This window comes from Pseudophryne corroboree, chromosome 1, assembly GCF_028390025.1.
Source record: "Pseudophryne corroboree isolate aPseCor3 chromosome 1, aPseCor3.hap2, whole genome shotgun sequence".
Classification (NCBI taxonomy): domain Eukaryota; kingdom Metazoa; phylum Chordata; class Amphibia; order Anura; family Myobatrachidae; genus Pseudophryne; species Pseudophryne corroboree.
The window spans coordinates 189,676,179-189,820,357 of record NC_086444.1 but is presented as its reverse complement, the minus strand read 5'-3'; the positions used below and the strand labels follow the sequence as shown (position 1 = coordinate 189,820,357).

The 144,179-nt window shown below is 47.7% G+C and overlaps 1 protein-coding gene across 2 annotated transcripts; it reads left to right on the top strand.

The window, feature by feature from the left end:
* Positions 1–50,650: 50,650 nt before the first annotated feature.
* CCNH (cyclin H) lies at positions 50,651–132,509 on the top strand. 2 transcript variants are annotated; one of them, XM_063963967.1, is made up of 9 exons: positions 50,655–50,868; positions 60,545–60,667; positions 99,234–99,307; positions 104,227–104,437; positions 107,372–107,535; positions 108,003–108,073; positions 128,792–128,903; positions 130,473–130,533; positions 132,310–132,509. In XM_063963967.1, exons 1-9 carry the CDS (start codon positions 50,752–50,754, stop codon positions 132,346–132,348), a joined length of 972 nt encoding a protein of 323 aa, XP_063820037.1. In that variant the 5' UTR covers positions 50,655–50,751; the 3' UTR covers positions 132,349–132,509. The 2 variants fall into 2 exon arrangements, with proteins under 2 accessions (XP_063820038.1, XP_063820037.1); XM_063963968.1 differs by lacking the exon at positions 60,545–60,667 and having other exon boundaries at positions 50,651–50,868.
* The last annotated feature ends 11,670 nt before the right edge of the window (positions 132,510–144,179 follow it).

Genomic DNA, 144,179 nt, shown 5'->3' with positions numbered 1-144,179 from the left:
AGTAGGCGGCGGCTTAGCGTGTGTAACTCTGCTACATTCGCCTTGCGAGCGAACAACTCGGAATGAGGGCCATTGAACGGTTAATTTAATGCGTATGTTCAAAAAATGTATAAAATATAAAAATCTATAAATGGAAATGAAAATAAACGGCTTAAAAATGAAACAATTACTAATACAAATTATATTTGCAGTTTAATATTATGGAATAGAAAAATATAACTTTGTTCCAAATTAATGTACCATACCACTTTTTTCCCCTTAGCTCATGTCTTTGTTTAGAGTGTAACGGTCAAATTTAGGGGTCAGACACTACTTTTCTGTTCTAATTCCAACACTGGTTACTGAGATGCCCACTGGCTATGGCTGTAATCTACCGTTGTGAGCAAAAAGTAACCTTAATTTCCTGTTCTTAGCTGACAGGACTGGTGCCCTATGTGGTCTTCTGTCGCTATAGCCCATCCACTTCAAGGTTTGATGTGCTGTCTGTTCAGAGATGCTCTTCAGCATATCACTGCTGCAACGTATGGCTATTTGACTCACTGCTGCCTTTCCAGTCTGGTCATTATTATCTGGCCTCTCTCGTTAACAAGGTGTTTTCACACACATAACTCTGAAGTAACTTGTGTGTGGAGATCATCAGTTTCTGGGAAACTAAAACCAGCTCATCCGGCACCAAAAATCATTCCATGATCACAGTCACTTTGATTATATTTATTCCCCATTCTGGTACAGTAACCTCTTGAGCATGTCTGTTTTCATGCATTTAGGGACTACATTACCGAGCAGGTGTGCAGGTGTATTCAATAAAGTGGCCACTTTGTGTATCTAAGTTAATATAAAAGGATTTGAAAGAAGTTAATGGCCAGTACAGCTCATGTGCAACAATTTTAAAATAAAAATAAATTACTGGAATACATTCACACATGTACAGTAAGCTTATTTGTCATATGCATTTGAAAGCAGCTAATGATCAGTGCAGTTCACTTGCAGTGTGGAAGGAAAAAGACTATTTCTACAATATGATGGATAATGAGGCAGAGAAACCATACGGGGCCTGAAGGAAAGCTCTGCAAGGAGTGCTCTACGGGGTGTAATGGAGACCATGCATCTGACCTCTGGACTGTCTCATATATCCTAACACCAACAGCATTTGCACAGAGAAATAAGATGCATGGCATGCTACACTTATATATCTATAATTAACAGAGGAGTCAACTAGAGATATTATATAAATGGAAAGAATCAGTTTAAGATGTTTTTCTTTTCTTCCTATACTTCCAGAACAAATACACAATGAACAAGTCGTGCATTGTAATCACTGTAAATAAATATTAACAATGCACAAGGAATACGCCTGATAGTGAAAAACAGAATATTACCTAGCAGAGGTTGTATCTCAACAGCAGTATCCCAATGGTCCGAATCCCGTTCAATCAAAGCAATTATTGTTACCCTACCCCTAACCCACCGTTCCAGTCTAACCCTAACCTCCTACCTCCCACGGCCACACTCAAACCTCCCCCACCCCAGCCTAACCCTCTCCCAGGTGCCTAACCCCCCCCCCCCCCCTCCCCCTAGTGCTTAACGCTAACCCGAAACCAGTACTTACCTTCGGGATCCCGCTGTTGGGACAGTTGGGATCTTGACCGTATCCCCATAACAGCATGACTCAACAGTTTCTAAAATGGATTCTGAATATGTTTATGTTATACATTAACTTCATGTGCCTGAGCAGGATCCATTTAAAATTATGTTAGATGGTTTTTTTGGGGTGGGCAGTGGGTTTCAAATAGGCAAAATGGATGAACAGTTCAGTGTCATAGCCACAACAAAAGTAAGCATCATTAGAGTAAATATTAATATAGGCAAAGTAAAATAAGAAAATGTATGAGCACCCCCGAAATCATGGTGGCACAGTGGTTAGTATTATGTCATAGCACTGGAGCCATGGGTTCCATATTAATCAGGGCCCTATCTGTACAGAATTTGTATGTTCTCCCCATGTTTGAGCAGGTTTCCTAGGGGTGCTATGGTATCTTTCCATAGTCCATAAACAATGGTAGATTAACTGTGTGTGCATGCAATAGGGAATTTGTGTTCATTCTAGCACCCTGCACCTTTCAAATCCTGTGCAGTTCCTCTTTCCTGTCTGGGGTGTCGCTCTCTGCTCTGGTGCTTCTTAGCACATACAGGTCTGTATCACAGCACTGAGTAACAGATCAGAGTATGCTGTGAAGCATCACAGCAAAGAGCGACACCCCAGGCAGGAAAGAGGAACGGCACAAATTTTGAAAGGTGCAGGGTGCTAGAATGAATACTAGAATTTAGAATGTATGCTCCAATGGGGCAGCGACTGATGTAAATAATGCATTGTGTAATATGATGAGCTACTGAAATATGTAGTAGTAGTAATAATACAATAATAAGAACAACAACAACAACAACAACAACAGATCACAGCAACAGGACATGGCAAACCATTCAACCAAATGATCAAACACATGAAAATGACTGCAATAAAAGCCCAGTGACACATGAATACGCCCTTTCTCATGTGCACAACACAGGGAAACCCCAGGAAATGAAAAAACTTCCATCCATCACTTCTCCATCCCACCTAGTAATTTGTGCTGCACTCACATTCCTATAGAAAAGTGAATGAGAGGGAGGACGATTCATTGCCCCTCCTTTAAAACAAACAGGCCCATAATTAAGTCCACAATGCAGACCACAGCGTGTTGATCTTAACTACCCTTTCATCACCAGTCTATAGTGTCATATGGGTATAAAAACATTTTGTTTCAAAACTGAAGATGACAGCATGGTATGTATAGGAGTAAAGAACAAGAAAACTAATCTGCAACAGTAATGTACGGTTCAATACAATCTACTTTTCTACAATATATAATAAAGGCTTTCGTATTTCTCTGCATTCTGTAAGATTGTCACGTATTCTGTGTGCATATGACTTGGCTGTTGCTAATCCTAGACATAATAACATTTTACAAGATAGTTTATTATAATCTAAGAATGGTAAACGTGTCCTGTAGCGAGAGACATTTACAGGCAGATGTGACATACACGAGTCACAGACTTACTAAGGAGAAGGCGACACAATGTACAGTAAGTGGGATGGCTTTGTCGCCTACACAACCGAACAACAGGGAGCCCTTCAATACACATTCATATGATAAGAGGCAATCGCACAAGAAAATATACTAGTTTATCAGTACTTTGCATTTGCTAAGTTGATAAAAAAAATATTACGAAATACTTATATGTTATTACTAAAGCTATGTGTATTTTGGTAACATAAAATAAAATGATCAGGTCTTCCTATAGCTGGTGTCTTATCAATGCTTACCAGCCACATTGTAGCATCTATGATTTCACAGTTGGGCATATATCCTGCTACCACATGTGCATCATATGGTAACCTGGGGCTGATTGCAAGCCGGAATGTATAACCTCCAGTGTATGCAATTAACGTCTAATTCAAAAACTCCTCCTGCGACACTTCCATAAGACCAAATATCTTTGTTCATCTGCATAAGCATCTCCCATTCACTGCTCAAGCGGTCACAAGCAATATGTGACGTAATAATTAGAGATGAGCGCCTGAAATTTTTCGGGTTTTGTGTTTTGGTTTTGGGTTCGGTTCCGCGGCCGTGTTTTGGGTTCGAACGCGTTTTGGCAAAACCTCACCGAATTTTTTTTGTCGGATTCGGGTGTGTTTTGGATTCGGGTGTTTTTTTCAAAAAACACTAAAAAACAGCTTAAATCATAGAATTTGGGGGTCATTTTGATCCCAAAGTATTATTAACCTCAAAAACCATAATTTACACTCATTTTCAGTCTATTCTGAATACCTCACACCTCACAATATTATTTTTAGTCCTAAAATTTGCACCGAGGTCGCTGTGTGAGTAAGATAAGCGACCCTAGTGGCCGACACAAACACCGGGCCCATCTAGGAGTGGCACTGCAGTGTCACGCAGGATGTCCCTTCCAAAAAACCCTCCCCAAACAGCACATGACGCAAAGAAAAAAAGAGGCGCAATGAGGTAGCTGTGTGAGTAAGATTAGCGACCCTAGTGGCCGACACAAACACCGGGCCCATCTAGGAGTGGCACTGCAGTGTCACGCAGGATGGCCCTTCCAAAAAACCCTCCCCAAACAGCACATGACGCAAAGAAAAAAAGAGGCGCAATGAGGTAGCTGACTGTGTGAGTAAGATTAGCGACCCTAGTGGCCGACACAAACACCGGGCACATCTAGGAGTGGCACTGCAGTGTCACGCAGGATGTCCCTTCCAAAAAACCCTCCCCAAACAGCACATGACGCAAAGAAAAAAAGAGGCGCAATGAGGTAGCTGTGTGAGTAAGATTAGCGACCCTAGTGGCCGACACAAACACCGGGCCCATCTAGGAGTGGCACTGCAGTGTCACGCAGGGTGTCCCTTCCAAAAAACCCACCCCAATCAGCACATGATGCAAAGAAAAAGAAAAGAAAAAAGAGGTGCAAGATGGAATTATCCTTGGGCCCTCCCACCCACCCTTATGTTGTATAAACAAAACAGGACATGCACACTTTAACCAACCCATCATTTCAGTGACAGGGTCTGCCACACGACTGTGACTGATATGACGGGTTGGTTTGGACCCCCCCCAAAAAAGAAGCAATTAATCTCTCCTTGCACAAACTGGCTCTACAGAGGCAAGATGTCCACCTCATCTTCACCCTCCGATATATCACCGTGTACATCCCCCTCCTCACAGATTATCAATTCGTCCCCACTGGAATCCACCATCTCAGCTCCCTGTGTACTTTGTGGAGGCAATTGCTGCTGGTCAATGTCTCCGCGGAGGAATTGATTATAATTCATTTTAATGAACATCATCTTCTCCACATTTTCTGGATGTAACCTCGTACGCCGATTGCTGACAAGGTGAGCGGCGGCACTAAACACTCTTTCGGAGTACACACTTGTGGGAGGGCAACTTAGGTAGAATAAAGCCAGTTTGTGCAAGGGCCTCCAAATTGCCTCTTTTTCCTGCCAGTATAAGTACGGACTGTGTGACGTGCCTACTTGGATGCGGTCACTCATATAATCCTCCACCATTCTATCAATGTTGAGAGAATCATATGCAGTGACAGTAGACGACATGTCCGTAATCGTTGTCAGGTCCTTCAGTCCGGACCAGATGTCAGCATCAGCAGTCGCTCCAGACTGCCCTGCATCACCGCCAGCGGGTGGGCTCGGAATTCTGAGCCTTTTCCTCGCACCCCCAGTTGCGGGAGAATGTGAAGGAGGAGATGTTGACAGGTCGCGTTCCGCTTGACTTGACAATTTTGTCACCAGCAGGTCTTTCAACCCCAGCAGACCTGTGTCTGCCGGAAAGAGAGATCCAAGGTAGGCTTTAAATCTAGGATCGAGCACGGTGGCCAAAATGTAGTGCTCTGATTTCAACAGATTGACCACCCGTGAATCCTTGTTAAGCGAATTAAGGGCTGCATCCACAAGTCCCACATGCCTAGCGGAATCGCTCCGTGTTAGCTCCTCCTTCAATGCCTCCAGCTTCTTCTGCAAAAGCCTGATGAGGGGAATGACCTGACTCAGGCTGGCAGTGTCTGAACTGACTTCACGTGTGGCAAGTTCAAAGGGCATCAGAACCTTGCACAACGTTGAAATCATTCTCCACTGCACTTGAGACAGGTGCATTCCACCTACTATATCGTGCTCAATTGTATAGGCTTGAATGGCCTTTTGCTGCTCCTCCAACCTCTGAAGCATATAGAGGGTTGAATTCCACCTCGTTACCACTTCTTGCTTCAGATGATGGCAGGGCAGGTTCAGTAGTTTTTGGTGGTGCTCCAGTTTTCTGTACGTGGTGCCTGTACGCCGAAAGTGTCCCGCAATTCTTCTGGCCACCGACAGCATCTCTTGCACGCCCCTGTCGTTTTTTAAAAAATTCTGCACCACCAAATTCAAGGTATGTGCAAAACATGGGACGTGCTGGAATTGGCCCAGATTTAATGCACACACAATATTGCTGGCGTTGTCCGATGCCACAAATCCACAGGAGAGTCCAATTGGGGTAAGCCATTCCGCGATGATCTTCCTCAGTTGCCGTAAGAGGTTTTCAGCTGTGTGCGTATTCTGGAAAGCGGTGATACAAAGCGTAGCCTGCCTAGGAAAGAGTTGGCGTTTGCGAGATGCTGCTACTGGTGCCGCCGCTGCTGTTCTTGCGGCGGGAGTCCATACATCTACCCAGTGGGCTGTCACAGTCATATAGTCCTGACCCTGCCCTGCTCCACTTGTCCACATGTCCGTGGTTAAGTGGACATTGGGTACAGCTGCATTTTTTAGGACACTGGTGACTCTTTTTCTGAGGTCTGTGTACATTTTCGGTATCGCCTGCCTAGAGAAATGGAACCTAGATGGTATTTGGTACCGGGGACACAGTACCTCCAACAAGTCTCTAGTTGGCTCTGCAGTAATGATGGATACCGGAACCACGTTTCTCACCACCCAGGATGCCAAGGCCTCAGTTATCCGCTTTGCAGTAGGATGACTGCTGTGATATTTCATCTTCCTCGCAAAGGACTGTTGAACAGTCAATTGCTTACTGGAAGTAGTACAAGTGGGCTTACGACTTCCCCTCTGGGATGACCATCGACTCCCAGCGGCAACAACAGCAGCGCCAGCAGCAGTAGGCGTTACACGCAAGGATGCATCGGAGGAATCCCAGGCAGGAGAGGACTCGTCAGACTTGCCAGTGACATGGCCTGCAGGACTATTGGCATTCCTGGGGAAGGAGGAAATTGACACTGAGGGAGTTGGTGGGGTGGTTTGCGTGAGCTTGGTTACAAGAGGAAGGGATTTACTGGTCAGTGGACTGCTTCCGCTGTCACCCAAAGTTTTTGAACTTGTCACTGACTTATTATGAATGCGCTGCAGGTGACGTATAAGGGAGGATGTTCCGAGGTGGTTAACGTCCTTACCCCTACTTATTACAGCTTGACAAAGGGAACACACGGCTTGACACCTGTTGTCCGCATTTGTGGTGAAATACCTCCACACCGAAGAGCTGATTTTTTTGGTATTTTCACCTGGCATGTCAACGGCCATATTCCTCCCACGGACAACAGGTGTCTCCCCGGGTGCCTGACTTAAACAAACCACCTCACCATCAGAATCCTCCTGGTCAATTTCCTCCCCAGCGCCAGCAACACCCATATCCTCCTCATCCTGGTGTACTTCAACACTGACATCTTCAATCTGACTATCAGGAACTGGACTGCGGGTGCTCCTTCCAGCACTTGCAGGGGGCATGCAAATAGTGGAAGGCGCATGCTCTTCACGTCCAGTGTTGGGAAGGTCAGGCATCGCAAACGACACAATTGGACTCTCCTTGTGGATTTGGGATTTCAAAGAACGCACAGTTCTTTGCGGTGCTTTTGCCAGCTTGAGTCTTTTCAGTTTTCTAGCGAGAGGCTGAGTGCTTCCATCCTCATGTGAAGCTGAACCACTAGCCATGAACATAGGCCAGGGCCTCAGCCGTTCCTTGCCACTCCGTGTGGTAAATGGCATATTGGCAAGTTTACGCTTCTCCTCCGACAATTTTATTTTAGGTTTTGGAGTCCTTTTTTTTCTGATATTTGGTGTTTTGGATTTGACATGCTCTGTACTATGACATTGGGCATCGGCCTTGGCAGACGACGTTGCTGGCATTTCATCGTCTCGGCCATGACTAGTGGCAGCAGCTTCAGCACGAGGTGGAAGTGGATCTTGATCTTTCCCTAATTTTGGAACCTCAACTTTTTTGTTCTCCATATTTTATAGGCAGAACTAAAAGGCACCTCAGGTAAACAATGGAGATGGATGGATTGGATACTAGTATACAATTATGGACGGACTGCCACGGTTAGGTGGTATAAAAAAACCACGGTTAGGTGGTATATATTATAATAATAATACAATTATGGATGGACGGACTGCCTGCCGACTGCCGACACAGAGGTAGCCACAGCCGTGTACTACCGCACTGTACACTGGTTGATAAAGAGATAGTAGTATACTCGTAACAATTAGGATGACACTATGACGGTATAAAGAATGAAAAAAAAACCACGGTTAGGTGGTAGGTATATAATAATAAATAATACAATTCTGGTCGGACGGACTGCCTGCCGTGTGCCGACACAGAGGTAGCCACAGCCGTGAACTACCGCACTGTACACTGGTTGATAAAGAGATAGTAGTATACTCGTAACAATTAGGATGACACTATGACGGTATAAAGAATGAAAAAAAAAACCACGGTTAGGTGGTAGGTATATAATAATAAATAATACAATTCTGGTCGGACGGACTGCCTGCCGTGTGCCGACACAGAGGTAGCCACAGCCGTGAACTACCGCACTGTACACTGGTTGATAAAGAGATAGTAGTATACTCGTAACAATTAGGATGACACTATGACGGTATAAAGAATGAAAAAAAAACCACGGTTAGGTGGTAGGTATATAATAATAAATAATACAATTCTGGTCGGACGGACTGCCTGCCGTGTGCCGACACAGAGGTAGCCACAGCCGTGAACTACCGCACTGTACACTGGTTGATAAAGAGATAGTAGTATACTCGTAACAATTAGGATGACACTATGACGGTATAAAGAATGAAAAAAAAAACCACGGTTAGGTGGTAGGTATATAATAATAAATAATACAATTCTGGTCGGACGGACTGCCTGCCGTGTGCCGACACAGAGGTAGCCACAGCCGTGAACTACCGCACTGTACACTGGTTGATAAAGAGATAGTAGTATACTCGTAACAATTAGGATGACACTATGACGGTATAAAGAATGAAAAAAAAAACCACGGTTAGGTGGTAGGTATATAATAATAAATAATACAATTCTGGTCGGACGGACTGCCTGCCGTGTGCCGACACAGAGGTAGCCACAGCCGTGAACTACCGCACTGTACACTGGTTGATAAAGAGATAGTAGTATACTCGTAACAATTAGGATGACACTATGACGGTATAAAGAATGAAAAAAAAAACCACGGTTAGGTGGTAGGTATATAATAATAAATAATACAATTCTGGTCGGACGGACTGCCTGCCGTGTGCCGACACAGAGGTAGCCACAGCCGTGAACTACCGCACTGTACACTGGTTGATAAAGAGATAGTAGTATACTCGTAACAATTAGGATGACACTATGACGGTATAAAGAATGAAAAAAAAACCACGGTTAGGTGGTAGGTATATAATAATAAATAATACAATTCTGGTCGGACGGACTGCCTGCCGTGTGCCGACACAGAGGTAGCCACAGCCGTGAACTACCGCACTGTACACTGGTTGATAAAGAGATAGTAGTATACTCGTAACAATTAGGATGACACTATGACGGTATAAAGAATGAAAAAAAAAACCACGGTTAGGTGGTAGGTATATAATAATAAATAATACAATTCTGGTCGGACGGACTGCCTGCCGTGTGCCGACACAGAGGTAGCCACAGCCGTGAACTACCGCACTGTACACTGGTTGATAAAGAGATAGTAGTATACTCGTAACAATTAGGATGACACTATGACGGTATAAAGAATGAAAAAAAAAACCACGGTTAGGTGGTAGGTATATAATAATAAATAATACAATTCTGGTCGGACGGACTGCCTGCCGTGTGCCGACACAGAGGTAGCCACAGCCGTGAACTACCGCACTGTACACTGGTTGATAAAGAGATAGTAGTATACTCGTAACAATTAGGATGACACTATGACGGTATAAAGAATGAAAAAAAAAACCACGGTTAGGTGGTAGGTATATAATAATAAATAATACAATTCTGGTCGGACGGACTGCCTGCCGTGTGCCGACACAGAGGTAGCCACAGCCGTGAACTACCGCACTGTACACTGGTTGATAAAGAGATAGTAGTATACTCGTAACAATTAGGATGACACTATGACGGTATAAAGAATGAAAAAAAAACCACGGTTAGGTGGTAGGTATATAATAATAAATAATACAATTCTGGTCGGACGGACTGCCTGCCGTGTGCCGACACAGAGGTAGCCACAGCCGTGAACTACCGCACTGTACTGTGTCTGCTGCTAATATAGACTGGTTGATATTTAAAGAGATATTAGTAGTATACAACAATACTATACTGGTGGTCAGGCACTGGTCACCACTCCTGCAGCAAAAGTGTGCACTGTTAATTAATATAATTGTACTCCTGGCTCCTGCTAACAACCTGCAGTGCTCCCCAGTCTCCCCCACAATTAATTATAAGCTTTTAATTTATACATTGATGACTGTGCAGCACACTGGGCTGAGCTGAGTGCACACAGACTGAGTCACACTGTGTGACTGACTGTGCTGTGTATCGTTTTTTTTTTCAGGCAGAGAACGGATATAGCAGAGAGAAGTGAACGGATATATTATATTAAATAAAAGTTAACTAGCAACTGCACTGGTCACTGACTGTGGTAAACTAACTCTGTCTGCGACTCTGCACAATCTCTCTCTCTCTATCTAATCTATCTCTATTCTAATGGAGAGGACGCCAGACACGTCCTCTCCCTATCAATCTCAATGCACGAGTGAAAATGGCGGCGACGCGCGGCTCCTTATATAGAATCCGAGTCTCGCGATAGAATCCGAGCCTCGCGAGAATCCGACAGCGTCATGATGACGTTCGGGCGCGCTCGGGTTAACCGAGCAAGGCGGGAAGATCCGAGTCGCTCGGACCCGTGAAAAAAAACATGAAGTTCGGGCGGGTTCGGATTCCGAGGAACCGAACCCGCTCATCTCTAGTAATAATGATTTAGATGCACGCACTATTGCAAAAAATCATCATCTTACGTGAACATCGCCATGTGTACAACTCACAATCAGAATCTCTGTGCCCATATAAGACCAGGTCTAGCATCACAGTACCATTTATAGGCTCTGTCTCCTGAACAAAGTGCAATGTTTATATTACTACAATATATTACTACAATGCTTTGTGCCTGGCTATTACATATGCCAGCTCTGTCATTTTGATAATAACTTCAACTTTTGCAGCTGATTTGGTACTGCTTTGTCTGATTGCTTCTGGCCTTGTTTATCTGCTCACATTCTGAGTAATACACAAAAGCGCACTCAGTAGCCTCTATTGGTGGTCACCCGCCTGTGACTATCTGCAGATGGTCTACAAACTCCTTCCCTTGTGTACATCCATTTGCGCGAATGTGCAAGGACTGAGACACCTACTCTTAGTGCCTGTGCACGCTGTAATACTGGTTTGTGCTTCCTTAGACGTCACCATAGGTCGCAACAATTAAAACTTGCACTGGCCCTATAGCCATACATGCCAACATTTTGCCGAGGGTAGGCAGCCAGGTTGATAAAATGGGGGGTCTTTACATGGCATGAGTGGGCATAGCAGGGACCGTGATGCCAAATGGGGGCAGGACCTGGGCAGGACCACTTAATTGTAGCCCCACCCTCCACTACACAATGCCTCGATTATCAGCATTGTGAGTCAGGGGGCTGGGCAACGACAATGTGATTCAGCGTGAATCGCGTCATCGGACAACCTGGCGGACCACAACAACTGCGGGGGACTGCTGATGGAGGGTGTCCGGCATGGAGATTTATACCCCTTTCAGACCACCAGCTTTGAACACGGTATATTGCTCATGAGCATGCATAACTCGTGTTCATGTGCGGTCTGAAAGGTGCCAGGGGAAATATACCAGGTCGAGTGACCCGGTATTTCAACCCGTTCAACCCGGCTCTCTGTGTGGTGTGAATGGGAGTCGGGTTGATGCGACCAGTTTCCAGTTCACTATGTGGACGGGCGGCGCTTGGAGATCATGTGAGGCGGGTCGCACCCTGGAAGCTCCCGTGTTAGGCTCCCGGTTGTGACCAGCCTCAGGCAGTCTGAAAGGGGTATTACCCACATTTCAAGGAGGCCAGGAGTGCCAACCGATTTTCGGGAGCCCCCCAGCTGTTCCAGGAGAGTTGGCAAGTATGCCTATAGCAGGTGCAGTGTTTCTGTCTGACCACATCCTCCTGTGCTTGCGATATGTGTCTAGAAACACAGCCACTTGCATTAACACGCTCGTCACACTTACATAACACGCCCACTGAATGGCCCATTTTGGTGAGCGCTAATATCCAACACCCAGGAATGCTCATCACTTTTCCGCCACCTTTCTGATATCATGCAACAGTACCTCAGCTCCTATACTCTGTATAATTTATGCATTGTTGGGGTTTTCAGATTATTTGCGGATGCGTAGTTGCAAATAATCACTGAACTAATTGTGTGTGGCTCTGAATCAGGCCCTGTATTGATAACTGAAGCCATAATGGTCAGCGGCTATGGTATGCATGTACGTGACCTGGGGGCCGCTAAGAGGGAACAAATCTATATGCAAGAGCGGGAGCAGCTGAAGGTGAATCCCACGACTAGTCTGACTAGTTGGCTCACTGGCATCACTAGAGAACATGAGGGAAATATATACATACACTCTGCACTGATGTATATTATAGTAAATAATAAGGTACTGAAAACAGGACATGAAATTTCTGAGTGATATTTCATAAGTCAGAAAGATTTAAAATCAGAGAAGAACAGCATGTTTAGCAGCAGCAATCATAGAAATATAATTAGAAACTGCTGAATTGCTAAATTAAAACATTTTCAAAAGCCAATGAAAATGGAAAACATTTTCAATTTAATTTCAGCAGCATCACATTTTCATTTTCATAAGTAACGATAAATAATTTTAATAACATATAATAACTAATTAAGGGTGTAGGTTTGTGGACCGTGGAAATGTTTTTTTTTGTCGATTACACATGCATGCATTTGATGATCTGGCATAATGGCAATGGTTGGAGCACAGAAAACAGAGGTAATTAACAGAAGCATGTTTCTCTGATGTCACACTACAATTTGTAACATTGGCTGACTAGGCAGGAAGAGAACAACCATTTGATTGTTTTTTCTTATGGCCCACTTATGCATAAAATCCAATTTACAGCATGAAGCTTACAACCAAATATTTCCATGTATAACCATTTCATTATGACACTGTAAGGGTAGAATTTTATATCTGAAATAGATATATTTGCAGTTAAAATAGTCAAGGATGGAAAAGGTAAAACTAACAGCTACAAATAGCGGCATATTCACACAAACCCTCAAATGTTCGGGAACCAGGGGCCTAATTCAGAGTTGATCGCAGCAGCAAATTTGTTAGCAGTTGGGCAAAACCATGGCCCTCATTCCGAGTTGTTCGCTCGGTAAAAATCTTCGCATCGCAGCGATTTTCCGCTTAATGCGCAATGTCCGCACTGCGACTGCGCCAAGTAAATTTGCTATGCACTTAGGAATTTTACTCACGGCTTTTTCATCGTTCTGGCGATCGTAATGTGATTGACAGGAAGTGGGTGTTTCTGGGCGGAAACAGGACGTTTTATGGGCGTGTGGGAAAAAACGCTACCGTTTCCGGAAAAAAACGCAGGAGTGGCCGGAGAAACGGGGGAGAGTCTGGGCGAACGCTGGGTGTGTTTGTGACGTCAAACCAGGAACGACAAGCACTGAACTGATCGCAGAAGCCGAGTAAGTGTGGAGCTACTCAGAAACTGCTACGAGGTGTGTAATCGCAATATTGCGAATACATCGTTCGCAATTTTAAGATGCTAAGATTCACTCCCAGTAGGCGGCGGCTTAGCATGAGCAAATCTGCTAAAATCCGCTTGCTAGCGAACAACTCGGAATGAGGGCCCATGTGCACTGCAGGAGGGGGGGGGGGGGGGCAGATATAAAATGTGCAGAGAGAGTTAGATTTGGATGGGGTGTGTTCAAACTGAAATCTAAATTGCAGTGTAAAAATAAAGCAGCCAATATTTACCCTGCATAGAAACAATATAACCCACCCAAATGTAACTCTTTCTGCACATGTTATATCTGCCAGACCTGCAGTGCACATGGTTATGTCTAACTGCTAACAAATTTGCTGCTGCGATCAACTCTAAATTACCCCCCAAGTTCTGCATGACCAATCCTCCATCAGGTTCTGCAATCGGAGGACTCTTCTTTCAAGAGCCAGCTAGCAGAAGGATGTGGTACAGTTACGTTGACAGTCATCATAAGAATGTCGACGTGGATAAACTATAACATGCTTAGCAGGTCGACAGGTATCATGTTGACATTCATCGTGTTAACACGCCCCTGGTGGTCTAGTGGTCTCTAACCTTCTCCCAGCAGCTGCTCCAGCATCTTCTTCTGTGTCAGACACTTAAACCTCCCCCTAGTGCTAACCCTAACTCACCCATCCCCCGGTTGGTGCCTAACCCCCCCACAGCCAAACCCTAACGCTCCCGGCTATACTTACCTACCAGTTATCAGGATTTCGGCGTCGGTGATCCTGTGACTACAATTAAGTAAGAGTTCCTCAGTCCACTTTGTAATTCTTTGTATTCCCCAAAAGAAAATGGCAAAAGTAAAGAGTTAATGTTCCGATCCCAGTAGGTGATAATAGTTTGTTAACGCTGATCGCACTTACATTTTGCCGGCGAGGGTGTCTTGTCCAGAGTCCATGCTGTACTGTGGCAGCGAGAAATGGCTCTACCTCCAGACCCAGCTATATCCGTGGTGCTGTGCGGTGTCTCTCCCCTACAAGTCCCTGACGAAGCACGGCCCTGTTGCGCAAAAATTTGGTGGACATGATTAGAGTTTTCCACTAACCAAAAGCATCACACCAATATCATACTAAACACCTAACACCCCCACATTCTAATGGGAGGCAGTCAATTGACCGCCAGACGGGATCCCAGCGGTCAATATACCAACGCCTGAATCCCGATACCATCTGAAATACCGACAGCCGGCTGGTTTCCCCACTTGGGTGGTGATCCACGCCACCACCTGAGGGAGAATAAAACCCTGTGGTGACCTAAGGTCTCCACCGGGCACGAAGCATTGTGAGCAAAGCGTTGCGAACGAGCCCATGAGGGGACTCGCTGCGTTCGCCGGTGAGATCCTGGCGTCGGTCTCCTAACTGCCGGGATCTCATACTGATCCCATTCTAATAGGGAGCGTAGAACACAGCACATCACTACCTCCTGTAACTAGTTATTGTTGTATAAGGAAGGGATCCCCCAGGAGGCCTGCACCTGTGATTGGGATGTTTGTGGGAAAACTAATAACCTAAGAACTTGATGTCCCCTGTAGAATTTGTTTCTGAGCATTTAAAACCTTCAATGCCATATAATGTGTTAAAATAGGATTTTAATTACCTACCGGTAAATCCTTTTCTCGTAGTCCGTAGAGGATGCTGGGGTCCATATTAGTACCATGGGGTATAGACAAGTCCACCAGGAGCCATGGGCACTTTAAGACTTTAACAGTGTGGGTTGGCTCCTCCCTCTATGCCCCTCCTACCAGACTCAGTCTAGAAACTGTGCCCGAGGAGACAGACTACTTCGAGAGAACGACAGTTCACACAGATAGTGGCGAGATTCACACCAGCTCACACATACCAGGCAAACCAAGCTAACCAGCTTGAAAAATCAGCAACAGCTGAATAAGAATACTTAACCAAGTAACAAAACAGTACTTAACCAAGGGGGTCATTCCGAGTTGATCAGTAGCTGAAAATGTTCACTGTGCTGCGATTAAGGAAAAAAATGGCACTTCTGCGCATGCATATGCGGCACTGCGCACGCGCGACGCACTTTCACAACGCCCAATGTATTTTCACACAAGGTCTAGCGAAGCTTTTCAGTCGCACTGCTGAGCGCAGAGTGATTGACATGAAGTGGGCGTTTCTGGGTGTCAACTGACCGTTTTCAGGGAGTGTTCAAAAAAACGCAGGCGTGCCAGGAAAAACACAGGCATGGCTGGGCGAATGCAGGGCATGTTTGTGATGTCAAATCCAGGACTGAATGGTCTAAAGTGATCGCAAGCGCTGAGTAAGTCTGAAGCTACTCAGGAACTGCACAAAATTTTTTTGTAGCCGCTCTGTGATCCATTCGTTTGCATTTCTGCTAAGATACACTCCCAGAGGGCGGCGGCTTAGCGTTTGCACGGCTGCTAAAAACTGCTGCCGAGCGATCAACTCGGAATTACCCCCAAAGAACAAAGCAGTACTGAACCAAGTAATCAGTGCAGGATCACGAAGCGCTGGGCGGGCGCCCAGCATCCTCTACGGACTACGAGAAAAGGATTTACCGGTAGGTAATTAAAATACTATTTTCTCTTACGTCCTAGAGGATGCTGGGGTCCATATCAGTACCAAGGGGATGTACCAAAACTCCCAAAACGGGAGGGACAGCGCGGAGACTCCTGCAAAACCGATTGACCAACCCGTAGGTCCTCAGTGGCCAAAGTATCGAACTTGCAGAACTTAGCAAACGTGTTCGACCCAGACCAAGTAGCCGCTCGGCAAAGCTGTAAAGCCGAGACACCCCGGGCAGCCGCCCAGGAAGAACCCACCTTACGAGTAGAGTGGGCCTTAACAGATTTTGGACACGGCAATCCTGCCATAGAATATGCATGCTGGATAGTGAACCTGATCCAGCGAGAGATCGTCTGCTTAGATGCAGGACACCCAATCTTCTTGGGATCATACAGGACAAACAGAGTCCGATTTTCTGTGACGAGCAGTCCTCTTCACATAGATTTTCAGAGCCCTTACAACATCCAAGGACTTTGACGAAATTGAGGAGTCAGTTGCAACTGGCACCACAATAGGTTGGTTGATATGAAAAGCCAACACAACCTTTGGAAGGAACTGCTGACATGTCCGGAGCTCAGCTCTATCTCCATGGAAGATTAAGTAGGGGCTTTTACAAGACAAAGCCCCCAACTCCGACACACATCTAGCAGAAGCTAAGGCCAACCAAGTGACAGCCTTCCACGTGAGAAACTTGACCTCAACCTCATGTAAAGGCTCGAACCAATCCAATTGGAGGAACTGTAACACCACTTAAGATCGTAGGCGGCACAAAGGGAGGCTGGATGTGCAGAACCCCTTTCAAGAAAGTCAGGGAGGGAAGCCAGTTGTTTCTAGAAGAAATGGATAAGGCCGAAATCTGGACCTTTATGGATCCCAAAGTCAGGCACATAGCCACACCTGCTTGCAGGAAGAGGAGAAACTGTCCCAGTTGAAACTCCACTGTAGGAAACTTCTTGGATTCACACCATACTTTTTCCAAATGCGGTGATAATGTTTAGAAGTTACTCCTTTCCTAGCCTGTATCAGGGTAGGAATAACCTTGTTTGGAATGCCCTTCCGAGCTAATATCTGGCATTCAACCTCCATGCCGCCAAACGTAGCCGTGGTAAGTTTTGATAAGCGAACGGCCCCTGTTGCAGAAGGTCCTCCCGAAGAGGAAGAGGCCTCGGGTCTTCCAGCAGTAGATCCGCGTACCAAGCCCTTCTTGGCCAGTCTGGAGCAATGAGGATTGCCTGAACTCTTGTTCTCTTTACGAGTCTAAGAATCCTTGGAATGAGTGGAAGTGGAGGAAACATGTACACTGGAACTGTGGGTGACTGGAACACCCACAGAGTTACCAGGGCGTCCACCGCCACTGTTTGTGGGTATCTTGACCTGGAACAGTACCTCCGAAGCTTCTTGTTGAGACGGGAGGCCATCATATCTATTTGAGGTACACCCCAAAGATTTGTCACCTCCGTGAACACCTCCAGATGGAGGCCCTACTCTCCTGGATGGAGATCGTGTCTGCTGAGGAAGTCCGCTTCCCAATTGTCCACTCCCGGCATGAAGATTACTGACAGTGCCAACGCGTGCCTTTTTGCCCAGAGGAGGATTCTTATTACCTCTGACAATGCAGCTCTGCTCTTCGTTCCACCCTGTCAGTTTATGTAGGCCCCCGTCGTTACATTGTCCGACTGCACCTGAATGGCCCGATCTTGTAGAAGATGTGCCGCTTGTAGAAGACAGTTGTACACGGCCCTTAGTTCCAGAATGTTGATTGGAAGAATTAATTCCAGACTTGACCACCTTCCCTGGAAGCTTTCCCCTTGGGTGACTCTACCCCAACCTCTGAGACTTGCATCCGTGGTTAGAAGAATCCAGTTCTGATTCCCGAACCTTCGTCCCTCTAGAAGGTGAGGCAATTGTAGCCACCACAGGAGTGAAATCCTGGCTTTTGGTGACAGATCTATCCTCTGGTGCATGTGCAGATGAGATCCCGACCACTTGATCCAGTTGGAAGGACCGTGCATGAAATCTTCCATACTGAAGAGCCTCGTAGGAGGCAACCTTCTTCCCCAGAAGGCGAATGCACTGATGAACCGATACCCAGAATGGCTTGAAGACATCCCGGACCATAGTTTGGATCACCAACGCTTTCTTCACTGGTAGAAATACCCTCTGTACTTCCGTGTCGAGGATCATTCCCAGGAAAGACAATCTCCTTGTCGGCTCCAAACGTGACTTGGGAAGATTCAGGATCCATCCATGTTCCCTGAGCAGTCGAGTCATGAGAGCAATGGACTGCAACAATCTCTCCCTGGACGATGCCTTTATCAGCAGATCGTCCAGATAAGGAATTATATTCACCCCCTGCCTGCGGAGGAGAATCATCATCTCTGACATTACCTTGGTGAATACCCTTGGAGCTGTGGAGAGGCCGAACGGCAGTGCCTGGAACTGATAGTGACAGTCCAACAGCGCAAATTTGAGATCAGCCTGGTGTGGCGGCCAAATCCGAATGTGGAGGTACGTATCCTTGATGTCTTAAGGACACCAGAAACTCTCCCTCCTTCAGCCCTGAGATCACCGCTCTCAGAGACTCCATTTTGAACTTGAAATCCCCCAGATAAGGGTATTGCGACTTCAGGTTCAAAATTGGTCTGACCGAACCATCCGGTTTCGGTACCACAAATAGGTTTGAATAGTAACCCTGGTTTACCAGATGAGGTGGAACTGGAACAATTACATCTAACCTTTCCAATTTTTGAATGGCTTCCTGAAGGATAGCCCTTTCTGTCAGCAAAGCTGGAAAGCCTGATTTGAAGAACCTGTGGGGTGGGAGCTCTTAAAACTCCAGCTTGTACCCCTGGGACACAATATCCTGTACCCAGGGATCCAGACCGGATGACACCCAGACGTGACTGAAACGTCTGAGCCTCGCTCACACCTGCCTGTTCTCCAGGCAGTGAGGTCCACCGTCATGCTGAGGATTTTGAGGACACAGAGGCAGGTTTCTGGTCTTGGGAACCTGCCAGTGCCAGTTTTTTGGATTTTGCTCGCCCACCTCTGAAGAAAGTGGTAGGAGTCTTGGACCTTTTTGCAGACCGAAAGGACTGCATAGAGGACGTAGAAAAAGGTTTATTCGTCGTCTCAGAGGCTGAGGGAAGAAAGGTTGACTTACCAGCGGTTGCCGTGGAAATCCACACATCCAATGCTTCCCCAAATAGAGCCTGACCTGTGAAGGGTAGGTTCTTCACAATTCTCCTGGATTCCGCGTCTGCAGACCATTGGCATAGCCAGAGTCCCCTGCATGCTGTGACAGCCATGGACGATGTCCTTGCAGTCAGATTACCCAGGTCCTTGATGGCCTCCACCATGAAACCCGCCGAATCCTGTATGTTACGTAAAAACAATTCAATGTCACTTCTATCCATGGAATCTAAGTCCTCTAGTAATGTGCCTGACCACTTTACTATGGCTTTAGAAATCCATGCACAGGCAATAGTGGGCCTTAACGCCACTCCTGAAGCAGTGTATATGGATTTGAGCGTAATTTCAATCTTGCGGTCTGCCGGTTCTTTCAAAGCGGTAGACCCAGGGACAGGTAAAACCACCTTTTTAGACAGTCTAGATACAGAAGCGTCTACTATAGGTGGGTTTTCCCACTTTTTTCTATCATCCTCAGAAAAAGGAAAAGCCACAAGAACCCTCTTTGGGATCTGGATTTTTTTCTCTGGATTTTCCCAGGATTTTTCAAATAATGTGTTTAATTTCTTAGACGCAAGCCCACACTGTTAAAGTCTTAAAGTGCCCGTGGCTCCTGGTGGACCTGTCTATACCCCATGGTACTAATATGGATCCCAGCATCCTCTAGGACGTAAGAGAAATATGTATATGTGAGAGAAATATATTATAGATTGTTATTTATTACCAGTTATTTATATAGCACACATATTCCGCAGTGCTTTTCAGTGAATATTTGGCCATTCACATTAGTGCCTGCCCCAGTGGAGCTTACAATCTATATTCTCTACCACATGTACACACATGCACATTAGCGTTAATTAACCTACTAGTATATTTTTGGATTGTTGGAGGAAACCTGCATACCAGGATGAAACCCACGCAAGCACTGGGAGAATATACAAACTCCACACAGTTAGGGCCATGATGGGAATTGAACCCAAGACTCCATTGCTGTGAGTTTAATCCTGTTTATGTAATGACAAATGGGGTGGTGTGCCCAGAATAGCTATTCGTTAGAACCAGTGATGTGCGGTGCGGTGAGGCAGAGCCTTTCCTGTCATACTAACGTTTGTGCCAGAGTTTTCACTGTATAAAGTACATGAAAAATACAAAGAATATGTTTGAAATATCTTCTTTGTGTTATTGTATCATTTTTATTGCCAAAACTCTGGAGTAAAAGTCTATGGCAGGTGAGTTTATCTTTTCCGCACATCTCTGATTAAAACTCAAAGAATTTCTTGGAGTTTATACTGCTGCACCTGTATATAATGCCTACATGAACCCTTTGGCTCACATATTGGGGGTCATTCCGAGTTGATCAATAGCTGAAAATGTTCGCTGCGCAGCGATGATGCAAAAAAAACGGCACTTCTGCGCATGCGGCACAATGCACACGCGCAAAGTACTTTCACAATGGCTGATGTCGTTTCACACAAGGTCTAGTGAAGCTTTTCTGTCGCACTGCTGGCCGCAGAGTGATTTACAGGAAGAGGGCGTTTCTGGGTGTCAACTGACCGTTTTCAGGGAGTGTTCGAAAAAACGCAGGCGTGCCAGGAAAAACGTAGGCGTGGCTGGGCGAACACAGGGCGTGTTCGTGACGTCAAAACAGGAACTGAACAGTCTGAAGTGATCGCAAGCGCTGAGTATGTCTGAAGCTACTCAGAAACTGCACAATATTTTTTTGTAGCCGCTCTGCGATCCCTTCGTTCGCACTTCTGCTAAGCTAAGATACACGCCCAGAGGGCGGCCGCTTAGTGTTTGCACGGCTGCTAAAAACAGCTAGCGAGCGAACAACTCGGAATGACCTCCATTGTGTGTAAATCTGGCTGTAGTGCTAGCCAGTGCCTCCTGAACCATTTAGCTCACTGCACGTCCCTGATTAGAACACAAGTAAAAAGAAAATGCTATTTGCCATTGGGCACTCAAAGGAAGATCACTGTAGCTTGATGTTGGAGTCTTGAAGCCTGTAACGTTTAATGACATATTTAGAAAATAATAATAAGTTAACTTCAATTTTGAAGCAACCTCATCATAGTAGTTGTGTAAAATATCACTTGTAAATTGCATACGGGCCCTCCTACTTTGTTATTACCCAGTGTCTTATAACTTTTTTCCCAATTGTAAAGCGCAATGGAATATGTTGGCACTATATATGTATCTATTAACATTTAAGGATAATACGTACAAAGGTTTTATCATGCAATACTCACTACAAAAATACATATGGTTTGTCAACAGTAATTGGCCACAAACTGTATGTGGGCAGAATGCAGACCTCAGTAAGGGGTCCTGCCCGTCACCATACCAACGCAGAGATCCCGAGCTTTAGATTTCTGGCGGGGCCGAGCACAACGAAGCCCCTTGCGAGCATGCTGCGCTAGCCACGCAGCGGGCTCAGTGGCTCACTGCACTCTATGGGTGTTGTGGATACCCACAAGTAGGAATAGTCCCTGTTAGTCAGCATGCCGACTGTCGGGATGTCAACCGGTCGGGATCCCGGCATCGGTATAGTGACCAGCGGTCTCCCGACCGCAGGTCACATAACTACGTCCCGACTAGGTGGGACAATTGATTCTTATCTGCCGACACATTCTATGTTTCCATGGTTCTATGTTTCAGTATACCGACAAAGGGCCTAATTTAGACCTGATCGCTCGCATTTTTTGCAATGATCAGGTCTAAACTGCGCATGCACTGCAATACGCAGGCGTGTCGCACTGGTACAAAGCAGATCGCCGCTCAGCGATGGGTTTGTGTGAAGAATACATTCGCAAGGGCGTTCGCAAGGAGATTGACAGGAAGAAGGCGTTTGTGGGTGTCAACTGACCGTTTTCTTGGAGTGGTTAGAAAAACGCAGGCGTGTCCAAGCGTTTGCAGGGCGGGTATCTGACGTCAATTCCGGTCCTGGACAGGCTGAAGTGATTGCAGCGATTGAGTAAGTCCTGGGCTACTCAGAGACTGCACAAGATCTGTTTGTACAGCTCGGCTACACATGCGTTCGCACACTCGCAAAGTGAAAATACACTCCCCTATGGGCGGCGACTATGCAAACGCAGGACTGCAAAAAAACCCTAGCGAGCGGTCAGGTCTGAATTAGGCCCAGAGTTCTAACGTTAAAAGTATTTTTGCTGTGTTGACAGTATCCCTTTAAACATAAATATGGTCATATTTAAAGCATTACTGATGACCCTTTGTACAGATGTCACAGAATGTAAACATTTTGTAACAAAATATCCCAAACTGAGTTTCTGGTTCCGTCCTATTTTTGTGTGCATACAATGTAACCAGGCATGTCCAAACTGCGGCCCTCCAGCTGTTGAGAAACTACACATCCCAGCATGCCCTGACACAGCTTTAACATTCTCTGACAGCAAAACTGTGTCAGGGCATGCTGGGATATGTAGTTTCACAACAGCTGGAGGGCCGCAGTTTGGACATGCCTAATGTAAGCGATCATTTTTTGTAAAATAATTGCTTACATTGTATGCACACAAAAATAGGACGGAACCAGAAACTCGGTTTGGGATATTTTGTTACAAAATGTTTACATTCTGTGACATCTGTGCAAAGGGTCATCAGTAATGCTTTAAATATGACCAGTTTTTTTCAACTACTATGATGAGATTGCTTCAGCCTTTTTGTTTCTATTTTAAATAGGTGATTAACCACTTGCCTGGCATGGTCGCATCAGATGCGACCATGCCTGCAAGTGCTTTATCTGACCTGGTTGCACAGGATGCGACCAGTCAGATAAACTGTATTAGCAGCGGCTGGGAAGGGAAACTTCCCTCCGCATCCTATGTCAGAGGGACCGGAAGTTCCCTCTGCCTCACTGGACCCTCTCCCTGTGTCTGCCGTGCTGCTGATCATTGCTGATCGGTCAGCATGGCAAGCTACCCCACCCCCAGCGGCTGCAGACAATAGCAGCGGCTGGTAAGGGTAAAACAACCCCCCAAGCCACCTCCAGACTTCCCCTGTGTAACTGGTAGCTGTCCGGGATCTAAAAACTAAAAACACGATGGTCACGATGTTCCGATGGTTACAATGTTCCCGATCGATGTTTCGATGTTTGGGGGAAATATTAAAAATAAAAAAATATATATTTTATTTCTTTTTTTTAACTAAAATCATTTTGGACAGCGGCGATGCTTTTGTACTTGAAGAGTAACTCCCAACCAGCGCAGCTCCTGCGGCTGGCCGGGAGTTACTCGTCGCTGTCTGGGTCGCGGCGGCTGCGTGACGTCACACAGCCGCTACGGCCCACCCACCTCACGTTCCGGCCATGGCTGCATTGCCGGACCGTGGCCACAAAACGGCGAGCAAACTGCGCCGTGCCGCCCCCTCCCGCCCAGTGACCGCCTCTGCCTGTCAATCAGGCAGAGGTGATTGCTAGGCAACGACAGCCATCGGCTGTAAGCCATGTGCCGGCGCACTGCGGCGCCTTGCGCATGTGCAGTTCTGACCTGATCGCTGCGCTGCGATGAACTGCAGTGAGCGATCAGGTCAGAATGACCCCCATAGGACACTGCAGTAAAAGTTTTTTTTTCCCCTATCTACAGCATAGAGACTTGCTACAGATGCAGTGACATACCCTCCAGCTGCACCTTTTTTATGGTGTGTACCGATTTTTGGCTCTCCAAACTTCCATTAAAGTATAGCAAAAGGGGCGTGGTCACGCCTCTGTACCCGTGGCCATGCCCCTTTTCGAATTTGTAGCGATTTTATGTGTAAATTGTTGGAGGGTATGTTGCTGCAGATGCAGTGGGCCTATTTTGGGATGTGGACCTGGAGCTGCAGCTCCATCAGCCCCATTGTTAATCCTGCTCTGAGAGCAGCCAAAGGACAAAGCCTCCCATTGGATGTAACCTGTGTGGGAGGGCGTTTCTCGCCCAATAAGCTGTGGACTGGGTGATAGACCTGCTGCTAACCCAATGAGAGCTCCTAGCCACGCCCAGCGTTAGCCACACAGTCACAGAGTGACAGATCTGGGCAATTATTTAGGAGATAGCAGCACAATCTTTCTCTAATGGGCAAAACCATGTGCACTGCATGGGGGAAATGGGGGTGCAGATATAACATGTGCAGATACCCAGTTAGATTTGGGTGGGTTATATTGTTTCTGTGCAGGGTAAATTCTGGCTGCTTTATTTTTACACTGCAATTTAGATTTCGGTTTGAACACACCCCACCCAAATCTAACTCTCTCTGCACGTTACATCTGCCCCACCTGCACTGCACATGATTTTGCCCATTAGAGAAAAATTTTGTTGCTTCGATCAGGTCTGAATTAGGCCCTAAGACAGATGTGGGGAAGTCATCATTTTGGTGCATTTTCCAGCAGATATGATGCAGTCTGCACAAGTACTAATAACAATTTGTCATCTATGTTCATGATGCAAAATGTGAGCGATCCTGATGGTATGGCACATGTTGCATAGTGGTTCCTGCTGCTGTGCAATAAGCATACCTCCCACTGGCAGTTGGGGCCAGGCAGTAGAGCGATGGCTTCCTGCTGGTGGTCAAGCCCGGAACTACAATCAAGATGTTAGAGCTTCAGCCTCCCGTTAGAGGTTGAGGCCGGCCTCCCACTGGCAATCGAGGTTGCTGCTCCCAAAATGATGGTAGAGCACCAGCCTTCTGGTAGCGGTCGAGGCTGGTGCTCCCACCTCGGCAATAAAGAGATAGCCTCCCACTGGTGGTTGAGGTTGGCGCTCTCACTCCGGTGGTCTAGCACTCCTGCGCTACCACTGGCAGTCAAGGCCGTCTTCCCACTGATGGAAAAGGCCGGCGCCCCAACCTTAGCAGTAGAGCTCTGGCCTCCTGCTGGCGATTGAGGCCTGTGCTCTCACCCTGGTGGTAGAGCAACCTCCTGTTGGTGGTGGAGGCCGGCCCTCCCACCCAGCGATAGAGCGCCGGCCTCCTGTTGGCAGTCATAGCCAGTGCTCCCGCTCCAGCGGTAGAGCTTCAGCCTCCCACTGGCGGTCGAAGCTTGTGCTCCTGCTGGTGGTCTATGTTGGCGCGCACACCTGGTAGATGAGGCCTGTAATCTCTCTTCTATGATAGAGCGTCAGCCTCCTGCTTGCGGTCAAGGCTGGCCTCCCGCCCCAGTCTACCGCTGGCCTATACTCCTGCCCTGGCGGTAGTGCTCCGGCCTCCTGCTGGCGGTTGAGGCCGGAACTCCCGCCTCGGTGCTAAAACACCGGCCTCCCGCCCCAGCGGTAGAGCATCAATCTCCTGCTGGGTGTCGATGCCTGGGCTCTAACTTCGGAATATCACTGGAGCTCCCACAATGGCAGTAGATTACCGGCCTACCACTGGCAGTTAAGGCTGGTGTTCACACCTCAGTGTGCACTGCCACTGTGGAGGTATAGCCTCCTGCTGGCGGTTGAGGCAAGCACTCCCACACCGATGATAGAGCACTGGCCTACCGCAATCTCAGTAGAGCTCCAGCCTCTCTGGCGATCAAGGCTGGAGCTCTGGCAGTAGATCACCGGCACCCTGCTGGTGGTCAAGGTTGGCGCTTCTGGCCCAGTGGTCTAGTACGGCACTCCTGCCCCAGTGGTAAAGTCTGCCCTGATGCCCCTGCACAACAGTGGTAGAGCGCTAACTCATCCTCCAGCTGGTGATTGAGCCCAGAGCTCACACCACAGCAGTATAGCTCTGGTCTTCCATTAGAGGTCAAGGCTGATGCTCCCACCTCAGCCTCCTGCTGTTGGTTGAAGCTGGTACTCCCGCCCCAGCGGTAGAGTATCGGCCTCTGGCTGGTGGTTGAGACCGGCACTCTTTCCCTGGTGGTAGAACACCAGGCTTCTGCTGGCTGTCAAGGCTGGCACTCCTGCCCTGGAAGTTGAGGCCAGTGCTCCCGCCCCAGTGCTAGAGCGCTGGCCTCCCACTGGTGGTTGAGTCCAGCCTCACGCCTTGGCCAACTGATGGCAGCCAAGGCTGGCACTCCTGCCCTTGCTGTAAAAAACCAACCTCCCACCCCATCGGTAGAGCTTTGGCCTTCTGCTGGAGGTTTGGGCTGGCACTCATGCCTAGGTGTAGAGATCCAGCCTCCCACAACAGCGGTAAAGCTCCTGCTTCCCGCTGACAGCCAAGGCCAGTACTCCCTCCCCGACGGTAAAACTCGGGCCTTCCCCTGGCAGTCGTGGACCGAGCTCCCACTGTGGCGGTGGAGCGGCAGCCTCCTGCTGGTGGTTGTGTCCGGCAGTCATGAGCCCAGCAGTAGAGCATCAGCCTCCCGCTAGTGATCATGGCCCGTGCTCTCATCCTGGTGGTAGACCAATGGCCTCCCATTGGCGGTCGAGCCCAGAGCTGCCACCCCGGCAGTAGAGCTCTGGTCTGCCATTAGAGGTCAAGGCAGGTGCTTCCACCCCAGCCTCCCGCTGTTGTTGCCCGGTGGGTGAGGCCGGTACTCCTGCCCTCCGACTGGTGGTCAAGAGCGATGCTCTCTCCCCAGCATTAGAGCGGCAGTCTTCTGTTAGCTCTTCAGGCTGGCACTCCTGCCACAGTAGTCAAGACTGCTGCTCCCACCCCAGCGTTAGAGCGTTGGCCTCCCACTGGTGGTTGAGTCTTGCTTCATGCCTTGGCCTACTGACGGCGAATGAGGCCGGCACACCTGCCCTGGCTGTAAAGCGTTAACCTCTCACTGGCAGTCAAGGCTGACCTCCAGCCCCATGGTAGAGCTCTGGCTTCCTGCTGGAGGCTGCAGCCTGTGCTCCTGCCCAGGTGATAGAGCACCGCCTCCTGCTGGTGGTCAAGGCTGGCACTTCAGCACCATTGGTCGAGTCTGGCGCTTCCACCCTGGCGGTAGAGGGCCATCCTCCTGCTTGCGGTTAAGGCCAGCGCTTCTGCCCTGGTGGCAGAGAGCCGGGCTACCACTGGCGGTCGATGTGTGTTGTCCCGCTTTATTCAGTTGTTTAACTCCTTTGAAATGTGATATGTATTTATTTATATTTTGTGAGATAGCCTGATTGGTTAAATAGACCACAGGGCGGAACTACCCCATGTGGGATTGTGTGTTAGAACAGAATAAAAACTGGGCATGCTAGCATTGTGTGTAGAGAGATATCCTCTGACTGAGAGGAGATATAGCTAATGCAACATGTTATATGCCGTGACTGGTTCTTAGTACGTTTAACAACGTACTGCATTTCCCCAGATGGTGAGGTCCTGCACGCACACAGAAACCGTTCTACGCATGTGCAGAACAGGTCCTGCAAACACAGCGCAGGCAGGCAGAGGCGTTTGAAGGGAAGGTGGCTGGTGTTGGGGAAAATGGGGGCGTGTCGCCACCATTTTCCGGGAGTGGCAAGGCCAAGGACTGCGTCCCAGGAGCAGTTTCCTTGGCCTCAGGAGCCGTACTGCGACAGCAAGGCTGAAAAACCTTAAGCTTACTCAGCCTTAAGCTTAGTCTTTTTTAAGACTTTTTGAGCAATAAACATCTTGCCTTCAAGACGACTGCTTTTCATCTTGCGACCTGCAGGAATGTGCAAATGCAGTCCCATTCTCTGTCTGTTCTGGGTCGAGACAGCTTCTCCAAGCTCCGTAATCTGCCAACTACCATGCAGTGCCTGGTCCAAGTCAGTGACCAGTGGGGGTCAACCGATGGCAGTCAAGAAGTGTGGCAGCAGCATGTCTATGCGTACACACTAGCAAGCAGTATCAGGTGTCGGTGGTAGGAGCTTATGTAGAAACGAAGTTCCAGGTGCTGGGTAGAAGGATCCTGGTGGTGGCAGCAAACGCTGTACAAAATGTGGTATGAGGAAATGGTGTAATCATGGGTGCTATACACTTAAAACATATGTATCATAAGTGAATAAATAAAAAATAAAAAATGTGAAAAGAATAAATAAATACGTTCCTTTGATGTCAATCTCCGTTTACTGTGTGCCTCTTATGTTGCTCTTTTCACTCATTTCAATTGTCCACATATCATTTAAAAAAATAAATAAAATGGGAGTCATTCTGAGTTGATCGTTAGCTGCCGTTGTTCGTAGCGCAGCGATCAGGCTAAAATTCGGCATTTCTGCGCATGCGTAGGCACCGAAATGCACACGCGCGACATACGGGTACAAAGTCCTTTGTGCTTTTGCACAGGTTCTAGCGACCTTTTCATTCGCACTGGCGGCCGCAAGAAGATTGACAGGAAGGGGGTGTTTCTGGGTGTCAATTGACCGTTTTCAGGGAGTGCTTAGAAAAACGCAGGCGTGCCAGGGAAAACGCAGGCATGGCTGGGCGTGTGTGCGGCGTCAAAAGCCAAGCCTCCAACGTTAGAATCAACGCACACGAAGAGTAAGTACAGGGCTGGTCTTGTTTTGCACAAAATGTTTTTGCAGGCGCTCTGCTGCACAGGCGTTCGCACTTGTGCAAAGTGAAAATACACTCCCCAGTGGGCGGCGACAATGCGTTTACACAGCTGCTAAAAATTGCTAGCGAGCGATCAACTCAGAATGACCCCCAATGTGTAGTATGTCAATAATGGTGGCAGCAACATACCCACCCACTGCGCAGTGAGTGGAGTTAGTAACAAGTAGTTACTGACAGTAAAAGGAAATCCCCTATTGTTTCCGAGAGAACCAATCAAAAATAAGAATTTACTTACCGATAATTCTATTTCTCATAGTCCGTAGTGGATGCTGGGCACTCCGAAAGGACCATGGGGAATAGCGGCTCCGCAGGAGACTGGGCACAAAAGTAAAAGCTTTAGGACTAGCTGGTGTGCACTGGCTCCTCCCCCTATGACCCTCCTCCAAGCCTCAGTTAGGATACTGTGCCCGGACGAGCATACACAATAAGGAAGGATTTTGAATCCCGGGTAAGACTCATACCAGCCACACCAATCACACCGTACAACCTGTGATCTGAACCCAGTTAACAGCATGATAACAGAGGAGCCTCTGAAAAGATGGCTCACAACAATAATAACCCGATTTTTGTAACTATGTACAAGTATTGCAGACAATCCGCACTTGGGATGGGCGCCCAGCATCCACTACGGACTATGAGAAATAGAATTATCGGTAAGTAAATTCTTATTTTCTCTGACGTCCTAGTGGATGCTGGGAACTCCGAAAGGACCATGGGGATTATACCAAAGCTCCCAAACGGGCGGGAGAGTGCGGATGACTCTGCAGCACCAAATGAGAGAACTCCAGGTCCTCCTCAGCCAGGGTATCAATTTTGTAGAATTTTACAAACGTATTTGCTCCTGACCAAGTAGCTGCTCGGCAAAGTTGTAAAGCCGAGACCCCTCGGGCAGCCGCCCAAGATGAGCCCATCTTCCTTGTGGAGTGGGCATTTACAGATTTTTGGCTGTGGCAGGCCTGCCACAGAATGTGCAAGCTGAATTGTACTACAAATCCAACGAGCAATAGTCTGCTTAGAAGCAGGAGCACCCAGCTTGTTGGGTGCATACAGGATAAACAGCGAGTCAGATTTTCTGACTCCAGCCGTCCTGGAAACATATATTTTCAGGGCCCTGACAACGTCTAGCAACTTGGAGTCCTCCAAGTCCCTAGTAGCCGCAGGCACCACAATAGGTTGGTTCAGGTGAAACGCTGAAACCACCTTAGGGAGAAACTGAGGACGAGTCCTCAATTCCGCCCTGTCCGAATGGAAAATCAGAAAAGGGCTTTTACAGGATAAAGCCGCCAATTCTGACACGCGCCTGGCCCAAGCCAGGGCCAACAGCATGACCTCTTTCCATGCGAGATATTTTAACTCCACAGATTTAAGTGGTTCAAACCAATGTGACTTTTTTGGAACCCAAAAACTACATTGAGATCCCAAGGTGCCACTGGAGGCACAAAAGGAGGCTGTATATGCAGTACCCCTTTTACAACGTCTGAACTTCAGGGACTGAAGCTAGTTCTTTTTGGAAGAAAATTGACAGGGCCGAAATTTGAACCTTAATGGACCCCAATTTCAGACCCATAGACACTCCTGTTTGCAGGAAATGTAGGAATCGACCCAGTTGAATTTCCTCCGTTGGGCCTTACTGGCCTCGCACCACGCAACATATTTTCGCCAAATGCGGTGATAATGTTTTGCGGTTACATCCTTCCTGGCTTTGATCAGGATAGGGATGACTTCATCCGGAATGCCTTTTTTCCTTCAGGATCCGGCGTTCAACCGCCATGCCGTCAAACGCAGTCGCGGTAAGTCTTGGAACAGACAGGGTCCTTGCTGAAGCAGGTCCCTTCTTAGAGGTAGAGGCCACGGATCCTCCGTGAGCATCTTTTGAAGTTCCGGTTACCAAGTCCTTCTTGGCCAATCCGGAGCCACGAATATAGTGCTTACTCCTCTCCATCTTATCAATCTCAGTACCTTGGGTATGAGAGGCAGATGAGGGAACACATACACTGACTGGTACACCCACGGTGTTACCAGAGCGTCTACAGCTATTGCCTGAGGGTCCCTTTACCTGGCGCAATACCTGTCGAGTTTTTCCCAACGGTTTATAATCATGTGGAAGACTTCTGGGTGAAGTCCTCACTCTCCTGGGTGGAGGTCGTGTCTGCTGAGGAAGTCTGCTTCCCAGTTGTCCACTCCCGGAATTGCTGACAGTGCTATCACATGATTTTCCGCCCAGCGAAGAATCCTTGCAGCTTCTGCCATTGCCCTCCTGCTTCTTGTGCCACCCTGTCTGTTTACGTGGGTGACTGCCGTGATGTTGTCCGACTGGATCAACACCGGCTGACCTTGAAGCAGAGGTCTTGCTAAGCTTAGAGCATTGTAAATGGCCCTTAGCTTCAGGATATTTATGTGAAGTGATGTCTCCAGGCTTGACCATAAGCCCTGGAAATTCCTTCCCTGTGTGACTGCTCCCCAGCCTCGCAGGCTGGCATCCGTGGTCACCAGGACCCAGTCCTGAATGTCGAATCTGCGGCCCTCTAGAAGATGAGCACTCTGCAACCAACACAGGAGGGACACCCTTGTTCTTGGTGACAGGGTTATCCGCTGATGCATCTGAAGATGTGACCCGGACCATTTGTCCAGCAGGTCCCACTGGAAAGTTCTTGTGTGGAATCTGCCGAATGGGATTGCTTCGTAGGAAGCCACCATTTTACCCAGAACCCTTGTGCATTGATGCACTGAGACTTGGCTCGGTTTTAGGAGGTTCCTGACTAGCTCGGATAACTCCCTGGCTTTCTCCTCCGGGAGAAACACCTTTTTCTGGACTGTGTCCAGGATCATCCCTAGGAAAAGAAGACGAGTCGTCGGAACCAGCTGCGATTTTGGAATATTGAGAATCCAATCGTGCTGCCGCAACACTACCTGAGATAGTGCTACACCGACCTCCAACTGTTCCCTGGATCTTACCCTTATCAGGGAATCGTCCAAGTAAGGGATAACTAAAATTCCCTTCCTTCGAAGGAATATCATCATTTCGGCCATTACCTTGGTAAAGACCCGGGGTGCCGTGGACCATCCATCCGGCAGCGTCTGAACTGATAGTGACAGTTCTGTACCATAAACCTGAAGTACCCTTGGTGAGAAGGGTAAATTTGGACATGAAGGTAAGCATCCTTGATGTCCCGAGACATCATGTAGTCCCCTTCTTCCAGGTTCGCAATCACTGCTCTGAGTGACTCAATCTTGAATTTGAACCTCTGTATGTAAGTGTTCAAAGATTTTAGATTTAGAATCGGTCTCACCGAGCCATCCGGCTTCGGTACCACAACAGTGTGGAATAATACCCCGTTCCCTGTTGCAGGAGGGGTACCTTGATTATCACCTGCTGGGAATACAGCTTGTGAATGGTTTCCAAAACTGTCTCCCTGTCAGAAGGAGACATCGGTAAAGCCGACTTTAGGAAACGGCGAGGGGGAGACGTCTCGAATTCCAATTTGTACCCCTGAGATATCACCTGAAGGATCCAGGGGTCTACTTGCGAGTGAGCCCACTGCGCGCTGAAATTCATTGAGACGGGCCCCCCACCGTGCCTGATTCTGCTTGTAAAGCCCCAGCGTCATACTGAGGGCTTGGCAGAGGCGGGAGAGGGTTTCTGTTCCTGGGAACTGGCTGATTTCTGCAGCCTTTTTCCTCTCCCTCTGTCACGGGGCAGAAATAAGGAACCTTTTGCCCGCTTGTCCACGAAAAGACTGCGCCTGATAATATGGCGTCTTCTCATGTTGAGAGGCGACCTGGGGTACAAACGTGGATTTCCCAGCTGTTGCCGTGGCCACCAGGTCTGAAAGACCGACCCCAAATAATTCCTCCCCTTAATAAGGCAATACTTCCAAATGCCGTTTGAAATCCGCATCACCTGACCACTGTCGTGTCCATAACCCTCTACTGGTAGAAATGGACAACGCACTTAGACTTGATGCCAGTCGGCAAATATTCCGCTGTGCATCACGCATATATAGAAATGCCTCTATGGGCAAAAATATACTGTCCCTATCTAGGGTATCAATATTTTCAGTCAGGGAATCCGACCACGCCAACCCAGCACTGCACATCCAGGCTGAGGCGATTGCTGGTCGCAGTATAACACCAGTATGTGTGTAAATACATTTTAGGATACCCTCCTGCTTTCTATCAGCAGGATCCTTAAGGGCGGCCATCTCAGGAGAGGGTAGAGCCCTTACAAGCGTGTGAGCGCTTTATCCACCCTAGGGGGTGTTTCCCAATGCACCCTAACCTCTGGCGGGAAAGGATATAATGCCAATAACATTTTAGAAATTATCAGTTGTTATCGGGGGAAACCCACGCATCATCACACACCTCATTTAATTTCTCAGATTCAGGAAAACTACAGGTAGTTTTTCCTCACCGAACATAATACCCCTTTTTGGTGGTACTCGTATTATCAGAAATGTGTAAAACATTTTTCATTGCCTCAATCATGTAACGTGTGGCCCTACTGGAAGTCACCTTTGTCTCTTCACCGTCGACACTGGAGTCAGTATCCGTGTCGGCGTCTATATCTGCCATCTGAGGTAACGGGCGCTTTAGAGCCCCTGACGGCCTATGAGACGTCTGGACAGGCACAAGCTGAGTAGCCGGCTGTCTCATGTCAACCACTGTCTTTTATACAGAGCTGACACTGTCACGTAATTCCTTCCAACAGTTCATCCACTCAGGTGTCGACCCCCTAGGGGGTGACATCACTATTACAGGCAATCTGCTCCGTCTCCACATCATTTTTCTCCTCATACATGTCGACACAAACGTACCGACATACAGCACACACACAGGGAATGCTCTGATAGAGGACAGGACCCCACTAGCCCTTTGGGGAGACAGAGGGAGAGTTTGCCAGCACACACCAGAGCGCTATATATATACAGGGATAACCTTATATAAGTGTTTTTCCCCTTATAGCTGCTGTATCTTTAATACTGCGCGTAATTAGTGCCCCCCCCTCTCTTTTTTAACCCTTTCTTTAGTGTAGTGACTGCAGGGGAGAGCCAGGGAGCTTCCCTCCAACGGAGCTGTGAGGGAAAATGGCGCCAGTGTGCTGAGGAGATAGGCTCCGCCCCCTTATCGGCGGCCTTATCTCCCGTTTTTCTACGTATTCTGGCAGGGGTTAAATGCATCCATATAGCCCAGGAGCTATATGTGATGTATTTTTTGCCATCTAAGGTATTTTTATTGCGTCTCAGGGCGCCCCCCCCCAGCGCCCTGCACCCTCAGTGACCGGAGTGTGAAGTGTGCTGAGAGCAATGGCGCACAGCTGCGGTGCTGTGCGCTACCTTATTGAAGACAGGACGTCTTCTGCCGCCGATTTTCCGGACCTCTTCTGCTCTTCTGGCTCTGTAAGGGGGACGGTGGCGCGGCTCTGGGACCCATCCATGGCTGGGCCTGTGATCGTCCCTCTGGAGCTAATGTCCAGTAGCCTAAGAAGCCCAATCCACTCTGCACGCAGGTGAGTTCGCTTCTTCTCCCCTTAGTCCCTCGATGCAGTGAGCCTGTTGCCAGCAGGACTCACTGAAAATAAAAAACCTAATTTAAACTTTTACTCTAAGCAGCTCAGGAGAGCCACCTAGATTGCACCCTTCTCGTTCGGGCACAAAAATCTAACTGAGGCTTGGAAGAGGGTCATAGGGGGAGGAGCCAGTGCACACCAGCTAGTCCTAAAGCTTTTACTTTTGTGCCCAGTCTCCTGCGGAGCCGCTATTCCCCATGGTCCTTTCGGAGTTCCCAGCATCCACTAGGACGTCAGAGAAATATGTGATTATTTGGCACAGGCAGAGAGGCGCTTCTGGCCACACCCAATAAAGGGGGTTAGCCTATTATTTATTATGGGGCTACCAGGGCCGGCCCGGCCATTACGCTTGACACACAACTCAGTAAGGTGCCTCAGTGAGGGCACTGGGCAAACTGACCAAACCCCCATCCTACCCAAAAAGCCCATGTGTGATACCCACCAAAGGGGAATCAATAAATCTACAAAATAATAAGATTTTACTTACCGATAAATCTATTTCTCGGAGTCCGTAGTGGATGCTGGGGTTCCTGAAAGGACCATGGGGAATAGCGGCTCCGCAGGAGACAGGGCACAAAAAGTAAAGCTTTTTCCGATCAGGTGGTGTGCACTGGCTCCTCCCCCTATGACCCTCCTCCAGACTCCAGTTAGGTACTGTGCCCGGACGAGCGTACACAATAAGGGAGGATTTTGAATCCCGGGTAAGACTCATACCAGCCACACCAATCACACCGTACAACTTGTGATCTAAACCCAGTTAACAGTATGATAACAGCGGAGCCTCTGAAAGATGGCTTCCTTCAACAATAACCCGAATTAGTTAACAATAACTATGTACAATTTATGCAGATAATCCGCACTTGGGATGGGCGCCCAGCATCCACTACGGACTCCGAGAAATAGATTTATCGGTAAGTAAAATCTTATTTTCTCTATCGTCCTAGTGGATGCTGGGGTTCCTGAAAGGACCATGGGGATTATACCAAAGCTCCCAAACGGGCGGGAGAGTGCGGATGACTCTGCAGCACCGAATGAGAGAACTCCAGGTCCTCCTTAGCCAGAGTATCAAATTTGTAAAATTTTACAAACGTGTTCTCCCCTGACCACGTAGCTGCTCGGCAAAGTTGTAATGCCGAGACCCCTCGGGCAGCCGCCCAAGATGAGCCCACCTTCCTTGTGGAGTGGGCCTTTACAGATTTAGGCTGTGGCAGGCCTGCCACAGAATGTGCAAGTTGGATTGTGCTACAGATCCAACGAGCAATCGTCTGCTTAGACGCAGGAGCACCCATCTTGTTGGGTGCATACAATATAAACAACGAGTCAGATTTTCTGACTCCAGCTGTCCTTGCAATATATATTTTTAATGCTCTGACAACGTCCAGTAACTTGGAGTCCTCCAAGTCACTTGTAGCCGCAGGCACTACAATAGGCTGGTTCAGATGAAATGCTGACACCACCTTAGGGAGAAAATGCGGACGAGTCCGCAGTTCTGCCCTGTCCGAATGGAAAATCAGATATGGGCTTTTGTAAGATAAAGCTGCCAATTCTGACACTCTCCTGGCAGAAGCCAGGGCTAGAAGCATGGTCACTTTCCATGTGAGATATTTCAAATCCACCTTTTTTAGTGGTTCAAACCAATGAGATTTTAGGAAGTCCAAAACCACATTGAGATCCCACGGTGCCACTGGAGGCACCACAGGAGGCTGTATATGCAGCACTCCCTTAACGAAAGTCTGGACTTCAGGGACTGAAGCCAATTCTTTTTGAAAGAAAATCGACAGGGCCGAAATTTGAACCTTAATAGATCCCAATTTGAGACCCATAGACAATCCTGATTGCAGGAAATGTAGGAATCGACCCAGTTGAAATTCCTCCGTCGGAGCACTCCGATCTTCGCACCACGCAACATATTTTCGCCAAATTCGGTGATAATGTTGCACGGTTACTTCCTTCCTTGCTTTAATCAAAGTAGGAATGACTTCTTCCGGCATGCCTTTTTCCTTTAGGATCCGGCGTTCAACCGCCATGCCGTCAAACGCAGCCGCGGTAAGTCTTGAAACAGACAGGGACCCTGCTGAAGCAAGTCCCTCCTTAGAGGTAGAGGCCACGGATCTTCCGTGATCATCTCTTGAAGTTCCGGGTACCAAGTCCTTCTTGGCCAATCCGGAACCACTAGTATCGTTCTTACGCCTCTTTGCCGTATAATTCTCAATACTTTTGGTATGAGAGGCAGAGGAGGAAACACATACACCGACTGGTACACCCAAGGCGTTACCAGCGCGTCCACAGCTATTGCCTGCGGATCTCTTGACCTGGCGCAATACCTGTCCAGTTTTTTGTTGAGGCGAGACGCCATCATGTCCACCATTGGTCTTTCCCAACGGGTTACCAGCATGTGGAAAACTTCTGGATGAAGTCCCCACTCTCCCGGGTGAAGATCGTGTCTGCTGAGGAAGTCTGCTTCCCAGTTGTCCACTCCCGGGATGAACACTGCTGACAGTGCTATCACATGATTCTCTGCCCAGCGAAGAATCCTTGCAGCTTCCGCCATTGCACTCCTGCTTCTTGTGCCGCCCTGTCTGTTCACATGGGCGACTGCCGTGATGTTGTCCGACTGGATCAACACCGGTTTTCCCTGAAGCAGAGGTTCTGCCTGGCTTAGAGCATTGTATATTGCTCTTAGTTCCAGAATGTTTATGTGAAGAGACGTTTCCAGGCTCGTCCATACTCCCTGGAAGTTTCTTCCTTGTGTGACTGCTCCCCAGCCTCTCAGGCTGGCGTCCGTGGTCACCAGGATCCAATCCTGTATGCCGAATCTGCGGCCCTCCAATAGATGAGCACTCTGCAACCACCACAGAAGAGACACCCTTGTCCTTGGCGACAGGGTTATCCGCAGGTGCATCTGAAGATGCGACCCTGACCATTTGTCCAACAGATCCCTTTGGAAAATTCTTGCGTGGAATCTGCCGAATGGAATTGCTTCGTAAGAAGCCACCATTTTTCCCAGGACTCTTGTGCATTGATGTACAGACACCTTTCCTGGTTTTAGGAGGTTCCTGACAAGCTCGGATAACTCCTTGGCTTTTTCCTCCGGGAGAAAAACCTTTTTCTGAACCGTGTCCAGAATCATCCCTAGGAACAGCAGACGAGTTGTCGGCATTAACTGGGATTTTGGAATATTCAGAATCCACCCGTGCTGTTTTAGCACTTCTTGAGACAGTGCTAATCCCATCTCTAGCTGTTCTCTGGACCTCGCCCTTATTAGGAGATCGTCCAAGTATGGGATAATTAATACGCCTTTTCTTCGAAGAAGAATCATCATCTCGGCCATTACCTTTGTAAAGATCCGAGGTGCCGTGGACAATCCGAACGGCAGCGTCTGAAACTGATAGTGACAGTTTTGTACAACGAACCTGAGGTACCCCTGGTGTGAGGGGTAAATTGGAACGTGGAGATACGCATCCTTGATGTCCAAGGATACCATAAAGTCCCCCTCTTCCAGGTTCGCTATCACTGCTCTGAGTGACTCCATTTTGAACTTGAACTTCTTTATGTACAGGTTCAAGGACTTCAGATTTAGAATAGGTCTTACCGAGCCATCCGGCTTCGGTACCACAAAAAGAGTGGAATAATACCCCTTCCCTTGTTGCAGAAGAGGGACCTTGACTATCACCTGCTGAGAGTACAGCTTGTGAATGGCTTCCAAAACCGTCTCCCTTTCGGAGGGGGACGTTGGTAAAGCAGACTTCAGGAAACGGCGAGGTGGATCTGTCTCTAATTCCAACCTGTATCCCTGAGATATTATCTGCAGGATCCAGGGATCTACTTGCGAGTGAGCCCACTGCGCGCTGTAATTTTTGAGACGACCCCCCACCGTCCCCGAGTCCGCTTGAGAAGCCCCAGCGTCATGCTGAGGCTTTTGTAGAAGCCGGGGAGGGCTTCTGATCCTGGGAAGGAGCTGCGTGTTGCTGTCTCTTCCCTCGACCTTTGCCTCGTGGCAGATATGAATAGCCCTTTGCTCTCTTATTTTTAAAGGAACGAAAGGGCTGCGGTTGAAAAGTCGGTGCCTTTTTCTGTTGGGGAGTGACTTGAGGTAGAAAGGTGGATTTCCCGGCTGTAGCCGTGGCCACCAAATCTGATAGACCGACTCCAAATAACTCCTCCCCTTTATACGGCAAAACTTCCATATGCCGTTTTGAATCCGCATCGCCTGTCCACTGTCGCGTCCATAAAGCTCTTCTGGCCGAAATGGACATAGCACTTACCCGTGATGCCAGTGTGCATATATCCCTCTGTGCATCACGCATATAAAGAAATGCATCCTTTATTTGTTCTAACGACAGTAAAATATTGTCCCTGTCCAGGGTATCAATATTTTCAATCAGGGACTCTGACCAAACTACCCCCGCACTGCCCATCCAGGCAGTCGCTACAGCTGGTCGTAGTATAACACCTGCATGTGTGTATATACTTTTTTGGATATTTTCCATCCTCCTATCTGATGGATCTTTAAGTGCGGCCGTCTCAGGAGAGGGTAACGCCACTTGTTTAGATAAGCGTGTTAGCGCCTTGTCCACCCTAGGAGGTGTTTCCCAGCGCTCCCTAACCTCTGGCGGGAAAGGGTATAATGCCAATAATTTCTTTGAAATTATCAGCTTTTTATCAGGGGCAACCCACGCTTCATTACACACGTCATTTAGTTCTTCTGATTCAGGAAAAACTATAGGTAGTTTTTTCATACCCCACATAATACCCTGTTTAGTGGTACCTGTAGTATCAGCTAAATGTAACGCCTCCTTCATTGCCAAAATCATATAACGTGTGGCCCTACTGGAAAATACGGTTGCTTCGTCACCGTCACCACTGGAGTCATCGCCTGTGTCTGGGTCTGTGTCGACCGACTGAGGCAAAGGGCGTTTCACAGCCCCTGACGGTGTTTGAGTCGCCTGGACAGGCACTAATTGATTGTCCGGCCGTCTCATGTCGTCAAACGACTGCTTTAGCGTGTTGACACTATCCCGTAGTTCCATAAATAAAGGCATCCATTCTGGTGTCGACTCCCTAGGGGGTGACATCCTCATATTTGGCAATTGCTCCGCCTCCACACCAATATCGTCCTCATACATGTCGACACACACGTACCGACACACAGCAGACACACCGGGAATGCTCCTAACGAAGACAGGACCCACTAGCCCTTTGGGGAGACAGAGGGAGAGTTTGCCAGCACACACCAAAAGCGCTATATATATATCAGGGATAGCGTTATAATAAGTGCTCCCTTATAGCTGCTTTGTTATATCAAAAATATCGCCATAAATGTGCCCCCCCCTCTCTGTTTTACCCTGTTTCTGTAGTGCAGTGCAGGGGAGAGACTTGGGAGCCGTCCTGACCAGCGGAGCTGTGAGAGGAAATGGCGCCGTGTGCTGAGGAGATAGGCCCCGCCCCTTTTCCGGCGGGCTCGTCTCCCGCTATTTAGAAAAATTAGGCAGGGGTTAAATATCTCCATATAGCCTCTAGGGCTATATGTGAGGTATTTTTAGCCTTTATAGGTACTCATTTTGCCTCCCAGGGCGCCCCCCTCCCAGCGCCCTGCACCCTCAGTGACTGCCGTGTGAAGTGTGCTGAGAGGAAAATGGCGCACAGCTGCAGTGCTGTGCGCTACCTTTAGAAGACTGCAGGAGTCTTCAGCCGCCGATTCTGGACCTCTTCTGATTTCAGCATCTGCAAGGGGGCCGGCGGCGTGGCTCCGGTGACCATCCAGGCTGTACCTGTGATCGTCCCTCTGGAGCTTGATGTCCAGTAGCCAAGAAACCAATCCATCCTGCACGCAGGTGAGTTGATTCCTTCTCCCCTCAGTCCCTCGCTGCAGTGATCCTGTTGCCAGCAGGAATCACTGTAAAATAAAAAACCTAGCTAAACTTTTTCTAAGCAGCTCTTTAGGAGAGCCACCTAGATTGCACCCTTCTCGGCCGGGCACAAAAATCTAACTGGAGTCTGGAGGAGGGTCATAGGGGGAGGAGCCAGTGCACACCACCTGATCGGAAAAAGCTTTACTTTTTGTGCCCTGTCTCCTGCGGAGCCGCTATTCCCCATGGTCCTTTCAGGAACCCCAGCATCCACTAGGACGATAGAGAAATATATATATATATATATATATATATATATATATATAGTGGAGTCACACTTGTATTAAAATACGGTCTTAGATGTACTGCCCCATGCTCAAATTTCTAAGCAGCCCCAAAAACTGCTCAACAGGTCAGGAGCAGGTCACATGACTAGTGTAGGGTGATACGTGGGAGAGTTACAAGAGGGTGACCAACTGTCAGAGGGAGCTGTGAGGTGACAGTGCTGAAGGAAGGAGCTGTGCTGTCTGTGTGTCCTGGCAGTGGTGACAGGCTACTTTACCATCCAGTGAACCCTTGGACAGTAAAGTAAAGTTATTATCTGCTTCTCTCTATAAAACCTCTGTGGGCCTCCGGTGACAGTGAGGGATGGAGCAGTGCACGGCTGGTGAAGCAGTCATGTTCTGGTGATGACAGTCTGGAGGAGCTGTCCGCTCCAGATTGCAAGCCGCGTGCGAAGCCCTCACAACAGCCCCAGCATAGAGAGACTATAAAGGGCCCCATACACTAGGACGATTTTACACGATTTCATACAATTCCGATATATCCGTCTGATACAGGTTGAGTATCCCTTATCCAAAATGCTTGGGACCAGAGGAATTTTGGATATCGGATTTTTCTGTATTTTGGAATAATTGCATACCATAACGAGATATTATGGTGATGGGACCTAAATCTAAGCACAGAATGCATTTATGTTTCATATATACCTTATACACACAGCCTGAAGGTCATTTTAGCCAATATTTTTTATAACTTTGTGCATTAAACAAAGTGTGTGTACATTCACAGAATTCATTTATGTGTCATATACACCTTATACACACAGTCTGAAGTTCATTTAATACAATATTTTTAATAACTTTGAGTATTAAACAAAGTTTGTGTACACTGAGCCATCAAAAAAATAAGAATTTACTTACCGATAATTCTATTTCTCGTAGTCCGTAGTGGATGCTGGGGACTCCGTAAGGACCATGGGGAATAGCGGCTCCGCAGGAGACTGGGCACAAAAGTAAAAGCTTTAGAACTACCTGGTGTGCACTGGCTCCTCCCCCTATGACCCTCCTCCAAGCCTCAGTTAGGATACTGTGCCCGGACGAGCGTACACAATAAGGAAGGATTTTGAATCCCGGGTAAGACTCATACCAGCCACACCAATCACACCGTACAACTCGTGATCTAAACCCAGTTAACAGCATGATAACAGAGGAGCCTCTAGAAAAGATGGCTCACTACAGCAATAACCCGATTTTTTGGTAACAATAACTATGTACCAGTATTGCAGACAATCCGCACTTGGGATGGGCGCCCAGCATCCACTACGGACTACGAGAAATAGAATTATCGGTAAGTAAATTCTTATTTTCTCTAACGTCCTAAGTGGATGCTGGGGACTCCGTAAGCACCATGCGGATTATACCAAAGCTCCCAAACGGGCGGGAGAGTGCGGATGACTCTGCAGCACCAAATGAGAGAACTCCAGGTCCTCCTCAGCCAGGGTATCAATTTTGTAGAATTTTACAAACGTATTTGCTCCTGACCAAGTAGTTGCTCGGCAAAGTTGTAAAGCCGAGACCCCTCGGGCAGCCGCCCAAGATGAGCCCATCTTCCTTGTGGAGTGGGCATTTACAGATTTTTGGCTGTGGCAGGCCTGCCACAGAATGTGCAAGCTGAATTGTACTACAAATCCAACGAGCAATAGTCTGCTTAGAAGCAGGAGCACCCAGCTTGTTGGGTGCATACAGGATAAACAGCGAGTCAGATTTTCTGACTCCAGCCGTCCTGGAAACATATATTTTCAGGGCCCTGACAACGTCTAGCAACTTGGAGTCCTCCAAGTCCCTAGTAGCCGCAGGCACCACAATAGGTTGGTTCAGGTGAAACGCTGAAACCACCTTAGGGAGAAACTGAGGACGAGTCCTCAATTCCGCCCTGTCCGAATGGAAAATCAGATAAGGGCTTTTACAGGATAAAGCCGCCAATTCTGACACGCGCCTGGCCCAGGCCAGGGCCAACAGCATGACCACTTTCCATGTGAGATATTTTAACTCCACAGATTTAAGTGGTACAAACCAATGTGACTTTTGGAACCCAAAAACTACATTGAGATCCCAAGGTGCCACAGGAGGCACAAAAGGAGGCTGTATATGCAGTACCCCTTTTACAACGTCTGAACTTCAGGGACTGAAGCTAGTTCTTTTTGGAAGAAAATTGACAGGGCCGACATTTGAACCTTAATGGACCCCAATTTCAGGCCCATAGACACTCCAGTTTGCAGGAAATGTAGGAATCGACCCAGTTGAATTTCCTCCGTCGGGCCTTACTGGCCTCGCACCACGCAACATATTTTTGCCAAATGCGGTGATAATGTTTTGCGGTTACATCCTTCCTGGCTTTGATCAGGATAGGGATGACTTCATCCGGAATGCCTTTTTTCCTTCAGGATCCGGCGTTCAACCGCCATGCCGTCAAACGCAGCCGCGGTAAGTCTTGGAACAGACAGGGTCCTTGCTGGAGCAGGTCCCTTCTTAGAGGTAGAGGCCACGGATCCTCCGTGAGCATCTCTTGAAGTTCCGGTTACCAAGTCCTTCTTGGCCAATCCGGAGCCACGAATATAGTGCTTACTCCTCTCCATCTTATCAATCTCAGTACCTTGGGTATGAGAGGCAGATGAGGGAACACATACACTGACTGGTACACCCACGGTGTTACCAGAGCGTCTGCAGCTATTGCCTGAGGGTCCCTTGACCTGGCGCAATACCTGTCGAGTTTTTCCCAACGGTTTATAATCATGTGGAAGACTTCTGGGTGAAGTCCCCACTCTCCCGGGTGGAGGTCGTGTCTGCTGAGGAAGTCTGCTTCCCAGTTGTCCACTCCCGGAATTGCTGACAGTGCTATCACATGATTTTCCGCCCAGCGAAGAATCCTTGCAGCTTTTGTCATTGCCCTCCTGCTTCTTGTGCCACCCTGTCTGTTTACGTGGGTGACTGCCGTGATGTTGTCCGACTGGATCAACACCGGCTGACCTTGAAGCAGAGGTCTTGCTAAGCTTAGAGCATTGTAAATGGCCCTTAGCTTCAGGATATTTATGTGAAGTGATGTCTCCAGGCTTGACCATAAGCCCTGGAAATTCCTTCCTTGTGTGACTGCTCCCCAGCCTCGCAGGCTGGCATCCGTGGTCACCAGGACCCAGTCCTGAATGCCGAATCTGCGGCCCTCTAGAAGATGAGCACTCTGCAACCAACACAGGAGAGACACCCTTGTTCTTGGTGACAGGGTTATCCGCTGATGCATCTGAAGATGCGACCCGGACCATTTGTCCAGCAGGTCCCACTGGAAAGTTCTTGCGTGGAATCTGCCGAATGGGATTGCTTCGTAGGAAGCCACCATTTTACCCAGAACCCTTGTGCATTGATGCACTGAGACTTGGCTCGGTTTTAGGAGGTTCCTGACTAGCTCGGATAACTCCCTGGCTTTCTCCTCCGGGAGAAACACCTTTTTCTGGACTGTGTCCAGGATCATCCCTAGGAACAGAAGATGAGTCGTCGGAACCAGCTGCGATTTTGGAATATTGAGAATCCAATCGTGCTGCCGCAACACTACCTGAGATAGTGCTACACCGACCTCCAACTGTTCCCTGGATCTTACCCTTATCAGGGAATCGTCCAAGTAAGGGATAACTAAAATTCCCTTCCTTCGAAGGAATATCATCATTTCGGCCATTACCTTGGTAAAGACCCGGGGTGCCGTGGACCATCCATACGGCAGCGTCTGAACTGATAGTGACAGTTCTGTACCATAAACCTGAGGTACCCTTGGTGAGAAGGGTAAATTTGGACATGAAGGTAAGCATCCTTGATGTCCCGAGACATCATGTAGTCCCCTTCTTCCAGGTTCGCAATCACTGCTCTGAGTGACTCAATCTTGAATTTGAACCTCTGTATGTAAGTGTTCAAAGATTTTAGATTTAGAATCGGTCTCACCGAGCCGTCCGGCTTCGGTACCACAACAGTGTGGAATAATACCCCGTTCCCTGTTGCAGGAGGGGTACTTTGATTATCACCTGCTGGGAATACAGCTTGTGAATGGCTTCCAAAACTGTCTCCCTGTCAGAAGGAGACATCGGTAAAGCCGACTTTAGGAAACGGCGAGGGGGAGACGTCTCGAATTCCAATTTGTACCCCTGAGATATCACCTGAAGGATCCAGGGGTCTACTTGCGAGTGAGCCCACTGCGCGCTGAAATTCATTGAGACGGGCCCCCCACCGTGCCTGATTCTGCTTGTAAAGCCCCAGCGTCATACTGAGGGCTTGGCAGAGGCGGGAGAGGGTTTCTGTTCCTGGGAACTGGCTGATTTCTGCAGCCTTTTTCCTCTCCCTCTGTCACGGGGCAGAAATGAGGAACCTTTTGCCCGCTTGTCCACGAAAAGACTGCGTCTGATAATACGGCGTCTTCTCATGTTGAGAGGCGACCTGGGGTACAAACGTGGATTTCCCAGCTGTTGCCGTGGCCACCAGGTCTGAAAGACCGACCCCAAATAACTCCTCCACTTAATAAGGCAATACTTCCAAATGCCGTTTGAAATCCGCATCACCTGACCACTGTCGTGTCCATAACCCTCTACTGGTAGAAATGGACAACGCACTTAGACTTGATGCCAGTCGGCAAATATTCCGCTGTGCATCACGCATATATAGAAATGCATCTTTTAAATGCTCTATAGGCAAAAATATACTGTCCCTATCTAGGGTTTCAATATTTTCAGTCAGGGAATCCGACCACGCCAACCCAGCACTGCACATCCAGGCTGAGGCGATTGCTGGTCGCAGTATAACACCAGTATGTGTGTAAATACATTTTAGGATACCCTCCTGCTTTCTATCAGCAGGATCCTTAAGGGCGGCCTCTCAGGAGAGGGTAGAGCCCTTACAAGTGTGTGAGCGCTTTATCCACCCTAGGGGATGTTTCCCAACGCACCCTAACCTCTGGCGGGAAAGGATATAATGCCAATAACATTTTAGAAATTATCAGTTGTTATCGGGGGAAACCCACGCATCATCACACACCTCATTTAATTTCTCAGATTCAGGAAAACTACAGGTAGTTTTTCCTCACCGAACATAATACCCCTTTTTGGTGGTACTCGTATTATCAGAAATGTGTAAAACATTTTTCATTGCCTCAATCATGTAACGTGTGGCCCTACTGGAAGTCACATTTGTCTCTTCACCGTCGACACTGGAGTCAGTATCCGTGTCGGCGTCTATATCTGCCATCTGAGGTAACGGGCGCTTTAGAGCCCCTGACGGCCTATGAGACGTCTGGACAGGCACAAGCTGAGTAGCCGGCTGTCTCATGTCAACCACTGTCTTTTATACAGAGCTGACACTGTCACGTAATTCCTTCCAACAGTTCATCCACTCAGGTGTCGACCCCCTAGGGGGTGACATCACTATTACAGGCAATCTGCTCCGTCTCCACATCATTTTTCTCCTCATACATGTCGACACAAACGTACCGACATACAGCACACACACAGGGAATGCTCTGATAGAGGACAGGACCCCACTAGCCCTTTGGGGAGACAGAGGGAGAGTTTGCCAGCACACACCAGAGCGCTATATATATATATACAGGGATAACCTTATATAAGTGTTTTTCCCCTTATAGCTGCTGTATCTTTAATACTGCGCGTAATTAGTGCCCCCCCTCTCTTTTTTAACCCTTTCTGTAGTGTAGTGACTGCAGGGGAGAGCCAGGGAGCTTCCCTCCAACGGAGCTGTGAGGGAAAATGGCGCCAGTGTGCTGAGGAGATAGGCTCCGCCCCCTTATCGGCGGCCTTATCTCCCGTTTTTCTATGTATTCTGGCAGGGGTTAAATGCATCCATATAGCCCAGGAGCTATATGTGATGCATTTTTTGCCATCCAAGGTGTTTTTATTGCGTCTCAGGGCGCCCCCCCCCAGCGCCCTGCACCCTCAGTGACCGGAGTGTGAAGTGTGCTGAGAGCAATGGCGCACAGCTGCAGTGTTGTGCGCTACCTTGTTGAAGACAGGACGTCTTCTGCCGACGATTTTCCGGACCTCTTCTGTCTTCTGGCTCTGTAAGGGGGCCGGCGGCGCGGCTCTGGGACCCATCCATGGCTGGGCCTGTGATCGTCCCTCTGGAGCTAATGTCCAGTAGCCTAAGAAGCCCAATCCACTATGCACGCAGGTGAGTTCGCTTCTTCTCCCCTTAGTCCCTCGATGCAGTGAGCCTGTTGCCAGCAGGTCTCACTGAAAATAAAAAACCTAAAACTAAACTTTTCACTAAGCAGCTCAGGAGAGCCACCTAGTGTGCACCCTTCTCGTTCGGGCACAAAAATCTAACTGAGGCTTGGAGGAGGGTCATAGGGGGAGGAGCCAGTGCACACCAGGTAGTTCTAAAGCTTTACTTTTGTGCCCAGTCTCCTGCGGAGCCGCTATTCCCCATGGTCCTTACGGAGTCCCCAGCATCCACTTAGGACGTTAGAGAAACAAAGGTTTCACTATCTCAGTCTCACTCAAAAAAGTCTGTATTTCGGAATATTCCGTATTTCGGTATATTTGGATATGGGATACTCAACCTGTATATTGTATGAAATTGTGTACAATCGTATGTGTTTTAGATCGTATCCAATCTGATGCGCGTCCCCGTGGCTGTCGGATAGGATCCCCTAAGTTGTTGGTGCTGTACTAATGATATATCGGAATTGGATGGAATCGGATTAAAAAAGTGTGTTTTTTGTGCATGTGATATATCGCATGCGATGTATCACAGGGAAGTTTGACTGGCATTCTCAGGACACTCCCAGCCCCCGCAGCCCTCTATCCAGCTCATCAGATATATCTCATGGTACAATTGTATGCCGTACGATATATTGCATGCGATGTATAGCGGCTTTATCAATCGCATGCGATATATCTTATGCAAAAATAGCACAAAAGTACCAAATCGTATGGAATAACTCCCGGGAAGGTCCCGGGGGAGTTCAAGGGAAACTGCATCCGACTTCAGCCTCAGACATATCGTTGTAGTGTATGGGGCCCAAGAGAAGTGGTCCATGAGGTGGAGCCGGACTCGCCATATAAGGTGCAAGAGACAAATGACAGCTGTGAGCAACTGGAGAGGTATACTGAGCACACCACTGACACAGTCCCACTGTACCTCAGTGTAGGAGCACTACTAATCCAGCTAAATCAACTTTAACTACCAAGTATCAATAAGTGCACTTATTACAGGGACTTAAATTAGAACAGCCAGTATAAACACTGCAGTGTATAAAAGTAATACGGAACACCCATTTCATGTCACAGCACAGGGACAGCGGCAGCCGGCAGTCTTCATAGGGAGATTTTTGCAAACGCTTAGTTTACCGCGGTTTGCATTTCTGCAAATAATCATAATTTCAGCAGGAACTCACTATAACAGCAATTATTCAGTCAATCAGTCTACTGTGTCTTAATAACTTGGATAATTAAGCTATCACTTACGGCCAATAAAAACAGGAGTCTAACGTTAAATCATCTCTTCATAGATGGCAGAATTAGCAAGAGAGAATATTCCTATGCCACAAAAGGATTACAAATAGTTCTTACAACAGTGTAACTATTATCTGCAGAAAAGAAAGGATTACTTAAACCATTAATAAGTAATAACGTTAACAAGAGTCCTCATTTATCACATGAGATATTCTGACACTAGGAAAGAGTACCCATTTGTACTGTATCGCACGGACAGACTTGGGGACAATCGTATAAACTACAGTAAGCAGTATAGTATTTGTGCAACATTGAAGTCCATTGTCTGAAGTGATACTATTGCATATATTCACAAAGTTCTACAAATGTTTATATTCATGGTTACATATAGTCAATATGATCTAATGAGTTAAATTTGGGTACCTACTTATCGACAAAAGAAAGGAGTCAGCACAACTAGGAGCAGTTTAATAAAAGAGTTTATTAGCCTTTGAGTGAAAAACATTGTCACTATTAGAAACTGATGTATTGTATTGTAAACTGTTTTTTGTGAACTAATGTTTTGCTCAATTTGCGCAAAAAGTTCATTATCATAATTGATGTTCTAATAAATTGACACTTAGGGGTATATTCAATTGATGTCGAAAGCTGCCGCCTGTCGAAAAGACGGCAGTTTTCGACTTTTTTTAGGTCGGAAGGGGTTCCAACCTATTCAATATAATCGACAAGTCGAGGAATTCGACTTGTTGAAAAGCACGTGGATCGGCGGAATAGCTGCCGATCCACGTGCTTATGTCGAAAACGGGGCCAAAACCGACAGGTTTTGTCCCCCTTTTCGACCATCTCAGTCCGACATAAAAAAATGTCGGACTGAGATGTGGGACCCAGAGAAGGAGGGGGGTGGGGGAGCTGCAGGGAGAAGCGGGACTGCCGCGGGCATACAGGGGAGATCAGCGCTACAGCACAGCGCTGCAGCAGGATGTCTCACAGCCGTGCCGCTCACGGCAGCATCCACCCGGCTCCAGCAAGTGAGGTCATGCTTGCTGGAGCCGGGTGGACACTGCCGTGAGGTCGGGCGGCTGTGTGACATCCTCTTGCAGCGCTACTGTAGCGCTGATCTGCTCCGTCTGCCCGCCGGCTGTCCCCGCTGATCTCCCCCTCTGGGTCCCTCATCTCAATTCAACTTTTTAAAAGTCGAATCGAGATGAGATTTGAATAGGGGTTGTCGGATCCATTCCGACAAATGCATGTCGGAATGGATCCGACCCTAATTGAATATACTCCATAGAGGCAAATAAACAAAAAGAAATAGTTTATTCTGTCACAGTCATCATTCTCACCTCTCTGCAAAGAATTGGACACTGGGAAGTCCTAAGAAAAGGAACAAGGTAACATCAATAATACGTACCTGGGTGTCACACATGCTGCATCCACATCTCTGGCGACTCATGCAGTGTTCCCTTCACTCTCAGCTGCAGCTCCCTGTAGATGCCGGGAGGGCGGATGCGCATGTAACGCATGCTAATCTAACCCTTCCTACACACGGAGATGCCTCAGTGCTGTTGAGTCAGTATAATGAGTATGAGTATGTAATAGGCCCTACACACTGGGCGATATTAGTGAAAGATATGAGTGATTTAGTTCGTTAATGAACGAGATACCGTTCATATCTTTCAGTGTGGAGGCACCAGCGATGAATGATCATTTATCGCTGGTGCCCCGTTGCTTGTGCATGTAGGCCAATTTCGTCCATATTTGTCTGCACTGCTATGGAGCCGGGTGATGAAGGGAGTGAAAAAACTTCACTCCCCCCCCTGCCGTCGGACAGCTCGGCGGCGGATCGCGCAGTGTGTAGGGCCCTTTAGGTCAGTATGAGTACTGTGTTGGGCCAGGCACAATACAAGCAGGTTTTATGTAAGTGAGCACCCTTTGTTGGTTTCAAGTGACAAATTTGTGGCCCAAGACAATTTTACCCTTTCACAACTACAGCTACTTATTCAAATGGTACAATATGGTGCCTGTGCCCACTTTGCCAGTCTGTTTCATGGCCAAATGTTTGCTGGCACAAGCAAAATACAACTGACATTTTTTGAAAGCAATGTTTTTTTTTTGTTATTTATGCAATGCTGACTGCTGATCTAACATGATTTAATTGTTTGAATACAGCATGCGCTGAAATAGAAGCTGGAATAAGAAGTGAAGCTGCCCAAACAAGACGATAACTTCAGCCTCATTCTTTTGTGATAATTTGTATTAAGTCTGCAGCAAAGCACATCGCTACCACGTGCCAACCATCACATTATAAATGGTTATCTATCAAGACCTAAATCTCACTGTCCATGAAAAGTATATTACTATAGACTAGTCACTACAACTATACTGCACGTCAAACTGCAGCCTCTGGCAATCTGAGGCTCTTCAGCTGCCGTGGAACTAACAGCACCAGCATGCCCTGTCAGACCAGGTCACCGGTATCTGAGAAGCTCCGGGCTGTATAGCGGTCATGCGGGTGTTGTGCAGTGTTCTGTCACACACGCGTTACACAGCCAGCACACGGCGCCTGCACACAGACACTACCCTGAGCCTAAGCTGCAGCAGCGCTGACGTCACGGCCGTGACGTAACCGCAGCGCAGGGTGTGACGTATAATGTGTGCGCGGGTGGAGGAGTAGGAGACGCAGCAGCAGCGCTATGTTCCACAACAGCACCCAGAGGAAGCACTGGACTTTCTCCAGCGAGGAGGAGCCGCAGCGGCTCCGAGTCCAGGCTAACAGCCGGTACCGGGGGAAGATAGAAAGGACAGGGCAGGTATGCTGCCGGTACAGTGCGCTGTGCGGTGTAACCCTCCCATCACGTGTCACCATCGCTAGCTCCCGATATCTGCACTGCACAGCACACATGTGAAACCGCCGCGGACCGCCCACTTTTGTGATAGCCCCGCCCATTATTAGAGTTCCACGGTAGAGTACTGTAGTGACGATGACCATTGGCGGTTCTGCTATCAATGCATACCCTCCAGCAATTTACACATACGGGTGGTCATTTGGAGTTGTTCGCTCGCTTGCGTTTTTCGCAGCGCAGTGAACAGGTGGAAAATGCGCATGGTACGCAGCGCGCATGCGTTAAGTATTTTAACATCAAACAAAGCAATTTTACACAGGTCTGAGCGACGCTTTTCAGTTGCTGTGCTGATCGGTGAGTGATTGACAGGAAAGGGGCGTTTCTGGGTGGTAACTGGCCATTTTCAGGTAGTGGGCTAAAAACGCAGGCGTGCCAGGTAAAAACGCAGGAGTGGCTGGAGAAATGGGGGAGTGGCTGGCCGAACGCAGGGCGTGTTTGTGACGTCAAAGCAGGAACTAAACGGACTGAGGTGATCGCAGTCTAGGAGTAGGTCTGGAGCTACTCAGAAACTGCAGCAAATTATTTAGTAGCAGTTCTGCTAAGCTAAGATACACTCCCAGAGGGCGGCGGCGGCCTAGCGTGTGCAATGCTGCTAAAAGCAGCTAGCGAGTGATCAACTCGGAATGACCCCCAAGAATCGGTACAAATTCGAAAAGGGGGCGTGGCCATGGGTTAAGGGTTGTGACTACGCCCCTTTTCCTATACTTTCAATGGAAGTTTGGAGAGCCAAAAATCGGTACAGACCATAAAAAGAAGGTACTGTACCTGCCAAAAAGGTACAGTTGGGAGGTATGTCAATGGTTTCATGATTACCAATATTTGGCGATCCATCGATGGACAAACTGTGCATGTGTGCAGCCGGCATCTACGCACGCGCATAACTGTGGTCACTATAGCGGATCAGCCGCCGATATTCTACTACCCGTGGCATCCATCAATGGTGAAAACACAACTGCCATCAGACAACGCTGGTTATTGAACCATCAATGTTTGATGGGCACCCACCCATACTGCACAGTCCCTGCACAGCTGGGTGTTATTGTGTTATAGTTCCATCATCTGTACCTGGTATGACATTGTAGTGCCTGAAGGAATCCACACTTGGCTGCTATACGCTGTGCAATTATTTGCCCGGTCAGACAATAATTGTACAGTGTATGGCTGTGACTGAGCAGCATTTGTCACTCAATCTTTCAACATGGCAGTATGGATGGTGTAATGGTTAGCATTACTGCCTCACAGCACGGAGGTCATGGGTTCAATTCCCACCATGGCCCTAACTGTGTGGAGTTTGTATATTCTCCCTGTACTTGTGTGGGTTCCTCCTGGTTTCTTCCCACAATCCAAAAATATACTGGTAGGCTAATTGTCTTCCAACATGTACATGTGGTAGGGAATATACATTGTAAGCTCCACTGGGGCAGGGACTGATGTGAATGAACAATTATTCTCTCTGTAAAGCGCTGCGGACTATGTGTGCGCTATATAAATAACTGGTAATAAACATGCATGAGAGATGCGATTATTGCTGCTTATGACTGACAGCAGATATACTCCCTATTGGACATATGGGCAAATTATCTGACAGTGTGTGGCAATGTCAGATATGCGGGTCTTACTGTTGGATTTTTTAAAAAGTTGGAAAAACAGCACTTTCTCTAACGTCCTAGTGGATGCTGGGGACTCCGTCAGGACCATGGGGAATAGCGGCTCCGCAGGAGACAGGGCACAAAAGCAAGCTTTTAGGATCACATGGTGTGTACTGGCTCCTCCCCCTATGACCCTCCTCCAAGCCTCAGTTAGGTTTTTGTGCCCGTCCGAGAAGGGTGCAATCTAGGTGGCTCTCTTAAAGAGTTGCTTAGAAAAAGTTTTTAGGTTCTTTATTTTCAGTGAGTCCTGCTGGCAACAGGCTCACTGCATCGAGGGACTTAGGGGAGAGAATTTCAACTCACCTGCGTGCAGGATGGATTGGATTCTTAGGCTACTGGACACCATTAGCTTCAGAGGGAGTCGGAACACAGGTCTCGCCCTGGGGTTCGTCCCGGAGCCGCGCCGCCGACCCCCTTGCAGATGCTGAAGATTGAAGAGGTCCGGAACCAGGCGGCAGAAGACTTTTCAGTCTTCCTCAGGTAGCGCACAGCACTGCAGCTGTGCGCCATTGTCTGTCAGCACACTTCCCACAGCGATCACGGAGGGTGCAGGGCGCGGGGGGGGGGGCGCCCTGGCAGCAATGTAGAATACCTGTATGGCGAAAAATACATCACATATAGCCCTTGAGGCTATATGGATGTATTTTACCCCTGCCAGACTTCACAATCTCCGGAGAAGAAGCCCGCCGAAAAGGGGGCGGGGCCTATTCTCCTCAGCACACAGCGCCATTTTCCCTCACAGAAAGGCTGAGGGGAAGGCTCCCAGGCTCTCCCCTGCACTGCACTACAGAAACAGGGTTAAAACAGAGAGGGGGGGCACTGATTTGGCGATATACATATATATATTAAATGCTATATGGGAGGAACACTTATATAAGGGTTGTCCCTGTATAATTATAGCATTTTGGTGTGTGCTGGCAAACTCTCCCTCTGTCTCCCCAAAGGGCTAGTGGGTCCTGTCCTCTATCAGAGCATTCCCTATGTGTGTGCTGTATGTCGGTACGTGTGTGTCGACATGTATGAGGAAAATGTTGGTGAGGAGGCGGAGCAAATTGCCTGTAATGGTGATGTCACTGTCTAGGGAGTCGACACCGGAATGGATGGCTTACTTATGGAATTACGTGGTAATGTCAACACGCTGCAAGTGGGTTGACGACATGAGACGGCCGGCGAACAAATTAGTACCGGTCCAGGCGTCTCAGACACCGTCAGGGGCTTGTAAAAACGCCCATTTACCTCAGTCGGTCGACATAGACCCAGACACGGACACTGATTTCAGTGTCGACGGTGAAGAAACAAACGTATTTTCCTTTAGGGCCACACGTTAAGGGCAATGAAGGAGGTGTTACATATTTCTGATACTCCAAGTACCACAAAGAAGGGTATTATGTGTGAGGTGAAAAAACTACCTGTAGTTTTTCCTGAATCAGATAAATTAAATGAAGTGTGTGATGATGCGTGGGTTTTCCCCGATAGAAAATTATTGGCGGTATACCCTTTCCCGCCAGAAGTTAAGGCGCATTGGGAAACACTCCTCAGGGTGGATAAGGCGCTCACATGCTTATCAGAAAAATATCCTAAAAAGTATACACACACATGCTGGTGTTATACTGTGACCAGCGATCGCCTCAGCCTGGATGTGCAGAGCTGAGGTGGCTTGGTCGGATTCCCTGACTAAAAATATTGATACCCTTGACAGGGACAGTATTTTATTGACTATAGAGCATTTAAAGGATGCATTTCTATATATACGAGATGCGCAGAGGGATATTTGCACTCTGGCATCAAGAGTAAATGCGATGTCCATATCTGCAAGAAGATGTTTATGGACACGACAGTGGTCAGGGGATGCAGATTCCAAACGGCACAAAGATGTATTGCCGTATAAAAGGGGAGGAGTTATTTGGGGTCGGTCCATGGGACCTGGTGGCCACGGCAACTGCTGGAAGATCCACCGTTTTTTACCCTAAGTCACATCTCTGCAGAAAAAGACACCGTCTTTTCAGCCTCAGTCTTTTCGTCCCTATAAGATATCTGCCCAGGGATAGAGGAAAGGGAAGAAGACTGCAGCAGGCAGCCCATTCCCAGTAACAGAAGCCCTCCACCGCTTCTACTAAGTTCTCAGCATGACGCTGGGACCGTACAGGACCCCTGGATCCTACAAGTAGTATCAAAGGGGCACAGATTGGAATGTCGAGGCGTTTCCCCCCTCGCAGGTTCCTGTAGTCTGCTGTACCAATGTCCCCCTCCGACAGGGAGGCAGTATTGAAAACAATTCACAAGCTGTATTCCCAGCAGGTGATAATAAAATTACCCCTCCTACAACAAGGAAAGGGGTATTGTTCCACACTATAGGGTGGTACTGAAGCCAGAAGGCTAGGTGAGACCGATTCTAAATCTGAAAAATTTGAACACTTACAAGGGTTCAAATCCAGATGGAGTCACTCAGAGCAGTGATAGCAAACTGGGAACAAGGGGACTATATGGTGTCCCGGGACATCAGGGATGCTTACCTCCATGTCCCAAAATTTGCTTTTCTCACCAAGGGTACCTCAGGTTCGTGGTACAGAACTGTCACTATCAGTTTCAGACGATGCCGTTGGAGTGTCCAAGGCACCCCGGGTCTTTACCAAGGTAATGACCGAAATGAGGATTCGTCTTCAAAGAAAATGGACGACCTCCTGATAAGAACAAGGTCCAGAGAACAGTTGGAGGTCGGAGTAGCACTATCTTAAGTAGTTCTACGACAGCACGGGTGGATTCTAAATATTCCAAAACCGCAGTTGTTCCGACGACACGTCTGCTGGTCCTAGGGATGATTCTGGACACAGTCCAGGAAAAGGGTGTTTCTCCCAGAGGAGAAAGCCAGGGAGTTATCCGAGCTAATCGGGATCCTCCTAAAACCAGGAAAAGTGTCAGTGCATCATTGCACAAGAGTCCTGGTAAAAAATGGTGGCTTATTACGAAGCGCTTCCATTCGGCAGATTTCACGCAAGAACTCTTCAGTGGGATCTGCTGGACAAATGGTCCGGATCGCATCTTCAGATGCATCAGCGGATAACCCTATATCCAAGGACAAGGGTGTCTCTCCTGTGGTGATTACAGAGTGCTCATCTTCTAGAGGGCCGCAGATTCGGCATTCAGGATTGGATGCTGGTATCCACGGAGGCCAGCCTGAGAGGCTGGGGAGCAGTCACACAGGGAAAAAATTTCCAGGGAGTGTGATCAAGTCTGGAGAATTCTCTCCACATAAATATACTGGAGCTAAGAGCAAATTTGTAATGCTATAAGCTTAGCAAGGCCTCTGCTTCAAGGTCAGCCGGTATTGATCCAGTGGGATAACATCACGGCAGTCGCCCACGTAAACAGATAGGGCGGCACAAGAAGCAGGAGGGCAGTGGTCAAAACTGCAAGGATTTTTCGCTAGACGGAAAATCATGTGATAGCACTGTCAGCAGTGTTCATTCCGGGAGTGGACGACTGGGAAGCAGACTTCCTCAGCAGGCACGACCTCCACCCGGGAGAGTGGGAACTTCATCGGGAAGTTTTCCGCATGATTGTGAACCGTTGGGAAAGACCAAAGGTGGAAATGATGGCGTCCCGCCCGAACAAAAAACGGGACAGGTATTGCGCCAGGTCACGAGACCTTCAGGCGATAGCTGTGGACGTCCTGGTAACACCGTGGGTGTAACAGTCGGTGTATGTGTTCCCTCTTCTGCTTCTCATAACCAAGGTATTGAGAATTATAAGACGTAGAGGAGTAAGAACTATACTCGTGGCTCCGGATTGGCCAAGAGGGACTTGGTACCCGGAACTTCAAGAGATGCTCACAGAGGACTAATGGCCTCGGGAGCTAAGATGGGATTTGCTTTCAGCAAGAACCATGTCTGTTCCAAGAGGAACCGTGGCATCTGCCTCTAAGAAAGGACCTGCTCCAGCAGGGACCTTGTCTGTTCCAAGACTTACCGCGACTGCGTTTGACGGCATGGCGGTTGAACGCCGGATCCTAAGGGAAAAGGCATTCCGGAAGAGGTCATACCTACCCTGGTCAAAGCCAGGAAGGAGGTGACCGCACAACGTTATCACCACATGTGGTGAAAATATGTTGCGTGGGTGAGGCCAGGAAGGCCCCACGAAAAAATGTCAACTAGGTCGATTTCTGCACTTCCTGAAAACAGGAGTGTCTATGAGCCTCAAATTGGGGTCCATTAAGGTTCAAGTTTCGGCCCTGTAGATTTTCTTCCAGAAAAAATTGGCTTCAATTCCTGAAGTCCAGACGTTTGTCGAGGGAGTATTGCATATACAGCCCTTGTGTGCCTCCAGTGGCACCGTGGGATCTCAACGTAGTGTTGGGATTCCTCAAATCATATTGGTTTGAACCGATCAAATCTGTGGATTTGAAATATCTCACATGGAAAGGGACCATGTTGTGGCCCTGGCCTCGGCCAGGCGATTGTCAGAATTGGGGGCTTTGTCTTAAAAAAAAAGCTCATATTTGTTTTTCCATTCGGACAGGGCAGAACTGCGGACTCGTCCCCAGTTTCTTCCTAAGGTGGTGTCAGCGTTTCGCCTGAAACAACATATTGTGGTGCCTGCGGCTACTAGGGACTTGGAGGACTCCAAGTTGCTAGACGTTGTCGGGGCCCTAAAAATAGATATATTTCCAGGACGGCTGGAGTCAGAAAGTCTGACTTGCTGTTTATATTGTATGCACCCCAAAAGATGGGTGCTCCTGCTTCTAAGCAGACTATTGCTCGTTGGATTTGTAGTACAATTCAGCTTGCACAGTCTGTGGCAGGCCTGCCACAGCCAAAATCTGTCAATGCCCATTCCACAAGGAAGGTGGGCTCATCTTGGGCGGATGCCCGAGGGGGTCTCGGCTTTAAAATTTTGCAGAGCAGCTACGTGGTCAGGGGGGAACACGTTTGTAAAATTCTACAAATTTGATACCCTGGCTGAGGAGGACCTGGAGTTCTCTCATTCGGTGCTGCAGAGTCACCCGCACTCTCCCGCCCGTTTGGGAGCTTTGGTATAATCCCCATGGTCCTGACGGAGTCCCCAGCATCCACTAGGACGTTAGAGAAAATAAGATTTTACTTACCGATAAATCTATTTCTCGTAGTCCGTAGTGGATGCTGGGCGCCCATCCCAAGTGCGGATTGTCTGCATTACTTGTACATAGTTATTGTTACAAAAATCGGGTTATTATTGTTGTGAGCCATCTTTTTTAGAGGCTACTTCATTGTTATCATACTGTTAACTGGGTTCAGATCACAAGTTGTACGGTGTGATTGGTGTGGCTGGTTTGGGTCTTACCCGGGATTCAAGATCCTTCCTTATTGTGTACGCTCGTCCGGGCACGGTACCTAACTGAGGCTTGGAGGAGGGTCATAGGGGGAGGAGCCAGTACACACCATGTGATCCTAAAAGCTTGCTTTTGTGCCCTGTCTCCTGCGGAGCCGCTATTCCCCATGGTCCTGACGGAGTCCCCAGCATCCACTACGGACTACGAGAAATAGATTTATCGGTAAGTAAAATCTTATTTTCGGACTTTTTTAGGTCAAATTTGTGCCGTTTTTCCGACTTTTTAAAAAATCAGAGTTGTTGAAAAACACGTGGATCAGCGGATTAGCCACGGATCCACGTGTTTTGTCGGATTTCCGGCCGATATCGACAGTTTTTTGACCCATTTCTGACAATGTCAATCCGACTTTAAATAAAAAAAGTCAGATCGGCATTGTCGAAAACGGGCAAAAACCTCTCGGAATTGCCCGCAAATTGAATACTGAACTGTCGGATCCTCTCTGTCAGAGTGGGTCCGACAGGCATTCAATAGACCCCATGGTCCGTCTGTCAGATGATGAGTTATACCTCTGTGTGTATGGCCATTCTATGTGTCTGTCACACCTGTTGGCAGGTGTCCCACTCGCCGTGGCACTGCTGTTATTAGTGGAGGGGAGAGGTTTTCAGGTGACCAAGTATTTCCTCACACTTTTGGAAGGGACAGTAAATACCAGTTGGCCAGGATGGCACTCCCCCGGAATTTTGACTTCTGGAGGGCCTGATATCAGAGAAGTCTCTTCAGCCATTACCTAATCCTTTCTTTTTGGTCCAAGCTCCCAGCTCTGGGCTCCATCATGGATGGATGGATGTTGTGGTGCAGAAGTGCAGCATGCACAGTATCCTTTGCTTTGCCAGGGTACTTCTGACTCCTAAATACAGTCCTGCTCCTGGATGTAGTGTGCCTCCAGTGGGATGTGGCTTTGCCTCCTTTCCAGCAATGGTATGCTGGCTGTGGGGGCTGTGCAGAGCCGGATTAACAATGGGGTGGGTGGAGCTGTAGCACCAGGCCCCCCATTGAAAATAGGCCCACAGGAGACTGATACCGTTGACAAGAAAAACTTTCTGTCACAGACTGCCAGCGACCTCCTCTCATCCCATGCCCTGCCTCCTCCGGCTCCAGCACTCTCACCTGAGATCTCATGGAGCCATGCAGGCAGTGTGGTGGCTGCCCCTACCTCCCCTCCAGTCTCTCCTTTACTCGGGGTCCTGCTGTCACTCAGCCCCAAGCTCCACCCCCAGACTATACGGGGAGCTGCTGCTGCATGAAGCCATACAAATTTAATGGCTTCTAGATTAGTGTATGAATACTGTTTGTGTGTTGTGTGTGTATTGAATGTGTATGTAGTGGGTAGGTGTACTTTGTGTGTGTGTGTGTGTGTGTGTGTGTGTGTGTGTGTGTGTGTATATGTGGTGGGGGGGTGTATATGTTGTGGGGTTTTATAGTGTGTACTGTATGTGTGTATATGTGGTGGTGTGTGGAGGTGAATGTGTTAGTGGGCATTTTGGATGTTGGAATTGATCAGTGAATGGCTAATGAGTGCTAGATGGGGGTAGTTAACAGGTGCTGCGGTGTGAGTGTAGTATCGGGTGCTGTGGTGTGTAGTATCGGGTGCAGCTGTGTTGCCTGAGAGGAATGCGGTCAATATGGCGGCTGTTGGGATCCCGACACCCGTTGGAATACCAACGTCAGAACCCCGAAAGGGGCAGGAGACTGACTCCGGGATCCCGACAGTCGGCATCCTGACCAGAGGACCAGCCTCGGCGGGTTAGGTTTAGGGACATGAAGGGGGGGCGGGAGGGTTAGGCATTGGTAAACATGCAGGGAGGGAGGATTAGGGTTAGGTCCCCCCCCCCTTCTTAGGGGAGGTTAGGATCAGGCTGCCGGGGAGAGAGGCTTAGGTTTATGCAGCGGGGACAGGGGTTAGGTTTAGGCACCTCCATGGGGGAGGGGGGGGAGGGTTAGGGTCCGGCATTAAAGGGGGAGGTTAGATTTAGGCTGCGGGATCAGAGGGTTAGGTGGTAGGGGAGAGGGGGGAATACCATCTAGTCACCCCTGTTGGGATTAAGATCATAGTGATCCCGGCATTGGTATAATGGACGTCGGGATCTCATGTACCGGTAATACCTACTGAATCCGCCTGAGATACAAATGAAGTTACATGTGCTCAAGCATGACTATCCTTAATTCCTAGACTGTAATGGTGGAGTTTGGGAAGCTCTGGTATAGCATGTTTCTAGAAACAGAAGAGAGTGTAAAGGGCCCTGCGATTTGGCCGATTTTGACGACCAACGATATTAATGTTGCCCGATTTTTCATCAGCGCTTTTTTACATACACACTGAACGATTTCTATGGCCGATTTCGGCGATTACATTACATCGATATCGTCCAAATTGGCTCGCATGAATAAACCATGAACGACCAACGATGGACGACTGCGGTGACGCGCATCGTTCATTGTTGAAGCATTCACACTGAACGATATGATCATTTTTGAACGATATCGCTCACATCGTCCTTCAATATCGCCAAGTGTGTAGGGCCCTTTAGAAAGCTTGTCTATGTGACCATATGTATACTGTTATTTACAGGCACAGCTGTATGAGATATTCAGTCTGGATGCTGATGAAGAGTTGATCATTTGTAAATATTATGAGAAAAAGCTGATTGATTTCTGCAATGTTTTCAAGCCAGCAATGCCGAAATCTGTCCTGGTGAGTAACCAAGAGAGCCCTGTCTCCATAATGCTTTTCAAATAGCAAAAATGTATATTTTACGTGGCTTGAAATGATTGATATAATTTAGTAAATTTACACCTAATTTCTGTGTGAGTGTATCTATAGACCATGAAGGAATTCTGGAACCGGAACATATTTGTAGGGCTGTTTCACACACGCCGGTTTTCACCGGATGGCAAAAAGCTGGACAAACTTTGTCCGGCTTTTTGCCATCCGGCAGTGTCTTTCACACATAACGGCTTTGAGCCATGGTTAATGCTGTGCGCATGCGCACCAGCAGGAGCGGCATGAAAAGAAAACGTGTGTGAAAGCTCCCATTCACACACGGTTCACTTCCTTCAAGGACGGCACGGCCCTGGCACGGCAGCCGGAACTTTCAGTGGATATTTCCGGCTGCCGTGCCGGGCCGTGCTGTGTGAAAGCACCCTACCGTACATTATTAATTAGAATACCGGTACGGGAAAAAGCACCGCTGCGTCCATACTGTCCACGCACCCTCAGACAGTTAAAATACACATTTAAGGATAATACAAACATCACAGTTGAACTTCAATGAGGATCGTTGGGTGAATTCAGGCTAGAGGCAAATTATTCCATCCTTAATAGATCATTAGTGGAATATAATAAAATTGGTATTTTGGACATAAGAGGACCTGTCTGTATAGAAATAGTTATTATTTGCGTGTGAAAGAATCACTTGGCATAAGAAGTTGTACCCAGATTTCACCAGGGAGTTATGGGACATTATATTTTTAATCCGTGCCAGAGAGCCAATTATTAGTATAGAAATAGTGTCTGCAATGTATATTATACTGTTAATTATATTGTAATTAGCAAGTGCATATATACATGCATGTAGACATTTACTCGCCTCCCTGTTTGCATTGGCATACAGTACAGAAACATCCTTCCTGTCTACAGTGGATTATTTCCCGTACTGTCATTATGCAAGTCTGCCACCTGGAGGTAGAAGTGACCAGAGCATCAGTTATTATTTTTACTTTTTGTTGATAAGGCACCATAAGTGTTTTGCAGTGCCGTACATACGGCAGACATTAGAACAATACAGGGTACACAGGACTTAACATTACAGTAACAGAAAAACTAAAACAGAGCACAGGTAACAATTAGCACTACAATAGACACCACAGTACACAATACAGCTGCGATGTATGGAAGCAAAGGAGTAGTCTAGTCCTGTACTACTAGGGGCCACTGGAAGAGAGAAACAGTAATGAGCGAGAGGAGATGTAGGTGTAGACATTCACTACGAAGGCGAGACAGCTGTAATTGAAGTTTGAGAGAAGAGAGTTGTGAGAACAGGAGGGAAGAAGGCCCTGCTCTAAGGAGCTCACAATCTAGGGGGTGGGGGGAGACAGACAGGTGACATGAGGAGCGAACAAGCAAAAGGTGGCCTGATGGTAGGAAGCAAGCGAGGCATAGATGGCCAAGGCATGAGGCAGTGGGTTCGGAGAGTGGCCTTGAAACTAGGTTGTGCGGAAGGGTACGCTTTGATGAACAGGTGGGTTTTCAGTACCCGTTTGAAGCTTTGCAAGGTCAGGGAGAGTCTAATAGCGTGAGGGAGTTCCAGTGAAGGGGGTAGCGCAGGTAAAATCATGGATTCGAGCATGGTATGTGGTGACCAGGGTAGAGGAGAGGCGACAGTCATTGGCCAACCGGAGTATTAGAATATTTCCTTATAACAATAGTGCCATCCTCATGATTGAGAGTTACCTGGGCTAATTAAAATATTGTTAGTAAATCAAGTCATTTAATAATAAATTATCTGAAACATAAATTTCAAACAATAGCTTATGTGTTTAATTAATTGTGACAATTTAAGCAGTGTATGCAGTGGCTGAAAGACAAATTGTATTTCCAGCTGCTCAGTGTGGGAGTGAGAGATAAGCAGTACTGTTGTGTATTTATCTGTCATTTGTTTAATCCTAATTTTTTTTTTTTTTTTTTGTCACAACCCCTTTTTTGATTATTGTTGTTTTTGTTATTATTTTATTATTATTCGGCAGAGGCATGAACTATACAGTTCTAGCTATACAGAAATCAGGTTGGTTTTTCATTTCAAATGATTGCCACTTTAAAACATTGGGCAGACTCGATGGAATCTCGCCTATACTGTACCTGCATCTTACAGGCTATTATATTTCCCCATTAGGGGTCAATCCAGTTAGGTGCGATTTGCTGTTTTCCTTGCAGATTCACTTTGCAAATTCATTTTTGACATCCAATTAGAAACTCACACTGTATCAGAGTAAACTCAAATTTTTCGATTCGCACCTCACTGAGGCTGAGTGATGGTAGGGAAAATCTTTATTTCTCTAACGTCCTAGAGGATGCTGGAGACTCCGTAAGGACCATGGGGATAGACGGGCTCCGCAGGAGACATGGGCACTTTAAGAAAGAATTTAGTTCCTGGTGTGCACTGGCTCCTCCCTCTATGCCCCTCCTCCAGACCTCAGTTTGATACTGTGCCCAGAGGAGCTCGGTGCTTTTCAGTGAGCTCTCCTGAGTTTGCTGATAGAAAGTATTTTGTTAGGTTTTTTATATTCAGGGAGCTCTGCTGGCAACAGACTCCCTGCATCGAGGGATTGAGGGGAGAGAAGCAGCCCTACTCTCTGAAGCTAGGTCCTGCTTCTTAGGCTACTGGACACCATTAGCTCCAGAGGGATTGGTACGCAGGATCTCACCCTCGCCGTCCGTACCAGAGCCGCGCCGCCGTCCCCCTCGCAGAGCCGGAAGATAGAAGCCGGGTGAGTATGAGAAGCACAAGACTTCATGATCTTCACTAGAGGTAACGCACAGCACTGCAGCTGTGCGCCATTGCTCCACACACCTCACATACTCCGGTCACTGTAAGGGTGCAGGGCGCAGGGGGGGGCGCCCTGGGCAGCATTTGGGACCTCATGTTGGCAAAAAGTACACATATATATACAGCTGGGCACTGTATATATGTATGAGCCCCCGCCAAAATTACTGTATAAGCGGGACAGAAGCCCGCCATCGAGGGGGCGGGGCTTCTCCCTCAGCACTCACCAGCGCCATTTTTTCTCCACAGCACCGCTGTGGGGAAGCTCCCCGGACTCTCCCCTGCTGATACACGGTAGAAGAGGGTTGAAAAGAGAAGGGGGGCACATAATTAGGCGCAAAAACTATACATACAGCAGCTACTGGGTTAACATTAAGTTACTGTGTTATTCCTGGGATATTATAGCGCTGGGGTGTGTGCTGGCATACTCTCTCTCTGTCTCTCCAAAGGGCCTGGTGGGGGAACTGTCTTCAGAAAGGACATTCCCTGTGTGTGTGGTGTGTCGGTACGCTTGTGTCGACATGTCTGACGAGGAAGGCTATGTGGGAGAGGAGCGGGAGCAAATGAATGTGGTGTCTCCGCCGACGGCGCAGACACCTGATTGGTTGGATATGTGGAAGGTTTTAAATGATAATGTTAATTCCTTGCATAAAAGATTTGACAAGGCTGATGCATTGGGACAGTCAGGGTCTCAACCCGTGCCTGACCTTATGTCGCAGGGACCGTCAGGGTCTCATAAGCGCCCACTATCCCAAATTGTTGACACAGATATCTACATGGATTCTGACTCCAGTGTCGATTACGATGATGCAAAGTTACAGCCAAAATTGGCTAAATCCCTTCGATATATGATTATAGCAATAAAGGATGTTTTGCACATCACAGAGGAAACCCCTGTCCCTGACACGAAGGTGTATATGTATAAGGGAAAGAAGCCTGATGTAACTTTTCCCCCTCACACGAACTGAATGAGTTATGTGAAAAAGCTTGGGAATCTCCAGATAAAAAGCTGCAGATTTCCAAACGGATTCTTATGGCTTATCCTTTCCCGCCAACGGATAGGCTACGATGGGAATCCTCCCCTAGGGTGGACAAAGCTTTAACACGCTTATCCAAAAAGGTAGCACTGCCGTCTCAGGATACGGCTACCCTCAAAGATGCTGCTGATCGCAAACAGAAGGTTACCCTGAAGTCCATTTATACACATTCGGGTACCTTACTAAGACCGGCAATTGCGTTGGCCTGGGTGTGTAGTGCTGTAGCTGCATGGACGGATACCTTATCTGAGGAATTGGATACCCTAGATAAGGATACTGTATTATTGACCCTGGGGCATATTAAAGACGCTGTCCTATATATGAGAGATGCTCAAAGAGACATTAGTCTACTGGGTTCTAGAATAAACGCTATGTCGATTTCTGCCAGAAGGGTCCTGTGGACTCGGCAATGGACAGGTGATGCCGACTCAAAAAGATATATGGAGGTTTTACCTTACAGGGGTGAGGAATTGTTCGGGGAAGGTCTCTCGGACCTGGTCTCCACAGCTACAGCTGGAAAGTCAAATTTTTTGCCTTATGTTCCCTCACAGCCTAAGAGAGCACTGCATTATCAAATGCAGTCCTTTCGTTCACAAAGAAACAAGAAAGTCCGAGGTGCGTCCTTTCTTGCCAGAGGTAGGGGCAGAGGAAAGAAGCTGCACAACGCAGCTAGTTCCCAGGAACAGAAGTCCTCCCCGGCCTCTGCAAAGTCCACCGCATGACGCTGGGGCTCCACTGGCGGAGTCGGGCCCGGTGGGGGCACGTCTTCGGAAGTTCAGCCACATGTGGGTTCACTCCCAGGTGGATCCCTGGGCAATAGAAATTGTGTCTCAGGGTTACAAGCTGGAATTCGAAGAGGTGCCTCCTCGCCGGTATTTCAAATCGGCCCTACCAGCTTCCCCCCAAGAGAGGGAGATAGTGTTAAACGCAATACAAAAATTGTATCTTCAGCAGGTGGTGGTCAAGGTTCCCCTCCTTCAACAGGGAAGGGGTTATTATTCGACCATGTTTATAGTCGCGAAACCGGACGGTTCGGTCAGACCCATATTGAATTTAAAATCTCTGAACCTATACTTGAAAAGGTTCAAGTTCAAGATGGAATCGCTAAGAGCGGTCATCACAAGCCTGGAAGGGGGGGATTTTATGGTGTCACTGGACATAAAGGATGCGTACCTTCATGTCCCCATTTATCCACCTCATCAGGCGTACCTAAGATTTGCGGTACAGGATTGTCATTACCAATTTCAGACGTTGCCGTTTGGTCTCTCAACGGCCCCGAGGATTTTCACCAAGGTAATGGCGGAAATTATGGTGCTCCTGCAGAAGCAAAGTGTCACAATTATCCCGTACTTGGACGATCTCCTCATAAAAGCGAGATCAAGAGAGCAGTTGCTGAACAACGTATCTCTTTCACTGAAAGTGTTACAGCAACACGGCTGGATTCTCAATATTCCAAAGTCGCAGTTGGTTCCTACGACTCGTCTGCTCTTCTTGGGCATGATTCTGGACACGGACCAGAAGAGGGTTTATCTCCCGATAGAGAAGGCCCAGGAACTCATGACTCTGGTCAAGAACCTATTGAAACCAAAAAACAGGTGTCAGTGCATCATTGCACTCGAGTCCTGGGATAGATGGTGGCGTCATACGAGGCCATTCCCTTCGGCAGGTTCCATGCGAGGACTTTCCAATGGGACCTACTGGACAAGTGGTCCGGGTCACATCTACAGATGCATCGGTTGATCACCCTGTCCCCCAGGGCCAGGGTATCACTCCTGTGGTGGCTGCAGAGTGCTCACCTTCTCGAGGGACGCAGATTCGGCATTCAGGATTGGATCCTGGTGACCACGGACGCAAGCCTCCGAGGTTGGGGAGCAGTCACACAGGGAAGAAATTTCCAGGGTCTTTGGTCAAGTCAAGAGACTTGTCTTCACCTCAACATCCTGGAGCTAAGGGCCATATACAATGCCCTACGTCAAGCGGAGACCTTACTTCGCGACAAACCAGTTCTGATCCAGTCAGACAACATCACCGCAGTGGCTCATGTAAACCGCCAAGGCGGCACAAGGAGCAGAGTGGCAATGGCGGAAGCCACCAGAATTCTTCGCAGGGCGGAGAATCATGTAAGCACACTGTCAGCAGTGTTCATACCGGGAGTTGACAACTGGGAAGCAGACTTCCTCAGCAGGCACAACCTCCACCCGGGAGAGTGGGGACTTCATCAAGAAGTCTTCACACAGATTACAAATCGATGGGAACTGCCACAGGTGGACATGATGGCATCCCGTCTCAACAAAAAGCTACAAAGGTATTGCGCCAGGTCAAGAGACCCTCAGGCGATAGCTGTGGACGCACTAGTAACACCGTGGGTGTTCCAGTCGGTCTATGTGTTTCCTCCTCTTCCTCTCATACCCAAGGTGCTGAGAATCGTAAGATAAAGAGGAGTGAGAACAATACTCATTGTTCCGGATTGGCCAAGAAGGACTTGGTACCCAGATCTGCAAGAAATGCTTACAGAAGATCTGTGGCCTCTCCTTCTGAGACAGGACCTGTTGCAACAGGGGCCCTGTCTGTTCCAAGACTTACCGCGGCTGCGTTTGACGGCATGGCGGTTGAACGCCGGATCCTAGCAGAGAAAGGCAGTCCGGAGGAGGTAATTCCTACGCTGATAAAGGCTAGGAAGGACGTGACATCTAAACATTATCACCGTATATGGCGAAAATATGTTTCTTGGTGTGAGGCCAGGAAGGCTCCTACGGAAGAATTACAGCTGGGCCGTTTCCTTCACTTCCTACAGTCAGGAGTGAATTTGGGCCTAAAATTAGGCTCAATTAGTGTCCAGATTTCGGCCCTATCCATTTTCTTTAAAAAAGAGTTGGCTTCTCTACCGGAAGTTCAGACTTTTGTAAAGGGAGTGCTACATATTCAGCCTCCTTTTGTGCCTCCGGTGGTACCTTGGGATCTTAACGTGGTGTTAAGTTTCCTAAGGTCACACTGGTTTGAACCGCTTAGAACGGTGGAGTTGAAATATCTCACGTGGAAGGTGGTCATGTTATTAGCCTTGGCTTCGGTTAGGCGAGTGTCTGAATTAGCGGCTTTGTCACATAAAAGCCCCTATTTGGTCTTCCATATGGATAGAGCAGAATTGCGGACCCGTTCGCAATTTCTGCCGAAAGTGGTATCATCTTTTCATATGAACCAACCTATTGTGGTGCCTGTGGCTACACATGACTTGGAGGATTCCGAGTTACATGATGTGGTCAGGGCTTTGAAAATTTACGTGGCCAGAACGGCTAGAGTCAGGAAAACTGAAGCGCTGTTTGTCCTGTATGCATCCAACAAGATTGGTGCCCCTGCTTCAAAGCAAACTATTGCTCGCTGGATTTGTAACACGATTCAGCAAGCGCATTCCACGGCTGGATTGCCGTTACCAAAATCGGTCAAGGCCCATTCCACTAGGAAGGTGGGCTCTTCTTGGGCGGCTGCCCGGGGGGTCTCGGCACTACAGCTGTGTCGAGCTGCTACTTGGTCGGGTTCAAACACTTTTGCAAGATTCTATAAGTTTGATACCCTGGCTGAGGAGGATCTCATGTTTGCTCAATCGGTGCTGCAGAGTCATCCGCACTCTCCCGCCCGTTTGGGAGCTTTGGTATAATCCCCATGGTCCTTACGGAGTCCCCAGCATACTCTAGGACGTTAGAGAAAATAAGATTTTACTTACCGGTAAATCTATTTCTCGTAGTCCGTAGAGGATGCTCGGCGCTCGTCCCAAGTGCGGACTTCTTCTGCAATACTGTTGTATATAGTTATTGCTTCAATAAGGGTTACATTATGGTTGCATCGGTCTTGAACTGATGATAGGTTGTTTTCATACTGTTAACTGGGTAGTTATCACAAGTTATACGGTGTGATTGGTGTGGCTGGTATGAATCTTGCCCTTGGATTAACAAAATCCTTTCCTCGTACTGTCCATCTCCTCTGGGCACAGTTTCTCTAACTGAGGTCTGGAGGAGGGGCATAGAGGGAGGAGCCAGTGCACACCAGGAACTAAATTCTTTCTTAAAGTGCCCATGTCTCCTGCGGAGCCCGTCTATCCCCATGGTCCTTACGGAGTCCCCAGCATCCTCTACGGACTACGAGAAATAGATTTACCGTTTTTAAGGTTAAAATGCTGGGACACTGGGGGTCATTCCAAGTTGATCGCTAGCTAAAAATGTTTGCTGCGCAGCGATGATGCAAAAAAAGGCGCTTCTACACATGCGTATGCGGCGCAGTGCGCACGCGCGACGTACTTTCACAACGGGCAAAGTATTTTTATGCAAAGTCTAGCGAAGCTTTTCAGTCGCAATGGCCGCTGCAGAGTGATTGACATGAAGTGGGCGTTTCTGGGTGTCAACTGACCGTTTTCAGGGAGTGTTCGAAAAAACGCAGGCGTGCCAAGAAAAATGCAGGCGTGGCTGGGCGAACGCAGGGCGTGTTTGTGATGTCAAATCCGGAACTGAACAGTCTGAAGTGATCGCAAGCTAGGAGTAGGTCTGGAGCTGCTCTGAAACTGCACAATTTATTATTTTTAGTCGCTCTGCGGTCCTTTCGTTCGCTCTTCTGCTAAGCTAAAATACACTCCCAGAGGGCGGCGGCTTAGCGTTTGCACGACTGCTAAAAACTGGTAGCGAGCGAACAACTCAGAATGACCCCCACTGTGTAGAACCCCTTGAGCACCCACCATAATGACTAATTAGGCATTTGGAGGTTTTTAATTTGTTTAATTGGGTAAATAATTACATTTCTCTTACGTCCTAGAGGATGCTGGGGTCCACATTAGTACCATAGGGTCCACTAGGAGCCATGGGCACTTTAAGAGTTTAATAGTGTGGGTTGGCTCCTCCCTCTATGCCCCTCCTACCAGACTCGGTTTAGAAAATATGCCCGGAGGAGCCGGTCACAGCTAGGGGAGCTCCATACGAGTTTTTCTAGTTTTATTATTTTTTAATAGAGTTAAGCACAGGTAGGCTGCTGGGCGCTGGCAACAGCCTCTCTGCTTCGTGGGACTTGGGGGGGGGAGTAGTGTCCAACCATTTGAGGTTAATGGCCACTAGCTCCGCTGACAGGACACTGAGCTCCTGAGGGTGTCGATCGCAAGCCCCCGAGGCGACCGCTCGCTCCCGCAGCACTGCCGCCACCCCCTGACAGAGCCAGAAGACGTCGGTGGTGAGTTGGACACCGTTGACCTGACAAGCGGGGATCCGGTGAGAATGGCGGCATCGGGGTGGGAGCGCAGCGCTCAAGCTGCGCTCCAGAGGGCTTAGAGGTACAGAGTGTGGCGCTGTAAGGGGCGCCCAGGGCCAGCGCAAACACCCTTACACTGGTCACAGCAGCTATCAGGGACACTGTACTACTAGCAACATTTACCTCAGGCCAGTGTAATCTCTAGAAGTGTGGGAAGATGCGCCATTTTAGGGGGCGGGACTTCTCCTCAGAGCGGATCCAGCACTCACCAGTGCCATTTTCTCCTTGCAGATCGCACTACAGAGACGCTGACCCTACAGGGAGCGCTGACCCTCCACATAACTCCAGCTATCCTGTGCGGTACCAGGGGGTTATGAAAGAGGGGGGGAGAGTGTTATTCACATTACTGTGTAGTCTATTAAGGTTGCACAGTCAGCGCCAGGCATTTATTATATATCTGTCTACTGGGGCGCTGTGTGGGCTGGCTCCATAACTCTGTGTCTCTCTGAAGGTACTTGGGGGACATTTTCCTGTGTGTGTGTGTGTGTGTGTGTGTGTGTGTGTGTGTGTGTGTGTGTGTGTGTGTGTGTGTGTATGCTATATATCTCACATTACCATAAAGATAACAGAAAAATATCCGGGCGCCAAAGAAGGATAAAGCAGCAGACCAACTGGTCAAAAGGTATCCCCAATACCAAAAGATATATAGCGTGAATAGTGAGGTTTATGACCAGCTGAAATGCGCTAGAATGACTATGAATAAGCAGATAATACTTCCCTCACAGGTGTTCTTTCATGAAGCTTCATGTGTATTGCATGAACCCGAAATCAGATTCCAATGAAGTATGGACCTTAAGATATGTTTCCCTCATAGGTTTTCTGTCGTAGGACTTTGTACGTACAACATACGCTCGGAATCCATATAAAGGGAAAGAATAATCCACAAATAGTATAGTACGTTCAAAACAGAAAAATGTATTATAGTAAAAACCATAAAAGGAGGCTAATATGCGTAAATGGTATAGATGGAGGTTTACCAGATAGAAGTAGTGTATACGCCTTGTATAATGCTAAATTCAATAAGATCACATCACAAAGTAAAAAATCAAGGTGGGGGTTTACCAAACTTCCATGAGGTAAGGACTTTCAGATGTATCAAATGAGAAGGAGAAACCGGCTCCGGAACCTGTCTCCTAAGTCCAAAAGAGCTCTGTCCGTATGGTAAAAGTTCCCAACAAAGATGGAGCTCCTGTCATACAGTGCCGACGCGTTTCGGGACCTCTCCCTTCCTCAAGGCAGTATCCTTGAGGAATACTGCCTTGAGGAAGGTAGAGGTCCCGAAACGCGTCGGCACTGTATGACAGGAGCTCCATCTTTGTTGGGAACTTTTACCATACGGACAGAGCTCTTTTGGACTTAGGAGACAGGTTCCGGAGCCGGTTTCTCCTTCTCATTTGATACATCTGAAAGTCCTTACCTCATGGAAGTTTGGTAAACCCCCACCTTGATTTTTTACTTTGTGATGTGATCTTACTGAATTTAGCATTATACAAGGCGTATACACTACTTCTATCTGGTAAACCTCCATCTATACCATTTACGCATATTAGCCTCATGTTATGGTTTTTACTATAATACATTTTTCTGTTTTGAACGTACTATACTATTTGTGGATTATTCTTTCCCTTTATATGGATTCCAAGCGTATGTTGTACGTACAAAGTCCTACGACAGAAAACCTATGAGGGAAACATATCTTAAGGTCCATACTTCATTGGAATCTGATTTCGGGTTCATGCAATACACATGAAGCTTCATGAAAGAACACCTGTGAGGGAAGTATTATCTGCTTATTCATAGTCATTCTAGCGCATTTCAGCTGGTCATAAACCTCACTATTCACGCTATATCTCACATTACCATGTCTAGGGACTCTGTATCTTGTGCTGCAGAGTATGTATCTTCTCCAGAAGAGTCTATTCCATGTACTCAGGAATGCAATACACTGTCTCAGCCCTCTGAACCCGAACCCAAGTGGTGGCTTCTATTAAGGGTATGATATCCCAGATTTAATCTGGGATAGCTCATTATGAGACTGAAACACAGGTTTTAAAACAATCTGTGGAGGTTTTGTCATATTCAACTCCCACTACCTCATCAAAGTCCCCTGGTTTATGCCCCCAAAAGCGTGCTCTTGCCTAGGTAATGCAAGTCGACACGGATACCAACTCTGATACGGGTGACGGTGATGGGGACATACTGCTAAAGGGGTGCAGCTAATGATTGAGGGCATTCGGGATGTTTTACACATTACTGACAAGGTTCCTGAACAGGTCGAGGAGGCTTTCTTTACAGACAATAAAAAAGTCTCCCTTACCTTTCCTGTGTCTCGGGAATTAAACGCAATATTTGAAAAATCCTGGGAAAACCCAGAGCAAAAATTCCAGATCCCAAAGAGAGTTCTAGTTGCTTTTCCTTTCCCTGAAGAGGATAGAAAAAAGTTGGAAAACCCTCCTATAGTAGACGCTTTTGTTTCTAGATTGTCTAAAAAGGTGGTTTTACCTGTCCCTGGGTCTACAGCTTTGAAAGAACAGGCAGACCGCAAGATTGAGACTACGCTCAAATCCATATACACTGCTTCAGGCGTGGCGCTTAGGCTCACTATTGATTGTGCATGGTTTTCTAAAGCCATAGTAAAGTGGTCAGGCACGTTACTAGAGGATTTAGATACTATGGATAGAAGTGACATTGAAATGTTTTTACGTCACATACAGGATTCTGCGGGTTTCATGGTGGAGGCCATGAAGGACCTTGGTAATCTGACTGCATGGACGTCTTCCATGGCTGTCTCGGCACGCAGGAGACTCTGGCTGCGCCAATGGTCTGCGGATGCGGAATCCAAGAAGAGTGTGGAGAACCTACCCTACACAGGTCAGGCTATATTTGGGGAGGCTTTGATGCGTGGATCTCCACGGCAACTGCGGGTAAGTCAACCTTTCTTCCCTCAGCCGCTCCGACGCCTAAGAAATACTTTTCTCTATCGTCCTAGTGGATGCTGGGGTTCCTGAAAGGACCATGGGGAATAGCGGCTCCGCAGGAGACAGGGCACAAAAAGTAAAGCTTTTCCGATCAGGTGGTGTGCACTGGCTCCTCCCCCTATGACCCTCCTCCAGACTCCAGTTAGATTTTTGTGCCCGGCCGAGAAGGGTGCAATCTAGGTGGCTCTCCTAAAGAGCTGCTTAGAAAAAGTTTAGCTAGGTTTTTTATTTTACAGTGATTCCTGCTGGCAACAGGATCACTGCAGCGAGGGACTGAGGGGAGAAGGAGTCAACTCACCTGCGTGCAGGATGGATTGGCTTCTTGGCTACTGGACATCAAGCTCCAGAGGGACGATCACAGGTACAGCCTGGATGGTCACCGGAGCCGCGCCGCCGGCCCCCTTGCAGATGCTGAAGTCAGAAGAGGTCCAGAATCGGCGGCTGAAGACTCCTGCAGTCTTCTAAAGGTAGCGCACAGCACTGCAGCTGTGCGCCATTTTCCTCTCAGCACACTTCACACGGCAGTCACTGAGGGTGCAGGGCGCTGGGAGGGGGGCGCCCTGGGAGGCAAATGAGTACCTATAAAGGCTAAAAATACCTCACATATAGCCCTAGAGGCTATATGGAGATATTTAACCCCTGCCTAATTTTTCTAAATAGCGGGAGACGAGCCCGCCGGAAAAGGGGCGGGGCCTATCTCCTCAGCACACGGCGCCATTTCCTCTCACAGCTCCGCTGGTCAGGACGGCTCCCAAGTCTCTCCCCTGCACTGCACTACAGAAACAGGGTAAAACAGAGAGGGGGGGGCACATTTATGGCGATATTTTGATATAACAAAGCAGCTATAAGGGAGCACTTATTATAAGGCTATCCCTGATATATATATAGCGCTTTTGGTGTGTGCTGGCAAACTCTCCCTCTGTCTCCCCAAAGGGCTAGTGGGTCCTGTCTTCATTAGGAGCATTCCCTGTGTGTCTGCTGTGTGTCGGTACGTGTGTGTCGACATGTATGAGGACGATATTGGTGTGGAGGCGGAGCAATTGCCAAATATGGGGATGTCACCTCCTAGGGGGTCGACACCAGAATGGATGCCTTTATTTATGGAACTACGGGATAGTGTCAACACGCTAAAGCAGTCGTTTGACGACATGAGACGGCCGGACAATCAATTAGTGCCTGTCCAGGCGACTCAAACACCGTCAGGGGCTGTGAAACGCCCTTTGCCTCAGTCGGTCGACACAGACCCAGACACAGGCGATGACTCCAGTGGTGACGGTGACGAATCAACCGTATTTTCCAGTAGGGCCACACGTTATATGATTTTGGCAATGAAGGAGGCGTTACATTTAGCTGATACTACAGGTACCACTAAACAGGGTATTATGTGGGGTATGAAAAAACTACCTATAGTTTTTCCTGAATCAGAAGAACTAAATGACGTGTGTAATGAAGCGTGGGTTGCCCCTGATAAAAAGCTGATAATTTCAAAGAAATTATTGGCATTATACCCTTTCCCGCCAGAGGTTAGGGAGCGCTGGGAAACACCTCCTAGGGTGGACAAGGCGCTAACACGCTTATCTAAACAAGTGGCGTTACCCTCTCCTGAGACGGCCGCACTTAAAGATCCATCAGATAGGAGGATGGAAAATATCCAAAAAAGTATATACACACATGCAGGTGTTATACTACGACCAGCTGTAGCAACTGCCTGGATGGGCAGTGCGGGGGTAGTTTGGTCAGAGTCCCTGATTGAAAATATTGATACCCTGGACAGGGACAATATTTTACTGTCGTTAGAACAAATAAAGGATGCATTTCTTTATATGCGTGATGCACAGAGGGATATATGCACACTGGCATCACGGGTAAGTGCTATGTCCATTTCGGCCAGAAGAGCTTTATGGACGCGACAGTGGACAGGCGATGCGGATTCAAAACGGCATATGGAAGTTTTGCCGTATAAGGGGGAGGAGTTATTTGGAGTCGGTCTATCAGATTTGGTGGCCACGGCTACAGCCGGGAAATCCACCTTTCTACCTCAAGTCACTCCCCAACAGAAAAAGGCACCGACTTTTCAACCGCAGCCCTTTCGTTCCTTTAAAAATAAGAGAGCAAAGGGCTATTCATATCTGCCACGAGGCAAAGGTCGAGGGAAGAGACAGCAACACGCAGCTCCTTCCCAGGATCAGAAGCCCTCCCCGGCTTCTACAAAAGCCTCAGCATGACGCTGGGGTTTCTCAAGCGGACTCGGGGACGGTGGGGGGTCGTCTCAAAAATTACAGCGCGCAGTGGGCTCACTCGCAAGTAGATCCCTGGATCCTGCAGATAATATCTCAGGGATACAGGTTGGAATTAGAGACAGATCCACCTCGCCGTTTCCTGAAGTCTGCTTTACCAACGTCCCCCTCCGAAAGGGAGACGGTGTTGGAAGCCATTCACAAGCTGTACTCTCAGCAGGTGATAGTCAAGGTACCTCTTCTGCAACAAGGGAAGGGGTATTATTCCACTCTTTTTGTGGTACCGAAGCCGGATGGCTCGGTAAGGCCTATTCTAAATCTGAAGTCCTTGAACCTGTACATAAAGAAGTTCAAGTTCAAAATGGAGTCACTCAGAGCAGTGATAGCGAACCTGGAAGAGGGGGACTTTATGGTATCCTTGGACATCAAGGATGCGTATCTCCACGTTCCAATTTACCCCTCACACCAGGGGTACCTCAGGTTCGTTGTACAAAACTGTCACTATCAGTTTCAGACGCTGCCGTTCGGATTGTCCACGGCACCTCGGATCTTTACAAAGGTAATGGCCGAGATGATGATTCTTCGAAGAAAAGGCGTATTAATTATCCCATACTTGGACGATCTCCTAATAAGGGCGAGGTCCAGAGAACAGCTAGAGATGGGATTAGCACTGTCTCAAGAAGTGCTAAAACAGCACGGGTGGATTCTGAATATTCCAAAATCCCAGTTAATGCCGACAACTCGTCTGCTGTTCCTAGGGATGATTCTGGACACGGTTCAGAAAAAGGTTTTTCTCCCGGAGGAAAAAGCCAAGGAGTTATCCGAGCTTGTCAGGAACCTCCTAAAACCAGGAAAGGTGTCTGTACATCAATGCACAAGAGTCCTGGGAAAAATGGTGGCTTCTTACGAAGCAATTCCATTCGGCAGATTCCACGCAAGAATTTTCCAAAGGGATCTGTTGGACAAATGGTCAGGGTCGCATCTTCAGATGCACCTACGGATAACCCTGTCTCCAAGGACAAGGGTGTCTCTTCTGTGGTGGTTGCAGAGTGCTCATCTATTGGAGGGCCGCAGATTCGGCATACAGGATTGGATCCTGGTGACCACGGACGCCAGCCTGAGAGGCTGGGGAGCAGTCACACAAGGAAGAAACTTCCAGGGAGTATGGACGAGCCTGGAAACGTCTCTTCACATAAACATTCTGGAACTAAGAGCAATATACAATGCTCTAAGCCAGGCAGAACCTCTGCTTCAGGGAAAACCGGTGTTGATCCAGTCGGACAACATCACGGCAGTCGCCCATGTGAACAGACAGGGCGGCACAAGAAGCAGGAGTGCAATGGCAGAAGCTGCAAGGATTCTTCGCTGGGCAGAGAATCATGTGATAGCACTGTCAGCAGTGTTCATCCCGGGAGTGGACAACTGGGAAGCAGACTTCCTCAGCAGACACGATCTTCACCCGGGAGAGTGGGGTCTTCATCCAGAAGTCTTCCACATGCTGGTAACCCGTTGGGAAAGACCAATGGTGGACATGATGGCGTCTCGCCTCAACAAAAAACTGGACAGGTATTGCGCCAGGTCAAGAGATCCGCAGGCAATAGCTGTGGACGCGCTGGTAACGCCTTGGGTGTACCAGTCGGTGTATGTGTTTCCTCCTCTGCCTCTCATACCAAAAGTATTGAGAATTATACGGCAAAGAGGCGTAAGAACGATACTAGTGGTTCCGGATTGGCCAAGGAGGACTTGGTACCCGGAACTTCAAGAGATGATCACGGAAGATCCGTGGCCTCTACCTCTAAGGAGGGACTTGCTTCAGCAGGGTCCCTGTCTGTTTCAAGACTTACCGCGGCTGCGTTTGACGGCATGGCGGTTGAACGCCGGATCCTAAAGGAAAAAGGCATGCCGGAAGAAGTCATTCCTACTTTGATTAAAGCAAGGAAGGAAGTAACCGTGCAACATTATCACCGAATTTGGCGAAAATATGTTGCGTGGTGCGAAGATCGGAGTGCTCCGACGGAGGAATTTCAACTGGGTCGATTCCTACATTTCCTGCAATCAGGATTGTCAATGGGTCTCAAATTGGGATCTATTAAGGTTCAAATTTCGGCCCTGTCGATTTTCTTTCAAAAAGAATTGGCTTCAGTCCCTGAAGTCCAGACCTTTGTTAAGGGAGTGCTGCATATACAGCCTCCTGTGGTGCCTCCAGTGGCACCGTGGGATCTCAATGTGGTTTTGGACTTCCTAAAATCTCATTGGTTTGAACCACTAAAAAAGGTGGATTTGAAATATCTCACATGGAAAGTGACCATGCTTCTAGCCCTGGCTTCTGCCAGGAGAGTGTCAGAATTGGCAGCTTTATCTTACAAAAGCCCATATCTGATTTTCCATTCGGACAGGGCAGAACTGCGGACTCGTCCGCATTTTCTCCCTAAGGTGGTGTCAGCATTTCATCTGAACCAGCCTATTGTAGTGCCTGCGGCTACAAGTGACTTGGAGGACTCCAAGTTACTGGACGTTGTCAGAGCATTAAAAATATATATTGCAAGGACAGCTGGAGTCAGAAAATCTGACTCGTTGTTTATATTGTATGCACCCAACAAGATGGGTGCTCCTGCGTCTAAGCAGACGATTGCTCGTTGGATCTGTAGCACAATCCAACTTGCACATTCTGTGGCAGGCCTGCCACAGCCTAAATCTGTCAAGGCCCACTCCACAAGGAAGGTGGGCTCATCTTGGGCGGCTGCCCGAGGGGTCTCGGCATTACAACTTTGCCGAGCAGCTACGTGGTCAGGGGAGAACACGTTTGTAAAATTTTACAAATTTGATACTCTGGCTAAGGAGGACCTGGAGTTCTCTCATTCGGTGCTGCAGAGTCATCCGCACTCTCCCGCCCGTTTGGGAGCTTTGGTATAATCCCCATGGTCCTTTCAGGAACCCCAGCATCCACTAGGACGATAGAGAAAATAAGATTTTACTTACCGATAAATCTATTTCTCGGAGTCCGTAGTGGATGCTGGGCGCCCATCCCAAGTGCGGATTATCTGCATAAATTGTACATAGTTATTGTTAACTAATTCGGGTTATTGTTGAAGGAAGCCATCTTTCAGAGGCTCCGCTGTTATCATACTGTTAACTGGGTTTAGATCACAAGTTGTACGGTGTGATTGGTGTGGCTGGTATGAGTCTTACCCGGGATTCAAAATCCTCCCTTATTGTGTACGCTCGTCCGGGCACAGTACCTAACTGGAGTCTGGAGGAGGGTCATAGGGGGAGGAGCCAGTGCACACCACCTGATCGGAAAAGCTTTACTTTTTGTGCCCTGTCTCCTGCGGAGCCGCTATTCCCCATGGTCCTTTCAGGAACCCCAGCATCCACTACGGACTCCGAGAAATAGATTTATCGGTAAGTAAAATCTTATTTTCTGCGTCTACAATGCAGTCCTTTCGGGCCGCCAAGGGTTAAGTCCAAATCCTCTTCCACCTTCTTCAGAGGTGGTCGGGGAAAATCCAGTAAACCTGCACTGACAGGTTCCCAGGAACAGAAGCCGGGCTTTGTTTCCTCAAAATCCTCAGCATGAAGGTGGACCTCCCAGCCTGGAGGTCGGGCAGTCCATTAATCTCTCACAACTCGACTGCTCTGGAATCATGGTTGGATCCTGAATCTTCCAAAGTCGCATTTGGAGCCGACGAGAAGACTGTCCTTCCTGGGGATGATTCTCGACACGGAAGTACAGAGGGTGTTTCTGCCGGTGGAGAAAGCATTGGTGATTCATGCACGGTCTTTCTCCTGGACAAGTGGTCAGGGTCTCATCTTCACATGCACCAGAGGATACATCTGTCACCGAAAGCAAGAATCTCGCTCTTCTGGTGGCTGGAAACTTCTCACCTAGTGGAGGGCCACAGGTTCGGGATTCGGAATTGGATCCTTCTAACCACGGATGCAAGTCTCAGAGGTTGGAGAGCAGTCACCCAGGGGAAAAACTTCCAAGGAAGGTGGTCAGGTCTGGAATCCAGCCTTCCAATAAACATTCTGGAACTAAGAGCTGTGTACAACGGTCTTCTACAGGCGGCTTATCTTCTAAAAGATCAGGCCATTCAAGTTCAGTCGGACAAGGTAACGACATAAACCGACAAGGCGGAACGAAGAGCAGAGCTGCAATGTCAGAGGTAACAAGAATCATCCTTTGGGCAGAAAAGCACGCGGTGGCGCTGTCGGCAATCTTCATTCCGGGAGTGGACAACTGGGAAGCAGACTTCCTCAGCAGACACGATCTCCATCCGGGAGAGTGGTCCTCCACCCAGAGATGTTCTCAGAGGTGACAAGTCTTTGGGGCGTACCTCAAATAGACATGATGGCCTCCCGCCTCAACAAGAAGCTTCAGAGGTACTGTTCCAGGTCGAGAGAAAAACAGGCAGTGGCGGTGGATGCCCTGGTAACTCCGTTGGTGTTCAAGTCAGTGTATGTGTTCTCGCCACTTCCACTCATCCCAAGGATTCTCAAGCTAATAAACAGAACAAGAGTTCAGGCGATCCTCATTGCTCCGGACTGGCCAAGAAGGGCTTGGTACGCGGATCTTCTGGAGTTACTGCTGGAAGATCCGAGTCCTCTTCCTCTTTGCGAGGACCTTCTGCAATAGGGGCCGTTCGCTTATCAAGACTTACCGTGGCTATGTTTGACGGCATATAAGTTGAACGCCAGATCTTAGCTCGGAAGGGCGTTCCGAACAAGGTTATTCCTACCCTGATCCAGGCTGTCTAAACATTACCATTGAATTTGGAAAAAGTACGTGTCTTGGTGTGAATCCATGAAGTTTCCTACGGTGGAGTTTCAACTTGGGTGGTTTCTCCTTTTTCTGCAAGCAGGTGTGGATGTGGGCCTGCGTTTGGGCTCCATAAAAGTCCATATTTCGGCCTTGTCCATTTTCTTGGGATCCGGTCTGAAGATCGACAGTGCCTAGGTCGACAATGTTTAGGTCGACCACTATAAATCGACAGTTATTAGGTCGACAGGGTTTCTAGGTCGACCGGTCAAAAGGTCGACAAGAGTTTTTTTTTCAACTTTTTCATACTTAACGATCCATGTGGACTACGATTGGAAGGGTAATCTGTGCCGAGCGAAGCGAGGCACCTTGCCCGAAGCATGGCGAGGGGACACGGTGCACTAATTGGGGTTCCCGGTCACTCTACGAAGAAAACGACACCCCCCCAAAAAAAACCTCATGTCGACCTTTTGACCTGTCGACCTAGAAACCCTGTCAACCTTCCAACCCTGTTGATCTAGTGACTGTCGACCTAGAGACTGTTGATCTAACGATCCACATCCCATTTTCTTCCAGAAACAATTGGCTGCCCTCCCTGAGGTTCAGACTTTCGTGAAAGGGGTTCTGCACATCCAGCCTCCCTTTGTGCCTACTACGGCAACTTGGGATCTTAATGTGGTGCTGCAGTTCCTGCAGTCGGATTGGTTCGAACCTTTACAGGAGATTGATGTCAGATTTCTTACTTGGAACGCAGTCACACTATTGGCATTGGCATCTGCTAGACATGTGTCGGAATTAGGGGCATTGTTCTGCAAGAGCCCCTACTTGATTTTCCATGAAGATAGAGCTGAGCTCAGGATGCCTCGGCAATTTCTTCCAAAGGTTGTGTTGGCTTTTCATATCCACCAACCTATTGTGGTACCAGTAGCTACTGACTCAATTACTTCTAAATCCTTGGATGTTGTAAGGGCTTTGAAGATTTATGTGAAGAGAAATTCTCTTCAAAGAAAGTCGGACGCTCTGTTGGTCCTTTATGATCCCAACAAGGTTGGGTGTCCTGCTTCTAAGCAGACGATTTCTCGCTGGATCAAGTTTACTATCCAGCATGCTTATTCTCTGGCAGACTTGCTGTGTCCAAGATCTGTTAAGGCCCACTCTACTCGTAAAGTGAGTTCTTTCTGGGCAGCTGCCCGGGGTGTGTCTGCTTTACAACTTTGCCGAGTGGCTACTTGATCAGGGTCGAACACGTTTGCCAAGTTCTACTGGTTCGATACTTTGGCCTCTGAGGACCTAAAGTTTGGTCAATCTGTTCTGCAGGAGCCTCCACGCTCTCCCTCCCGTACTGGGAGCTTTGGTACATCCCCATGGTACTAATGTGGACCCCAGCATCCTCTAGGACGTAAGAGAAAATAGGATTTTAATTACCTACCGGTAAATCCTTTTTTTCGTTTTCCTGCAATTGTTACTTAGTTAAGTACTGCATTGTTACTTGGTTAAGTACTGTTCAGCCGTTGCTGACTTGTTTCAGGCTGGTTAGCTTGGTTTTCTGTTGTTATGTGTGAGCTGGTGTGAATCTCACCACTATCTGTGTATTTCCTTCTCTCGAAGTATGTCTTTCTCCTCGGGCACAGTTTCTAGACTGAGTCTGGTAGGAGGGGCATAGAGGAAGGAGCCAGCCCACACTATTAAACTCTTAAAGTGCCCATGGCTCCCAAGGGACCCGTCTATACCCCATGCTACTAATGTGGACCCCAGCATCCTCTACGGACTACGAGAAAAGGATTTACCGGTAGGTAATTAAAATCCTACTTTCACTTTTGGGAGTAAAAAGAAAAAAAATGGCACCAATAAATGTCAGACTAGATGGGCCAAGTGGTTCTTATGTGCCGTCAAATTTTATGTTTCTAAATTACCCCAAAATAAATTTTTTGTTAGGTTATGCACCCCAGGTTTAATTAAAACATTTATGTATTTAATCCAAAATAATTGCTGTGGGGAGATAACCTACATCCTCGAGAGAGAATAGCCCTCAAGAGCCTTATGGAGGATAGTAGTAGTAGTATTAAAGCAGCGGATAAGGGGGGAGGTACAGTGGTACAAGATCGTAGGAATTACGTAACGGAAGCATATAGGCAACTTAAAAATGTTCAGTTCTATACAGTATTGAAATCCGATCCTACTACTGAGTATCAATTGGAGATGAAATCTTTCTTGGATTCTGCTTTGAAAAATAGTACTATATCCAAAGATGAACACGTGTTTCTGTTCAATAAATTTCCTGTTATCCCCACATATTATCACCTCCCCAAGATCCACAGATCCCTTCAAGCACCCCCTGGTCGTCCTATAATTTCAGGTGTTGGGTCCCTCACGTCCAATTTGTCGGCTTTTGTTGATTTTTTTCTTCAACCTCCCGTAAATACCTTAAAATCCTACATTAGGGATTCTACAGATTTTTTAAATAAAATTAAGAATGTGAGATGGCAGAGAAACTATATGTTCCTGACATGTGATGTCGAATCTCTTTATAGCAATATACCCCATCAAAAAGGACTGTGGCGACAGAATCTTATTTAATGTTGGATGATTCTATGACTCACTTTGCCAATTCTTAATTAAAGCCATTCAGTTCATTCTATCACATAACTACTTCACGTTTGATGGTGCATTCTATTTACAGGTCCTCGGTGTGGCGATGGGCGCCAGGTTCGCCCCGAGCTTCGCCAACCTATATATGGGTCGGTTGGAGGAGTCTCTCATTTGGGGAGGACCATTCGGGGCGAACCTGGTGCTGTATGGTTGCTACATCGACGATCTGTTTTTCATTTGGGATGGGAATTTACAATCCACAGTTTCATTTTTGGCACATCTTAATTCTAATAATTTTGGTTTACGGTTCACTAGCACTGCGCACTCTTCACACATTAACTTTTTGAATATAGATATTGTTATCAAAGATAATCATTTGGTCACCTCTACTTTTCGCAAAGAGGTGGATACTAATAATTTTTTAAACTATAGAAGTTGCCACTTCCGTCCATGGCTCAATAACATACCCAAGAGTCAGTACCTTAGGATACGCCGTAATTGTTCTCAGGAAGAACAATTTGAGAAGCAAGCTGCTGAATTAACCACCTCCTTTAGACATCAGGGCTATCCCGAAAAATTAATAGAGGAAGCTTTAATAGATACTCGCTCGAGAGATAGGGACTCACTCTTGATACCTAAATTGAACCCACGGGATACATCTAATGGATATTTACAACAACCTAGATTTGTTTCTAAGTTCAACACGTGTTCTAGGGAACTTAAGAATATCTTTAATAAAAATTACCCTATACTAAAAACCGATAGGATCTTGTCTACTGTTTTGGAGGAAAAACCTCGAATTATTTTTTAAAAAGCATCAAATCTACAGACCTATTGGGCACCTAGTCATTTTAAATCATTGGATTCTAATACTGCTATTAAAAGTAAGAATACTTGGCTACAAAAATATGAAAAACCGATAGGGTGCTACAAATGCAGGAAAAAAAATAAGAATTTACTCACCGGTAATTCTATTTCTCGTAGTCCGTAGTGGATGCTGGGAACTTCGTAAGGACCATGGGGAATAGCGGGCTCCGAAGGAGACTGGGCACTCTAAGAAAGAATTAGGACTACCTGGTGTGCACTGGCTCCTCCCTCTATGCCCCTCCTCCAGACCTCAGTTAGGGAAACTGTGCCCGGAAGAGCTGACACAATAAGAAAGGGATTTGGAATCCCGGGTAAGACTCATACCAGCCACACCAATCACACCGTACAACTCGTGATACTATATCCAGTTAACAGTATGAACAACAACTGAGCCTCACGAACAGATGGCTCATAACAATAACCCTTTAGTTAGGCAATAACTATATACAAGTATTGCAGACAATCCGCACTTGGGATGGGCGCCCAGCATCCACTACGGACTACAAGAAATAGAATTACCGGTGAGTAAATTCTTATTTTCTCTGACGTCCTAGTGGATGCTGGGAACTCCGTAAGGACCATGGAGATTATACCAAAGCTCCCAAACGGGCGGGAGAGTGCGGATGACTATGCAGCACCGAATGAGCAAACTCAAGGTCCTCCTCAGCCAGGGTATCAAACTTGTAGAATTTTGCAAATGTGTTTGAACCCGACCAAGTAGCAGCTCGGCAAAGTTGTAAAGCCGAGACCCCTCGGGCAGCCGCCCAAGAAGAGCCCACTTTCCTCGTGGAATGGGCCTTTACAGATTTAGGATGCGGCAGTCCAGCTGCAGAATGTGCAAGTTGAATCGTGCTACAGATCCAGCGAGCAATAGTCTGCTTAGAAGCAGGAGCACCCAGCTTGTTGGGTGCATACAGGATAAATAGCGAGTCAGTTTTCCTGACTCCAGCCGTCCTGGAAACATATATTTTCAGGGCCCTGACTGCGCCCAGTAACTTGGAATCCTCCAAGTCCCGAGTAGCCGCAGGCACCACAATAGGTTGGTTCACATGAAAAGCTGAAACCACCTTAGGAAGGAATTGGGAACGAGTCCTCAATTCCGCCCTATCCATACAAAAAATCAGATAAGGGCTTTTACAAGACAAAGCCGCCAATTCTGATACACGCCTGGCCGACGCCAAGGCCAACAGCATGACCACTTTCCACGTGAGGTATTTTAGCTCCACGGTTTTAAGTGGCTCAAACCAATGCGACTTTAGGAAATCCAACACCACGTTGAGATCCCACGGTGCCACTGGAGGCACAAAAGGGGGCTGAATATGCAGCACTCCTTTAACAAAAGTCTGAACTTCAGGCAGTGAAGCCAGTTCTTTTTGGAAGAAAATCGACAGAGCCGAGATCTGGACCTTAATGGAACCCAATTTTAGGCCCATAGTCACTCCTGACTGTAGGAAGTGCAGAAATCGACCGAGATGAAATTCCTCCGTTGGGGCCTTCCTGGCCTCACACCAAGCAACATATTTTCGCCATATGCGGTGATAATGCCTTACGGTCACATCTTTCCTAGCTTTAATCAGCGTAGGAATGACTTCCTCCGGAATGCCCTTTTCTTTTAGGATCCGGTGTTCAACCGCCATGCCGTCAAACGCAGCCGCGGTAAGTCTTGGAACAGACAGGGCCCCTGCTGCAGCAGGTCCTGTCTGAGCGGCAGAGGCCATGGGTCCTCTGAGATCATTTCTTGAAGTTCTGGGTACCAAGCTCTTCTTGGCCAATCCGGAACCACAAGTATAGTTCTTACTCCTCTCCTTCTTATTATTCTCAGTACCTTGGGTATGAGAGGCAGAGGAGGGAACACATAAACCGACTGGTACACCCACGGTGTCACTAGAGCGTCCACAGCTATCGCCTGAGGGTCCCTTGACCTGGCGCAATATCTCTTTAGCTTTTTGTTGAGGCGGGACGCCATCATGTCCACCTGTGGCCTTTCCCAACGGTGTACAATCATTTGGAAGACTTCTGGATGAAGTCCCCACTCTCCCGGGTGGAGGTCGTGCCTGCTGAGGAAGTCTGCTTCCCAGTTGTCCACTCCGGGAATGAACACTGCTGACAGTGCTAACACATGATTTTCCGCCCATCGGAGAATCCTTGTGGCTTCTGCCATCGCCATCCTGCTTCTTGTGCCGCCCTGACGGTTTACATGGGCGACCGCCGTGATGTTGTCTGACTGGATCAGCACCGGCTGGTGTTGAAGCAGGGGTCTTGCCTGACTTAGGGCATTGTAAATGGCCCTTAGTTCCAAAATATTTATGTGTAGGGAAGTCTCCTGACTCGTGCATAGCCCTTGGAAGTTTCTTCCCTGCGTGACTGCCCCCCAACCTCGAAGGCTGGCATCCGTGGTCAGCAGGACCCAGTCCTGTATGCCGAATCTGCGGCCCTCTAGAAGATGAGCACTCTGCAGCCACCACAACAGCGACACCCTGGTCCTTGGAGACAGGGTTATCAGCCGATGCATCTGGAGATGCGATCCGGACCACTTGTCCAACAGATCCCACTGAAAGATCCTTGCATGGAACCTTCCGAATGGAATTGCTTCGTAAGAAGCTACCATCTTTCCCAGGACTCGCGTGCAGTGGTGCACCGACACCTGTTTTGGTTTTAGGAGGTCTCTGACTAGAGATGACAATTCCTTGGCCTTCTCCTCCGGGAGAAACACCTTTTTCCCCAGGAACAGTAGACGCGTTGTAGGAACCAGCTGCGACTTTGGAATATTCAGGATCCAGCCGTGCTGTTGTAGCACTTCCCGAGCTAGTGCTACTCCGATCAACAACTGTTCCCTGGACCTCGCCTTTATAAGGAGATCGTCCAAGTACGGGATAATTATAACTCCCTTTTTTCGAAGGAGTATCATCATTTCGGCCATTACCTTGGTAAATACCCTCGGTGCCGTGGACAGACCAAATTGCAACGTCTGGAATTGGTAATGACAGTCCTGTACCACAAATCTGAGGTACACCTGGTGAGGAGGGTAAATGGGGACATGCAGGTAAGCATCCTTGATGTCCAGTGATACCATGTAATCCCCTTCGTCCAGGCTTGCAATAACCGCCCTGAGTGATTCCATTTTGAACTTGAACCTTCTTATATAAGTGTTCAAGCATTTCAAATTTAAAATGGGTCTCACCGAACCGTCCGGTTTCGGTACCACAAACATTGTGGAATAGTAACCCCGTCCCTGTTGAAGGAGGGGTACTTTGGTTATCACCTGCTGGGAGTACAGCTTGTGAATCGCCTCCAGCACCGCCTCCCTGTCTGGGGGAGTAGTTGGCAAGGCTGATTTGAGGAAACGGCGAGGGGGAGACGTCTCGAATTCCAGCTGGTACCCCTGAGATACCACTTGTAGAATCCAGGGATCCACCCGTGAGCGAACCCACTGGTCGCTGAAGTTCCGGAGACGGGCCCCCACCGCACCTGACTCCACCTGTGGAGCCCCAGCGTCATGCGGTGGACTTAGAGGAAGCGGGAGAGGACTTTTGTTCCTGGGAACTTGCTGTTTGGTGCAGCTTTTTCCCCCTACCTCTGCCTCTGGGCAGAAAGGACGCGCCTTTAACCCGCTTGCCTTTCTGGGGCCGAAAGGACTGTACCTGATAATACGGTGCTTTCTTTGGCTGTGAGGTAACATGGGGTAAAAATGTCGACTTCCCAGCCGTCGCTGTGGAAACGAGGTCCGAGAGACCATCCCCAAACAATTCCTCACCCTTGTAAGGCAAAACCTTCATGTGCCTTTTAGAATCCGCATCACCTGTCCACTGCCGAGTCCATAATACTCTCCTGGCAGAAATGGACATTGCATTTATTCTAGATGCCAGTTGGCAAATATCCCTCTGTGCATCTCTCATGTATAAGACTACGTCTTTAATATGCTCTACAGTTAGCAATATAGTGTCCCTGTCAAGGGTATCAATGTTATCAGACAGGGAATCTGACCACGCAGCTGCAGCACTGCACATCCATGCTGAAGCAATAGCCGGTCTCAGTATAATACCTGTGTGTGTATATACAGACTTCAGGATAGCCTCCTGCTTTCTATCCGCAGGCTCCTTTAGGGCGGCCGTATCCGGAGACGGTAGTGCCACCTTCTTTGACAAGCGTGTGAGCGCTTTATCCACCCTAGGGGATGTCTCCCAACGTATCCTATCCTCTGGCGGGAAAGGCTACGCCCTTAGTAACTTTTTGGAAATTACCAGTTTCTTATCGGGGGAAACCCACGCTTCATCACACACTTCATTTAATTCTTCAGAAGGGGGAAAAACCACAGGTTGCTTTTTCTCCCCAAACATAATACCCTTTTTTGTGGTACCAGGGTTAATGTCAGAAATGTGCAACACATTTTTCATTGCCGTAATCATGTAACGGATGGCCCTATTGGAATGTACACTAGTCTCATCGTCGTCGACACTGGAGTCAGTATCCGTGTCGACATCTGTGTCTGCCATCTGAGGTAGCGGGCGTTTTTGAGCCCCTGATGGCTTTTGAGACGCCTGGGCAGGCACGGACTGAGAAGCCGGCTGTCCCACATCTGCTATGTCATCAAACCTCTTATGTAAGGAGTTGACACTGTCACGTAATTCCTTCCACATATCCATCCACTCAGGTGTCGACCCCGCAGGGGATGACATCACATTTATCGGCACCTGCTCCGCCTCCACATAAGCCTCCTCATCAAACATGTCGACACAGCCGTACCGACACACCGCACACACACAGGGAATGCTCTGACTGAGGACAGGACCCCACAAAGTCCTTTGGGGAGACAGAGAGAGAGTATGCCAGCACACACCACAGCGCTATAAATCACAGGGATGTACACTATAATGAGTGATTTTACCCTATAGCAGCTATATATATAGTATTTGCGCCTAAATTTAGTGCCCCCCCTCTCTTTTTTACCCTATTGAGCCTGGAAACTGCAGGGGAGAGCCTGGGGAGCGTCCTTCCAGCGGAGCTGTGAGAGGAAATGGCGCCAGTGTGCTGAGGGAGATAGCCCTGCCCCCTTCACGGCGGGCTTCTCCCGCTTTTTTTATGGATATATGGCAGGGGATTTTACACATATATATAGTCTTAATGACTATATTATGTGTATTTTTGCCAATGTAAGGTAACCTTATTGCAGCCCAGGGCGCCCCCCCCCCCCAGCGCCCTGCACCCATCAGTGACCGGAGTGTGAGGTGTGCATGGGGAGCAATGGCGCACAGCTGCAGTGCTGTGCGCTACCTTAATGAAGACCGGAGTCTTCAGCCGCCGATTTCCTGGACGTTCTTCTTGCTTCTGGCTCTGCAAGGGGGACGGCGGCGCTGCTCCGGGACCGGACGACCGAGGCTGGGCCTGTGTTCGATCCCTCTGGAGCTAATGGTGTCCAGTAGCCTAGAAGCCCAAGCTAGCTGCAAGCAGGTAGGTTCGCTTCTCTCCCCTAAGTCCCTCGTAGCAGTGAGTCTGTTGCCAGCAGATCTCACTGAAAATAAAAAACCTAAATATACTTTCTTTTCTAGAAGCTCAGGAGAGCCCCTAGTGTGCATCCAGCTCGAGCCGGGCACAGATTCATAGAGGGAGGAGCCAGTGCACACCAGGTAGTCCTAATTCTTTCTTAGAGTGCCCAGTCTCCTTCGGAGCCAGCTATTCCCCATGGTCCTTACGGAGTTCCCAGCATCCACTAGGACGTCAGAGAAAGGTGTATTACTTGTTAATTTATTATGGATAAAACATTATTGATACACTCATTCACATATGGCACTCAGTTCGGAATACGGGGTACCATCGATTGCCAAACTAATTATGTTATTTATGTGATTAACTGCATCTGTGGCATCCAGTATGTAGGTCGTACAACCCGTACATTACATGTCAGATTCCTAGAACATAAGAATAACATCCTTAGAGGTAGAAGCCAACATAGTTTGGTGAGGCATGTAATTGATGTCCACGATGGGGATATTAAGTCCATAAAAATACAAGGTATAGAAAACATTACACCTACCACTCGTGGAGGGGATAGATACAACCATCTATGTAAACGAGAGGCCTTTTGGATTTATACCTTGGGCACTCTTTTTCCCAAGGGCCTCAATGATGGTATTGAATTGAACAACATTTGAATATCCTCCCGCAGTAGTATAGTATTATTATCTCCATATCAATCTTTATTTCATATGTATTCTCGATGGATTAGGTCCATTTAAATGACTATTTACGATGTATGCCATTAATCCCCTTAACTTTAGCCTTTTCCTTTTCTATAGCTTCTATGTATATCTCTTTAAATAAATAATAAAAAAAGGTCTATTTATATGTATATATTATAAACTATATCTATTCTAAATACATATGTATGGTGTATATGGATATACTTTTATTTTAATTTATTCCTTAGCAAAATAGGGACTATGGGGGTCATTCCGAGTTGTTCGCTCGTTATTTTTTTGTCGCAACGGAGCGAATAGTCGCTAATGCGCATGCGCAATGTCCGCAGTGCGACTGCGCCAAGTAAATTTGCTATGCAGTTAGGAATTTTACTCACGGCATTACAAGGTTTTTTCTTCGTTCTGGTGATCGTAATGTGATTGACAGGAAGTGGGTGTTTCTGGGCGGAAACAGGCCGTTTTATGGGAGTGTGAAAAAACGCTACCGTTTCTGGGAAAAACGCGGGAGTGGCTGGAGAAACGGAGGAGTGTCTGGGCGAACGCTGGGTGTGTTTGTGATGTCAAACCAGGAACGACAAGCACTGAACTGATCGCAGATGCCGAGTAAGTCTGGAGCTACTCAGAAACTGCTAAGAAGTGTCTATTCGCAATTCTGCTAATCTTTCGTTCGCAATTTTAATATGCTAAGATTCACTCCCAGTAGGCGGCGGCTTAGCGTGTGCAAAGCTGCTAAAAGCAGCTTGCGAGCGAACAACTCGGAATGACCCCCCATATTTGCACATATCCCTTTTTGACTTCAATTATAATTCCAATACCCATTGTAGAGCTGGATTGCCCCTGGGTATTGTTAGGCCAAAAATCAGGACCGGGTGTGACCACCATGCATAGATTCTGTAGAATAACATATAAAATGTATATTTTAAAAAAAATTACACTATGGATATATTTAAACTCTCATAGGGTTTTTCTTTTTCTTTTTTATAAAAATATTTTTTTTTTTTTTTTTTAAAGTATCCTTAGGTGGGACTCGTACCCAGGTCTCTGTGCTTAGTGGCACTGGTTGTTAGTGTGCTGAGCCACAGAGGCTCTACATACAGAGTCTATGCTGGAAGTCATACTTGGCCTTCTAAAATATTTGTTGAACTGATAATAAGTATCTCTCCGTGGTGCCTTTATCGTTCTTCTAAAGAGATGTATATGTTATAATTAATTTATTTTAATTATTAGAAGAAATTGATATGTACTTTTTAATGTATCTGGTTTATGTGAATCTGTAGGTTGAAATATACTATTGTTTAATCCTAAGAAAGATAGTAATAGTACAATGTTACCACATGGTTAAATTCAAATGCATGATACACACCTGCAGAGCTTTTGCATGCAGGTGTGGGGAATACCTGCAGCTAATTATAATGCAAGAAATGGAATCCCCCATTGGTGGACATCTCTCTTAAATACTGGTGATTCCTGAGCATGTGTTATACCTTCTGAAGAAACCGGCATTTCCCCACGCCGGAGAAATGCGTCAAGGTGGGAGCCACATCATTATTGACGGATCAGCCTACCAACTTGTAACATCTGGTACCGTTAGTGCCTCACAGCTTTGCCGTGTCCCAGGACTTGCAGTCTGCTTCGCGGCTGTCATCTGCGGTCCTACACTCTCACTGCCGCCTGCAACTTCACCTTTTCAACACGGGATTCTCTGTTGCCTGTGCGGCCGCCCGCCGCCCCGTCTCTGCTACCCATCTGCCTGCCGTTACCCTTGTGCTATAGGGTTCGGTAGTGTTCCGCAGCATTCGCCCGGACTAAGGACACAGTGGGGTATGTGAATCTACTGGTGAAAACCACTGCAAAACACCGTCGGGCATATATATTCTTATACAGCTTAAAAGTGGAGAGACGTTGCCTAAATTAGGCTATATTCTGGGACAAATATATTCCATATTAAAAAAGACCATCCTGGTTTTAACAGTCCACACTGCATCTATATCACACAGTATGTGGCATCTACAGTGATTTATATTCATTCAGGACTCTTGGTTACAAACAGTATTCCTAGGAATATCAAGTTCCCTCTGATTCCTTACAATTGGGAAAAGATACTATAGTGTCTATATTAATACTATAATAAATTGTTTATTTTTATATATGCGCTCCCTTGTCTAGTTGCATTCTATATTGTTTATTTTGATTATTATTACAGGTTGAGTATCCCTTATCCAAAATGCTTGGGACCAGAAGTATTTTGGATATCGCATTTTTCCGTATTTTGGAATAATTGCATACCATAATGAGATATCATGGCTATGGGACCTAAGTCTAAGCACAGAATGCATTTATGTTTCATATACACCTTATACACACAGCCTGAAGGTAATTTTAGCCAATATTTGTAATACATTTGTGCATTAAAAAAAGTGTGTGTACATTCACACAATTCATTTATGTTTCATATATACCTTATACACATAGCCTGAAGGTCAGTTAATACAATATTTTAATAACTTTGTGTATTAAACAAACTTTGTGTACATTGAGCCATCTGAAAACAAAGGTTTCATTATCTCACTCAAAAAATTCCGTATTTCGGAATATTCCGTATTTCGGAATATTTGGATATGGGATACTCAACCTGTATTTTTTTTTTTTTTTTTACATAAAATTGCTGCAAATGATTCCATAACCACCTTTTTTCTAATTTTTTTTTTTTAAACCCACAAATCAGCCTTTTGACACCTTTTAAACGTGTCTATTATTTTCCTTATTCCCACTAACATCCTTCTGTATGATTCTGCTGATGAAATTGTCACTTTTCTGGGGTCCAGGAAGGTCTTCCCACTTTTTCATGCACTTCTCCCACATTGCATATTGTAGAAAATTTGCACCCTTCCACCCTGCGAGTGCCGCAAATACATAGGCATTTTTAATTGGAGAATTCTTGGGTGCGCGCATTTGTGTGAAGTCTGTGAGTTTCATAAGCAAACTCACAACTCGCAACTAATTGGATTGACCCATATAGTTGGGAAAGCTCTGCTCTGCTCTGTAGTACTCACTATTCAAAGGAACCTTAAAGGTATTCACTCAGTTCATTGTTTCCAGATCTGATTCTACTTTTGACAGGAGATGCTAAAGCTTACTTACAGAATCTGTGTGGCAAGATGCAGGAGTATCACTGGACATCTTGCCCATGCAGATGATGGAACAAGGTAAAGGAGAGCATGTTCTATACTCCCAGCCCCAGCTGCATTGTCCTCTTTGGTAAGACATCCGTGTGCGCTATACAGTACCTACCTCTCTCCATATAGGGGTAAATGTAATACGCAGGCATCAGCGAGTCCCTAACTGGTTTTGCTTTTTAAATGATTACCCCTTTATAACATTGGGGTAGACTCACTGGGAACTCGCCTGCAAGTCCCAGGCTATTACATTTATCCCTAGGTCTCCATGTGAGTTTTGTTCTCTCCTCTGTTAAGCAGCAATAAAACAGAATGACTGAGGCATGGATTGCATATTACTTGTGGGCACTCAGCTTTCTTGTATCTTCCATTATACAAAGTAGTCCTGTTATGTAAAAATACTCCTAGTATGCATAAAAAAAAGTCTGTATTTCTGCTGCGGGGTATACTGGGCTACACAAGGATAGACATTGGGGTGTAGAGTAGGATCTTGATCCGAGGCACCAACAGGCTCAAAGCTTTGACTGTTCCCAGAATGCACAGCGCCGCCTCCTCTATAACCCCGCCTCCCTGCAGAGGAGCTCTGTTTTGTAGTTGGTGCTGCAGTAAGCAGGCACATAACAGAGGGGCTGCTCCAGGCAGCCCTAAGAAGAGCTTTTTTTGAAGAAAAAAGTGAAGACTTCAAGGGCAGCAGCGGTGGTAAATGTCAGAAGACATTCACTGCTCCAGCTCTCCCCAGCGGCGCTGTACACTCCCGAGCCCTGGTTGCTGGGTAACTACAGCAGGAGGCTCCGGTTTTCTTCACGTCAGGCACACACGACGGGGGCTCTCCAGGATCGCGTGGCCGCGCTTCGGGAGGTGGTAAGTGGGTCCCGCTTGCGGGACCCGGTCTTTATCGCGATCCGGCGCAGTCAGTGGGAGGCGGGCCGCGCGCGCTGGCGGTGAACACTGTGGCAGTACAGGCGATCCCACTAGATCACCAGGGCATGGGTGCAGGTCAGGTTTCTCCTTAAACCATTTTCAGTAGCCTACAGTACCCGGTGGTTTTGCCAGCAGGGGGATAAGGCTTAGACCTGAAGCCCCTCCCCCAGCCCCAGGGCGCCATTTCCCACAAATGTTCCCGCCTGGAGCTGCATATCTATCTCTCCTTCACTCCATGTCAGTGTCTGGGCGCCATTATCTCTCAGCTTCACTGTTACTGGGACTGCTTGGGCAAATCCTCCTGTGTAAAGCCGCCTGGTTGTCAGTGCTGTGACTTTACATGACACTTAAGTATTCTACCTGCCTTTTTAGACAGTGCTAGTTAAGAAAGAGTGCATTTAGTCAGGGTTTCTAGTACAATTACCCTGTGATATACATCCAGTTCTTACTGTGTAGTGTTATATCTATTGACTATATAGCTATATATATATATATATATATATATGCTAGTCTAGTGCAGTATTATTGTTTTGCATTGTACAAACAGTGACTATCTGTGTGCGCATTAGATAGCTGAGTGGTGTCCATTTCGTGTCTTTCACTCAACTTGCTATCCCTATATTCTATAACCTGAGGGGGCTTGGTGCGTCAGGTTTTATATTGATATAGGATTTTCACAAAGATATACTTTAATACGTATTTTTCTCTGTGATTTTAGTCACCATATCTCTCTTTTATCTCTGCTTGTGCTGATTACACTGCGCAGGGGTTTGGGTAAGAGGTATTGTGCTGCTGCCAATTGTACTGTGTTACCTGATACTGCAAGTTATATCATGTTTGCTTCTGAGGGTAACGGTTCTGGGGCTGAACACACTGCCGGTGTTGCTGAAGCCACAGATCCCTATGAGGAGAATATAGCAAACTCTGGGCTCTGGTTCTGGGTGCTCCTTGCCCCCCAGTGGGACTGTGGCAACGGAGGTACATAATGACTCACCGTGGGCCGCCTTTTCCACGCTTCTACATACGCTAGTTAATAAACTAACACCCCTTATGGGACCCCCTATGCCGGTACAACCGTATGTGGTCCCTGCAGCTAACCCGCCGTGGGCGGACAATTTATCTGCCCAATTGAAGAAGTTGAACCAGTCCCTGACTACTAAAATGTCTGACCATCGCTCGCCTAAGTCCAAGGGGTCCTCTAAGCGAGCGCTTGTCTCCTCACAATCCACTGCTGTCACTGACACCTCGACTGATGAAGACGGCACTTACACTGACCCCACAGGTTCTGACTCAGATACGGGTGATGGGGAGGGTAGTTCACATGTGGATGTTCCTGATCTTTTGGAGGCTATTAAGTTAATTTTACAGATTACGGATGACCCTGAGCCATCCGTCCCTCCTAAGAAACCAGATAGGTTCAAGCGTCAGAAGGTGGTTAAACAAGTTTTACCGCACTCTGACCACCTACGTCAGGAACCCTGGGAAAACCTGGGTACGAAGTTTGTGCCTCAAAAGAAGATGCTGGCTCGCTATCCCCTCGCACCAGAGCTGTCTAAGAATTGGGAAACGCCTCCTCCAGTAGACTCGCATGTGGCTAGGATGGTGGTTTCCTCAGCTCTATCTGTCACTACCGTCACGTCTCTAAAAGAGCCTACGGATAAAAGTGTGGAGGGTTGTCTGAAAGCGATTTACACCCTCACGGGTGCTGCACAAAGGCCCACTGGGCTGCAGAGGCTTTTGAAGCATGGGCCTTGGAGTTAGAAGCTGAAATCTCTTCTGACCATGCTAGACAATGCTTGTCATATATTGTCACAGCTTCTTGCTATATTAAAGAGGCGGCTTCTGATGCCGGTATCCTAGCAGCCAAGGCCTCTACTACGTTAGTCCTGGCTCGCCGGATATTGTGGCTGAGATCCTGGTCTGTGGATCTGGACTCTAGAAAAACCCTGGAGGTACTCCCTTTCAAGGGAGATATTCTGTTTGGGGAGAACTTAAATAAGATAGTGGCTGACTTGGCTACTGCCAAAACTGCCTGTCTGCCAAGTACCGCTCCTTCTGTGTCGAAGGCTAAAGGTACTTCCTTTCGCCCCTTTTGTCCTTCAGGAAAAGCAAAAGGTCAGGCGTACAACAAGCAGGCCCGCACTTCCAAACCTGGTAAGCCAAAGCCCAAAAGAGCCTGGGTGGCCCGTCAGCCAGCTTCCAAGGCCGATAAGCCTGCCGCATGACGGGGCGGGGATCCCAGGGTGGGGGACCGGCTTCTAGGGTATACCCAGGAATAGTTGAAGACCACTTCAGATGCCTGGGTACGGGAAGTCGTCACTCAAAGTTACGCCATAGCCTTCAAAAATCGACCCCCCTCATCGATTTTGCCAGACAGACATCCCTTTGGACCAGACAAAGGCAAACACTCTGCATTCGGTGTTAAAGACCCTCCTGGATACAGGAGTCAAAGTACAGGTGCCTCTTGCGCAGAGGGGCTGGGGATACTATTCTCCGCTGTTTCTAGTCCCGAAACCAAATGGCTCCTCCCGGCCCATTCTCAACCTCAAGGCATTGAACAGGTTTGTGAAGGTTTCCAAGTTCCGTATGGAAACCCTTCGCTCAATAGTTCTGGCCTTGGAACCTGGGGACTACATGGTCTCCCTGGACATACAGGATGCTTACCTGCATATTCCTATAGCAGCGTCACATCAGCAATACCTGAGGTTTGCTATTGGCAACCTCCATTACCAGTTTCGGGCGTTACCTTTTGGTTTAACAACGGCTCCGCGAGTCTTCACCAAAGTCATGGCGGTGATGACGGTGGTACTCAGCCATCAAGGGGTCAGGATACTGCTGTATCTGGACGACTTGTTAATCCTGGCAAATTCCCCAGATCTTCTCCTACATCATGTAGATATGACGGTCCGGTTTCTACAAGCCCACTGGTGGCTCATCACCTGGAAGAAATCCTCCCTGATCCCTGCTCAGAGCATGGTGCATCTGTGAGCGCTATTGGACACTCACAACCAGAGGTTGTTCTTGCATCAGGAGAAAGTCCTGAAGCTTCAGGACAGGACTCGTTGCTTCCTTTCTCGTCCGCAAATGTCGATACATTCGGCGATGCAAGTGCTGGGCCTCATGGTATCCGCATTCGACATGGTGGAGTATGCTCAATTCCATTCTCGCCCCCTCCAGAGGCTCATTCTAGCCAAGTGAGACGGCCTGCCTCACCGGATCAGGTCTCAAATGATCTCATTGACTCTGCTGGTCCGTCTGTCGCTGCTCTGGTGGCTCCAGGACCAACAATTGTGCAGGGGCCGTCCCTTCTGGATATCCAACTGGGTCCTGTTGACGACAGATGCCAGTCTAAGAGGTTGGGGCGCGGTGCTGGAGCAACACTCCCTTCAGGGTCGGTGGACCGAGGAGGAGTCCCTCCTCTCAAATCAACATTCTGGAATTGCGGGCGGTCTTCATTGCATTGAACCTAGCCCAGCATTTAATTCAGAACCGTCCTGTTCAAGTGCAGTCGGACAATGCCACCACAGTGGCTTACATAAATCATCAAGGCGGCACTCAAAGCCGTCTGGCAATGAAGGAAGTGTCACGGATCCTACATTGGGCGGAACGCCATCTACCGGCCATATCGGCAATCTTCATTCCGGGAGTCCTGAATTGGGAAGCGGACTTTCTCAGTCGTCAGGACGTACATGCCGGCGGGTGGGGCCTCCATCCAGAAGTATTTCAACTCCTAGTGGAAAAGTGGGGTCTTCCAGACGTAGATCTGATGGCGTCTCGGAACAAGGACAAGGGATCCTCAAGCAGCATTCGTGGATGCGCTGGCGGTGCCGTGGAGATTTCAGCTGCCGTACGTGTTCCCTCCGGTGTCACTCCTGCCCAGGGTAATTTGGAAGTTCAAGCAAGAAAAAGGAATTCTGCTTCTCATAGCTCCAGCGTGGCCCAGACGGCACTGGTTCTCAGACCTGCAAGGCCTATTAGAGCGTCCAATTCTACTTCCACAACGCCCAGACCTCCTCGTTCAGGGCCCCTGTGTCTACCTGGACCTAGCCCGGTGTCTTTGACGGCATGGCTCTTGAAGCTTCCGTCTTAAGGGCTAGAGTTGTTTCTGAGGCGGTCATTCAAACTATGTTGCGGGCCCGGAAACCGGCTTCTGCTCGGATTTACTATAGGGTCTGGCATTCTTACTTTGTTTGGTGCGCATCTAACAATTATGACTCTTCCAAGTTTAGTATAGCCAAGTTGTTGGCTTTTCTTCAGCAGGGCCTGGACTTAGGCCTGTGTCTGGCCTTCCTCAAGGTTCATATTTCTGCCTTGTTGGTGTGGTTTCAGAGAAAAATTGCGACCTTACCTGATGTGCATACCTTTACTCAGGGTGTGTTGTGTATCCAACCTCCCTATGTCCCGCCTGTGGCTCCTTGGGACTTGTCGGTGGTTTTGGAGGCGTTACAAGAGTCTCCGTTTGAACCTCTTGGTTCAGCTGATCTTAAGTGGCTTTCCCTTAAGGTGGTGTTTCTGCTGGCTATTGCTTCAGCTAGAAGAGTGTCGGATTTGGGAGGCTTGTCCTGTAGTTCCCCATATCTGATATTTCACCGTGACCGGGCGGTTCTGAGGACTCGTCCCGGATATTTACCTGAGGTGGCTTCCTCGTTCCACCTTAACCAGGAGGTTGTAGTTCCAGCACTTGTTTCTCCTGATCTGTCTCCCAAAGAGCGGTCTTTGGATGTGGTACGGGCTCTCCGTATCTATGTGAAGAGAACTGCTTCCATTAGGAAATCTGATTCTCTCTTTGTACTGTTTGGATTTCACAAACGGGGCTGGCCTGCTCACAAGCAGACTTTGGCCAGATGGATTAGAATGGTGATTGCACATGCTTATGTGAGGGCTGGTCGGTCGGCTCCTGCTCACATTACGGCCCATTCTACTCGGTCTGTTGGACCTTCTTGGGCGGCCTGCCGTGGTGCGACCCTTGAACAATTGTGCAAGGCGGCTACGTGGTCTTCAGTGAACACGTTCATAAGGTTCTATGCCTTCGATACTGCCGCTTCCCATGATGCTTCCTTTGTATGCCGGGTTCTTGTGCCCGCTACAGTGCGTCCCTTCCCATAAGGAACTGCTTTAGGACATCCCCAATGTCTATACTTGTGGAGTCCAGTGTACCACGCAGCAGAAAACGAGATTTATGGTAAGAACTTATCTTTGTTAAATCTCTTTCTGCGAGGTACACTGGGCTCCACAAGGCGCCCACCCTGACACACTTAGCTTCTTTGGGTTGGTATGGCATTAGCCACTGACACTTCTCCTGTCGTGAGAGTGTGGTGTATGTGGCTACTAACTGTTGTCGTCTCTTTTCCTGCTACTGCTTTGGGCTGGTTAACTAAAACTGAGCTCCTCTGCAGGGAGGCGGGGTTATAGAGGAGGCGGCGCTGTGCATTCTGGGAACAGTCAAAGCTTTGAGCCTGTTGGTGCCTCGGATCAAGATCCTACTCTACACCCCAATGTCTATCCTTGTGGAGCCCAGTGTACCTCGCAGAAAGAGATTTAACAAAGGTAAGTTCTTAACATAAATCTCGTTTTTTTTTGTTTTTTGTTTTTTTAATTCATGCTATTCTAATACAGGAACTTTTTTTTTTTTTGTTGCCTGTTTTAACTGTATATTATTTTCATCCCATTCTTTCAGGGGACAGCATGCATGTATTTCAAACGCTTCTACCTCAATAATTCAATTATGGAGCATCATCCACGTGTAATAATGTAAGCTGCTGACAGAGAAATAGGTGTGCATGTAAATGGAAATTATTAGAAATTACTGTTATAATGCATGATTTCAGATATAGATATATATATATATATATATACTAGGTGATTCATCGCGCCCTACGGGCGCTCTTCACACCGTCGTATGGGGCTACGCCCCATTAACCTCTGCACGCCTTTGAACATACGCAGGGCGGTAGATAACAGAATCAGAAACGCAGGGCAGTATAGAGGGCATACAGAAATGGGTTCCGGTTGAGATAAGATAGAGAGGCGTAGGGGGAGAGAAAGGGAATGTACAGAAACGCTGTGCGATCGGTAAAGGATAGGGAGAGGCAGGGTGGTAGGGAGAGGATAAAGAGAGGGAAGGTGTTAGACAGAAAATACCGTTGCAAGGGGCTACGATCCATTATCCCCTGCACGGGCTTCAGCTGTGCTATAATTGTTATTATATGGAGTATTACCTGGTTTTTTTTTATGGCAGTGGGTAAATATTGTAAGGGGGAGAGCGTGCGATTGTCAAGGGGGCGTAGGCCTTTGTGAGGGCGTGCAGAGTGGCCGCAGGGCACAATGAATAACATAGTGTAGAGTGTAGTATATATTGCTAGTGTCTGCATTATGAAGTACCAGATGAGTAACAGCAATGCACTGTAGATAAGATACGAAGGTGCTGTGGCCACAGGTAGCAGAGCCGCTTATACACACAATGGCCACAGGTAGCAGAGCCGCTTATACACTCAATACCCACAGGTAGCAGAACGGCTTATACACACAATGGCCACAGGTAGCAGAGCCGCTTATACACACAGTGGCCACAGGTAGCAGAGCCGCTTATACACACAATACCCACAGGGGGCAGAGGCGCTTATACACACAGTGCCCACAGATAGCAGAGCCGCTTATACACACAATACTCACAGGTAGCAGAACCGCTTATACACACAATACCCACAGGTAGCAGAACCGCTTATACACACAATACCCACAGGGGGCAGAGGCGCTTATACACACAGTGCCCACAGATAGCAGAGCCGCTTATACACACAAAACCCACAGGTAGCAGAACCGCTTATACACACAATACCCACAGGTAGCAGAACCGCTTATACACACAATACCCACAGGGGGCAGAGGCGCTTATACACACAGTGCCCACAGGTAGCAGAGCCGCTTATACACACAATACCCACAGGGGGCAGAGGCGCTTATACACTAGTGATGAGCGGATTCGGTTTTACTCGGTTTTACTCGGTTCTCAAAACCGAATCTTATTGGCTCACTGATGTCACGTGTTTTGGATAGCCAATAAGATTCGGTTTTGAGAACCGAGTAAAACCGAGTAAAACCGAATCCGCTCATCACTATTATACACACAGTGCCCACAGGTAGCAGAGGGGCTTATACACACAGTGCCCACAGGTAGCAGAGGCGCTTATACACACAATACCCACAGGTAGCAGAGCTGCTTATACACACAATGGCCACAGGTAGCAGAGCCGCTTATACACACAATACCCACAGGTAGCAGAGGCGCTTATACACACAGTGGCCACAGGTAGCAGAGCCGCTTATACACACAATGCCCACAGGTAGCAGAGCCGCTTATACACACAATACCCACAAATAGCAGAACCGCTTATACACACAATACCCACAGGTAGCAGAGCCACTTATACACACATTACCCACAGGTAGCAGAACCGCTTATACACACAATACCCACAGGGGCAGAGGCGCTTATACACACAGTGACCACAGGTAGCAGAGGGGCTTATACACACAATGGGCACAGGTAGCAGAGCCACATGTACACACATTACCCACAGGTAGCAGAACCGCTTATACACACAATACCCACAGGGGGCAGAGACGCTTATACACACAGTGCCCACAGCTAGCTGAGCTGCTTATACACACAATACCCCCAGGTAGCAGAGGCGCTTATACACAGTGCCCACGGGTAGCAGCGGTGCTTATACACACAATGGGCACAGGTAGCAGAGCCACGTGTACACACAATACCCACAGGTAGCAGAGCGGCTTATACACACAAAACCCACAGGTAGCAAAGCCACTTATACACACAGTGACCACAGGTAGCAGAGCCGCTTATACACACAGTGTGCACAGGTAGCAGCGCCACTTATACACAATGGGCACAGGTAGCAGTGTTGCTTATACACATAATGGCCACAGTATTAGTGTTTCTAATTAATCCAATGTCCATTGGTAGCAACTATACTCACAAAAGTTTGGGGGGTTTGGAAAGGGGGTGGGTTCAGTGAGGTTCCTATCCGTGGGAATCACTTGTAGCGGCTGTGGATGGTGATTCGAGGTGCTACGTGTGGTGGAGGGTTGGGTGTGGGAGGGGGTCCAGAGGTGTTGTGGGTGGCGGAGGGGTGGGTGCAGGGGCATGGATGGCGTAAAGGGTGCAGAGGTCCTGTGGGTGGGGGAGGTGTAGAGGGGGCGCGGATGGGGAGTGTAGTTGCTGTTGGTGGGGGAGGGGTGGGGGAGGGGGACTGTGGATGAAGGAGGGGGTATGGAGGTGATGTGTGTGTGGGAGGGGCGATGTAGGGGTGTGCGTTTGGAGGTGCAGGGGGGGTGAGCTTAGGTGATGGGTTTCAGAAGTGCTGTGGGTGGGGGAGGTGTGGGATGGCACGGATGGGGAATGTAGATGTTGTGGATGGGGGAGGGGTGGATGCGGGGGAGCTGTGGATGGGGGAGGGAGTCCGGAGGTGTTGCGGGTGGGGGAGGGGCAGGTGTGGGAGGTCCGCAGATGTGGAGGGTGCCTGTAGATAATGCGGGCAGGTAGGTGCTGTGGTTGTGGGAGTGGCGGGGGTGTTGCGGGTGGGGTACGTGATCTGGATGGGGTAGGTGATGTGGATGTGCGGTAGCTATGGGAGGGGCGGGTGCGGGGATGGCACGGATGGGGGAGGGGGTCCGTGGGCGCTGTGGATGAGTGAGTGGTGGATGTGGGGTTACGGCGGTTGTAGTGGGCCAGGTGTGCTGCTGCAGTGGGTGGGGGAGGGTGCCGGTGCAGGGATACCGCAGTTCGGGTAGGGCGGTTGGTGTAGCTGTGGCGGGTAGGGGAGGGGCAGGGGAGGGGGTGCGGCGGTGGGGAAGGGGCGGGTGTGAGGATGCTGCGGGTGGGTTGGGGGGGGGGGCGGGAGGGGGTGTGGATGGGGTCTGTAGATGCTGGTGGTGGAGGGGCAGGTGCAGGAGGCTGTGGATGAAGGAGGGGGTCTGGAGGTGCTGTGTGTGGGGGAGGGGCGATGTAGGGGGAGTTGGGGTTGCAGAGGGGGAGGTTGGGTGATGGTTTGTAGAAGTGCTGGGGGAGGTGTCTGTAGATGATGGGGGTGGGGGAGGTGCTGTGGGTGGGGGACAGGTGCGGAGGGGGGGCAGGGGCTGGAGCAGTGGTGGTGCAGTTGGGTGGTGGGAGGCAGCTGCTGGGGTTCCGAGGGTTGGGGAGGTGGTGGGGGAGGGGTGGGTGCAGGAGGGGTGGGTGCAGGATGGGGCAGTTGCGGTGGTGGTGCGGGTTGGGTGAAGGGTGCAGCAGGGGGGAGAGGTGGGTATGGGGGAGGGGCAGGGTTGCAGCGGGTGGGGGAGGGGCGGGGGGTGCTGCAGGTGTGGGAGCTACGGGTGGGGGCGTAGGTGCCGCGGGTGGGAGCGGATGTGGGGGATGCGTTGGGTGCCGCAGGGGGGGCCAGCGGGTGTTGGTGCTGTGGGTGGGGGAGGGGGCAGAGTGCCACGGGTGGTGCGGGTGTTGGTGCTGCGGGTGGGGGAGGGGGTGGAGTGCCACGGGTGGTGGGTGGATGCGGTGGGTGCCACGGGTGTTGGTGCTGCGGGTGGGAGTGCCGCGGGTGGGGGGCGAATGCGGTTGGTTTGCCTCGGGTGTTGGTGCTACCGGTGGGGGAGGAGGCGGGAGTTCCGCGGGTGGGTGGCGCGGGTGTTTGTGCTCTGGGTGGGGGAGGGGACGGTAGTGCCGCGGGTGGTGGGTGGATGCGGCAGGTGTTTGTGCACGGGTGGGGGCGGGAGCAGTGGCGCCACAACGTGGGTGCGGTCCGCACCCGGGTGTTACCCTCTGAGGGGTGACACCAAAGTGCCGGCTCCTGTCACAGTGCAGAAGCCAGCACTGCAGATTCAGCAGTGTCCGGGTGAAGGCCGTATGCCCCGACCCACAATGTGCCGAAAACGGGGGGTCGGGACGTGAAGCCACGCCCCCTTCCGCGAAGCCGCGCCCCCTTCCGCGAAGCCACGCCCCATTTTCAACCGCGACCGCGGGTAAGTGACGGGTGGATGCCGCGGGTGGGAGGCAGATGCGGGTGGTTGCCGCGGGTGGGAGGGGGGGCGAGTTGTGCCGAAAACGGGGGTCGGGACGCGAAGCCACGCTTCCTTCCACGAAGCCACGCCCCCTTTCACCCGCGACCGCGGGTAAGTGACGGGTGGATGCCGCGGGTGGGAGAGGGAGCGAGAGCAGCTGCCAGTGCTCAGCATGTCCCCCTGAACTCTGCAGCAGCCGCTAGTCTGTGAGGCGGGTAGTGTGAGTTCCGCTTACAGTCAGCGGCTGCGGTGTCACCAGAGAGAGTGTACGGGGAGAAGGGAGACAGGGGACTGGGCGGAGATGGGGAGGGGACTGGGCGGAGATGGGGAGGGGACTGTTCCTGGCCAGATCTGTGCCTGTGACTCCGCCCAGCGTTACGGGCACAGAGTCACAGACTTGGGCAAATATATATATATATATATATATATATATATATATATAAAAAATTATTGTTTTATTATGTGTGTGTGGCATTTACTACTGGTAGTAAATCCTTATAGTGCTTGTGTGCATAATCACAGCTCTCAATTGAAATTGAATTTCTGACTGTATAATATGACTAGCTGACTCGCCTTGTGCTCTGTTTGCATCTCAGGCTGACCTGTGCATTCCTGGCTTGTAAAGTAGATGAATTTAATGTATCCAGTGTCCAGTTTGTGGGTAACCTACCAGAAAACCCTGCCACGCAGGAAAAGATCCTTGAACAAATTCTGGAATATGAGTTATTGCTCATCCAGCAGCTGAATTTCCACCTTATAGTGCACAATCCATACCGACCTTTTGAAGGATATTTAATTGATTTAAAGGTATTGTTATGATAACATTTGTTTCTGTAATGTTATATTGAATTTATTGATTTGTTGAAATAAGCATTTCAATGAGGGGATATTGGCGCATGTGCCATTCCAGGAAAACTTGCTATGTTGGCACTACCGAAAAGTCACAGATACAGTGCCTTGCTAAAGTATTCAGCCCCCGTGGCTTTTTACCTATGTTGTTACATTACAACCTGTAATTTTGTTTATTTATTTTTTTAATCTGAATTTTATGTGATGGATCTGCACAAAGTAGTCTAAGTTGGTGAAGTAAAATGAGAAAAATTTATATAAAAAAATAATTTTTATAAATAAAATTTTTAAAATTGTCATGTGCATATGTATTCACCCCCTTTGCTATGAAGCCCCTCAAAAGTTCTGGTGCAACCAGTTACCTTCAGAAGTCACAATTAGTGAAATGAAGTCCACCTGTGTGCAATCTGTCACATGATCTGTCAGTATAAACACACCTTTCCTGAAAGGCCCAAGATGCTGCAACACCACTAAGCAAGAAGCATCACACCATGAAGACCAAGGAGTTCTCCAAACAAGTCAGGGACAAAGTTGTTGAAAAGTCAGGGTTGGGTTATAAAAAAAAAAAAAAGAAAAATTCCAAATATTTGATGATGCCCCGGAGCACCATCAAATCCATCATCTTCAAATGAAAAGAACATGGTACTACAACAAACCTGCCAAGAAAGGGCCGGCCACCAAAACTCACAGACCGGGCAAGGAGGGCATTAATCAGAGAGGCAGCACAGAGACCAAAGGTAACCCTGAAGGAGCTGCAGAGTTCCACAGCAGAGACTGGTGTATCTGCACATGTGACCACAATAAGTCATACACTCCATACTCTCCAAACATTACTTAGTATTAAAAATAAGAAGGCAGGTTTTGAGTTTGCCAAAAGGCATGTGGCAGACTCCCCAAATGTATGGAGGAAGGTGCTCTGGTCAGATGAAACTAAAATGTAACTTTTCGGCCACCAAGGAAAACGCTATGTCTGACGCAAACCCAACACATCCCATCACCCCAAGAACACAATCCCCACAGTGAAACATGGTGGTGGCAGCATCATGCTATGGGGATGTTTATCAGCAGCAGGGACTGGTAAACTGTTTTGAGTCAAGGGAAAGATGGATGGTGCTAAATACAGGGATATTCTTGAGCAAAACCTGTTTCAGTCTGCCTGTGATTTGAGACTGGGACGGAGGTTCACCTTCCAGCAGGACAATGACCCGAAGCATACTGATAAAGCAACACTTGAGTGGTTTAAGGGGTCACATTTAAATGTGTTGGAATGGCCTAGTCAAAGCCCAGATCTCAATCCAATTCAGAATCTGCGGTCAGACTTAAAGATTGCTGTTCACAAGCGGAAACCATCCAACATGAAGGAGCAGGAGCAGTTTTGCCTTGAGGAATGGGCAAAAATCCCAGTGGCAAGCTCATAGAGACTTATCCAAAGTGACTTGCAGCTGTAATTACAGCAGAAGGTGTCTCTACAAAGTACTGACTTTAGGTGGGTTAATAGTTATGCACGCTGAAGTTTTCTGTTATTTTGTCCTATTTGTTGTTTGCTTCACAATTAAAAAAATTTTAAAAAAATCTTCAAAGTTGTAGGCATGTTCTGAGAACGAAATGAAGCAAACCTTCAAGCAATCCATTTTAATTCCAGGTTGTGAGGAAACAAAACATGAAAAGGTGTGAATACTTTAGCAAGGCACTGTATGCAGCAGCTATGTCTAGCTGCATATTGGGGATGCGGTCAACATCCCGCTGGACGGGATCCCGGCGGTCGAAATACCGACGCCGGAATCCCGACCGCCACAATCCCAACCTCCACAATCCCGACATATTCTCCCTCCGTGGGTGTCCACGACACCCATAGAGGGAGAATACAATAGTGGGCCGAACGTAGCGAGGCACCGTGCCCGCAGCGTGGCGAGCGAAGCGAGCCCGCAAGGGGCTGCGTTCCGCTCGCCACCCCTGTCGGGATTGTGTGGTTGGGATTCCGGCGTCGGTATTTCGACCGCCGGGATCCCGTCCAGCGGGATTACGTACTGATCCCGCATATTGTGCAACATTAAATTCTATCCAATGATTGAATTATCCCCCTCTTTGCCTTTAAGGTGAAATAGGAGTTCTCATTTTTTGTGAAAATCCTTTTTGATTGTCTGATTCACTGAAGAATCATACATATGAGTGCTATCCTTTCAGGAATAAAAGGGCTGGACTGTACTTTGTACTTTGACTGTACTTTGAAGAGCTGTTAAGGCACAAAACTTAATGTAGTTGTATGTTGTGTCCCTGATATTTTGAAGCACAAGTGTGGGCATTCAGCAGGGAAGTCCAAGCCACCTTTGGAGATAATGCAAAGGTAATATTGAGGCTCCACGATGCTAGTAGGCCGTTTAAACTGGGTGACCATAGTCCAGAGGTTATCAAACGCAGTCTTCAAGCACCTCAACCGTCCAGGATTTACGTTTTCCCGTGCTTGGACAGGTGATTTAATTAGAACCACAGTCAATTTGATTTAACCATCTGTTCTGAGCCATGGATATACCTAAAACCTGGATCTTTGGGGTGCCTGAGGATCGCGTTTGAGATCCTCTGTCATTGTCAGTTCTGGGCCCACCAAACCTGGGTTGAAATCCCCCCCTTTCTTTTTCTTTTTTTCTTTTTTAATTTATATTTTCTTTTTTGTAATTGTGGTATTCCATAAATGTCCATATTCTATAGCTAACAGCCATAGAGATGGAAAGAAAAACGTATTGAGTCCTTTTGGGGAAAAGCGCTATATATATAAAATAATTATTATTAAGCCCTCTTATAAGGACTTCTGTGGAGATATGTAATGCTAGACGAACAAACTGATTTCAGTATGTGTATCGCATATAATGCAGAAACATGAATTTGCCTTTACAGACTCGATATCCTATGCTCGAAAATCCGGAAATGTTAAGAAAAACAGCCGATGATTTCATAAACCGCGTTACACTAACCGATGCCTGTCTTCTGTTCACACCATCCATAATCGCTCTCACAGCTGTCTTATCCAGTGCTTCCAGGGCAGGACTTAACATGGAGAGGTACAGTATGTTGTCAGACCACCAGGACAGTGACACAGGGGCAGATTTATTAAGCCTGGTGAAGTGATAAAGTGGAAGGTGATAAAGTACCAGCCAATCAGCTCCTAACTGCCATGTCACAGGCTCGGTTTGAAAAATGACAGTTAGTAGCTCATTAGCTGGTGCTTTATCACCTTCCACTTTATCACTTCACCAGGCTTAATAAATCTGCCCCACAGTTCCTAGAACAGGCATATCCAAACTGCGGCCTTCCAGCTGTTGAGAAACTACACATCCCAGCATGCCCTGACACAGCTTTAGCATTCTCTGACAGCAAAACTGTGTCAGGGCATGCTAGGATATGTAGTTTCACAACAGCTGGAGGGCCGCAGTTTGGACATGCCTGTCCTAGAATATTCTCCATCACGATTCATAGCATTTCATAGACCTGTTTTGCTCAAAAATATATTTTTCTCTTTGCCTTCCAGTTATTTATTGGAGTGCCTCTCATTAAAGGATGATAAAGAAACCATGGCACGTTTACTGGATGGAATGAGACGTATGTTTTCTTTTTCTATATGAATCAACTTTTTTTTTTTTTTTTTCAATCTGTTGGTATCATCAGTTGCTCAGAGTTAAGAAAAAAGATTAGAAACTGATAAACTGCATGCCTTCATATCCATACAGAAATGTCACTATTACAGGATTAATGTTTTATTAGAACCAAACAACGTTGAGATGCATGGAGTTTATAATTTTATTTATTTTTACTACAGTATATTTTATTGGTTTTCGATTAAAAATACTCTAGGACCGTACAATAGCTTAGAAGGGTCATTCGGATACAATGTGGACATTGCAAAGAACCTAATATTCAAAAGAACACACTAGGTGATACACAAATGTACAACACTTAGTAACAGAGGAGCAAAGAAAAAATTTAGTGCACTGACAGCCCCCCTAACATTACCCAGTTGCGATTGATGGAAGTGTTTCAACCCCCCGACCATAATTGGATGTGTACCAGGGAGACCATCATTTATGTTTTTTGGACGGGGCTGTATACAGGTATCTTGCGTGATTGGCAGTGTCAGTAACCAATGAAACCAGCTATGAAAATGAGGAGGATCAATCCCCAACTATGTCTGTGCTAAAATAACCTTGGCCAAAGTCAAGTTTAGAAAGATATTTGTAAGTTATCACATTAAATGAGTCCTCAAGAGACACCAATAAGACATATTAGAAGGTCAAGATGGAGCAGTGCAGGTAAAGTAGTACAGACACAGTCCCACATCCGATTCCAAAAGTGCTGCACATCCCGATACTCCCAAAGGTGATGCAGCCCACATCTATGGCAGCCCAAAGCCCCATATCAAAGAGACTATGTAGGGCATAATATATTCCATGAAGAAGGCACAAGCAGTAGCTTCATGAGTGCCCAGTGCTCATCTGACAGGATCCCTTAGTCCATTTCCACTTGGGTTTTAAGGACTGTGCAAGACTAGTGGAGGAAGAATGCATATTCAAAGTGGAATAAATGGCAGACACCAACTTACAGGTGCCCAAGGAAAGCAACAATTTGTTTAAAGGGAGAATCAGAAATACATGGGGATAGTCTCCAAACTGGGCATGAAGAGCATGACTTAGCTGCAGATAATAAGAAAATGTCGAATCAGGAGTGTGAAATTCCAATTTAATTTGGTCAAAAAAGATGTCCTGGTACACACAACCTATGGTAGTCATGCCAAAAAGGGGCCAAAATAACTTGCCATCAAAACGGCCCAGTTCAGAGAATCTTACATGTCCCCTTACTGTCCCGGAGTGGGGAAGCAGGGTCACACCCCTGGGGTCCAAGTACACTCTGCAACCCACCAAACCTCAGCCGCCTGATTCAAAATGGGGGCATATGTCTTAAGTTTCCCATCAGCGAGAAACTGCAGTGGGGTTAATGACCAGTTTGCACACGCAGAAAGCCTGGGAGGGACCCACTACCAGAACAGGTTACCCATCCTATTAAATGCGACAACTATGCTGTCAGGTAGTACAAACGGAAACCAGACACGGCCACACAGCTATCATCCTTGGTCCTGTATAGGGTAGAAAGTTTAATCCTGGCCTTCTTATAACTCCAGACAAAGGAGGAAATCAAAGCATTAACTGAAATACACGCTTTGCGATATAGACAAGGGATTGTTGTAACACATAGATATTTAGGTTGCTTGATCATTTAAACAAACCTATCCTGCCAGTCAAACTAAGGGGTCATTTCTTCCACAGATGTATTTATCTTTTTAATGTCTCAGTAATTTGCATAAGGTTCAAACTAACATAAATCCTGAAGCATAAGAGACACCCAGACAGTCGGTTCACTTATAGAAACTGAACTGGCACCATCCGAGCCACAGACGAGCCCCGGTATAATTTATCTTTCTGCTGCGGGGTACACTGGGCTCCACAAGGATAGACATAGGGGGTGTAGAGTAGGATCTTGATCCGAGGCACCAACAGGCTGAAAAGCTTTGACTGTTCCCAGAATGCATAGCGCCGCCTCCTCTATAACCCCGCCTCCCTGCACAGGAGCTCAGTTTTGTAGTTGGTGCCGCAGATAGCAGGCACATAACAGAGGGGCTGCTCTGGGCAGCCCTAAGAAGAGCTTTTTTGAAGAAAAAGTGAAGACTACAAGGGCAGCAGCGGTGTGTAAATTTTAGGAGACATTCACTGCTGCAGCTCCAGCTCTCCCCAGCGGCGCTGTACACTCCCGAGCCCTGGTTGCCGGGTAACTACAGCAGGAGGCTCCGGTTTTCTTCCATGGTCAGGCATATACGACGGGGGCTCTCCGGGATCGCGTGGCCGCGCTTCGGGAGGTGGTGAGTGGGTCCTGCTTGTGGGACCCGTACTTTTATCGCGATCCGGCGTGGTCAGTGGGAGGCGGGCCACGCGCGTTGGTGGACACTGTGGCAGTACAGGCGATCCCACTAGATCACCAGGGCATGGGTGCAGGTCAGGTTTTCCCTTAAAACCATTTTAATAGTAGCCCACAGTACCCGGTGGTTTTGCCAGCAGGGAGATAAGGCTTAGACCTGGAGCCCCAGCCCCAGGGTGCCATTTCCCGCAAATGTTCCCGCCCTGGAGCTGCATACCTGTCTCTCCCTCACTCCCTGTCAGTGTCTGGGCGCTATTTCTCTCAGCTACACTGTTCCTGGGACTGCTTGGGCAAATCCTCCTGTGTAAAGCCGCCTGGTTGTCAGTGCTGTGACTTTACATGACACTTAAGTATTCTACCTGCCTTTTTAGACAGTGCTAGTTAAGAAAGAGTGCATTTAGTCAGGGTTTTTAGTACAATTACCCTGTGCTATACATCCAGTTCTTACTGTGCAGTGTTATATCTATTGACTACATAGCTATATAAGCTGGTCCAGTGCAGTATTATTGTTAGTATTAACCTCTGCATTGTACAACAGTGACTATATGTATGTGCATTAGCTTGCTGAGTGGTTTCCATTTCGTGTCTCTCACTCAACTTGCTATCCCTATATTCTGTAACCTGAGGGGGCTTGGTGCGTCAGGTTTTATATAGGATTTTCACAAGATATACTTTAATACGTATTTCTCTAACGTCCTAGTGGATGCTGGGGACTCCGTAAGGATCATGGGGAATAGGCGGGCTCCGCAGGAGACAGGGCACTTTAAGAAAGAATTTGGATACTGGTGTGCTCTGGCTGCTCCCTCTATGTCCCTCCTTCAGACCTCAGTTTGAATCTGTGCCCGGACGAGCTGGGTGCTACTTAGTGAGCTCTCCTGAGCTTGCTATAAGAAAGTATTTTGTTAGGTTTTTTTATTTTCAGAGAGATCTGCTGGCAACAGACTCCCTGCATCGTGGGACTGAGGGGAGAGAAGCAGCCCTACTCACTGAAGATAGGTCCTGCTTCTTAGGCTACTGGACACCATTAGCTCCAGAGGGATCGTACACAGGATCTCACCCTTTGTCGTCCGATCCCGGAGCCGCGCCGCCGTCCCCCTCGCAGAGCCGGAAGACAGAAGCCGGTGAAAGAAGCAAGAAGACTTCGAAATCGGCGGCAGAAGACTCCAGTCTTCACTGAGGTAGCGCACAGCACTGCAGCTGTGCGCCATTGCTCCCACATTAAACCCACATACTCCGGTCACTGTAGGGTGCAGGGCGCAGGGGGGGCGCCCTGGGCAGCAATTAGAGACCTCTTTGGCAAAAGTTTGCATAATATACAGTTGGGCACTGTATATATGTATGAGCCCCCGCCAAAATTGTACATGAAAGCGGGACAGAAGCCCGCCGTCGAGGGGGCGGGGCTTCTTCCTCAGCACTCACCAGCGCCATGTTTTTTTCTCCACAGCACCGCTGAGAGGAAGCTCCCCAGTCTCTCCCCTGCAGTTACACGGTAGAAGAGGGTAAAAAGAGAGGGGGGGGGCACATAATTAGGCGCAAAAATCAATATAAACAGCAGCTACTGGGTTAACATTAAGTTACTGTGTTATTCCTGGGTTAATAGCGCTGGGGTGTGTGCTGGCATACTCTCTCTCTGTCTCTCCAAAGGGCCTTATGGGGGAATTGTCTTCAGATGAGCATTCCCTGAGTGTGTGGTGTGTCGGTACGTGTGTGTCGACATGTCAGAGGTAAAAGGCTCCCCTAAGGAGGAGATAGAGCAAATATGTGTGTGAGAGGGTGTCTCCGTCGACAACGCCGACACCTGTTTGGATATGTGTAATTAAGTGCTAAGGTGAATTTATTGCACAAAAGATTAGAGAACAGACAGTAAATCTACCCATGTCTGTCCATATGTCGCAGAGACCTTCAGAGTCTCTCAATGCTCACTATCCAAAATAATAGACACTGATATCGACACGGAGTTTGACTCCAGTGTCGACTACGATAATGCAAAGTTACAGCCAAGATGGCAGAAAAGTATTCAATATATGATTATTGTAATAAAAGATGATTTGCATATCACTGATGACTCATCTGTCCCTGACACAAGGGTACACATGTTTAAGGGGAAGAAAGCTGAGGTAAATTTCCCTCCTCTCATGATGAAAAAGAGCGGGAATCTCCAGACAAGAGACTGCAGTTTCCCACAAAGAATTCTCAGGCAGTATCCTTTCCCCACTAGGGCCAGGATAGGATGGGAATCTTCCCCTAGGGTGTCACGTTTGCCCAAAAGGTAGCCCTGACGTAACAGCTATTCTCAGGGATCCTGCAGATAGCGTGCACATTCTGGTACACTACTCAGACCGGCGATTGTGTCGGCATGGGTTTATAGCGCTGTGGCAGCGTGGACAGGTACCTCATCAGCAGAGATTGAGACCCTAGTATGTGTATATATATATATATATATATATATATATATATATATATATGTATGTAAAATATATATATATTAAAGATGCTGTCTTGAGATATATATATATATATATATATATATATATATATATATAAAACATGCCCAAAGACATGAGTATACTGGGTCCTAGAGTCAAAGCTATGTCGATTTCTGCTTGACGTGTCCTGTAGAATATGCAATGGACAGATGATGCCGACTTAAGAGGCATATGGAGGCTGAGGATTGTGTGGAGAAGGGTTCTCGGACCTGGTCTCCACTGCTATAGCTGGTAATTCTGATATTTTGCCTTATATTCCTGCACAGCCTAGGAAAGCACGACATTATCAAATGCAGCCTTTCGAACAAAGAAACAAGAAAGTCCGAGGTGCGTCCTTTCTTGCCAGAGGCGGGGCAGAGGAAAGAAGCTGCACAACACAGCTAGTTCCCAGGAACAGAAGTCCTCCCCGGCCTCTACAAAAATCCACCGCATGTCGCTGGGGCTCCACAGGCGGAGCTAGGCCCGGTGGGGGCACGCCTTCGTAAGTTCAGCCACAAGTGGGTTCACTCCCTGTTAGATCCCTGGGCAATAGATATTGTGTCTCAGGGATACAAGCTGGACTTTGAGAAGATGCCCCCTCACCGACGGCCCTGCCGGCTTCCCCCCAGGAGAGGGAAACAATGTTAACTGCAATTCACAAATTGTATCTTCAACAGGTGGTGGTCAAGGTTCCCCTCCTTCAACAAGGACGGGGTTATTATTCGACCATGTTGTAGTCCCGAAACCAGACGGTTCGGTCAGACCCATATTGAATTTAAAATCCCTGAACATATACCTGAAAAGGTTCAAGTTCAAGATGGAATCGCTAAGAGCGGTCATTGCAAGCCTGAAAGGGGGTGATTTTATGGTGACTCGGGACATAAAGGATCATATCTTCATGTCCCCATTTATCCACCTCATCAGGCGTACCTCAGAATTGCGGTACGGGATTGTCATTACCAATTTCAGACGTTGCCGTTTGGTCTCTCCACGGCCCCGAGAATATTCACCAAGGTAATGGCGGAAATGATGGTGCTCCTGCGGAAGCAAGGTGTCACTATTATCACGTACTTGGACGATCTCCTCAAAAAAGCAAGATCAAGAGAGCAGTGGCTGAACAGCGTATCACTTTCTCTGGAAGTGTAACGGCAACACGGCTGGATTCTATATATTCCAAAGTCGCAGTTGGTTCCTACAGCTCATCTGCCTCTCCTAGGCATGATCCTAGACACAGACCAGAAAAGGGTTTATCTCCCGATAGAGAGAGCTCAGGAGCTCGTGACACTGGTCAGGAATCTATTAAAACCAAAACAGGTGTCAGTGCATCACTGCACTCGAGTCCTGGGAAGGATGGTGGCATTATACGAGGCCATTCCCTTCGCCAGGTTCCATGCGAGGACCTTCCAATGGGACTTACTGGACAAGTGGTCCGGATCACATCTTCAGATGGATCGGTTAATCACCCTATCCCTCAGGGCCAGGGTGTCTCTCCTGTGGTGGCTGCAGAGTGCTCACCTTCTCGAAGGTCGCAGATTCGGCATTCAGGACTGGGTCCTGGTGACCACGGATGCAAGCCTCCGAGGGTGGGGGGCAGTCACACAGGGAAGAAATTTCCAAGGGCTGTGGTCAAGTCAGGAGACTTGCCTTCACATCAACATTCTGGAACTAAGGGCCATATACAACGCCCTACGTCAAGCGGAGTCCCTGCTTCGCGACCAACCGGTTCTGATTCAGTCAGACAATATCACCGCAGTGGCTCATGTAAACCGCCAAGGCGGCACAAGGAGCAGGGTGGCGATGGTAGAAGCCACCAGAATTCTTCGCTGGGTGGAGAATCACGTAAGCGCACTGTCAGCAGTGTTCATTCCGGGAGTGGACAACTGGGAAGCAGACTTCCTCAGCAGGCACGACCTCCACCCGGGAGAGTGGGGACTTCATCAAGAAGTCTTCATGCAGATTGCAAGTCGGTGGGAACTGCCACAGGTGGACATGATGGCATCCCGCCTCAACAAAAAACTGCAGAGATATTGCGCCAGGTCAAGAGACCCTCAGGCGATAGCTGTGGACGCACTGGTGACACCGTGGGTGTTCCCGTCGGTCTATGTATTTCCTCCTCTTCCTCTCATACCCAAGGTGCTGAGAATCATAAGGAAAAGAGGAGTGAGAACAATACTCTTTGTTCCGGATTGGCCAAGAAGGACTTGGTATCCAGATCTGCAAGAAATGCTCACAGAGGACCCGTGGCCTCTGCCTCTAGGACAGGACTTGTGCAACAGGGGCCCTGTCTGTTCCAAGACTTACCGCGGCTGCGTTTGACGGCATGGCGGTTGAACACCGGATCCTAGCAGAAAAAGGCATTCCGGATGAGGTCATTGCTACGCTGATAGAGGCTAGGAAGGATGTGACGGCTCAACATTATCACCGTATATGGCGAAAATATGTGGCTTGGTGTGAGGCCACGAATTCCCCTACGGAGGAATTCCAGCTGGGCCTTTTCCTTCACTTCCTACAGTCAGGAGTGACTTTGGGCCTTAAATTGGGTTCCATTAAAGGTTCAGATTTCGGCCTTATCCATTTTCTTTCAAAAAGAACTGGCTTCTCTGCCTGAAGTTCAGACGTTTGTAAAGGGAGTGCTGCATATTCAGCCCCCTTTTGTGCCTCCAGTGGCACCTTGGGATCTTAACGTGGTGTTGAGTTTCCTGAAATCACACTGGTTTGAACCACTCAAAACGGTGGAAGTAAAATATCTCACGTGGAAGGTGGTCATGCTATTAGCCTTGGCTTCGGCTAGGCGTGTGTCAGAATTGGCGGCTTTGTCACATAAAAGCCCTTATCTGAGTTTCCATGCGGATAGAGCAGAATTGCGGACCCGCCCACAATTTCTGCCGAAAGTGGTTTCATCCTTTCATATAAACCAACCTATTGTGGTGCCTGTGGCTACTACTGACTTGGAGGATTCCGAGTCACTGGATGCAGTCGGGGCTTTGAAGGTTTATGTAGCCAGAACGGCTAAGGTCAGGAAAACAGAATCTTTGTTTATCCTGTATGCTTCCAACAAGCTTGGGGCGCCTGCTTCAAAGCAAACTATTGCTCGCTGGATCTGTAACACGTTTCAGCAGGCTCATTCTGCGGCTGGGTTGCCGCTGCCTAAATCAGTTAAGGCCCATTCCACAAGGAAGGTGGGCTCTTCTTGGGCGGCTGCCCGAGGGGTCTCGGCATTACAGCTTTGCCGAGCGGCTACTTGGTCAGGTTCAAACACCTTTGCAAAGTTCTACAAGTTTGATACCCTGGCTGAGGAGGACCTCATGTTTGCTCATTCGGTGCTGCAGAGTCATCCGCACTCTCCCGCCCGTTTGGGAGCTTTGGTATAATCCCCATGGTCCTTACGGAGTCCCCAGCATCCACTAGGACGTTAGAGAAAATAAGATTTTACTTACCGGTAAATCTATTTCTCGTAGTCCATAGTGGATGCTGGGCGCCCGTCCCAAGTGCGGACTTCTTCTGCAATACTTGTATATAGTTATTGCTTAAATAAGGGTTATGTTTGGTTGCATCAGGGTTGATCTGATGCTCCGTTGTTGTTCATACTGTTAACTGGGTAAGTTTATCACGAGTTATACGGTGTGATTGGTGTGACTGGTATGAGTCTTGCCCTGGATTCCAAAATCCTTTCCTTGTACTGTCAGCTCTTCCGGGCACAGTTTCTCTAACTGAGGTCTGGAGGAGGGACATAGAGGGAGGAGCCAGAGCACACCAGTATCCAAATTCTTTCTTAAAGTGCCCTGTCTCCTGCGGAGCCAGTCTATTCCCCATGGTCCTTACGGAGTCCCCAGCATCCACTACGGACTACGAGAAATAGATTTACCGGTAAGTTAAATCTTATTTTTTCTCTGTGATTTTAGTCACCATATCTCTCCTATATCTCTGCTTGTGCTGACTACACTGTGCAGGGGTTTGGGTAAGAGGTATTGTGCTGCTGCCAATTGTACTGTGTTACCTGATACTGCAAGTTATATCATGTCTGCTTCTGAAGGTAACGGTTCTGGGGCGGAACACACTGCAGGTGTTGCTGAAGCCACAGATCCATATGAGGAGAATACAGCAGCTGTGGGCTCTGGTTCTGGGGGCTCCTTGCCCCCCAGTGGGACTGTGGCAACGGAGGTACATAATGACTCACCGTGGGCTGCTTTTTCCACGCTTCTGCATACGCTAGTTAATAAACTAACACCCCCTATGGGGCCGCCTATGCCGGTGCAACCGTATGTGGTCCCTGCAGCTAACCCGCCGTGGGCGACAATTTATCTGCTCAATTGAAGAAGTTGAACCAGTCCCTGACTACTAAAAAGTCTGACCCTGGCTCGCCCAAGCCCAGGGGGTCCACTAAGCGAGCTCTTATCTCCTCACAATCCACTGCTGTCACTGACACCTCGTCTGATGAAGATGGCACTTACACTGACCCCACAGATTCTGACACAGATACTGCTGATGGGGAGATTAGTTCACATGTGGATGTTCCTGATCTTTTGGAGGCTATTAAGTTGATTTTACAGATTACGGATGATCCCAAGCCATCCGTCCCTCCTAAGAAACCAGATAGGTTCAAGCGTCAGAAGGTGGTTAAACAAGTTTTACCTCAGGAACCCTGGGAAAACCCGGGTAATAAGTTTGTGCCTCAAAAGAAGATGCTGGCTTGCTATCCCCTCGCGCCAGAGCTGTCTAAAAATTGGGAAACGCCTCCTCCAGTAGGCTCGCATGTGGCTAGGATGGTGGTTTCCTCAGCTCTACCTGTCACTACCGTCCCGTCTCTAAAAGAGCCTACGGATAAACGTGTGGAGGGTTGTCTGAAAGCGATTTACACCCTCACGGGTGCTGCACAAAGGCCCACTATTGCAGCAACAGGGGCTGCAGAGGCTATTGAAGCCTGGGCCTTGGAGTTAGAAGCTGAAATCTCTTCTGATCATGCTAGACAATGCTTGTCATATATTGTCACAGCTTCTCACTATATTAAAGAGGCGGCTTCTGATGCCGGTATCCTAGCAGCCAAGGCCTCTACTACATCAGTCCTGGCTCGCCGGATATTGTGGCTGAGATCCTGGTCTGTGGATCTGGACTCTAGAAAAACCCTGGAGGTACTCCCTTTCAAGGGAGATATTCTGTTTGGGGAGGACTAAAATAAGATTGTGGATGACTTGGCTACTGCCAAAACTACCTGTCTGCCAAGTACCGCTCCTTCTGTGTCGAAGGCTAAAGGTACTTCCTTTCGCCCCTTTCGTCCTTCAGGTAAAGCAAAAGGTCAGGCGTACAACAAGCAGGCCCGCACTGCCACACCTGGTAAGCCAAAGCCCAAAAGAGCCTGGGCGGCCCGTCAGCCAGCTTCCAAGACCGATAAGCCTGCCGCATGACGGGGCGGGCCTCCCCCTGGGGGATCCCAGGGTGGGGGGCCGGCTTCTAGGGTATACCCAGGAATGGTTGAAGACCACTTCAGATGCCTGGGTACGGGAAGTCGTCACTCGAGGTTACGCCATAGCCTTCAAAAAACGACCCCCTCATCGATTTTGCCGGACAGACGTCCCGTTGGACCAGACAAAGGCAAACACTCTACATTCGGTGGTACAGACCCTCCTGGATACAGGAGTCGTAGTACAGGTGCCTCTTGCGCAGAGGGGCCGGGGGTACTATTCTCCGCTGTTTCTAGTCCCGAAACCGAATGGGTCCTCCCGGCCCATTCTCAACCTCAAGGCATTGAACAGGTTTGTGAAAGTTTCCAAGTTCCATATGGAAACCCTTCGCTCTATAGTTCTGGCCTTGGAACCTGGGGACTACATGGTCTCCCTGGACTTACAGGATGCTTACCTGCATATTCCTATAGCAGCGTCACATCAGCAATACCTGAGGTTTGCGATTGGCAACCTCCATTACCAGTTTCGGGCGTTACCTTTTGGTTTAACTACGGCTCTGCGAGTCTTCACCAAAGTCATGGCGGTGATGACGGTGGTACTTCGCCGACAAGGGGTCAGGATACTGCCGTATCTGGACGACTTGTTAATCCTGGCAAATTCCCCAGAACTTCTCCTGCGTCATCTGGATATGACGGTCCGGTTTCTACAAGCCCACGGGTGGCTCATCAAGTGGAAGAAATCCTCCCTGGTCCCAGCTCAAAGCATGGTGCATCTGGGAGCGCTATTGGACACTCACAACCAGAGGTTGTTCTTGTCTCAGGAGAAAGTCCTGAAGCTTCAGGACAGGATTCGTTGCTTTCTTTCTCGTCCGCAAGTGTCGATACATTCGGCGATGCAGGTGCTGGGCCTCATGGTGTCAGCATTCGACATGGTGGAGTATGCTCAATTCCATTCTCGCCCCCTCCAGAGGCTGATTCTAGCCAAGTGGGACGGCCTGCCTCACCCGATCAGGTCTCACATGATCTCATTGACTCCGGAGGTCCATCTGTCGCTGCTCTGGTGGCTCCAGGACCGACAATTGTGCAGGGGCCGTCCCTTCTGGATATCCAACTGGGTCCTGTTGACGACAGATGCCAGTCTAAGAGGTTGGGGCGTGGTGTTGGAGCAACACTCCCTTCAGGGTCGGTGGACCAAGGAGGAATCCCTCCTCTCGATCAACATTCTGGAATTGCGGGCGGTCTTCAATGCGTTGAACCTGGCCCAGCATTTAATTCAGAACTGTCCTGTTCAAGTACAGTTGGACAACGCCACCACAGTGGCTTACATAAATCATCAAGGTGGCACTCGAAGCCGTTTGGCAATGAAGGAAGTCTCACGGATTCTACATTGGGCGGAACGCCATCTACTGGCCATATCGGCAATATTCATTCCAGGAGTCCTGAATTGGGAAGCGGACTTTCTCAGTTGTCAGGACGTACATGCCGGCGAGTGGGGCCTCCATCCAGAAGTGTTTCAACTCCTAGTGGAAAAGTGGGGCCTTCCAGACGTAGATCTGATGGCGTCTCGACACAATCACAAGGTTCCGGTCTTCGGAGCAAGGACAAGGGATCCTCAGCAGCATTCGTGGATGCGCTGGCGGTGCCGTGGAGGTTTCGGCTGCTGTACGTGTTCTCTCCGGTGTCACTCCTGCCCAGGGTAATTTGGAAGTTCAAGCAAGAGAAAGGAAATCTGCTTCTCATAGCTCCAGCGTGGCCCAGACGGCACTGGTTCTCAGACCTGCAAGGCCTATCGTCAGAGCGTCCACCTCTACTTCCACAACGCCCAGACCTCCTCGTTCAGAGCCCCTGTGTCTACCAGGACCTAGCCCGGCTGTCTTTGACGGCGTGGCTCTTGAAGCTTCCGTCTTAAGGGCTAAAGGGTTTTCTGAGGCGGTCATTCAAACTATGTTGCGGGCCCGGAAACCGGCTTCTGCTCGGATTTACTATAGGGTCTAACATTCTTACTTTGTTTTCGTGCGCATCTAACGATTATGACTCTTTCAAGTTTAGTATAGCCAAGTTGTTGGCTTTTCTTCAGCAGGGCCTGGACTTAGGCCTGCGTCTGGCCTCCCTCAAGGTTCAAATATCTGCCTTGTCGGTGTGGTTTCAGAGAAAAAATGCGACCTTACCTGATGTGCATACCTTTACTCAGGGTGTGTTGCGTATCCAACCTCCCTATGTCCTGCCTGTGGCTCCTTGGGACTTGTCGGTGGTTTTGGAGGCGTTACAAGAGTCTCCGTTTGAACCTCTTGGTTCAGCTGATCTTAAGTGGCTTTCCCTTAAGGTGGTGTTTCTGCAGGCTATTCCTTCAGCTAGAAGAGTGTCGTATTTGGGTTCCTTGTCCTGTAGTTCCCCATATCTGATATTTCACCGCGACCGGGCGGTTCTGAGGACTCGTCCCGGATATTTACCTAAGGTGGTTTCTTCGTTCCACCTTAACGAGGAGATTGTGGTTCCGGCACTTGTTTCTCCTGATCTGTCTCCCAAAGAGCGGTCTTTGGATGTGGTACGGGCTCTCCGTATCTATGTGAAACGCACTGCTTCGAGATTAGAAAATCTGATTCTCTCTTTGTGCTGTTTGGATTTCACAAACGGGGCTAGCCTGTTCACAAGCAGACTTTGGCCAGATGGATTAGAATGGTGATTGCACATGCTTATGTGAATGCTGGTCTATCAGCTCCTGCCCACAAGGCGGCTACGTGGTCATCTGTGAACACGTTCATAAGGTTCTATGCCTTCGATACTGCCGCTTCCCAGGATGCTTCCTTTGGACGCAGGGTTCTTGTGCCCGCTGCAGTACTTCCCCTCCCATAAGGAAATGCTTTAGGACATCCCCTATGTCTATCCTTGTGGGGCCCAGTGTACCCCGCAGCAGAAAACAAGTTTTATGGTAAGAACTTACCTTTGTTAAAACTCTTATTCGAGGTACACTGGGCTCCACAATGCGCCCACCCTGACGCACTTAGCTTCTTTCGGTTGGTATGGCATTAGCCGCTGACACTACTCCTGTCGTGAGAGTGTGGTGTATGTGGCTACTAACTGTTGTCGTCTCTTTTCCTGCTACTGCATAGGGATTGTTAACTAAAAACTGAGCTCCTGTGCAGGGAGGCGGGGTTATAGAGGAGGCGGCGCTATGCATTCTGGGAACAGCTTTTCAGCCTGTTGGTGCCTCGGATCATGATCCTACTCTACACCCCCCATGTCTATCCTTGTGGACCCCAGTGTACCTCGCAGAAAGAGTTTTAACAAAGGTAAGTTCTTACCATAAAACTCGTTTTACATGTTTTGTGATAACGTTTTAAAACATTGCCCTATCATATTAAACATTAAGGGACCTTTAAATTTGATCTTTGGAATTACTACATATCTTTTATGTGATAGGCTATGCTGTGTTTATTCAATAACTACAGATGTGTCTTAATACATCTAGCCTCAATACGCCACGCAGCGAGAGATGCCTGACACGAGTGAGCTGCAACTCTGCTAGCAATAGGCGCCGAAAATGCATCTTAGTGTCAATGCTGTGAGACTAGGACGCACCAGGTGACTATGCTGATAATTTGATATGCGACACCTGTATATCTGTGTGCAATTGAGTGTGTTACCGAGCACAACGCGGAGCTTGGTATAGAATGGCTGATGCATTGTAGCATTTCATATGCAGATTCAGAGACTTGGACATCCTAGTCGCATTGCTTTGTGACTAAAATGCATTTTCTGCAACAAAAAAAGACACTAGACACTAGCAGAGTCTCACAGGACCTGACGCACTGAGAGGGGCTGTTTGGCATGACTGCAGCAATTATGTATGCGGACATATCTGTACAGAGGAGGCACTCAAACATACTTCATAATCATAGATGATATAATATGTGCTATATGTTTATGCACAATCTATGGGGGTTATTTTCTTATAAAAGGTAATTGCACAGTAGTCTGTAGCAACCAATCCGCTACGATTTATCTGGTACAAATTAGACCATAAAAGTGTGTGTGTGATTTGGCTTGCTGGACTTTTGCATTGTGTTAGTGAATAAGTATCAGACTTGGGGGGGAATTCAATTGTTTGAAAAGTCAGTTGGGTGTCTGTTTTTTCCTATCTAATAGACAGGAAAAAACAGATACCCAACCGACTTTTCAAACAATTGAATTCCACCCTTTGGGCGGTATCCAATTAGCCGCAGTAATTTACCGCAGCTAGTTCTCCTGGGGCTTTCCAATTAGCCCTGATAAGCTGGAGTTTATCCCCAATGCCAGCACTCATCCGGAAGGCATAATCCGCGAGAAATGCTTCGAAAATACGTAGATCATGTATTTTTACACGAAAAACGTGTGTGTATCTCTTACGTCCTAGAGGATGCTGGGATCCACATTAGTACCATGGGGTATAGATGGCTCCACTAGGAGCCACTGGCACTTTAAGAGTTTGAGAGTGTGGGCTGGCTCCTCCCTCTATGCCCCTTCTACCAGACTTAGTTTAGAAAATGTGCCCGGAGGAGCCGGTCACAGCTAGGGGAGCTCCTAGAGCTTCTTTAGTTTTATTTTTTTCTAAGAGTTAGTTAGGCACAGGGAGGCTGCTGGCAACAGCCTCCCTGCTTTGTGGGACTAAGGGGGGGAGTAGTGACCGTCCTGAGGGGTTCGAGCCACTATCTCCGCTGGCAGGACACTGAGCTCCTGAGGGTGATGATCGTTAGCCGCCCCAGGCGACCGCTCACTCCCGCAGCATGCCGCCACCCCCTTACAGAGCCAGAAGATTCCGGAGGCGAGTGAGTCACCGCCCCCCCGGCAAGCGGGGAGCCGGTGTGAAGATGGCGGGAACAAGGTGGGAGAGTAGTACTGATTGCGCTCCGGAGGCTCAGCGGTATATGGTGCGGCACTGTGAGGGGCACCCTGAGCCAGCGCCTATACCCTGCACTGGTCACCAGTCTGTCAGGGACCTCTGTTACACTGCCAGCAGCAATCCTCAGGCCAGTATAAAGATCTGAAGAGCAAGAAGCAGCGCCATGTTCACGGGTGGAGCTTCTCCTCAGAGTGGACCCAGCAGCGTTCAGCTCCATTTTCCTGCCTGCAGATCCTGTAGAGAGACGCTGACAGGGAGAGCTGTCCTTCCAAGCAACTCCAGCTATCCTGTGCGGTACCATGGGGTTGTAGAAGGGGGTAGGGGAGGCTGTGTAATTACTGTGTAGTCTATTAAGGTACACAGTAAGCGCTAGGTAGTTGTATTACATCTACCTAGGGAAGCACTGTGTGTGTGGTTGGCTCCATTCTCTGTGTCTCTCTGTGGCATACTTGGGGGGAACATGGGTCTGACATTTCCCTGTGTGTGTGTGTGTGTGTGTGTTTGTTGTCTCACATAGCCATGTCTAGGGACTCGGTCATATGCTGCAGAGGATATTTCCTCTCAGGAGGAATCCATTCCATGTACACAGTAATGTAATATCTTGTCTCAGATCCCTATTAATGAGCCTGAGTGGTTAACCTATATTAAGGGTATGATATCTCAGATCTCTACCAGAGTAGCTCATACTGAGACTGAAACTCAGGTTTTAAAGAAGTCTATGGCAGTTTGGTCAGGTTCTGTTCCTATTACTTCAAAATCCCTCTAGCATATACCCACAGAAACGTGCACTTGCCCAGATTATGCCAGATGACACGGATACCGACTCTGACATGGCAGACAGTGATGGGGATTTGCTGCAGGGGGCGGCATCCCTTGCAAAAGGGGTGCAGCTAATGATTGAGGCCATTAGAGATGTGTTAAACATTTCTGACACAACACCTGAGCAGGTTGAGGAGGCTTACTTCACTGACAATAAGAAAGCCTCGCTAACCTTCCCTGCGTCAAAAGAATTAAACGCTTTTATTTGAAAAATCCTGGGAAAACCCGGAGAAAAAATTCCAGATTCCAAAAAGGATTCTGGTTGCTTTTCCTTTCCTTGAGGAAGATAGGAAAAAATGGGAAAACCTACCCATAGTTCACGCATCTGTTTCCAGACTGTCGAAAAAGGTGTTTTTACCTGTCCCTGGATCTACCGCATTAAAAGAAACGGCTGATTGTAAGATTGACACTACGCTCAAATCCATATACACTGCTTCAGGGGTGGCGCTGCGGCCTACTATTGCCTGCGCATGGATCTCTAAAGCTATAGTAAAGTGGTCATGCACATTACTAGAGGATTTGGATTCAATGGATAGAATTGACATTTAATTATTTTTACGTAACATACAGGATTCTGCGGGATTCATGGTGGAATCCATGAAGGACCTGGGTACGCTGACTGCAAGGATATCTTCCATGTCTGTCTCAGCTTGCAGGGGACTCTGGCTACGCCAATGGTCTGCAGACGCGGAATCTAGGAGAAGTGTGGAGAACCTACCCTACACAGGTCAGGCTCTATTTGGGGAAGCGTTGGATGCGTGGATTTCCACAGCAACCGCAGTTGTCACCTTTTTTTCCCTCAACTACACCTTCTACGAAGAAACCCTTTTCATCTGTATCGCAGTCCTTTCGGACCACTAAGACAAAAAAGTCTTCAGAGGTGAACGGGCAAAATCCAAAAAGCCTGCACCCGCAGGCTCCCAGGACCAGAAGCCTGCTTCTGGTACCTCAAAATCCTCAGCATGACGGTGGACCACACAGCCTGGAGGACGGGCTGGTGGGGGGCAAGACTCAGACGTTTCAGCAACGTCTGAGTGTCGTCCTTCCTGTATCCCTGGGTACAGGATATTGTATACCAGGGGTACAAACTGGAATTTCAAGAAACCCCACCTCACTGATTCTTCAAATAGGCTTACCGGCATTGCTGACAGCTAGAACTGTCCTATTAACAGCTATCCAAAAATTTGAAAAATAAGAGGTCATTGTTCAAGTTCCACCTCATATGCACAACATGGGTTACTATTCAAACCTTTTTGTGGTACCGAAACCGGATGGTTCGGTCAGACCAATTATAACTTGAAATCGCTAAACCCTTATCTAAGGGAGTTCAAATTCAAAATGGAGTCTCTGAGAGCGGGGATCTCAGGTCTGGAGGAGGGGAAGTTTCTGATATCCTTGGATGTCAAAGATGCGTACCTCCACATTCCGATTTGGCCGCCGCACCAGGCTTATCTCAGATTTGCACTGCTAGACAGTCACTATCAATTTCAGGCACTGCCATTCATCCTCGCCACAGCACCAAGGGTGTTCACCAAGGTGATGGCAGAAATGATGGTTCTCGTTCGCAGACAGGGAGGGGGTGAACATAATTCCATATCTGGACGATCTGCTGATAAAGGCATTGACCAGGGAAAAGTTGTTGCGGTCGATTGCTCTCACGACTCGTCTGCTCAGGGAACATGGTTGGATCCTGAACATTCCGAAGTCACATTTGGAGCAGACAAGGAGATTGTCTTTCCTGGGGATGATCCTTGACACGGAAGTGCAGAGGGTGTTTCTACCGGAGGAGAAAGCGTTGGTGATTCAAGCTATGGTCCGGGATGTCCTGAAGCCAGCCCGGGTATCGGTTCATCAGTGCATTCGCCTTCTGGGGAAGATGGTTTCCTCCTACGAGGCTCTACAGTACGGAAGATTTCACGCTCGATTCTTCCAACTGGATCTCCTGGACAAGTGGTCGGGGTCTCATCTACATTTACACCTGAGGATACGTCTGTCGCCGAAAGCAAGGATTTCACTCCTCTGGTGGCTGCAAATGTCTCACCTTCTGGAGGGTTGCAGGTTCGGGATTCAGGACTGGATCCTCCTAACCACGGATGCAAGTCTCCGGGGTTGGGGCGCAGTCACTCAAGAGAAAATCTTCCAAGGAAGTCTGGAAGGTCTGGAATCCAGTCTTCCAATAAACATTCTGGAACTAAGAGCCGTGTACAACGGTCTTCTTCAGGTGGCTCATTTTGTGCGAGATCGAGCCATTCAAGTGCAGTCGGACAATGTAACGACGGTGGCCTACATAAACCGACAGTGCGGAACGAAGAGCAGGGCAGCGATGTCAGAGTTAACAAGAATCATTCTCTGGGCAGAAAAACATGCGATGGCGCTGTCCGCAATTTTCATTTCGGGTGTAGACAACTGGGAAGCGGACTTCCTCAGCAGACACGATCTCCATACAGGAGAGTGGGGCCTCCATCCAGAGGTGTTCACAGAGAGGACAAATCTTTGGGGGGTTCCTCAAATCAACATGATGGCCTCCCGCCTCAATAAGAAGCTTTGGAGGTATTTTTCCAGGTCGAGAGACCCGCAAGCAGTGGTGGTGGACACCCTGGTAACTACGTGGGTGTTCCAGTCCGTGTACGTGTTTCCTCCACTTCCACTCATCCCAAGGGTTCTAAAGCTCATAAGGAGAACAAGAGTTCAGGCAATCCTCATTGCCCCGGACTGGCCAAGACGGGCTTGGTTCGCAGATCTTCTGGATCTACGGCTGGAAGATTCGAGGCCTCTTCCTCTTCGGGATGACCTGTTGCAACAGGGGCCGTTCGCTTATCAAGACTTACTGCGCCTGCGTTTGATGGCATGGAGGTTGAACGCCAGATATTAGCTCGGAAGGGCATTCCGAACAAAGTCATTCCTACCCTGATACAGGCTAGGAAAGGAGTAACGTCTAAACATTACCGTCGCATTTGGAAAAAGTATGTGTCTTGGTGTGAATCCAAGAAGTTCCTACGGTGGAGTTTCAACTGAGACGGTTTCTCCACTTCCTGCAAGCAGGTGTGGCTATGGGCCTGAGGTTGGGATCCGTGAAGGTCCAGATTTCGGCCATATCCATTTTCTTCCAGAAATAACTGGCTTCCCTCCCTGAGATTCAGACTTTTTTAAAAGGGGTTCCGCATATTCAGACTCCCTTTTGTGCTGCCTACGGCACCCTGGGATCTTAACGTAGTGTTACAGTTCCTCCAATCGGATTCGTTCGAGCCTCTACAGGAGGTTGAAGTCAAGTTTCTCACGTGGAAGGCGGTCAATTTGTTAGCCTTAGCTTCTGCTCGACGTGTGTCGGAGTTTGGGGCTTTGTCTTGTAAAAGCCCCTTTTTATCTTCCATGAAGATAGAGCTGAGCTTCGGATGCATCAGTAGTTCCTTCCGAAGGTTTTGTTGGCTTTTCATATCAACTAACCTATTGTGGTGCCAGTTGCTACTGACTCCTCGATTCCATCAAAGTCTTTGGATGTTGTAAGGGCTCTTAAAATCTAAGTGAAGAGGACTGCTCGTCACAGAAAGTCGGACTCTCTATTTGTCCTGTATGATCCCAAGAAACTTGGGTGTCCTGCGTCTAAGCAGACGATCTCTCGGTGGATCAAGTTCACTATCCAGCATGCATATTCAACGGCAGGACTTCCGTGTCCATAATCTGTTAAGGCCCACTCTACTCGTAAGGTGGGTTCTTCCTGGGCGGCTGCCCGGGGTGTCTCAGCTTTACAGCTTTGCCAAGCAGCTACTTGGTCTGGGTTGAACACGTTTGCTAAGTTCTACAGGTTCGATACTTTGGCCTCTGAGAAGCTTAAGTTTGGTCAATCAGTTCTGCAGGAGCCTCCGCACTCTCCCTCCCGTTCTGGGAGCTTTAGGATGTAAGAGAAAATAGGATTTTAATTACCTACCGGTAAATCCTTTTCTCGCAGTCCGTAGAGGATGCTGGGCGCCCGCCCAGTTCTTCGTTATCCTGCAGTGGTTACTTGGTTCAGTACTGCTTTGTTCTTTGTTATGTACTGTGGGGGTAATTCCAAGTTGATCGTAGCAGGATTTTTGTTAGCAATTGGGCAAAACCATGTGCACTGTAGGGGAGGCAGATATAACATGTGCAGAGAGAGTTAGATTTGGGTGGGGTGTGTTCAATCTGCAATCTAATTTGCACTGTAAAAATACAGCAGCCAGTATTTACCCTGCACAGAAACAAAATAACCCACCCAAATCGAACTCTTTCTGCACATGTTATATCTGCCTCCCCTGCAGTGCACATGGTTTTGCCAAATTGCTAAAAAAAATCCTGCTGCGATCAACTTGGAATTACCCCCTGTGTTTTTACTTGATTCAGTCATGTTATTCAGCCGTTGCTGAGTTTCAAGCTTGTTAGCTTGGTTTGCCTTATATGTGTGAGCTGGTGTGAATCTCGCCACTATCTGTGTAAAATCCTTCTCTTGAAGTTCTCAGTCTCCTCGGGCACAGTTTCTAGACTGAGTCTAGTAGGAGGGGCATAGAGGGAGGAGCCAGCCCACACTCTCAAACTCTTAAAGTGCCAGTGGCTCCTAGTGGACCCGTCTATACCCCATGGTACTAATGTGGACCCCAGCATCCTCTACGGACTACAAGAAAAGGACTTACTGGTATTAAAATCCTAATTTTTCGCCCCATCTAATTGGATGGGGTTGTTTATTGTTAGGATTGGAAGTTCCTCTTACTGTAAATGTTTGTTGTTAGGCAAGGTGTTAGCAATAGACTAATATGCATCTTTAAACGACTGTTATACAGGATTAAAGTTACTGGTGTCGAAATATGAATTTCCCAGGCTTGAAGATGTTGCTGTGATAGAGAAGAAGTTGGAAAAGTGCCACAGCAGTGAGATTGCCTCAGTGGTCAATATGTAAGTAGCAGAAGAAGTATGAGAGGAATGCATTTATAGTTACGTTCTCTAATAATAATAATACAGGTTGAGTATCCCATATCCAAATATTCCGAAATACGGAATATTCCGAAATACGGACTTTTTTGAGTGAGCGTGAGATAGTGAAACCTTTGTTTTTTGATGGCTCAATGTATAGAAACTTTGTTTAATGCACAAAATTATTAAAAATATTGTATTAAATGACCTTCAGGCTGTGTGTATAAGGTGTATATGAAACATAAATGAATTGTGTGAATGTAGACACACTTTATTTAATGCGCAAAGTTATAAAAAATATTGGCTAAAATTACCTTCAGGCTGTGTGTATAAGGTGTATATGTAACATAAATGCATTCTGTGCTTAGATTTAGGTCCCATCACCATTCTATCTCACTATGGTATGCATTTATTCCAAAATACGGAAAAATTCGATATCCAAAACACCTCTGGTCCCAAGCATTTTGGATAAGGGATACTCAACCTGTAATACATATATCTGTGCAGAGAACATAATGTTTTTGCTTAAGTGCTTTTACAGCTTTGTTAGGACAAATAGCTGTATTTTTATATAATTGTTTTCTATTATTATTATTGTTATTATGTAGGCGAAAGAGGAATTTAGTGTCGATATGTGCATCGACTGCCTAGGCCTCTGGAAACTTTTATAAGTTATTAGAGTGTACGTTCCGAACCATTCCTCAGTCTTGTCTGTGGTCCAATTCTTCCCTCCAGTTTCTGGTCATTTCCCACACTACCTCCATTCCTCCTGGAAGAGTCACAGTGCAGATACCTGCTTTGTTGGTGGAGTCAGGGATGTTGAGGTTGCTGCTGCACTCCCTCAGAATTGTCTATGGCAGCACCCCCTGTGTACAATTGAAAATTAATCTACAACATATATGCATATTGGGGATTTCACACCATATATTTAATAAATTGCTAATCAATGATTGACTAGTGCAGTAGACACCCACTTCCCCTTCCCTTTATTAAATAATATCTGTAACAGTCTTGTGTGATTGATGACATGTACAGTAACATCAGCCATATCCGAAAGTGTCCTTTATGTGCTGCCTGTTTGAGCAAGATGATGTAGATTGTATGCAGGTGACCATCATTATTCAGTATCCCGAGTAACAAACATGATATATTTATTTATTGCCAGTTATTTTTTACAGTACACACATATTCCACAGCGCTTTACAGAGAATATTTGGCCATTCACATCAGTCCCTGTCCTAGTGGAGCTTACAATCTATGTTCCCTACCACATGTACACGCACACACATTCACACTAGGGTTAATTTTTTTGTTGTGCGCCAGTTAACCTACCAGTATATTTTTGGATTGTGGTGGGGAACCAGAGCACACAGAGGAAACCCACGCAAGCACATAGAGAATATACAAACTCCACACAATTAGGGCCGTGGTGGGATTCAAACCCATGACCTCAGTGCTGTGAGGTAGTGTGCAGTAATGAGGTGCAGTGCAGTAATGTTAACCATTAAACTGTCCAACAAGTGCTTAACATCTGTCTTTGCTGTGTTTTAGGAGGAAGAGAAAGGGCTATGAAGATGATGGTTATATATCAAAAAAGCCCAAAACTGAAGAGGTTTGCACAATTTGTTTTCTCTTGTTTATGACCATTTATACAGAATGATGGTAAATGAATGGCAGGTACTGTAGGCTCATCTAGTAGGTGTAACCATGTCTGGCTAGTTGCAGAAGACCCATCTGGTGTGCTATACTTTATAATCAAGCATAACTAAAATTGGGTGTGGGTTATTAGGTCTACAGACTATAGGTCGACCATTAATGGTCACATTCATTAGGTCGACTGGGTCAAAAGGTCGACATGGATTTGGTAGACAGTAGAAAAGGTCATAGAAATGGTTGACACAAATGTGTGTTTTTTTATTGGGGGGGGGGGGCATGGTTATAGAAATCCACAAAACATGACCTGCTGGTGATACTTGTGGACAACAGCTGAGAACTGCTGTTTTAATACAAAGCTGCACACTTACACTAAAACCTAGCAACTGTCACTAAAGACATTGGTTTTCACGGTCAGATCTCCAGGCTACTAAAGGCTGATTTTCTGTAACTTTTCACAAGTGTTGGTAAATAATCTTCAAGGATTAGTCCTGTATATACCCGCCCTAGCCACAATAGTGACTTTAAACCAACAGCCAGCTCTTCCCATTTAATCAGTCACCGTAGGAGTATACATTAAAGTGCTGTTTCTGACTTATTATTCAATAGAAGTCAATATATCCATTTACTCAGAAAAACGTACATCACTGAGGCACGTTTCCTTGGAGAAGTTACTTGCAATGCTCTAGCATAATTACATTGCACGTTGCTTTATGGGAAGAGTGGCTAATGCCAACCAAGGAAACAGCTGAGGGTACCTAAATACATGAGAATTTTCCTCTTAACAAATTGGATTCATAAAAATATATTATGTATCATATTTCATGTAAGTAACTAAAGTGAATGTTATTGAGACATATATTGTATGCATAAAAGGGTTTATTTAACCGCACAGGATGTCACACAATGATTGGACATGTAAACCATATCATAATGGAATAGGCGTTTAGATCATGGGCTGTTGATGCAGACTTTGGTTAATATTACATGAGAACAAAAAAGGATGTTAGGAGTGCACAAGAGACATTTGGGTCTGTCCAATGTCCAGATGTATAATGGGTATGTAAAGGGTATGGGTATGTAAAGAATAAAACATAACTTATATTTGTGTCTCTAAAATAAGGAAGCAATCCTTCAAGCTGAGACATCTAGGGAATACAATATGAATAGCATATATTATAACATCCGGGTAATCTTAGCCCAGTGGATTTGTTCCCGGAATCTAACTAACGGAGTGGTGAAGGTGCAGGAGAGATGGGGAAATGGGAAAAATACAAGAGGTATCCCCAGTATTTAGGAGGAAATAAGATAGGTGACAAGTGATAATGGTGAAGAGATCTGTATTGTATGCAGTGGTAAAGTATCCATACCTGCAAATGGGATCATATAACTTTAAAAATAAAGTATTGGTCACTTAAAATAATTAACCAAAATAATTTTTAAGCATCAATACGGGAATACGCCTGTTTCAGTATTTTCATAAGAATTGAGCGATTAATACCACTCAGTCTTCATGCAATGTCTGAGGGTCCAGGAACTTTGCAAAACTGCTCCTGTCTAACTGCATGTACAGTATGTGTGTATATATGTTTATATATAAAATAGAGACCATCTGTACATATCCGTATATGGCTAGTTTACACCTTACAAATGTAAGCAGAATACATGTTTAGGTCCGTAGGCTGATACTGGGTCTTATAGTTAACTATTGCCTTTCTTTTTCTCATTTTTATAGGATGAGTGGACTGACGATGACCTGCTGGAATCTCTCTAGTTGTAGCAGTAGTTAGAGACAGCATGTTGCAACTTTGTGTACATACTTTTATATATAGTTTTTCTTTTTTCATTTTTAAGCTTCTGAGACAGGTTCAGTATTTGTGAGGATGTAATATACTTAAGCTTAATGCACTAAAATAAAATTTATAGTAAACTTTACTGTGCGCCTCTACTTGTCATTAGTATCTTCATTGATATACATTTAAGGTGGCTGTGTTTTAAAAGTACAGATTACTTCCACACAATCTTTCAACCAATATTGTCATAAATCAGGTGTACAGAAATTTGCCGTTTTATTGGATGACATTAGCCATTCAAGGATTCTGATTCCTTCCAGATTTAATAAAGCCTGATAAAAAGGTTGGAAGAATACCACAAACTGATAGCTGCCGCTTCCCAGCTACAGTACATTTACCCCAATGCCTGGTGATCATACTTTCTCTGGCTGGGTCCACAGGATAACATTGGGATATTGTCGAGCGACAGCGAAAATGGCACCAACACGGTCACAAGCTTTCTGGCCTCCCAGGATGCATTGGGGCCTTCACCATATAGTCCCGCCCCCTGACTCAGTCAAATCAGTTTTTTGCTTGGTGCGGCAGGAAGCCGCATGGTCGCAGGGCTGCTGAGAGTATCAGCCTCAAGCTTTTATTATTTTATTTTTATAGACTTACTATATTTTTTTGAGCGACTTCTCTTAACAGCGTCTTTTTTTTATTTTTATAAATCTGTTTTATTGAGGTTTTACAATACAACAAAATAACAAGACATCAGGTGTAAAAGGTATATCAGGCATGAAAGGCAAATCTTTTTTATGTGATGAAGATACCCACATGCGCTAATAGGCTGCCCTCTAGGACTATTAAATGATATTTAAGATGTCACCTAACATCCAAACATGCAGAAACAATGAAAGATTTTTATCATCAAACCGTCCTTAGGCGCACCACAATTTCACAAATGAATTATATGTTCCGGACCCAGAATGTGTTCTTAGTCTTCTTCCAACATGCAACAAATTTAGAAAAAGAAACACAATAGCGTAACTCCGTTAAATCCACTAATTATTTTGTGAAGATATCAATGGGATCCGTACCATGTAATGAGTCTACCCTTTGTAGACAAATGACACATTGAACCAGGAAAGATGGATCTCTTCACAGGATTCACACCTCTTCCAGCACCCGTCTCCACAAAAATTGATGATCATTTACAAGAAGGAAATATATATAGTGTGATATTGTTTACAATCTAGTTCTTAAAAGACAGAGGAAATGGGTGGACTCTCACCATTCAAGAAGTCTACCCTTTGTAGACAAATGAAGCATAATGGGGGAAGATACACCGTATCCCAGGAATTCCACTTGTTCTCATACACGTCTCCGCATTAGAAGGATGTCATAAAATATAAAAACTAGTATAATACTGTTTTATTTTAAAATGTAAAAACAGAGGAGTGAATGGACTCTCACCATATATGAACAAATATAAGGCAGTTGTAAATATAAACCAGGCGTCCCCAGCACCTTACACGTCCGTCTATGGATCCTTTCCAAGCTCCCCAAAAAACGTCCACACCAGTCAGCCAACGCGTTTCAATACTTGGAAAGGATCCATAGACGGACGTGTAAGGTGCTGGGGACGCCTGGTTTATATTTACAACTGCCTTATATTTGTTCATATATGGTGAGAGTCCATTCACTCCTCTGTTTTTACATTTTAAAATAAAACAGTATTATACTTGTTTTTATATTTTATGACATCCTTCTAATGCGGAGACGTGTATGAGAACAAGTGGAATTCCTGGGATACGGTGTATCTTCCCCCATTATGCTTCATTTGTCTACAAAGGGTAGACTTCTTGAATGGTGAGAGTCCACCCATTTCCTCGGTCTTTTAAGAACTAGATTGTAAACAATATCACACTATATATATTTCCTTCTTGTAAATGATCATCAATTTTTGTGGAGACGGGTGCTGGAAGAGGTGTGAATCCTGTGAAGAGATCCATCTTTCCTGGTTCAATGTGTCATTTGTCTACAAAGGGTAGACTCATTACATGGTACGGATCCCATTGATATCTTCACAAAATAATTAGTGGATTTAACGGAGTTACGCTATTGTGTTTCTTTTTCTAAATTTGTTGCATGTTGGAAGAAGACTAAGAACACATTCTGGGTCCGGAACATATAATTCATTTGTGAAATTGTGGTGCGCCTAAGGACGGTTTGATGATAAAAATTAGGCATGAAAGGCAGGTGACATGCAATCTAAAGGAGTAGCAGGAACAGTAATAACAAGCAATAAAATTGCATACAGTGTAGAGGCGAGTAAAGCAGGTACCTGGTCTAGGAAAAAACAGAGGCAAGTGACCGATCATATTTTAAGACTCCTAGGGTGAGGTCCTTCCTGGTTGCCTTGGGCAAATCTGCCAGTACAATTCCGATTAACAATAAACCTGATATATCAGTCAAACTTAACTAAACAAATCCTGTGGGGGGGGGGGGGGTGTCACACATAAGGGGTAAGAAAAAAGGAAGGGGAGGGGTAGTACAAGGTCAGATGTTCAGCTATGACGGTGGAGACTGTAATGAGATTTGTCGGAGCAGGTACCATTCAGTCGATTCTAAGACCGTGGATATGTGGGCTTGCTTGGAACGAGGGAGTGAGTCAATATACGTTTCCCATCTAGCATAGAATTTAACAACATCTGTTTCTATATGTACCAATGCAGATCTACGATCAAGATATAGTATTTGTAACATTTTCCTGTGTACTTCCGATAATGAAGGCTTAGATCTGGAGACCCAATGGGTGAGAATGATCTTTTTAGACACTGTGACCAATATGGTCAGCAACGGTATGTGCCTTTGTCCATGAGTACCCATGTCCCACTGAGGGAAATTCGCACATAAACAAGCTAAAGGGTCGGGTGTGGAGCAGAGTGTTGATACAGGTGAGTACCTTACCACAGAATTTCCTAATGTGGCCACATTCCCAGAAATTGTGATAGAAAGTTGCTGAGTGGTAACCACATTTAGGGCATTCCCCTGAAACCAGGGGGTTGTAACGGGCATGGTGAATTTGGAGGACATAAGCCCTTTGTAGGGTTCGGAGATGGACTTCTTGTGAATAAGCAGAGGACAGGGTTTTCATAGTTGAGCAATAAAAAGTGCTTAGAGCTGCAGAGTCAGTAAGGGAGGGAATATCTTTCTGCCATTGGGACAGTAACATGGACCATCTATGGGGTGAGGTTATGTCAGTGAGGAGGTCGTACAGCATCCTAGTGCGAAAGGGTACACGTTCACACAAGGTAATCACTGATTGTAGTGGATCCGGGGGGCCAAAGGGGGGTGAGGTGTGATCCCTGGAGTGAAGAATGGAAGTAAGATAGTGTCGAGCCTGTAAATACATGTAGAAATGTGATTGTGGGATGTCATACTTATCCTGGAGGAAAGAGAATAGGACAAAATTTCCCCCCGGGTCGTAGACTTTGGAGGAGCATGATAATTCTTTAGTCCTCCAGAGTTTGAAGATAGAGTTTGTGAGAGATGGAGGGAATGCAGGATTACCCCAGAGAGGAACTCGCCGTGTGGACATATGATTCCTGTGGAACAGTTTATTTATTTTAATCCATGCATAATAGATATCATGGAATAGCGGGGAGCCAAGGATGTGAGGAGGGATAGGTTTCGGGGTAGAGTGGAGGAGTGCGCTGGGAGAAAACATGGCCTCATCTAAAGCGGGGTCTGTGTAAGCGTGACCGTCCGTCAGCCAATCAGCAGCCCAACGAAAAAGGGCAGATAGGGAATATGAGAGGAAGTCAAGTAGGCCGACTCCCCCCGCGGTACGGGGAGCAGTCAGTTTTTTGAAAGCTATGAAGGGTCTCTTGCCTTTCCAGAGAAACTTGGTAAGGATTTTGCGAATGTAGGCCAGATCTCTCGTGGAAAGGCGTATGGGTAACATCTGCATGAGATAATATAGGCGTGGGAAAAACACACTTTGTAGAACCGCCAATCGGCCCAAGAGTGAAAGGGGTAAAAGTTTCCAAGAGTCAAGGGTAGTGGTAAGCTTATGTAGCATGGGCGTGAAGTTGGCTTCATATAAGGTGGATAAGTCTGATGGGATTTGTATTCCCAAGTAGGTGATCTTATCTAGAACAGTTTTAAACGTCAGCGTCAAGGTAGGGACAGGTTGGGTGATGGGTGCACGAGGGGTCCCCAGGGGTAGTAATTCCGACTTAGAAACATTGATACGATAGCCTGAGATTTTCCCGAAAGACGATATGAGGTGGAGAATCTCTGGGATGGAGACGTCAGGTTCAGAAATAAAAAGAAGCATATCGTCTGCAAATAATGCCACCTTGAGCTCCACATCACCAATCCGGACCCCCTGGAATTTCCTGGACGCTCGCAAGGCTATCGCCAGAGGTTCCAGAGCAATATCAAACAATAAAGGAGACAGTGGGCATCCGTGCCGTGTACCTCTACCTATTGGGAAGGGAGGAGACAAAACACAGTTGCAGGATACCTGAATTTGGGGATGAGTATATAGGAGTCTAATCCAGTCTATGAAAACCGACGGGAAGCCAAAGCGTGCTAAGGAGTGGTATAGATGGGGCCATTCAACCAGATCAGACGCCTTCTCCGCGTCGAGGGAAAGGATATAAGCGGGGTCAGAGGTGGCGGAGGATGCCTGAACCGCTGATAACACGCGTCTGACATTGACTTCCGAATGTCTGCCCCATATAAAGCCCGTTTGATCTGGATGGATGATGCGGGGAAGGAGTAGTTTTAACCGATCAGCCAGAATCTTGGTCAGCAATTTATAGTCAAGGTTTAGTAGGGAGATGGGACGATAGGATCCCGGGAGGGTGAGGTCTCTGCCTGGCTTTGGTAAAACTTTAAGGATGGCTGAGTTGAAGTGTGGAGGGAGAGTTTGAGATGTAAGCATAGAATTAAGCGCATGCAGTAATGGGGACTCTAGTTTTGGCAAGAGCAGCTTGTAAAAATCAGCAGAGAAACCATCGGGTCCTGGGGCTTTGTCATGTTTGAAATGACCAATAGTCTGGCGGATCTCTTCCAAGGTAATCGGGGATGTTAGTGACTGGCTAAGCTCTGGAGGCAATTCAGGTACCGGCAGGGAGTCCCAATTATTGGGAGAAGCAGAATCTGTAATCAAGTCTGAGGGGGATGGGCGGGGAACTGTGGGGGAGTAGAGAGCAGTATAAAAGGAGCACATGACTGCAGAGATCTCAGCATTAGTGGTAATCAGTTTGCCCGATTCTGTCATCAGAGGTCGCGTAGTCAGGGGAGGATGAGAGCCACGCAAGAGGTTAGAAAGTAATTTACCCGTCTTGTTTCCAAATTTGTGGAACCGATAGCTAACATTGAACATATATTTATCTCCGAGGGTCAACAGGAATTCGTCAAAGTGTGTTTTTGCCAAGAGATAATTATGTTTAGTGGTATCGTTTGGCATGGACTTGAACTGCTGAAAGGCTGAAGTCAGGGCCGTCTGGAACTTCAAATAGTGTTCAGTCAGTGTGCTTTCTGCGTAAACTAGCTACATAAGACATTATCTCCCCCCGCAGTACAGATTTGTCTGTCAACCAAAAGAGCATGGGATCAGAGTCTGCATGTAGTGCATTATCAGAGGCATATGTTTCCCAGGCAGCTTCAAGTCTATTCCGAAATTTCAACGATTTGGATAGATAGGAGGGGAATTTCCAAAGTCTGGGGGTGTCCTGCAATTCCGAGATTTGGATAGAGGCCGTCACGAGGGCATGGTCGGAGAGGGATATTGGGGCTACGAAAGCATCCACTATATTAGGAAAGAGGGTGTGAGACGTGAATATGTAATCAATTCGGGATAGGGTGTGGTGGGCTGAGGATAGGCAGGTATACTCCCTATCAGTGGGATGGAGAGCCCTCCAAATATCCACCAATGAGAGTCTATCTGCGAGTGAAGGCATGCCTAGTTTTGGGAGGGTCAGGCCTTTAGGAGGAGTGGAAGGTCTATCTAACAGTAGGGACGTCACCAGATTAAAGTCTCCGCACAGTATGATAGAGGAGGAAAGGTGTGGGGTCAGCAAGGCAATGAGTGATTGGAGAAATTTCTTGGTATAGGTAGATGGTGCGTACACATTACAAAGAGTCAGGGGCTGTCCATAAATCTTAAGGGTCAGCAGCACTGTCCTACCTGATGCATCAGAGCGAGTTGTTAAATCTTCATAGGGAATATGTTTTTTGATTAGGATGATTACACCTCTAGCTTTTGAGTTATAAGAACTAAAACCTAGGACAGACCAACCTAAGGTGTTTAATTTTGCTACTTCATCGGGAACTAGATGGGATTCTTGTAGGAAAGCTAAGTGAACGTTTTGTTTATTCAGATAAATGAGTATCTTCCTTCGTTTCGCTGGTGAATTGAACCCGCCTACATTCCACGAGCCAAGCGTCAAAGTAGGCATGGCACGAGGAAGGGGGTCGAAGTATTGCCACAGCTTTCATCATCTAAATAATGCAGGAAAACATAGGCTAATGTTGCGGAGGGGGGAAGGGGGGTTGCGAGGAAAGAGGGGGAGGGAAGGAGGGGGGAAGACAAACAAAAAATACAACATGATAGTTCTAAATAACGAGTCCAAAGAGTCAGTGGTATGGGCAGTAAGAGTTCTATACGCCAGTAGGACTCAGGACTTCCCATAAAACAAATTAGCAGAAAGAGAGATATAAACCATATTAACATAACAACCGGTAGTGGGGCATGAGGGAGGAGCTCCGCCCACCCAGCCATCTCCGCTAGGAGTGAGGAAATAGTGGCTTTGCCCTGCATTTATATAAAACATGCATGATAAGGAGGGAGTGAAGTTGGCCCTAAGTTGTACTAGAGCAAAAAAGGATATACAGTTAATAATTAACCTGATGCTCCACAGTAATAAGAGAACCAGGGTCCCTAATACTCTAGGTCGTATCTGCAGTATAATATGCCGGGGATATCAGCAGCTGAGACTAGGAAGCCACATAATTGTAACAAAACATATCAACATCGAAAAAGAACAATAAAATATGAAGTGTGAATATGCAGCGTGGACCTGTGGCGGAGGCATAACGCATCATAACAAAGCATAACAATGTGAGACAACGTAATAATGGAAAACAGTGTCGCACAATTATTTCAGGTTGATGCGGTAGATGGTGAATCGCTGATGTCAGTATCTGGGGGTCGAGAAAGTTCGCTTAGGAAGACATGAGCGTCTGCTGGGGAAAGGAAGTCCCTATAGGAGGAGCCATCATAGATGCGTAAACGGGCTGGATAGAGCAAGCCAAACTTGCGGCCCTCTGCTACGAGTTGGGAGCAAATGGGTGAGAATGCTTTCCGGGCCCTCGTCAGTTCCACAGAGTAGTACTGGAAAATAAAAAGCCTATGACCCTCCCATTGCAGGTCCTTGATACGTCGTGATGCCGACCAGAAAGCAGTCTTATGTAGAAAGTTCAAGCAGCGGAACAGCGTGACCCTCGGGCGACGCTTATTCAGGGTAGGGGCCGGGCCCACACGATGCATTCTCTCAATCACCAGATCCCGACAGTCGCGTTCAATTCCTAGAAGGGTGGGAAGCGTGGTACGGACAAAGTGGGCAAGTGCTCGGCCTTTTACAGATTCAGGTAGGCCCACAAGCCTGATAATATTTCTCCTCGATCTGTTTGCGGTATCATCGAGTTTGTTCCATATGTGGTAGTTGTCTGAAGTCAGAGATTTCACAGCCTGCTGTAATTCATCCACATTATGCATGGCAGCTCCCAATTGATTTTCAGTGCGGCATACACGATTCTGCAGCTGCTGCAGTTGCTGCGTAATATCAGCCACAGCCTGAGTGAGGAGGAAGGTCATGGTGGACCGGATGGCGTCCACCACGTCGGCATATGATACCGGAGTGTCAGCAGCGCGGTCCGACGGAGGCACTATCACTGAGGCAACCTTCTTTGGTGCTGGGGAGACCGGGTCAGGGCCAACCTCGGGAGTCATTGTCCCCGCCGCGCGGCGTTTTTCTTGGCGCTGCGGCTGCGCGCCGGCCACGGCTACGGGCGTCACAAAACGGTCCATCAGGGCTGCGGGTGCGAGGGGGGTGCCGAGCATGGCAAATGGAGGCCGTCAGAGGCCTTTAGAAGGTTTTTGCTGACGGGTTGTGGCGGAGCTCCGGGAATTGCTGCCTCACGCCATCAACCCGGAACCGGAAGTCCTTAACAGCGTCTTAAACGCATACTAGAAAGAGTCGCTCCAACAACTCCCCACCGGGTCGCAACAACGCTTACCTTCGGGTATTAGTGCTGTCTCAACGGGCGTCTGTGTCGGATGTTCTAGCAGGTCTAGCATACGTAACCAGGCTGTGGCCGGAGCATGGGGAGACGGTGAGTCTATGGACTTCCTCTTACTAGAGGGGTCAGGACACAGCTACACTGATTTGGTGGAGACTACAAACAGTGTGTTGATGCGCCGAACATCTCGAGTGCAACAGCGCTACGCTCCGGGGATCGTAGGCGCCAGGACTAGGTTGAGGCCGCGATCCTGGGAGTTTGTCAACAGGGGGATTCAGACGCTCTCCTGGCCGCCCCTCCTCCGAGTTCATGGCCAGTTTCCGCGCGTCTCTCGTTTCATGAACTGAATGACCTCCCTTCCGGCTCAGACGCTACCACTAGGGTACTCTGTCGCAGCTTAGACGCTGCGGTTGTGTACACTAGAAATCCCGCCCAGACCGAGTCGCAGGCCTTAGCGTCTGCATACACGTGGAAGCCGCTCAGCATCCGTGTCCGTCAGTGAGCGTCCGTGTCCATTATCAAGAGCGGTAGTGTACATCAGTAGCGTCTGAATCCACTCAGCGTCTTACGAGCGTATTTGCTTGGATATGGAAGTGTGGTGAGTCTCCCTGTATCCCGCTCTCCGGAGGCAGGGTATACAGTACTAAAAATTCTCTCTACTTCTTAGTATGAATTGTTAATTTTTAGTACCTATTGCATATGAGACCTGTATATTACTGTGTTTTCTGCATGTTATGTTGAAAAAAGAACCAGTTAAAAACAGAAGTACAATTTTCCTACTTATGTATTAGTTGTTATGGAGGTTGTATTCTCATATGGCAATGTCTAATGCTTTAACATGTGACTGACTGCTAGTATGTGTGCTGACTTTTCTGTGTAATGTCAGTCCTGTTCTGACCCTCAAATCAGGTGCACTGTGGTCAGATTGATCTCATCTCTATATACTTACATATAGGGTGATTTTCAGTCACAAATTGTGTAGTCAATAACAGATTTTCTCTGACGTCCTAAGTGGATGCTGGGACTCCGTAAGGACCATGGGGAATAGCGGCTCCGCAGGAGACTGGGCACAACTATAAAGAAAGCTTTAGGTCTAACTGGTGTGCACTGGCTCCTCCCACTATGACCCTCCTCCAGACTTCAGTTAGAATCTTGTGCCCGGCTGAGCTGGATGCACACTAGGGGCTCTCCTGAGCTCCTAGAAAGAAAGTATATTTAGGTTTTTTATTTTACAGTGAGATCTGCTGGCAACAGACTCACTGCAGCGAGGGACTAAGGGGAGAAGAAGCAAACCTACCTAACAGGTGGTCGTTTGGGCTTCTTAGGCTACTGGACACCATTAGCTCCAGAGGGATCGACCGCAGGACCCGACCTTGGTGTTCGTTTTCGGAGCCGCGCCGCCGTCCCCCTTACAGAGCCAGAAGCACGAAGATGTTCGGAAAATCGGCGGCAGAAGACTTCGGTCTTCACCAAGGTAGCGCACAGCACTGCAGCTGTGCGCCATTGCTCCTCATGTACACCTCACACTCCGGTCACTGATGGGTGCAGGGCGCTGGGGGGGGGGGGCGCCCTGAGGGCAATATATGACACCTTGGCTGGCAAATCTACATCATATATAGTCCTAGAGGCTATATAGATGTAAAATTACCCCTGCCAGTATTCCAGAAAAAGCGGGAGAAAGTCTGCCGAAAAAGGGGCGGGGCCATCTCCCTCACTGGCACCATTTTTCCCTCACAGCTCCGCTGGAAGGAAGCTCCCTGGCTCTCCCCTGCAGTCTGAACACTACAGAAGGGTAAAAAAGAGAGGGGGGGCACTAAATTTAGGCGCAGTATAGATATATATATATATATATGATATATAAAAAAGCAGCTATAAGGGAAAACACTCATTTATAGTGGGATCCCTGTGTTATATAGCGCTCTGGTGTGTGCTGGCATACTCTCTCTCTGTCTCCCCAAAGGGCTTTGTGGGGTCCTGTCCTCTGTCAGAGCATTCCCTGTGTGTTTGCGGTGTGTCGGTACGGCTGTGTCGACATGTTTGATGAGGAGGCTTATGTGGAGGCGGAGCAAATGCCTGTAAACGTGATGTCACCCCCTGCGGGGTCGACACCTGAGTGGATGGTGCTGTGGAAGGTATTACGCGACAGTGTCGACTCCTTGCATAAAAGGTTTGACGACATACCTAATGTGGGACAGCCGGCTTCTCAGCCTGTGCCTGCCCAGGCGTCTCAAAAGTCATCAGGGGCTATTAAACGCCCGCTACCTCAGATGACAGACACAGATGTCGACACGGATACTGACTCCAGTGTCGACGACGATGAGACTAATGTAACTTCCAATAGGGCCACACGTTACATGATTGAGGCAATGAAAAATGTGTTGCACATTTCTGACGTTACCCCCGGTACCACAAAAAAGGGTATTATGTTTGGAGAGAAAAAAATACCAGTAGCTTTTCCTCCATCTGAAGAGTTAAATGAAGTGTGTGAAGAAGCGTGGGCTTCCCCTGATAAAAAGCTGTTAATTTCTAAGAGGTTACTTCCCGCCAGAGGATAGGGCACGCTGGGAAACATCCCCTAGGGTAGATAAAGCGCTCACACGCTTGTCAAAGAAGGTGGCACTACCATCTCCGGATACGGCCGCCCTGAAGGAATCTGCTGATAGAAAGCAGGAGGCTATCCTAAAATCTATATATACACACACAGGTGTTATACTGAGACCGGCTATTGCTTCAGCCTGGATGTGCAGTGCTGCCGCTGCGTGGTCAGATTCCCTGTCAGAAAATATAGATACCCTAGACAGGGACACTATATTGCTAAACGTAGAACATATAAAAGACGCACTTTTATACATGAGGGATGCACAGAGGGATATTTGCCGGCTGGCATCCAAAATTAGTGCAATGTCCATTTCTGCCAGGAGAGGGTTATGGACTCGGCAGTGGACAGGAGATGCAGATTCCAAACGACATATGGAAGTTCTGCCTTATAAGGGTGAGGAGTTGTTCGGGGACGGTCTCTCGGACCTCGTATCCACAGCAACAGCTGGGAAGTCTACATTTTTACCCCATGTTCCCTCACAACCAAAGAAAGCACCGTATTATCAGGTACAGTCCTTTCGGCCCAATAGGGGCAAGCGGGTTAAAGGCGCGTCCTTTCTGCCCAGAGGCAGAGGTAGGGGAAAGAAGCTGCAACATACAGCCAGTTCCCAGGAGCAAAAGTCCTCCCCCGCTTCCTCTAAGTCCACAGCATGACGCTGGGGCTCCTCAGGCGGAGCCAGGTGCGGTGGGGGCCCGTCTCAAATTTTTCAGCAATCAGTGGGCTCGCTCACGGGTGGATCCCTGGATCCTTCAAGTAGTATCTCAGGGGTACAAGCTGGAATTCGAGATGTCTCCCCCCCGCCGTTTCCTCAAATCTGCCTTGCCAACCACTCCCTCAGGCAGGGAGGCAGTGTTACAGGCAATTCACAAGCTGTATTCACAACAAGTGATAGTAAAGGTGCCCCTACTTCAACAA

Bases quoted from the DNA above. Each gene is read 5' to 3' on its own strand.
- CCNH (XM_063963967.1), top strand. From the start codon at position 50,752: ATGTTCCACAACAGCACCCAGAGGAAGCACTGGACTTTCTCCAGCGAG. The intron at 108,074-128,791 runs GTATGTTTTCTT...ACTGTTATACAG, and splicing joins TTTACTGGATGGAATGAGAC to GATTAAAGTTACTGGTGTCG. The intron at 130,534-132,309 runs GTTTGCACAATT...TCATTTTTATAG, and splicing joins AAAAGCCCAAAACTGAAGAG to GATGAGTGGACTGACGATGA.